Source organism: Martes martes, assembly GCF_963455335.1.
Source record: "Martes martes genome assembly, chromosome: 6".
NCBI classification, from domain to species: domain Eukaryota; kingdom Metazoa; phylum Chordata; class Mammalia; order Carnivora; family Mustelidae; genus Martes; species Martes martes.
This window is the reverse complement of record NC_137893.1, coordinates 47,900,167-48,044,345: the sequence shown is the minus strand read 5'-3', so window position 1 is coordinate 48,044,345 and position 144,179 is coordinate 47,900,167.

Below are 144,179 nucleotides of genomic sequence, written 5' to 3'. Positions count from 1 at the left end.
TTTCCTAAGGAATTTCCTCATATAAGGTACAGATATAGCATACATTCTGAGTCCTTCTATGTGGAGGGAGTGCAGGGCTCCCTGCTTAGTGGCGTGTCTGCTTCTCTCTGTGCCCCCCCACCACTTGTGTGCACTCTCTCTCTCAAAAAATTAAAAAAAAATAAATTCTAACATTGTAGACAATAAATTATAATGCCAGTTTAATTTTTCTAAATAAAATGTTCTTTCTGCCCATAAGCAATATGCATTATTTACAATTAGACTCAGCTTCAAGGAACATAATACAGAAAAAAAGAATAGCTTAAAAAATACAAGTTCATTTTTCTTCCATGTAAGAAATTGAGAAATGAAAAGTCCAGTGACCTCTCTTTCTAGATGTGTCTGTCTTATCTAGATATACATGACTCATGTATAACTATCATGGATACATATCATTTCAGAGACTGGAGGTCTTTCATGCACCACTCATTTTCCCTAGGAAACAGATCTTGTCCTCATGACCAGAATGGCTATTGGAGCTCCAATTATCAGATTTTATCATTCCAAGAAACAAATTGAAAAAAAATGAGAATAAAATGACACCCCTTTTCTTTTATGAAATCAACCTTATTAAGTTATAAATTTCATAAAATAAAATGCACCTATTTTAAGTGTTCAGCTCAATTAATTTTGGCATATGTATATGGTTGTGTAAGCACAACCACAATCAATATTCTAAATATTTCCATCACTCCAAAGAGTTCTCTCATGCCTCATCAGTTACCTACTTCAACTCCATTTCAAAGCAAATACTGATCTGATTTTTATGAGTATAGGATAGTATCACCTATTCTAGAATTTCATACAAAATGAACCACTCAGTATGTATTATTTTGTGTCTGACTTCTTTTTCACTTAACAGTTTTGAGATTTAACAATTCTTCTTGTGTATTGGGAGTCTGTGCCTTTTTATTGTTGAACAGCATTTTATTTCTATGTTGTTCCATTTACAATCCCCAGTAATTGCTTTTTGCCTGGTCTTATGGTATATCACCCTATGAAATTTCAACCAATGACTCAAAGAAAATTCCATGCAGATTTCTAGAGTTATTTCTTCACATATCTCAGTCCTCTCTAGAATTATGCTGTACAAATTTCAAATGCCCAACAATCTATGTTTTCTCAAATAAGTGAGATAGCTGATCTCTGTTTTAATTTTGCTTTCCCCACTAATATCTAGATATCACTCCCAGGTAGAAAGCTGAAACAATTGTTGGATCTACCTCACTTGGTTTCATTCTTTCTGGGATTATAATTCTATGATGCTTCTTATCTAATGTCTGCAGGCAGATGCTTAGTTATTTCATTCAGTTTTCTAGTTGTCAATATTGGGAGAGCTAGTCTGTTACCAGTTATTCCATATAGACTAGAAACTAAGAGAAAATCCCTTGCCATTTAAGTAGACATTCTTAAAGTTGCATTTAACATGTCACATATATTTCATCGGTTAGAATTTAACTCATGGCTACACTGAACTTACAAAAGGAGACTTAGACATAAGTAATATATGTAGGCAATGATATATTCAGCTGAAATAACAGCTTTATTTTACTAAAGAATTAGGGGACAGTAAGAATTGGAAGGAAATTAGAAGGCACAATTATAGGAAGCCTATATGGTTTTCTGTTAATTTTAGGTTAAATATACAGGAATATTGTCAGGAAAAAATATATATATAAATGTTTTGGGCAAATGAAGAAACAAATAAGAGGCAATAAAAACTGTGACACACAAGGAAATCTCAACTATCTAGTAACTAAAGGAATGAAAATTAAAACCACAGCCATATAGGGGCAAACATTGAAAAGTCTGGCAATAAAATGACAGAAAGGATATGAAATAGTGTAAACCCTCATAAACCGCTAGCTGAAGCTAAAATTAGTACCATCATTTTGAAATGTAATTTAGAAATATCTAGTATAGATGAAAATATGCATAATATATATTCTAGCCATTCTATTTCTAGGAATTTGGCTGAGAGAAACTCTTTCCCAGGAACACAAGAAGACCTATATGAGGACATCAAGAGCAGTGTTCTTTGTAATAGCAAAAAAAAAAAAAAAATCAAACTAAATGTACAAAACATAGATAAATATTGTATACAATTGTAATTTTTAAAGATTTTATTTATTTATTTGACAGATAGAGATCACAAGTAGGCTGAGAGGTAGACAGAGAGAGAGAGAGAGAAAGGAGGAAGCAGGCTCCCTGCTGAGCAGAGAGCTGGGTGTGGGGCTCGATCCCAGGACTCTGGGATCATGACCAGAGTCGAAGGCAGAGGCTTTAACCCACTGAGCCACCCAGGCGCCCCCATACAATTGTATTTTAATCAATGAAATACTTCATAGCAGGAAAAATGAACTAAGAGCTTCCATGGAACATAAATTTCCCTGCCAACTTGTGTTAGCATGCGTGGAACCTCTTAACATGTAGGTCAAGATGTTGGTATCTCTTGGCTAGCAACGGATTCACAAACGGTAGAAACCTGGAAGAGAATTTTTTCCCCAGAGTCTCAAGGTTATTAGTTTAGGAAGTTGTGTTGAGGTTACTCTACTCTCAGGTGCAAATGTGTAGGTTGTTCTCAGCCAACTATTATAATTCTCCTTCAATGTTTCCATTTCTATTCAGAGCTAGTCTCCACAAAGCCACAAGTAGCACCCCATCCATGCTCCAAATACACTGTCACACGGATCACTCCCTTCTTCCCACCTAACACTGACGTAATGGTTCCAGTCATAAACTTTGCCTCAGATTCCACCGGCAGTACAAGACATGTTAAGCACTGAGGACTTTTCTTTGTGCTATCTACCAAGGTGTAGTTTAAAGGTCGCAGCTATATGCAATGTATCATATATGCTATTTCCTTTAGGCTCTAATAATCAGCCATGATTGGATGAACAATAGGGAATGGTGAGGGACAGGGCACTGGGCTCTTGTTGAGGTCACAATCTTCCTACAGTTTATAAATTTACAACTCTTCCTCTACTTTCTAATCTACAGGCCATGTAAAAAATAATTTATTACAGTCTCCTAAGGCAGCAGGGATAGAATTTATATTCTTACCAAATATTAAAAGAAGTTGTTATTTTGAAAGTATCAATGGTATTGAAGATCCTAACCTCCTAGGTATCTATTTTACTGATGATGTGCCTGCACTGTTTTGTTATTCTCAGCCATGCCCACTGCCAGGTGTATATTCTTTGCCCAAGCAATTTTATAGGCAGTCTTCAATGATCATCTAATGATTGTAGCATTCTCAATTTTATCCACCCTGCTTAATTACTGGAAAGATTTAGTTTTAATGTCAATATTAGAGATCTAGTTTCACCAAGAGCAGTGTAGTTCACACAAATCATTAATTTTTTTTGGAAGCCCAATACAGATTCTCCTAAACAAAATAAATCAAAACAAAATAAAACCTCCAAAAAGTGCAAATAGCCTTCTAGAGCGATTCCAAAAATATATAGCAAGGCCTTATGTTATCTACCTATTGGAAATCACCAACAAAGAGAACAAGTGCAAAAAATCTGTTTTATCCATTACTGAATAGTAATGGAGTTGTTTAAAAAAAAAAATCCAGCACATTTTTTAAGAAGGAACATCCATTGGCATTAGCTAATCTGAATCTAGCCTTGAAATTTCAAATCAAGCAAGTGAAAATAATAATCCAGATGAATTGGCAATAAAAATTAGGCAGTATGTCTGTTTTTAACATTGACAGCTCCCAATATTTCCAATTTTCTGAATAATTTACAGCACAAATGTGTTAAAGAGGTAAAGCACACACACACCACAACACCATATATATTGAAAAAATAGATTTATGAAGAAATGTTATTTGGTGCACCATACCTGGAACAATACTTGAGTCTAATAAACCTGGAATACTCCATTCTGAGTATTTTCTATTTCTGTTTCTTTTTAGACATCTCTGAATAGTAATGTTTTCTACTTTCACATTTTTAATACTCAGTTATTATAAAATAGCAAAACGCATTAATACAGAAGAAGCTTTCTTTCATTGCAGTTGTTTCCAGACTTTGTTTCATATTAATATCAGCTGGGGAGCTTTTAAAAATCCAATGCCTATGCTGAACCTCAAACTAATTAAATCAGAATGTGGGGGAAGCAATGCAGATATACACAGTTTCTAAAGATTCCCCAAGCGATTCCAATATGCAGGAAGGTTTGGGAATGACTCCTTTAACATCTCGGTCATGTAATAGTTCAAATAAATGTCATTTTTATTTTAGATATATGATGTGGAAATGTTGAGGTTCAGAGCAAATGTTCAAGACAGAATTCTTGAGACATCTTTGGTACAAAAATATGGTTTCATTAAAGCATAGGGACAGAGCCCTTGGGCAGAAAGAGCTGCACTGGAGTTGTACAGGGTGACTGATTATATTCTTTCAAGTTGGGAGGGGTGTAGGGATAGCATAAATCTCTAAGGAATTTTGTAAGCTTGGTTTCTAGGACTTTGTGAGGTCTAGCTATTATTAGGAAAAGGTCATTTGTTGCTGTCTAACATAACCTCAGTCATGAAACCCTTCAGATTATATCAAGGAGTCATATATTTGGAGGATGATTGCTAACATGTATCTTGAGGGGTAAAGATAAAGGAAGTTTCCAAAGGAATTCTTATATGTTCAAGTAGATTTATAGGATCATGAAGGTTAGGATAATGTTAAGCTAAGATTGCCTTTTGCCCTTAGCAAAGTATTAAAATTGAGGCAGCTGAGTTCCTAGAGGAAGGTCACTCTGCCAGTTTCAAGGACGTGTCAATGGGCTGTAGGTAGTAAGGAAATTTAATTTTTTTTTTCTTGCCTTTGTTCCCACATCAGTATACATTGTTACCCTAAGTTAATGTTTCAAGAATTTCTGAATGAAGTGTTACATGGTAGATCGTGTTATCATTATTTTTTCAAAGTTCTCCAAATTAGTCTAGTTTTCAAAAATTGGGTTTGGGAATTCCACCCCAAAGTGCTCAATAACACCTTTCTTTTTTTTTTTTTTTTTAAGATTTTATTTATTTATTTGACAGACAGAGATCACAAATAGGCAGAGGAGCAGGCAGAGAGAGAGAGAGAGAGAGGAGGAAGCAGGCTGCCCGCTGAGCAGAGAGCCCAATGTGGGGCTTGATCCCAGGACCCTGAGATCATGACCTGAGTTGAAGGCAGAGGCTTTAACTCACTGAGCCACCCAGGCGCCCTGTGAATAACACCTTTCAAATTACACAAATGACCAGATGCAGCCAAATGATCAGCTAATAATTAGGAAATTTGTAGCATCATTTTCAAGTAACCATTTTACTAAATTATTTTCAAATGTTTGTTTCCTCAGGAATGCTCTTGGAAAATTATTAATATTATGTAAATACTTTATTTTCAGTGATAGGGCAAAGGCAAACTTCAAATCAGCAAAAGATAAATGATCAAATTAAAAATTGTTCTATGGAGAGAAATTAAGAGAAATGCTCTGTAAGTTCTCAATGTGTCCTGGATTATTACACTGCCTCTGTCTGGTAGAACTGAAAAGTTAATAGTGAAACAGTAAGGAAAACAGAAGACCAATAATCTCCAGTGAGCACAGAATTTTATGAATATGAACTTCAAGTTAGTTGAAGCCCTGAAATTTCAGCCCATGACTAAAATAGCTTTACAAATGAATGCTCCTTTTTTCATAATGAAATGAAGTTTGTATATCACAGCTAGAAATATCCGCCTTTATCTCAACCATATTTTCAATCAAAGAATAAAAAAAAGTCATTTGAATATTTACAGACAGGTAATGTGAAATCCTAGGTTTTGCAAGAAAAGAAACAGAAGTCCAAAAGATATGAGAATGTGTCATTTGTTAGTAGAAAACCTGGGTCTGGGATCCTGATTTTCTGACTCTTCACGTAACAATACCTTCAGAGACCAGACAATGGAAGGCTATAAGTAGGGTACAAACTAATAGAAAGTGATGTCTTCCGAATTATACGTGTTTTCTTTATAATGCAGTTAAACCTGAAAACCATTTGAATAGAGCCAAAATTAATCAGTGAATGAGAAGTAGACAACATATCACTAAATAATTCCTTTATATTTTGATTCTCCTCCCCAAAAAAGAATTTTGTATTTATAGAGGGTTATTAGGAGACTTATTCTATTGTCATTGTGTTTCTCGGCACCCAAATCATGAAGTAGATAGAGCTTTCCCTTCAGAATAAGGATGATAAGCAACCAGAACAGACACTTGGTCAAGTACATTGACTTTTTTATGGCAGTGATTGTTCTGATTATCTGTAGCATCCTGGGGAGTAGTTAAGGAATCCAGGGTGACTGGTTAAAGCTCTTGCCTTATCGATTATTAAATATTTTGTATATTATTCCTGGGGGAACCTGGGTGGCTCAGTTGGTTAAGTGTCTGCTTTTAGCTCAGGTCGTGATCTCCGGGTCCTGGGACTGAAGCTCCATGCTCAGTGGGGAGTCTGGTTTTCCTTCGCCCTCTCCCTCTGTCCCTTCCCCCTCCTCCCCTGCTCATGCTCCTCTCTCTTTAAAATAAATAAAAAATTTTTAAAAAGAAAAACATAAATATTTTGTATATCATTCCTGCTGACAAAGTTATTAAAAAGCACAAACTACAAAAATGCTCTATAAAACTTATTACATTAAATAGGACAACAACAACAACAAAAACCAATAAAGACAAAAGGTTGACACCACTGAAATTTTAATCATTAAATTTCAAGAATATGCTAGGCCTTGTTGAAACAAGTATATGCTAATAGTTAAGAATTAAAGAGGTAGGCTTTGAAAAGAGTGAAATATTTTAAGCAAAAAGGGAAAAGGAAATTATAAGCCACATGCAGTATTTTTACCATGGGATTAAATAGTAATCACATTTAAATATGCATAATGCTTGAATGCATCCAAAGCTTTTGCATGTCAACGCATACCATTAATGGTTTCTGAAGATTTGTAAAGCATAATAAACTGCTTTGATTCTAGCAAATGACACTTGCAAATGTCCTGCATAAATAAAACATTCATGTGCTTAGAATGCATTTTGTTTTGTTACAAAGCTAGCTCACTCCGTACATCATTTAGAAATTTATTTAGACTTTACAACCCTAAATATCTGATTGAATATTCTACAGAATGAATAGTGAGAGACCATTCAATAAGGTCAATAGAATTTAAAACGATAATTTGATAATACTAAACCAAGTCCAAAGCTAACCAAGAATAAATGAGAATCTTCTAACTTGACTTCATTTTGTAATACTGAACTATCCTATGTTACAATATAATTATGTGGCCATTAGTGTGGCACTTGGAACAGTGTAAGACACCAACTGGTACTGATAAACATTTGCAAGTGTTGAAGATCAAAGAAGCATTATTGTGACACAAATGTGAGAAATTTTTTTTTTAAGATTTTTATTTATTTATTTGACAGACAGAGATCACAAGTAGGCAGAGAGGCAGGCAGAGAGAGAGGAAGGGAAGCAGGCTCCCCACTGAGCAGAGAGCCCGATGTGGGGCTTGATCCCAGGACCCTGGGATCATGACCTGAGCTGAAGGCAGAGGCTTTAACCCACTGAGCCACCCAGGTGCCCCCAGATAAGAAATTTTGAGCTGCTGTAGTGTTACATGTTTCACACTTAAACTTTCACCATGTATCCTTTTATTTTTAGATCAATCAATCAGTGTCTTATAAGCACTAAGTAAAACCAGACAAAATTTGTTGCTTTCAATACTCAGTGGACTTTACTGTAACATGTGGTAAATATGTGCCCCATGAAATGCTTCTTGATTCCAATACTCTGGTGACTTAAGGGCCTCCAGGCATCTGGTCTTCTATTCAGTTTATTAGATGGCTCATTTTAAATGCAGACTTTATTTGTAAAGTTCAATTTGTTGAATTAAACTAAAATGAAAATGAAATGATATCCGTGGTAAAAATGCTGTTCATAAATATGAAGCTGATGATGATGAGTGGCAAGATTAAAGAAGGATTGTCTCCAGTCCAATGGGAATTGTAAATGCTTGCTGAAACTACTCACAGTATTGGATTTTCCAGAAGCAAAAGTGGAACGTTTCAACAAATTTGTGATTTCACCTGCTAATCAATCTGGCAAAATGTTGAAGATGGGATGATGTGATAGTGACAAATTATGCTTAAAATAAAACAATGTTTTTATGTTAGATTTTTTTCTATTGAACCATTCTTTAAATGAAAATGTGTCATTTTTAAAATAAGAAAATTGAGTCTAAACTATCTTGTTGGCAAGTTAGAAAATGCACCCTTGTTGCCAACCAGCAACACAAGAAGTCAAAAACTCAAAACTTATCCAAGTGACATATTTCCCAAATTCTCAAACTTCAACACACACTTCAAGATCCATGCTAGCATTCCAAGGAAGGTCAAGGTAGGATATTGCCTGGAAGAGAAGAGGGAGGGAATTCCATCCCTCATAGAAGGAATGACACAAACAAAGGCTCAAAGATAGCAGAGTGGAAAGTACGTTCGGAAAATGCAGTGTAATTCAGTGTGCCCAAAGGGTAGGGCCCTGTGGTTGGAAATAAAAATGGGAAAGCAATTTTTCTACTGATATCAAAACCTCACATGTGAGGCTAAGGAATTTTGATTTTGTTTTGTGAGAGATGTGAATCACTGAAGAGTTTTGAATAGAGTGAGGAAACAACTCTGAACAAAGTCAGGCTCTCTAGAGAGAACACATTTTCTTGAACACACATGAAAGATCAAGGGGGAAATCTTGTATTTTAATCTTGTTAATTTTTTGGTAAAGGTTTGAAGTACCAAATCAAGATGTAACAAAAGCATTCTCCCTAATGGGAGGGTATTGCCCATCTTTTTTTTTTTTTTTAAGGATTTTTATTTATTTATTTGACAGACACAGATCACAAGTAGGCAGAGAGGCAGGCAGAGAGAGGGGAGGGGAAGCAGGCTCCCCGATGAGCAGAGAGCCCAATGCGGGGCTCGATCCCAGGACCCTGAGATCATGACCTGAGCCGAAGGTAGGGGCTTTAACCCACTGAGCCACCCAGGTGCCCAGATATTGCCCATCTTGACTCAATCTTTCACATTTAAAATCACAAGGTATAAAGGGGTTTTGGAAAAGAGGGATGAAATAGAAAAGCTTTACGATTATTAGAGAACATTTTTGGTTTCCAGCTTGGTATCCATGCAAGATTAATCCTAACACTGAACACAATTGTGTCTTTTCAGAGTTGTGATTCTAATAGCAGAATCTAATAGATGAGTTCCCAAGGCAACTTGAATACAAAACCAAGGGTATACAGAGATATGTTCTCTTCTTTTGATCTTATAGGAAAGTGGCATTTCTGGCATGGATAGAAGAAAGAAAAAAAAATACCAAATATTTTTGACTTTTGAAAGTTGGGAATGAAAGGTTCACATTTAAAAACAAAACGAAGAAATAAACTTCAATACAGTTTTGCATCCAAATACATTTCTTATTCAAAGAACATAATTTTTTTTCCAAAGAAGAATGAAAATATTAATGATGTCTAATAGGTACGCTCTAAAGCTTTAGGAAGGTAATATTCCTGTGACTTCTGGTTAACTGATGAACTGAGAAGAAACTCAAAAAGGAAAATATGAGAACTCTGTAGCATGCAAATATGGTGATTTTGGTTTTATTTCAAATAAACTGATCACTCAAGAGAAGTCAAGCATCTGCAGATAATGGCCCCTGTGAAGAGTTAATATGATTTGGAGGCCTAAGATTTGAAATCAGTGTCACCACATTCATTAACAAAAGCTTCTCTCTTGGTCAAAAGACCATGTTCTATCTTCCCAACAGTATGTTAAAAGGGTCAAATATTTTATTTGTATGAAAGTGATATTTCAACTGTTATATTCTTGAGTGAAAGTTAATATTCAATAAGAATATTTTTAAAAGAAACAAAATTATTACTAATATTAATAATAGACTAAAATATGTATATACATAAAAGCTGTTATGTATTGAGTTCCTGTCTTATGTATTTTAATATATATATAAATATATAAATATACACATATATTTTTTTCTGATTCTCTAAGTAATATTATCAGTTTTGTCTTATTATTCCCAGCTGTTCTACAGATAAAGACCAAAAGCTTCACAGAGTACAAGTAGAAATAGGTTCCTTAGTGGGAAGGCCTGACTTCAGTCCCACATCACTGCTTCCTTCTGCTGGGTGTATCAGAGGTCTCTTCTGATATGTGGCCTGCAAGAAGACATAATGCCATTGTTTTACTTAAAAGAAAGATGAGGAAAACAATTATGTATATTTTTAAGACAGTAGCTCACCAAATACATGACTGCCTCCAATATGGGAAAGAGAGTCCTAGCATCGGTGTTAGGTTCCAGCTAGGTTGTGATGATGGATTTCCCTAAGAAGGTGGAACTTATCAGGATTATGTTGCTCTCCTGATCTAGGTCCTGTAGCAACCACACAAATAAGGGATTGGGGAAACAACATTACAAATGTGTTAACAGTAAATTCAATATAGGTGAATTATATATCACACCAACCAAAACCTGGATTACTTCTCTCCTCAAAAATCTGGCCCTCCCATCTGGCTCTCATTGATGTATACTTTTCATCATGACACTCAGGCATGTTTCACAATTTGATTTACTCATCTTTGGAGTCTCATTTTCTCTCTCTCACCAACCATTCTAAATTAACATCATCATTCCCCCAATTCTGGAACAAATTATATCTTTTCACTCTATTTTCTTTTCCTTTTGCTAATCCCAGAAGATATATTTTTCTCTTACTTTACCTTAAAACTTTTCTCATTTTTCAGATATAGCCTAACTCAAAAGTTAGCTTCTATCTGTTCTATAAAAGACAATGTCCAAAGAAGACAAGCCACAGACTGCAAGAAAATATTTGCAAAAGACACATCTAATAAAAAAGACTGTTACTTGGGTGCCTGCCTGGGTGGCTCAGTCAGGTAAGCATCTGACTCTTGATTTCAGTTCAGGTCATGATCTATGAGATCAAGCCGCACGTCCAGGTTCTGTGTTGGGCGGAACCTACTTAAGATTCTCTCTTTCCCTCTTTCCTTTCCTCCCAACCCCCTCTCTTCCTCTTTAAAAGAAAAAAGGGGGGGGGGAGAAAGGACTGCTGTTATGTGTGTGTGTGTGTGTGTGTGTGTGTGTATACACACACATACATACCACAGGGAAACAACCAGACTGACTACTGACTAATGGGCCAGAGGCCTGAACAGACACCTTACCAATGAAAACTTACAGATGGCAAAAGAGAGTATGAAAAGATGTTCCACATTGTATGTCACCAGGGAAATGCAATGAAAATAAAAATGAGCTAGCACTACACAACCAATAAGAATGGCCAAAATCAAAAACACTGATAACACCAAATGCTGGTGAGGGTGTGGAGCAACAGGATTTCTCATTCAATCCTGGCGGGAATGCACTGTTTAGCAGTTAGTTACAAAATTAAACCTACTCTTACTGTACAATCGTCCTCTTTAGTATTTCCCCAAAGGAGTTGAAAACTTAAGTCCACAAAAAAACCTGCACATAGATGTTTATAAGAGCTTTATTCATAATTCCAAGACTTAGATGTTACCAAGATAGCCTTCAGAAGGTGAAGGGATAAACGGAAACATCCAAACAATGGGATATTATTCAGTACCAAAGAGAATGAGCTATCAAGCCATGACAAGACATGGAGGGAATTTAAATGCATATTCACAAGGGAAAGAAGCCAATCTGAAAAGGTTACATACTGTATGTGACATTCTGAAAGAGACAAAACAATCTGGACAGTAAAAATATCAGTGGTTGTCAGGAATAGGGAGGGGTAGAGAGGAATAGGCAGAGCGCAGAGGATTTTTAGGATCCTGAAAATATTGTTCAGGGTGGATATGTCACAATACATTTGTCTAAACCCATAGGATATACAACATCAAGAATAAACCTTAATGTAAACTACAGACGTTGGGTGATTATGATGTGTCAGTGTAGGTTCATCTGCTGTAACAAAGGTGCTACTTTGATAGGGGATGTTGTTAGCGAAGGAAGCTATGCACGTGGGGGGGGGCAGCAGGTATATGGGAAATCTGTACATTCCATTCAATTTTACTATGAACATAAAACTGCTCTAAAAAATAAAGTCTTTTAAAAATATTTTATTTATTTATTTGACAGAGCAAGAGAGGGAACACAAGCAGGGGGAGTGGGATAGGGAGAAGCAGTCTTCCTGCTGAGCAGGGAGCCCGATGTGGGGCTCGATCCCAGAACCCTAGGATCATGACCTGAGCTGAATGGAGACACTTAATGACTGAGCCACGCAAGTGCCCCTAAAAAATAAAGTATTAAAGAAGAAAAAGGAAATGAGCTCTATCCTATCTAATTAGTTCATATTATTTGTGCCTCTATATCTGTTGTGTCACTCTAGTTTTTAGAAATAATTAGTAATCTTCAGACTGTATTTCTAGTCCTTTAATGCCTAACATAGTAAACATGCCACGACAGCTACAATATTTGTTGAAGTAGCCAAATTTTTTTCAGAACAAAATGATGATCTTGTTCTTGTCAGATCAGATCATACCTGTGATTTGGGGTAGTGGATTTTAATACAAAAGTTGATAGGAGACTCTTTTCTAGAAGCCGATACCTGGAAGATTGAGGGACTCAAAAAAGTACCACATGAAATATGTTGAAAGAAACTGAAAATTGTTAGGCTGGAAGAAAACATAGAAACAGAATGATTTAGCTTGTTCCATTTAATTTGCTGTGTGCTGACAAGGAGACAATGAATCACAATTACAGGGATGCAAAGATAAAGAATGAAGTTCTAAATTAGATAATGTCCACGTGCAGAAGGCTGATGCAGCAGAGAGTTCTACAGCCACAGGGGATTTCAGCCCACATGGAAATGTTGTAGAGGAAATGTCGCTATTTATTTTTATTATTTTTTTTAAGATTTATTTATTTATTTATTTGACAGAGAGAAAGAGATCACAAGTAGGCAGAGAGGCAGGCCAAGAGAGGCCCTGCTGAGCAGACAGCTGGATGCGGGGCTCCATCCCAGGACCCTGAGATCATGACCTGTGCTGAAGGCAGAGGCTTAACCCACTGAACCACCCAAGCACCCCAGAAACATCAGTATTTAGCAGACATTTTGGGGAAAGGGAACAAGAAATGAATAATGTAGAATTTTCAGAGTTCTTAGGAATAGGTTGCATTACAGCCTACCACTGCAAACTTTCAAAGTCATTCTGTCCTTGAATGCTCAAGTTTGTCCTTTATGGTTTTAACCATTGTCAAGGTCAATATCTGAGTGATTAAAATCTTGGTGTCAGAACTTCCACCTTCACAGTCTTGAAGTTCACTTTTAATACTTTTAGTGATTCATTGAATATATCATAAATTTCCATTGTTATCAATCTGTTTCCAATATTGTACTTGTGAATACTAGTACATTTTAATTCCTGCATACATTTACATTAATTATTATACTGAAGTTCTTACAACTCTTACCTAGCTTTTTTTTAAAAAGATCTATTTATCCAGCAAAATGCTACTATATGTGATCTCTATTTGATTTCTAGATGTGTTTAAAGAGATTTAGTAAGAGATTAATTAAAAGTTTATAAAATCGAGTTTGACAAATATCTTCTTTTATTTGGGTGGGGAGGGTTGTACTTACCAGAGGTAATTTTAATTTAAGTTTTGAAAAGTGTCAGTCGCTGATATTTTCTTGGGCCTAAATACCATCTCAGGACAGAGAAGAGTACACATAGTAAGTTCTTAAAAATGATAGCTGTACTTTTGATTAGCAATCATTAAATGAAAGTAAGAATATGTATAAATATACTTAACATAGTATATGATGCATCTTAAAAACTTTTATTAAAATGCCTTTTGGCAGCATATTTAAAATATTTCACACAGTTAGGTATTATAAAGTATTTAATACCATTAGATGGATTGCTTTGATGTAGAATGTAAAGATACTAATTTATTTTATATACAAACTATTATAGATTGGATGACAAAATCATTTAATAACATGAAGCTTAGTTTATTTTAGAACGGGTTGATGGTGCACCTGGTCTGCTCAGTGGGTTGTGACTGACTCATGGTTTCAGCTCAGATTTCAGATCTTGAGATCCAGCGTCACCCCCTGCTGTATGTGTGTGTATGTGCATGCACGCACACTCTCTCAAATAAATAAAATTCTTAAAATGGGTTGAAATACATCATATGCAGAATTTTTGGTAAAATAACTTAAGACCTCATCCACATTTGCTCTGTAAAAAGTGATAAACTAAATGATTAAAATGTCTTTTGAGAATTTTGAAATTAATGTCTATTGAGTTTTTAATGTTATATCAAACCCACACGTGGGTCAGTTTATAAATGATATTCAAACAAAATTCAGTTATTCTAAAAAGTAATCTGGCTGTAACTGCAGACAGAAGGGACCACAACACTCATCATTCTTTTGACCCATTCATGGAAATTCTTGCCATTCTATCTTCCTTCCTTAGTTTCTGAATCTTTGGAGAAATAAATCTGAGGTATAAGTGGTATGAAGGAAATATTGAGCTTAGTTGTTGCAGTGATAGGAGTGAAGGTCTTCAAACATTAAGGATAATAGATTACTTAATCTTGAACTCTTCTCTCTACAAATTTCCTCTAATAATTCAGAATAGAAAAATTGTAAAACTTTATCAATTTTCTTTCCTCCTCCTTATCACAGCTTTGTGATCAAATACTCTTTTTGTTATTTTGTTTTATTTACAATTCAGGGATGGAGAAATACTTTGGATAAGAATCTCAGTTAAGATGTCATGCTTACTAAGATTTAGATGAAAACCACATCTCAAATACCTTATTAATCATCTGAAGTTAGAAAATTTTGGACAAGTGATAATCACAGTTCTCACAACCCCAAATCCATGTATGTGCACACACATAATCTGTTAAATCAGAAGCAGAAGTATCTGACTGTGTTTTGTAATTATTCACAAGATAGACAAAAGAAATACTTTACTGAGGAGATTTATAATATAAAGAAAAGAAAAGTCTATTTAAGCTGTCACTGTGTCCATTCAGATCAGTACTGGTTAGTGGTCATTTTAAGCCTAATGCAACAAGTATTTAAAACTAATCTCCTCTGCTCACTCATACCCTGAGAAGCCACAGTGGAATTAGGAATTTATGTAATTTCTGTACTGCCACATTAAGTTATGTGCATGCAAAATCAGGTTTTATTAGAGCTCATGTACCAAGAGCCTTTGGGGACTGAAAGTAATTGCTCTATTTAGAAGTTGGAATGCAGTTTTAGGTCTTCTATTCCTACTGCATTAGGACCAGGGTTGTACCAACCTGCTATAATTTAAAGCCATTATTGAAATCCTCATAGTGTGAGATAATTCCTTTCGCATCTTTGAAAGCATTGATATAAAGCAGCTTATGTCCCAGGATTTTTCTCACAATGACATAGTAGTTCACATAATGTGTAGTCCAGAAAATATGTTCTTTTGTTATCAAATGCTGATTGAATAGATAAAATGGCTATTTTTTTGTATATATTCAATATGAAGACAGCTGAGTAGGACTATCAAACTTGATGAAAAGACATAAAATTAACTTAATCCTCTGGGAGTTTGCATCATAACAGCTTCTCTCTTTAATGAAAGAGAACTTGATTATATCACACAAAGGATTTTCCCAAATTTCATAATAACAGTTTAAAAAATTTCTTGAAAAGCCTCTTTTCATAATAACTAATTGAAACCTTATCTGAAGCTACCAAATTCATATTCTCCATTTTATTGCATGTGCTATGAATAATCAATTTTATCATGGAGAAAGACCACTCGAAATAATGTTATGGACTTATGTAGAACAGACAGGCCACAGAATAGTTCAGTTAATACAATTTCATCTGATTTGAATCATGTATCAGTCAGGGCTCCAATCAGAAATAGACGATTTACTCAAAGAGATCATTTGAGGAGCACTCACATAGGATTCATTTATGAATATGAGAAGTTTGTAGAACAAAAGAAGTACAGCAACCCAGTGCAGGAGCATCCAAGTTTTTACCACTCCTAGGTCACAGGAACAAGGGAAGGGTAAAGTTCCTGGGACTCTGAAGCAGATAGTTATATAAACTCATCAGTGGCCTTCAGTGTAAGGACACATTCAGTTCAATGCAAATACTTAGTGGGGAAAGCCCAGAGTAAAATACACCCCGACTTCCTTCTTCTCTCTTCCTTCAATTCAATCTCATGACGGCCCTTCTAAACATCACCTGGAGATGTGATGCAGTTTTAACATCATCCACAAGGGTAAGTCTTCTAGGGCAGAGAACAAGATGGGGGAAAGTAGAGAGAGGACATGGAAGAGCACACACAACAAGGAGAGTATTAAAACAAAACAAAACAAAACAAAACTTTTTTCTTTTTTTTCAGAAAAAAATGAAACACATTGCCTGTATAAAATCTGGGAAATAAATAACGTACATATTGGGATAAACTATTCCTTCTTGGCAATTATGACTCTTCCTATTGAAAGCAGAAAACAATAGCAAAAAAAAAAAAACAATAACAAGAGCAAAAACAAAAAGTAAACAAAACTCCTCAAACACACTTCAAAAGTAGGTATTAGGACAACCTTTGGGGTTGGTTTGATCTTGTCACTCAAATGATGACACTAAAGACACAATTTCTCTTTGTTTCTCTGTCTGCTGTAGTGTTAGTGTTAAGCTAAAGTTGACACTTCATGGAGGCAAAATGGCTGCAACACTTCCAAGCTTCACACCTGTGTCCCACAACATGTGGAACAAAAATGCAAAGAGAAATCTGCTCCCTGCCATTTTTTTTTTCCACACACAGTTTCCAGAAAAATTCCACTTGTATCATCTATGTGTCCTGAATTGAATCACTTGAACCAGTCTCTGTGGTCGAAGGCAAACCATGTACAGATTAGTTTGGAATGAGGTCATTAAAGCAATAACTGACAGAGAAACAGGTTTACCATTCCTCAGACTGATGGCTGAGTCAGCATCACTTTCAAGTACATATGATAGCTACACCTAGGAACAGGCAGAATTAATATTGTGGAGAAAATCTCAATATCTAGTATTGTCCCCTTATTCCATACAATCCCTTTAACAGATGAGAAAATAAGCTTAAATAGGTAAGAAACATTTCCTGATGGTATTTAGTTACTAAATAATGGGGCTTAAATTACATTTTCAGTTTTGTAGTTTAAAAGCCTATATTTTCCAGCCATAAACATTGCTGTTAAGAGTACTTATCTGGGGGCGCCTGGGTGGCTCAGTTGGTTAAGCAGCTGCCTTCAGCTCAGGTCATGATCCCAGCATCCTGGGATCGAGTCCCACATCGGGCTCCTTGCTCAGCGGGGAGACTGCTTCTCCCTCTGCCCCTCTGTCTGCCTGTGCACTCGCTCTCTCTCTCTCTTAAATAAATAAATAAACAAAATCTAAAAAAAAAAAAAATTAAAAAAAAAGAGTACTTATCTGGTGTATAAAATGTCTCATAGTCTTCTGACTAAGGACTTTTAAAATATAAAGTACAGGAATCAAAAGTATAGATAGAATGGATAATTCAAGTAAACCCACTTTAAAGAAGCACTTTTTAAAATATGAGCCATAATTAATCAATTTTGTAATAGATTAAGGACTAAGGTTCGCTAACATATTTTTGGAAACAAAATTTGGAACAGTCAGAGTAACTCAGAACAAGAAATGCTATTATTCAGTGAGCAAAACATATATAAATATTTGGCTTTTCTAAACATAAAATCAGAAATATGTATGAATTAAAAAATAATCAGATTGTATAAATTATAGAAAGGAAGAAAAGAAGTAGTCTATCTATTGAGTAACTTGTTTCTATGGGTGAAATACTAAGTTTTTAATATATATTTAAATATGCAGGTATATTTTTATCTCCTTAACTATATATATATTGACTAATTTGCCATTGTCTTTTTTTTTATGCTTTTGCTTGTGCCTTTGAATTTTTTACATGGTAGATAGTAGTTTCATATTTAATAAAATCTACAAAATACTTAATCCTGATGATGTTTAAATGTCTTTTTTCTACTTATATCCTGATACTCTTAGACCAGATCATGAAACTAAGTGCTCCTCCTTGCCATCTCCTCTACCTTCAGAACTAGGTAATTATCAAGTACTAAGCAAAAACAGCAACAACAAAACAAACACATACACACACACACACACACAAACAAACAGAACCCAACTCTAATTTCTTTAGGAGAGTGTCACTTCTGAGAAAAACAAAGAGATCAAAGACAAAGTTAGAAGGGAAATGTCAGATCTTACAGGCTCAGAGAGTTTCTCTCATACCAAGAAAAATTTAATTCTTTGTCATGTGCTGTGTGCTACTAAGCACAGTACCAAAAAAACCACAAAAAACATGGAGCTAAAATGTTTGATTTGATATCATGTTCCCTGGGAGTTAATAAGGGTTTACAACCTACTTCTAAGCCCCAGATATTGGACATAATATTGGGCTTACTGATGAAATATAAATGAATATTTGGGAAAGAGGAGGTGCAATTTATCCATATAATGTTAGATCTCATTGTAGTTATCAATTAGACTTTTTCATTGTTTTTAAATGTATTTTTATATAAAATGGTCAAAAATTTTATAATATAGCAGAACGATTCCTGCCCTTTCTAGGAGCTGACAAAAAGAAATCGGTATTTAGATTTGAAAGTTGTGATATTGTGGAATAAAATAAAGGGAAGGAGCAAGTTGTGATGTCCCCCCCAAAGGCTGGGGGGAAATTTATGGCCAAATTGTGGTGACAAAGTACTTCTTTTATTAGTATTTCACTTCTAGAAGATTCCTTATAACTATCAGGGAAGTATTTTAGCTGTCTGTTGGTATACTGACATTAAATTTGGTATCTATAGCTGGATGCTACCAAGGAATCCACAAAATCATGCCGTATATGGAAAATACAATTTAAACTTCAGATTAATCATGTATTCATATTTACTAAACATGAAATATATATTACCTCTTTGATAATTCTTTTATGAGTTGGCAAAATATAACATACATGGTAAATTATGTGAGACTACACGGGCTAGATTTATCCCCTGTTAGGAGGAAAGTCTTATTGGGCTGTTGAGATGGTTCACAGCTCCTGCCTCCTCATCTGCTCTTTAGTGAAGGATCTGTGGAGAATCAATACACTCAGCGAGACAGGGAAGTATTGGCAGATTCAATATCAGGGTTAAGTTTCTCTTAAAGCCTTTGATTTGGTAGATATGAATCCACTGTGTAGTTGACCTTTATGTTGTCTTCAGAGCATGCTAAAGTCGACTTTCTTCATAAAGGTCATATTCCTGCCAACAAACAGAGAGGTTCTCAAAGCTTTGCTGTACAGACAGCTATGGGGAAAACACAAAGACATTAATTAAGAATGTAAATATTGTCTGGCTCAGAGTTTTAGTAATAGGTGGAAATAGCTCCCTGGGATCCGAAAGTGCCAGAAACATTTTGTCCTCAGGTTCACCTTAACGCTCCCAGTGCCTTCTCAGAAACCTAGTGTCCTTTATTTCAGTCAGCTTATCTTTTAGCAACATGTTCTTTTTATTAAAACAAGGAATCGGGATTCTCTGACTTAAACTTTGAAGCATAATTAGTTTGTTGAAATTTCTGTACTTATTTGCATAACTAAACTGAAGTTAGAGAGGAGTAAATAAATTAACATTTGTTGAGCAACTGTTGCCCCATATTGACAAAATGTTAAGTATTTAACTTGTGGAGGAAGTTCTTGAGGAAAAGATCAGTAAATAAATGATAACTCACTCCATATTTATCCTAAGGAGATAGAAGAGAAAAATAATTGACAGAGGAAAATATATGATATAATGAAAATTATGTAAAACAATATATTATTTCTTTATATTACAATATTTATGATTTAAACAATAATTGTCTTGAGAGGAACATAGTAAGTTGAGGTTGTGGACTTATTTGCCACTGCACATGTCTATTTTACCAAAGCCCCTCAATATATATTATACATCTTCATTTCCATTTGCTTTCAGAACAGATTAAAATACACAAGTTTACAGGTGTTTCACTGATTGTAATTTAGGTTGACTCCATCTTTAGTCTGTAAAGAGAGGTATGATATTCTCACCAAGTAAGCTATCTCTCAACGATTTTCAGGATGGATTATTGCTAGTATTGATTATTAGAGATAATTAAATCCATTTCAGGCTTACATATAGGTGTTAAAGTGTATCTCAAAGGGTCAACTTTTTTTTAAAAGATTTTATTTATTTATTTGACAGAGAGAAAGAGAGAGAGAGAGAGAGAGTGAGCACAAGCAGGGGGAGTGGCGGGCAAAGGGAGAGGGGGAAGCAGGCTTCTCACTGAACAAGGAGTCCGATGTGCTACTCGATCCCAGGACCTGGATCATGACCTAAGCCAAAGGCAGAAGTTTAATGGACTGAGCCACCAAGGCACCCCTCAGAGGGTCAATTTTTTAAGCTTTTCCGAAACTAAACATTTTAAATTCCTTCTTGTTTTAAATCTTAGGTTCTGTTTTATTTTTGCCCTTATAAACTAGGTTTCTATCAATCGATTATAATTATTATTTAATAATTTAGTTTAATTAAGAAACAACTGTAAAAAGATAAATATTCTAAACATAAGATAAACCTCCCATTTTTTTAAAAGATTTTATTTATTTATTTTACAGAGATCACAAGTAGACAGTGAGGCAGGCAGAGAAAGAGAGGGAAGCAGACTCCCTGCTGAGCAGAGAGCCCGATGTGGGACTCGATCCCAGGACTCTGAGATCATGACCTGAGCCGAAGGCAGCGACTTAACCCACTGAGCCACCCAGGTGCCCCAAACCTCACATTTTTAACATCATTTTATATATTTAACAACTCTGTTTAGCAAACTTAATATTAGTAAAACCATAGCAAATATATTTAACATAAATCTGAGAGAAACTGCTCTGCATGGCAAATTGTTTTGCTTGAAAATAACATCATTTGGAATACATTTTTTTAATTATTTTTTAGGAGCTTGAAACAAAAGTCAGGTCATGAATTGTTTATATAACAGTTTGGGCAGTTTTTTTTAGTATATACAGAAAGATTTTCAGAGTTGCAATATACTTGACTACCATGCTTATTCACTATTTTTATCCTTTTGATAGCTCATTTTAATAATGTTCACTATTTCTCAGGAAGTGTTACCATTTGATATGAATTGGAGTTCTTAATAGCTTACTACATTTTTAAACACTGCAAAATTATCAGGGCTGCCTTGGTCTCATTCCTCATTCTAGTCCCCAGGATATCTCAAATTCTCTCATATCTTCAATTTTCAAATATACATGGACGACTCATATAGTCCTATTTTCTGCTCAGCTTTCTCTCAAGTTCTAGACTGAAGCTTCCTAGTGGAAATATTCACATGAATGTCTTCCAGATACATTACACTCAACTGTCCAAAACTAAACCCCTGTCATCCCCCCTCCTCTGTATTCTTCACTTTAGTGAATGATATTATGTTTCACATAGTTCTAAGACCAGGAACCTGGTATTGGGAAAAATTAAAAAAGCATGTGGGTAAAGAATAAATGTTATTAAGATTGTAAAAAAAAAAAATCTTAAAAAAAAAACCTTTCAGGGTGCCTGGGTGGATCAAATGGTTAAGTGTTTGCCTTTGGCTTGGGTCATGATCCCAGGGGTCCTGGAATCAAGTCCTACATTGGGCTCCCTGCTGAGCAGGAAACCTGCTTCTCCCTCTCCCTCTGCCTGCTACTTCCCCCACTTGTGCTCTCTCTCTTCTTCTCTGTCAAATAAATAAAAAAAAAAAAAAAAAAAGAAGGAAAGAAAGAAAGAAAAGAAAAGAAAAAGAAAAAAAAGAAAGGACATTTCAATTCCTAGTTCACTAACAGATTTAAAAAAATTTTTTTGTCTTACCAAATCCCCTGGTTACCATTTTTGCTTTCTCTGATTCACTCACTGAATGGTGCCAGCATGATCTTCCTGAAATTAAAATACAGCCATGACACTTTTCTGTCTCAAATCTCCCAGGCTCCCTAAGATTGCATGTATACTCACAGAATTTGTGAGAGTTTTATGCACTTGACTAGTGGTTTTCTCTTCACACTGTTCTCGGGGCATCACTCTTCCTTCTGCCAAACTGTAGCCGTAGAGAACTCATTCAGCTCGTCAGCTGTGTCAGCTCTGTCTCACTGCTGTGTCTTCCAACAGGCAATCCCTTAGTATGCCCAGGATATTTTTTGCCCTCCATCTCCCTTCTTCCCATTCACGGGCCTAACTCTATATTAAACATCTGCCTGTCTGTGTGTCAATTCCTCTAGAGTACTTGTTTTGGCTTCTCCTAAAACCTCCTCTTTGGGTTCATGCAGAGGTCTCCTCTTAAAGAGCTCTCACTGCACACTGCATTATTCTCAATACACATCATATATATTTTTTAAGATTTTATTTATTTATTTGGCAGAGAGAGAGAGAGACAGAGATCACAAGTAGGCAGAGAGGCAGGCAGAGGAAGAGGGGGAAGCAGGCTCCCTGCTGAGCAGAGAACCCGATGTGGGGCTCCATCCCAGGACCCTGAGACCATGACCTGACCGGAAGGCAGAGGCTTAACCCACTGAGCCACCCAGGTATCCCAATACCCATCATATTTTACTGAAACTATTTCTTTAGTTGTTTACAAAATTAATTGTTATAGGTTAATCCCACTAGATTATAATCTCCGTTCAAAACTTTGTCAATCTTTTTTTTTTTTTTTAAAGGTTTTATTTATTATTTGAGAGAACACAAGAAGGAGAGGGCGCAAGCAGGGGGAGGGGCAGATGGGGAAGGAGAAGCAGACTCCCTGCTGAGCAGGGAGCCTGATACAGGGCTCAGTCCCAGAACCCTGGGATCATGACCTGAGATGAAGGCAGATGCTTTGCTGACTGAGCCACCCATGTACCCTTGTCAATCTTTTCTTAGAATTCTGTGTCCTTTGCCTAAGACAAGGATCACATAGAAGTGTTTAGTGCATATTTATTGAGTATATGAATGATTGGGTATTGGAATAGTGAATTTGGCTGATTATAATTGATGAGTAGTTTTGCTAGAAACTGTTTATATATCCTGATGCTTGCTTCTTTCTCAATTCTAAAGAAAGTCTAAAGAATTAAAATCAATTCAGAAATATTACATTTAAATATAGCATGATTTTGATATTATGATTAAAAATATATTTAGGACCTAGCTGAAAACTTCTTACACAAATGCTAAATTGGTCAAATATCATTAGTTAAGTTCATTCATAGTTGAAAATTTGTTCAGTATTGTGACATATTCTTTTCTTTTTTTAAATTTAGGGCAAACAAACATGATATTTCTTTTCATATCCAGTTTTATTTGGGTGGGACGGTGTTACCATTTACAGCATATTAAGCAAAGAACGAAATTAGCCAATTGGCTATTTTTTCACAAATCTTCAATTTTTGAAGATTACCATTTTTCTTTTTTTAAAAAAAATTTCCTCTCTGATGAATTTGCTTGGAGTAACAATTTTATATGGGATGATACAAACATATATCACCTACATTACTTATTTTCCTTTTATAAATAAAAGAAAAACCTTTATTTTGGAGAGACGTCCAACTCTATCTTAGAAAGGGACTAATCTATGTTCATAAAATAAGTTCCAAGAAAGCAAAGCAATGACAGCTTGAGAAATTGCTGCGGGAATTGTCCTAATGGAATTCGGTTTTGGGAGTGTTGGCATGTGTGTGTTAGAAAATGCTAGACAAGTTCTCATAATTTAACATTTCACACATATATGAGGATATTTTCACCAAAGAGCTTTTTCATCTTCCCTGAGGAATGAGTGCATTAATTATCAAGACCCTTCTAGACTGGAACCATAAACAACCAGGGTAAAAATTAACTGCTGGTATGTTGCTATTTATTTTTGTCATGACATGAATAAGAAAGAATATACAAAGGAAAATGCAGGATACTGTAATAATCTTGGCATTATGAAGTGCCAAGCCCCAACTTCAACCTTAATATTTACTCTGTTACTTTTATTTGTTTAAGTCCTCATTTTTCTCAAAATTCTTCCTGAACATAGCCATTGGTAACCCACTCTCACTAATTTTCTAAACAACTAATTGTCTTATTTATATCTATTGCATGTGTCATTTATGTTTTATGTTTATGTAATCGTTTTAACTATTAAAAATATATTTGGCTAAGTTAACAAAACACAATCAACATTTATATAAAAAAGTAAGGAACTTTCCTTTACACTAAAAATAAACTATTTAGTATTCAGAGTTTAGGAATTATCAAGTAGTGCCACTAATCTACTGGGAAGTACTTAAAAATTATGTTAAAGAATATAATAAAAGGTTTAAATATATGAGGAACTTGATTAAATTCATGATAATGGTCATGAATGTAAAGACTTTAACTGCCATTTGAGGAAAATATGAAATAAAAAAAGGATACACATATTTTACATATATTATGATTATTACAAAGCCATAGTTACTAAAAGTGTAACACTGATACCCAAACACTCTAACAGACAAATAGAATTGTGGGCCTATATTTAGTATACAGAAGTAACCCCACAAATTTATATTAAAAAGTACCTTATTCAGGTGATTGCATTGAGAATGTTGATTCACCATATGGGAAAAATTTCAGAATTTGTACATCACATATGCATATATTAAAATAAAAATTCCTGGAGTTCCTGGGTGGCTCAGTGGGTTAAGCCTCTGCCTTTGGCTCAGGTCATGATCTCAGGATCCCGGGATCAAGCCCCACATCGGGCTGTCTGCTCAGTGAGGAGCCTGCTTCCCCCTCCCTCTCTCTGCCTGCCTCTCTGCTTACTTGTGAGCTCTCTCCGTCAAATAAATAAATAAATAAAATCTTAAAAAAAAATAAAAATTCCAGGTTGTTTAATACCTAACTATAAAATGCTACAAACAATAAATCTAATAGAAGAAAATATAAGGGGAAGTCACCCTAATTTTTAAACACCCCAAAAGGCCCATCTGTAAGCACAAAAAGAAAGTGAATTGTCAAGTTGGCAAAGGATATTTGCAACATCAACAACTGCAAAAGCTCAACAGCTAACACAGAAGAAAAACCTTCTGCTAATCTGTTAAAAATTTAAAAATCAAATTGAGATAAATATTAGCAAAGAATATGAACATCAGTTCACAAGAAGGGAAACCTAAATGGCAAATACGCACATGGGAAATATATATGTCTTTTATTTTTTTGAAAGATATACATCTTAACTAGTAATCACAAGAGCACAAATTAATTCAGTGAAATATCACTTTACATCTTTAATGTTGAGCAAGTTAGAAAGTTAGATATCATTAAGAGTTATGAGGATATGGGAATATATACACATATGAAATATGTATGTATATATAGCATGTATGGCATATATGAAATGTATATAATACATGTACAGTATATATAAAATATGAGATATATGAATATGAAATATATAATATGTATTATATACACATATATTTTAGTGTATGTTAGCACATATTATGATATATTTTTAGTACATATTACAGTATAATATAATATGTGTATGATCCAGCAATTATATTCTGGTTATATAGCCCAGAGAAATTTTCACATTGGTCTCCAAAGAGACATGAATGAGATTATTCTAAACTGAGCAGTTTTTGAAAGCGAAGAATTGTAGACAGCCTAAGTCTCAGAAAGGACAACTGTATTTAATGTAATATAAATTTATGATATGAACTAATACAAAAGAGTCAAAAGAGTTGTATAAACAAGAGCAACATAACTAAATAAAAAAATAATGCTGAGGTAAAACATGAAAGAGAATGTTATTTGTGATGCTACACCAGTTATGAAAATTCCATAGACACAAAACATGTATTATTTTTTCTGGAATAACAAATATGAAAATAAGTGACAGGCAGATAAATTGCAAGATGTGCATTAAATTCACTAAAGTTGGTGCCTCAGGATACCTGGGTGGCTCAGTCAGTTGAGCATCTGCCTTCTGCTCAGGGTCCTGGGATCACTCAATCCTGGGATCCAGTCCCACATCAGCTCCATGCTTGGATGAGAGCCTGCTTCTCCCTCTACCTGCCACACCACCCACCCCCGCTTGTACTTGGGCACTTTCTCTCTCTGACAAATAAATAAATAAAATATTTAAAAAAACCAAAAAATGAAGTTGGTGACTCTTGGGAGAAAGAGAAGAAAATGGAATTAAGAGATAAAAGTGAACACATAGATTTATGTAGGAATCAATGATAAGAACATAGCAGGGGCTGAGGAACATGATCAGTATGGTCCTCTGTACTTAGGAACTTAATTAAATGAATAATAAATAGAAAACTCATTTTTAAAAAATTTTAGGCTATATACTGGAAAGTTATTTTCATTCTTCTTATTTACTAAATGTTTCTAGTAGGAAATAAAGCAAACGACTACATTTAGGGAAAATTAAATATAAAGATTTAATGCAATCAAAGAATTATACCTAGTCAAACATTAGTGCTTCCATGTAACAATGCTTAGTTATCATTGGCTGAGTAGTATATCTGATGAAAACACTGTCTTTTATTAAACAACTTCTAATGCTAATTATAATCATTATTAGAACAGGAAGTTTCAATTTACAGAAATATAACTAGAATGCACTAAATAATAAAGCTTCAAAATGTAAAAAAGCTGAAGTTTACATAAATTCTAGGGAGAAACTTGGAAATATCCATGGAAGTGGGAGACGTTAACATACATCTTACAATTTTTGATAGTTCAGTTAAAATTAGCAATGTTTTTAAAAGACTTGAAATATGTACAAAGCTAGATTTATTGGAGATTATATATTTTTTTAAAGATTTTATTTATTTGACACAGAGATAGAGATCACAAGTAGGCAGAGAGACAGGCAGAGAGAGAGGGAGAAACAGGTACCCTATTGAGCAGAGAGCCCAATGCGGGGCTCTATCCCAGGGCCCTGAGAATATGACAGGAGCTGAAGGCAGAGGCTTAACCCACTGAGCCACCCAGGCGCCCCTGGAGATATATTCTTATAGAAATATCACTTGCCAAAACTAATCAAAAAAGAAGTAACATGACACCTAGGCATAAACACAACTAAACATGTATATACAAAAAAGTATAAGATTTTATTAAAAGACATTCTAATATCTTCATAAGTGAGAAAATTCTGTATCATAAAGATGGTATTCTCTTCAATGATCAGTAGATTTAGTGTAATTCAAATGGGATTTTTGAAGATTAATAATATAGATACTTCTGAAAAAAGAAAAATAAGAATATGTTATAAAGCTCATTGAGGCCCTGTGACACTGGAACAGGAATAGACAAGTACTGATAGAATGAAAAAGCTGTATCAGAAATGGACTCCAGTTGTACATACAAGACGAGTGACTTTGAAGAGCACTTGGGAATAAATATGCTTGTAAATAAATGGAGATTATTTATTGTATACACCATCCCTCAAAATAATTTCTTCATGGATGAAAATCTTTAATGCTTATATTAAAGTGGAAAATATTTAAAAAGGGAGCAAATTATATGAAACAATATTCCATGGAAGAAGCAACAGAAATGATCCAGGGGCACTTGGGTGGCTCAGTGGGCTAAAGCCTCTGCCTTCAGCTCAGGTCATGATCCCAGGGTCCTGGGATCGAGCCCCACATCGGGCTCTCTGCTCAGCAGGGAGCCTGCTTCCCTTCCTCTCTCTCTGCCTGCCTCTCTGTGTACTTGTGATCTCTGTCTGTCAAATAAATTAAAAAAAAAAAATCTTAAAAAAAAAAAGAAATGATCCAGACACTTATGAAAGATATTAAACTTCATTAGGAATCAGTGAAATAGAAATATCACATTATACATTAGTTAGCACAAACTAGTTGGGCAAAATTTAAGAAGCCTGATAATTTCCAATATAGGATCAATGGAGATTCTTATGCAATTCTGATGGGAGTTTAATTTGGCATATAAATTGATAACATCTTGAAAATATGGATCTTCCTATTATCATTACAGTGATTTCACTATGAAATGTGTAAAAGAGATTCTAGAGCATGCATTAAAGAACATATACACAAATGCCCATTGCATTATTGTACACAATAGCAAAATCTGAAAATAGCCCCAATTTCCTTAGTAGGAGATGAATAAATAAAATTGTGTCTTTTTGGGGGTGCCTGGGTGGTTCAATGGGTTAAGCCTCTGCCTTCGGCTCAGGTCATGATCTCAGGGTCCTGGGATCAAGCCCCACATCGGGCTCTCTGCTCAGTGGGGAACCTGCTTCCCTTCCTCTCTCTCTTCCTGTCTCTCTGCCTACTTGTAATCTCTGTCTGTCAAATAAATAAATAAATCTGAAAAATTTTGTCTTTTTGAAGAATAAAGTAATATAGAACAGCAAAAGTAGGTATATGTACCCATGTTAAAACTCTTAAAGAAAAAGGAGGAGAAAAACAAGAAGGATCGGGAGAAAAGAAAGGGAATTAAAAAGACAAGGAAGATGTGGTCCATATATACTATGGAGTATTATGCCTCCATCAGAAAGGATGAATACCCAACTTTTGTAGCAACATGGACGGGACTGGAAGAGATTATGCTGAGTGAAATAAGTCAAGCAGAGAGAGTCAATTATCATATGGTTTCACTTATTTGTGGAGCATAACAAATAACATGGAGGACATAGGGAGATGGAAAGGAGAAGGGAGTTGAGGGAAATTGGAAGGGGATGTGAACCATGAGAGACTATGGACTCTGAAAAACAATCTGAGGGTTTTGAAGGGACGGGGGGGTGGGAGGTTGGGGGAGCCAGGTGGTGGGTATTAAGGAGGGCACATATTGCATGGAGCACTGGGTGTGGTGCAAAAACAATGAATTCTGTTACGCTGAAAAAAAAAACATATATATATATAAGACAAGTTCAAATAGTAGTTACTTCTTGAGAGAAAAAAGAGGGAATGGAATTGGGAACGGATCTGTAGATTTTGGTAATTTTGATGGTCTTTGGTTCTTGGGTTGGACAGTAGATTCAGAGGCTTCCCTTTTATTGTGAACTTTATAGTTAGACATGTATGCTGCACACTTTGTATAAACTGTATAAACTGTATAAATTGAGTATTATTGTGCAATGTGAACAATCTAAAAATAATGCAAAATGTAATTCACCTTCATATTTCCAACTCATAAACAGTATCGGCACATAACAGGTTCTTCATACATATTTGATAAACCAAAGCATGAACCATTAAAAACACATTTTAAATATTTACAGTGGAAGGAGAAAGACTTCAAAATATATATGAAAAAAAGAGGGCAAAAGAGTAGAGAACAATAAAGCATTTTGATAGAGAATAAAGCCCAAGTTGAGACATAATAGGACTGAGAGGTATTTCTTAATACATTGAATATGCTTAACCAGATGTCATTTAACTTATAATAAAAAGAACTGTGGAGCTCTTTGTATTTATAATCTTAAAATCTTCTTCCTAGGGCCAGAAGACTAAGGCCAAACAGAAATAAGTATCATTAAAATCTAAGATGCAGAATTTATTTGTGAAACATGTTACAGGAAATTTAATTCATAAAACAACCTTTTCAGGCAGAGGTCATCAGAATTTTAACATTCTTGACGCTTATTAAAGTACTAAACTTGCCTTTAGGTAGAATGAAATTCTCAGTACCAAGATATCAATTACTCCACTTTTATTTTAGATGGACAGAGGGAAGTTAAAACTAATTACTGTGTTTGTGTGAGTGGTACCATTTGTTGAAAGTTTGTAAACGAGTAATGTTCAACTGATAATTCAGAGAAGTCTTTATCAAATAGATATATTTCTTTGGGGTGGTTTAGCAAATACATGATTGCTTTACACAAAACTTTGGCTAAGCCACAGAAAGAGCTGTATTACAGTCTAAAAATATACTTCTAACACCAATCACATACTATGGCAAGTCTTTCTCATCATCACCCAGCAAGCCTTTGCTACATAATTCGGTAGTTAAAAGCCCTTCAGAACCAGGCTACTGTGGCCCAAACCTTGGCTCCAGAAGAGCTAACAATCTGAATTGCTTTGGGCAAATTTCTTAATTTTTTTGTGCATTGCTATCCTCATCTGAAAATGGAAAATTATAATAACACTCAATTCATAGGTATTAATGAGTATAGCTGTCCAACATATGGTAAAAAAAACAATAAATAATTTGTTCCTTAAATAATTTCATGATGTTATAATAAGTGCTAATTTGTCAAATAGCAACATAGATTATCTTTGAATCTTTATTCATATTGCCAGACACAATGCTTGGTATATTGTGGACACTTAGTAAAGAATTGCAGAATAAATATATTGGGGGATGCTTTTCATCCATTTTTCAATGAAAGTCTTCCTCGACAAGGGACTAGCATTGATTATAAAAAAATAAATAAATAACAGCACTGAGAAATGGCTGATCCTGGGATTAGGGCAAAATCTAAGTTGAGGTGTACAGAAGAAGTGTTGTAAATATTCTCCCCTTTCTATCTTTCTTTATCTTTCTATATTCTCATCTTTACATTTCACACTGATGAAAGCTAACAGGCTTTTGAAAAATTCATTCAAAACTTGATTCATTCAAATAACACTTATCAAGAAGGTTCTAGACAACGGTCATTATACTGTGGTCAGTAAACAAAATATTCCACTTCTGGTGGAGCTGTTACAGACACAGGTGGGAAAATATGCAATCACAAGAGTAGCATTTTTTAATAATTTTTCTGAAAAATCAAAAAATTTTCATCCACTGAAAGCAGGGAAGGAGCTGTTTATTTTTCTTCTAATATATGATATTTGGGCATTGAAGGAAATTACCTTATCTCAAAATTTATTTGTGATATAGTGGCATGTGGTGGTGAGTCCAATGGAAAATCCTTTCCTGGTAGAACTGTCACTGCCAACATTTGGATCTTCTTGGTAAAATATATAATTCCTTTTTATCCATTTTCTTTTTTCTAATTAGAAGTTATTCTCGGTTATTAGGACCAGGAACACGAGTTTATAGAGCCTTAGAGTGTTTCTAGAAAAATGGCATCTTTTATGCCGTCAAAGATTAATTTATTGAGGCATCTGGGTGGCTCACTTGGTTAAGTGTTGAACTCTCCATTTCTCTCAGGTCATGATCCTGGGTTGTGAGATCAAGCTCTGCATTGGGCTTTTCGTGGAGCCTGCTTGGGATTCTCTCTCCCTCTACCCCTCCCCCTACTTTCTCTGTCTCAAATAAATAAATAAATCTTTGGGGGAAAAAAAGTTAATTTGTTGAAGGAAACTTTGTGAGAATTAGAAGTCACATAAACTTCCTTTCTCTTCCACTTAGCAAGCACATACTACATAGAATGTGTATAAAATTAGACCTATGTGGTATTCAAAATTAGTATGTGTACACATGTCCACACTATATGGCTATTGGTGGTATCGACTTCAATGGTGCACTTGGCTGGATTAAATTTTAGTACAAAGTGAATTTAATAGCTACGATTGCTTATGCTATTTCCTGAGGTTAAGCTAGTTTCTTTTGAAGGGATCTGGCCGTTGCAGATATTGAATTCAATGTTTGTTCACTTAATCAAGGTTTTATTACTCAGTCTTTAAAAAGCTATTCCACATGAAAATATCATTCCGTTCTCCCTTCCTTCTCAGCAGCCTTCAACCCAGGAAAAGGGGGATTTAAAGCTGTTTCCAGAAAACACACAAAATATTATGATACAGCATGGTCTGGCTTTCACATCTTAAAGGCTGAAACGTGCCTTTGCTAACTTGCAGTAGGCCATGAAATAATTACGTTGTGTGCTAAATGGCACTTTTCACTTTTCATTTGTGCTTCAACACTCAGTTTTCAGTAGATCATTTAGAGAGGATCAGCACTCTTTGGAAACTAAAAACACACCACAGGTCAGAGCTGCATGGCCTGATGGGAAAAGAATGCAGTCCACAAAGGTGGTCTTTGTGAGACATGACGACACGCTGGTATCTATTACAAAATTGGCAGGCTCACCACTTCCCCTAGTGTCTGCTTCGGAAACACTAAACTCATCTGGGTTGCAAGGCACGACTCAAGGAAACAAGTAGGCTTTTAAGGCGCCCAACCCGTTGCTCCAGAACAAGGATTAATTTCACACATTTAGGTGAAATCCTTCAGCAAAGGAGCTTGATGTTGTGCAGTGGGTTTTGGTAAAGGACCATTCAGTTTGTTGATTTTTTGTTTGTTTGTTTGGTTTTGTTAAAGGTACTCAGCTCCTAAGGTTCAAAGTGACCGTTGGAATAATAGGAACATTGACAATTTCTAGAAATGTATTGAGTGCCCTGATCGACTTATCCTTTTCAGAGTCTTGGGCTGTTTCATCAACAGAGATAGCAGCAGTTGCTAACATTTGATGCTGGATGTTTATTTCTTCAAGACTGTTTTGAAAAAAAGGCACTTGGAAGTTCTATAAGCTACATTAAAAATGAATGTATTAGTCTGCGAAAATATTTTCTGTTTGAGAAAAAATCTTCAATATCTATGTACCAAATTGAATTCCCATTTCCACTTCTAGCTCATGGACTCGTCATTCGCTAACGTTAACATTGAAGCTGAGTAATCTAAACTGTCATATCTGATTTTAAAAGCCCAATTCCAATGGCTAGATAACCTGGCTTTCTAGTTATTTTCCTTTTTAATTCAATGAGTGTGTCATTTGATTCTTTTTGTTATTTTTAAAATATTTTTTCTCTCAATTTATATTTACCACATTTTCAACCATGGTGGAATCTCTAGGAATTTTCTATGCTAGATTTATGAGGAAGCCAATATCTTTAGCACCTTATTTCTGAGACAAGTCAAAATGTTTAAAAGCACTGACTTATTATGCCAGTACTATGAGAAAGTATCATTTTTATTGACAGAAAGAATGAATTAAAGTTTTCTATAATTACATTATTAGTTGGAGAAAATGCACATCACTTTGCTCTATAATTCCAAAGAAACTTTGGCATTTTCTGAAATAATAACCCTGGTTATTTTCCCTTTTCCTCTAGCTTTCATCATTACATGTAGTTTTTGTTTTGTTTTGTTTTAGTTTTTATTTAAATGCATGCCAATACTATTGTATCTATCTCACTCTATATGCAATTTTTAAAATCTTTCTGAAATAATGACATACTCAACAGTCAACGTGTGTATAAGACTTCTTACTTTACAGTGCTTTCAAGTGTATTATCACATTTGTTCCTCATTATCTGTCTGGGTAGTGAAGGACTTACCCAAGGTCACACCACTTCATGGCAGAATGGAGACCAGAATCAGGACTGTTGATTTTATTTTATTTTATTTTAAAATATTTTATTTATTTATTTGTCAGAGAGAGAGAGCGAGCGGGAGAGCGAGCACAGGCAAGCAGAGTGGCGGGCAGAGGCAGAGGGAGAAGCAGGATCCATGCTGAGCAAGGAGCCCAATGTGGGACTTGATCCCAGGACAGTGGGATCATGACCTGAGCCAAAGGCAGCCACTTAACTGACTGAGCCACCTAGGTGTCCCAGGACTGTTGATTTTAAAGTAGTCTCCCTTTCCTCTTTCCATGACTTCCTTTTGTATGGAAAAACAAAGTCTTACCTTTCATATATATATTTTTCCATCTTTGAAAATGTTGTACATATTACTACGTTATGTCAGTTGGAAGGATATCCAAAATGTCCTTCCCGGAGGCACGTTTGCCCAAGGGACAAATTTTTCTGCTCTTCTTTGTCATGAAGCCATTGATTATCAAAATTGATTGTAAATAGATGTATATCAACCCTTGTAAAGGGATTATATATATTTTCAAGTAAAATGAGTTCAGCGGGAATCTCCAAAGTGAGAAAAAGCAATAAGAATCCCCACTAATATAACTGATAGTATAAAAACTTTAAAGTTGTTAAAATAAAAAAATATCACCTTATAACTGACTGGAAGTTATTCTCCAAACTAACATCATATGACTTTATATGGGTAGATTATATTCTACTTTTTTCTGTGGTTTTCTTCTCTTGTTTTCCTAATACCTAATGTAATAAAATTATAGAAAATTATAATGGAATATTATGTCAACCTTTAATTATACTATGTTAATACTACTTCTCTTTTTCTAAACTATATTCCATAGTTTTATTTGTATTTACATTTTTGAAAACATTATGTGTATTCTATTTGTCATCCTACCATTATTGCTTATTATATAGAAAAGACTATTCTGGTTAACTCCAAGTGGTTATATTTAATTTAATTTAATTTAATTTAACTTATTGATTTCATGTTGTTATTGTTTTCATACATTTTTTATATATTCGTTGCTCACTATATGAGTAGATTGAGAGCAAAAGCCCATTTTCTTTTTTAGTTAGCAGCCCACTGTTGTTTTTGCAAAGAACTACTGTCTGTGGCTACATTCCTTTTTTATTCTATTTGGTTTGAAGATGAAATGGATGCTATCATCTCTGGAAGGCCATAGGTTTCAGATGGTAGGACCATATAATTTATCTCCCATGTAGGAATATTTTTGGTATGAAAGAAAACACCAGAAGTAAATCACTCTGGACAATACTTTTTTAAAAGATTTATTTATTTGAGAGAGAGAGAAAAAATGGGAGGGGCAGAGAAAGAAGGAGAGAGTCCCAAGCAGACTGCACTCTGATCCTGATATGGGACTTGAGGCAGGGCTTGATGCAGGGCTCAATGTGGGACTCGATCCCACAACTGTGAGATCACAACCAGAGCTGAATCCAAGAGTCGGATGTTTACATGACTGTGCCACCCACGTGCCCCCTCCATTCTGGACAATAAATTAAACTGTTATTTCCTTGGGAAAACTGAGATATGTGGTCCCTCTAGTTGTAAGTCCACAATATTCTGTTCCTTTATAAACCATTTTCTTAGTCAAATAAAAGCGCTAGAAATCTCCTTGTTTATAACTTTATGCGGCATTGTGTCACCCTGTCAGCACCATTAGAGAAGGGACACTAACTACTTGGTATGAAGTATGTCAAGCTTGGCCTTATTAAGCAGACATCAACTTAAAGAAATGCAAACTACAAACTCCTATGTAAGACTTTCCAATTCTTTATTTTTATTTTTTAAAGATTTTATTTATTTTTTTGACAGAAAGAAAGAGAGAGAAGGGGAGTAAATGAGTCGGGGAGGGGCAGAAGGAGAGGGAGAAGCAGATTCCCAGCTGAATAGGGAGCCAGACCTGAGGCTCAATCCCAGGACCCTGGGGTCATGACCTGAGCTAAAGGCAGATACTTTACTGACTGAGCCACCTAGGCACCCCTCATTCTCTTTTTAAGGTAAAAGTTAAAGCAGTTATATAATAGGCATAACATTTCATCCATTCTTTGGTCTTCATAAACCCGAAATGTTATATCACTTTATATGTAAATATTTCAGCATGTAACTCCAAAAATACAAGAACTAGCATTATCACATCTGAAAACATTAACTATTAATATCCTCAGGTATCTTGTAAATGTTCACATTGGCCAAAATAGCTTTTTTTTTTAGTTGTGTATGTTGATTTATTTTTGATCAGTAGACTTCCTCTTCATTCGTTTAAAATTTTCTGATTGTATCCCCGTGAGATGAAGATATTGCTTTGCATCTTTCTATGGACTGTCCTGTGCACTCCCCAAAATCATAGTTTGACGCTCTAACCCCCAATGTGACCATATTTGGGAATAGGACCTATAAAGAAATAATAAAGATTAAATAAGACCACTAGGGTAGGGACCTTAATCTGGTAGTACTGTTTGTTTTTATAAGAGGAAGAGACCCCATAGATATCTCCCTCTCTTTCTTTCCAGCTGCACCCGGAAGAAAAGCCACATGAGGACACAGGGAGAAGGAAGCTGTCTGCAAGTGAAGATGAGCTTTGCCAGACACTAATACTGATGGTACTTTGAACTTCCAGGCCCCAGAACTGTGGGAAAATAAATGTCTGCTGTTTAAGTTACCTTGTTATGACAATTTAAGTTAACTAAAACATCCCCCTTGTACTTCTCTGTATAGGGAGTTAGAGTTAGAAGTTTACCAGTTATCAATCTATTGCTCTTCATTTCCAAGTCCACCTGTCATTATCTTGCTTATGATACTGGAACACATTTTTTCTTACATGTGGGCACGATGTTTTGTTTTATCAGTCGAGCTTGCCAAAGGGATTCTAGAGGAGGAAAGGAATTCTGCCTCCTGGCTCTGGCATGTTCCTTTGGCTGTCTTCTGCAGTGCAAGGTGGCCAACAGCGCAAAAGACCTCCTGAGGATGACTTTCCTGGCATCCTTGGGGCATTTTTGCAGTAAGTTCCAGGTACTGCACTGTGGGAAGAACTTCTCAACCACCTCACAAAGTGGTTTTCCAATGAGTTCTTCTAGTGTGGAGTTTCCTCTTGGACAACTTCTCCTGGGACTTCAGAGGGAAGATTATCAGTAAATCCCTCCATGCAGCACCTCCGTGAATCTGCTATTCAGTGTATCTTGACCAAACCCTCTCCTGTGAGATCTAGATTTCATCCCTGGTTTGTGGTCTCTGTCTGATTTCAAGGTTCCTCTCTTGAGTGTTTTGTTTCAGTTCTTGGGCCTGTGGCTACTCTCTTTATCTGCCTCTCTTATACTATTAGAATTTTCTTTACTCCATACTATTCAATGTCTTATTACACCAATCCTGAAGTACAGTTAATTGTTTTTATTGTTCTTTATACAGTTAATTGTTCTTAAACTATCCCTGTCCAAATTACTATATGGTTTCTGTCTCTTGGTTAGACCCAGACTGATATAAAAGACTTGATCAGGTCCAAATTCAGTTTTTGTTTTTGTTAAACTTTTGCAAGGCTACTCGATAGGCATTTATCTATTCATCAATAGATGCACAATGTCTGGATTTCTGTTTCTGATATTAGCAGTCATTGATGATTATCCATTTCATTAATTCATTATAGTTTACAAAGGTTTGAAAAATTGATATTTTCCCCATCTTTATTGAGATATAGTTGACAAATAAAATGTAAGATATCTGAAGTGTACAACGTAATGATTTGATATATATATTCTGAAAGGATTTCCACCATTGGGTTAACTAACACATCCATCACCTCACATTTTTACCTTTTTTGTGTCATTGTGTAAGAACATTTAAGTTCTTACTCTCTAAGCTCAGCAAATTTCTGTTACATGATACAGTGTTATCAAGATATTCTAATTTTATTTTTCCTTTTTCAAATGAGTAACTGGAAAACTTCTATAAAATAAAAGCATCCCTTCATCATCTATTTGGTTAGTCTGAGCTACCAGTGGTACGGGAAAAATATAATAAGTGCAATTATGTCTGACGTTTTCTTTCCCCCTGATTGACTTTACAAATCATGGTTCATTTCATTTTCAAAATAATAATTTTCACTTACTAGTATCTATCACAGTGTCTTTTTTGGAGGTCATTGCTGTGAACTCATGGAAGTAAATATGTTTGATATGTTCACTGTGTTTCAGTTAGTATTCCAATTGTGCCAATTTTGGCTAGTTGGGTCTTTTCTAGTTGGTTTCTGAGTCCTTATTTTTTACTATGATGAGATAGTCCATGTTTATTTTTAAGTCTAGAATACATCATTTCTCTAATGACCATTTTCGTCTTTGTTAGGGAATGATACTAAGATCCCCAAATATAGGTTCTTAGGATGCTTATTGCTTTAAGATTAGTTGAAATATGTTCAGTATTCAGAAATAAGAAATTGGTATTTCTTAAGAGAAAACATACCAAATTTATACTGATATTTCCAACTCAAAATTATGATTAGAATTTTTACATTTTTAGTGTTATATGTATGTCTCTCTTACACTAAAGTCTTAAATCCTAAAGGCACGCAAGCTTATTCTACTTTCTATACATTCTCCCTATTCATCTCTCATTTTTTGATGGTTGTACTTTATCTACCTTTCGAGGACATCTAACAATTTCTATTTTCCAGAGCTTTGTTTTGTTTTGTTTTTTTAGGAATGGGTGTTGAATTTGGGCCAAGTTTTTTTCAGCATCCATGGCATATACATATAATTTGTCTTTGTAGATTTACTATTATTATATATTATTTTAATGTATTTCCTAATACTGAACCAATTGTGCATCCTTGGAATATCTGATTTATTGCTTTGTTAATGTGCTATTGGATTCCGTTCATTATTTCACTTAGTACTTTTTCATTGATATTCATAAGTGGTATTTGTAATTTAAAAGTATAATTTTAAATTAAAACAATTTTAACTTTATATCAGAATTATATATCAATGTTACACTTGCTCTGTAAAAAGAATTTGAAGGTTTTCCTTCCTTTATTATGCCTTGGGAAATTTTATGTAACATTGGGACCTTTGATATTTTTTTAGAATTCTACTGTGAAACCATCTGGACCTAGCTCTTTTTGGAGAGTCAGTTACACTGGTGTGCTCAAGCTTGCTTAAACCAGCTTTCAAGAGCAGATTATTACATTTTCAGGAATTTTATAAGCTCACCATTGAATACAGCCACTATTAAATAATGTAGAATCAAACAATGTTTCAATCTCTACAACTATCCAAAATACAAAGGAATGGTTAGCAAGAATGTAGTGAGTAGTGAATATACCCATTAAAGGTTTGTTTCTCTTTGTTATCCCTCCCTCCTACCCCTTCCTATCCCCTATCCCTATATCTAGACAACCATGGCAATATAATTCTTTTAGTATAATTATTTTGAGATTCATCTATGTTGTTGCACGTACCAATTGTTCATTGTTATTTATTGTTATATATTATCCATTCTATGGATATGTCCCAGTGTATTTATCCACTTATCTTTCAGTAGGCATTAGAATCATTTCTGGTTTTTGGCTGTTGCTGAATATCTTTCCATGAGCTTATTTGGAGTATCTATTCAAATCCTTGGCCATTTTTGATTGGGTTGTTTTTCACTGCAGAGTTTGACAGTTCTTTATGTATTCTGGATGCGTATTCTTTATCAGACATTTGCTTCACAAAATTGTTCTTATATTGTTCTTTTCATTTTTCTAATTGTGTCATTTAAATAACATTTTTAAATATGTTAATGAAGTTTAATTTATCAAATTATTTTATGGACTGCATTTTACTGCAAAATTTCAGAAATTTTGCCTAACCTGGGATCATAAAGATATTATCTCCTGTTTTTTCTAAAAGTTTTACATTTTTAGTTTTTTTAGTTTTATATTTAGATCTATAATTATTTTGATTAAGTGCATAGTTCATTTTTCTGCATCTGGATTTCCAATTTTCCCAGCATCATTTGTTGAAAATGCTATCCTTTCTGCACTGAATTGTCTTTGCACCATTGTCAAAAGTCAGTTGTCCCTTATATTGTGATATATTTCTGTACTCTTTAATCTGTTGATTTATGCCATATTGTCTTGATTACTCTTAGCCTTCCGGTTTTGTTCCTTTTCAAAGTTACTTTACCTATTCTAGGCCTGTGCATTTCCAAATGAATTTTAGATGTAGTGTTTAATATCTACAAGAAAACCTTCTTAAATATTTATCTCAGTTGTGTTGAATCTATAGACCAATTTGTGGAAAATTTGATGTTTTAACAATATTGAACTTTCCATCTCATAAACATGAATATCTATCTCCATTTACTTAACTCTTTACATTTTCTCAGTGCCTTATAGTTTTCAATGCAAATGTCCTATACTTTTGCCAGACTTTACTTAAGTACCTCATATATTATTACAGTTGAAAATGACATTGTTTCATTTATTTCAATTTCTGGTTGTTATTTGTTATATAGAAATGCACTTGACATTTGTGTGTGTGTGTGTGTGTGTGTGTGTGCGCGCGTGCGCGCGTGCACACACACGCAAAGGTACATATCCTACAATCTGGATAAACTTTCTCGGTAGTTCTAGTAGCTTTTTTTTTTTGTAGATTACATCAGATTTCCTACATAGGTGAGCATGTCTTCTGTAAATATAAGCAATTTACCCCTTTTTCTAATAGGGACACTTTTGTTTCTCTCTCTTTTTAAATTCTTGGAACATGTCGTATATAAATGGCCAGAATAGGCATCCTTGCCTTTCTTGATCTTAGGAGGAAACAGTGTTATTTTATCATTAAGTATGATGGTAGCACTGGGTATTTCACAGATACCCTCTATCAGGTTTATCAGGTTGAAGACATTCCCTTTTATTCATAGTTTGCTGAGAATTTTCTCAGGAATGTATGTTAGGTTTATCAAAGTCTTCTTCTACAACTACTGAAATTTCTGTATGGTTCTCTTTCTTAATTTGTTTATATGGTGGGTTACATTGATTCATTTTCAAGTGTTAAAATATGTTGCATGCCTGGAAAAAAAAAAACCTTCATTTTCTGTATTGTTGAATTCAATTTGGCTAAAGTTTTGTTTAGAATTTTTGTGTCTTTGTTCATGAGGAATGTTGAGTTGTAGTTTTCAAAATTTTCTTAGCATGTTTTTGTATGGCTTTGGCTTCAGAGTAATCTTGACCCCAGTGAATATGTTGAAAGTATGGTCTCCTCTTAAAATTTCTGGAAGATTTCCTATTGAATTGGTAATATTTGTTCCTTAAATGTTTGGTACAATTCAACAAGTTTTTGTTGTGAGAAAGTTTTTAATAAAAGTTCAATGTTTTTAATAGAAAGCCATCTGCATTATCTATTTCTCCTTGAGTTTGTTTTTATAATTGACCTATCAAGGAATTTGTCCATTTCAGGTCTTTTTTTAAAAGGCTTTATTTATTTATTTGACAGAGAGAGAAATCACAAGTAGGCAGAGAGGCAGACAGAGGGAGAGGGGAAAGAAGGCTCCCTGCTGAGCAGAGAGCCTGATGTGGGGCTTGATCCCAGGACCCTGAGATCATGACCTGAGCCAAGGGAGAAGCCTAACCCACTGAACCACCCAGGCTCCCTCAGGTCATTTTTTTAAATATAAATTTTCATATTCATTCTGACATATTTTCTCTTTGGGGATTACTATTTTGTGAAAATATTTTTAGGATATTATTCATGGTATGTATTTACTTGTATATGTCCTCTAGTTTGGTTTTCATTTCTGACAGAATATTTTTCTTTTTAAAAATATTTTGTCCCAGGGGCACCTGGGTGCCTCAGTTGGTTAAGCATCTACCTTTGGCTCAGATCATGATCCTGGGGTCCTGGTATCGAATCCTGCATTGGACTCCCTGCTCATCAGGAAGTCTGCTTCTCCCTCTCCCTCTGCCCCTCCACCCTGCTAATGCCTTCTCTATCTCTCTTTCAAATAAATAAAATCTCAAAAATCAAAACAAAACAAATAAGAAAAATTTATCCTGATATCTGTGAGCTCCTTTTTCAAATCTACTTTTATTTTAATTGTTTCATTCCTAAATTTTTCTGCTTCTGATCTGTACTTTTCTTTCATATCTTATATAACTGTTTTAATTTCCACTAGCCCCTCTTAATTATCTTTTAGCTCTTTTTAAAATACACGATTATAGGGTTTTGTCTCTTTTGTGGGCATATCTTTCTGACTAATCTTCCTTTTCTATAGAGACAATTTTTAAAATTATAATAGCACTTGTTATAATAGCTTCATATATGATATAAATTACAATCTTGTATTGCTTATATTTAAGATGTGTTTTCCAGTGCTCTTTAAAACGATACTAGACCAGAATATCTTTTCTAGTTATAGGGTGCTAAGGTTGTTTTTCAGTTGTTAGACTTGCCTCTTTGACCTTATCTTTAGAACTTCCCCTCTTACAACAATTCCATGTGGAACTTCTCTTTCTCTAGACTCTAGACAAGAGTCTTCTGGCTCAATTTAGATTTTATTCCCAGGAGTTTCTCTTCAGTGAGACTTTGTTCTGAAGAGGATTGCACTTCTCAGGATTCTCCAGAAAAATAGGACTAATAGGAGATTTAAGTGTCTATCATCTACCATCTAGCTAAAGAGAGATATTGTAAAGAATTGGCTTATATTGTTGTGGAGGCTGAAAAATCCCAAGATCTACAGGGTGAATTGGCAAGCTGAAAATCCAAAAGAACTGATGGTGTGGTTCTAGTCTGCAGCTGGTAAACTGGAAATCCAGGAAGAGCCATTGTTTCAGTTCAAGTCCAAAGGCAGAAAAAAGTTGATATCCCAGTTTGAAGGCAGTTAGGCAGGAGGAACATTCTCTTCTAATGGAAGGTCAGTCTTTTTGTTCTATTGAGGTCTTCAAGTATTTGGATGAGGTGCAGTCACATTAGGGAGAGCAGTCTGTTTTATTCAGTCTCCTGATTTAAATGTTGATCTCATCCAAAAACACCTTCATATATTTGACCAAATGATCTGGGCACTTCATGGCCCTGTCACATTGACACGTAGAATTAATTATCATAGGTTCTTTGATTATTTTCTAGTGTTCTTTTAGGTCAAATAATCTAGCTTTCCTGATGTCTCCTTGTACCCTTATATTGGAGCTTGTGGCGTCCCCTCCCAGTTTTAGCTTCTCTTCTCATATTGGCTCACCAGACTTCGCATACAGTGTAAATAAGTGAGGAAAAGGTATCTTTTGGCAGTTTCTGGGTTCTCTGGTTTTCAGGACTGCAGACATCCCTTTGCCTTCCCTTGGTTTCTTTCAACAGTTGGTGATACTAGACAGGTCTGGGCCAGCATTTGGCCACTCATTTTGAAGATGGTAGGGGAATAGTACAGAATTTGTTTTTGATGCAGTATTCAATGATACATTAGTTAAGTATAAGACCCAGTGCTCATCAGAGCACATGCCCTTCTCAATACCCATCACCCTGTTACCCTTTCCTCCACCCTCCCACCCTTTGAAACCCCCAGATTTTTTCTCTGGGCTATAGTTTCTCATGGTTCATCTCCCTTTCTGATCTGGGTATGCCCCTCCCTTCTGCTATGGTCCTCCATGCTGTTTCTTATGTTCCACAATGAGTGAAACCACATGGTAATTGTCTTTCTCTGCTTAACTTACTTCACTTAACATAATCCCCTCCACTTCCATCCATGTCAGTGCAAATGATGAAAACTCATTTCTGATGGCTGAATAATATTCTATTGTGTATATGTACCACACCTTCTTTATCCATTCATCTGTTGAAGGGCATCTTGGATCCTTCCACAGTTTGTCTATTGTAGACATTGCTTCTATAAACATGAGGGTGCATGTGCCCCTTCTTTTCACTATGTCTGTATCTTTAGGGTAAACACCTAGTAGTGCAATTGCTGGGTCAGAAGGTAGCTCTATTCTTAACATCTTGAGGAATTTCCATAATGTTTTCCAGAGTGGCTATACCAACTGGCATTCCTACCAATAGTGTAGGAGGGCTCTCCATTCTTTACATCCTTGCCAACATCTGTCATTTCCTGACTTGTTAATTTTAGCCATTCTGACTGGTGTGATGTGGTATCTCACTGTGGTTTTGATTTGTATTTCCCTGATGGCTAGTGGGATCACTTTTTTACCTACAAGTGCTGTATATGCTGTGTGTGGACTTATGTTTTGCTATCTCATCTTGCTGTCCTGTTTTTGTGGATCAAAACAGGGAAAAATCAAAGGCTATACCTTTGGTTCTGGCATATTTCCTCCTCCTGCCTATAAATATATTGAGTACCAGCTTTCTGCTGTTTTTAGTGTTGGGACAGCAGTGAAAAAGACAAAGTGTCCTTATAAGCATATATCCTAGTGGGAAGAGAGGATAATTTGGTAGAAAATTAAATAAATAATAGCATTTCTGTTACCACTCAGTACTTTGTTTAAAAGTAAAGAGAGTAAGAAGAACAGAGAATCTGGAGAGAGGTTATGCTGGCTAGGGTAGTCAGATAGGGCTTCTCTGAGACAGTGCTATTTCAGCTGAGACCAAACCAAACAGAGATTTGATGATTGAGCATTTCAGACATAGGGAGGATCTAGTTTAAAAGCTGTGAGATAGGATTATATTTGGCAGGACAAAGTCTAGAGTGCCTAGAGCATAGAGAAGTAGACTAAATATAACTTCTAAGTCTCTTATGAATTGGATTCACATGAACCAGTCCAAGGGAGACTGATTATCTCAGAAAGGACTTACTGAATTGAGTTTCTAAATGTCTTAAGTGGAGGACTAGACCTTAGTTGGTGTTATCCAATTAAAGTATTACCCCTAGAAGACCCTGACTAAGCAGCCAGCCAAACAACTGTAAACACATTCTTTCCTTGAGTCCAGTTCAGGGATCCTGACTAAAATCAACAGTAATGTTTTCATGGATTTTAAACTGCACATATAGGCATGTTATAAAACGTTAAGGCTGTTGTATCTTAGAAGTCCCTTGGAAGGAAATATTGGCTTTCTTTAGTGAAGAAAACCTGGAGCCAAAACTAAGAAAGAATATTTTCTATATAGATTTTGACTTAGCTCTAATTTCTTGCGATAAGATGCTTGATTTTCAGAGTGAAAGATGATTAGAAATCTTGAACTTATTATACCACCCTCCCAGAATCAGTGCTAATTCAAAACAAGTTTAAATATATTTTTCAAATTCAGAATGGGCTAAAAAATTCCTTTTATGTACTTGGATAAAATACCATTTGAAAGATAATTTGTCTATATTGTCTACTTTTTTTCTTGATAACACACACTAACTTCCTTTCACACATATCTTTGTGTTGTTCCATATGGTCTTTCTCAGAGAAAGATAATATCAGTTTTCAAAAAAATAATCTTACAAGCATACAATTCCTTTCCTAGTTCATCTATGAAAGAAGAAAAATACATTGTCAAAATTGGCAAATCTCTTTGGCTTATCATTCATGAACTTTTTCCCTTGAAATATGCTGACAGAGAATTAAAAACATTGATTCAATGGAAATCTCACTTTGTGTGCCAATTTAAAATTGCCCACAAGAATAACCAAGTCAGTTTTATATATAGAGTTGAATTTACTATACTGTTTCAATTTAATTCATTATGTTATATATGTTTTTGGAAATGTAATTCCTGGATTAAGGATTTAAAAAATACCCAAAAAATAACTTATATTAATTCTGCCAAGACAACTATGTTTTATCAGTCTATAAAGGCCAAAGAGATTAAAATGGGAATAGAAAGTAATTTAAGAACCTGAGAAATGAAAGAATTTTGATTGTCTGACATAAAAATTGAGATAATCTTTTCCCTGCCAAAAGAAGGATAATAAATAAACCCGATGTACGGTGTTTTGAGTCTACTATGGTGATTGGGAACTTTGAATATATATATATTTTTTCTTTCTTTTTTCATGACCTTCTCCCCTCTCTGACTGTAGATTGTAACATGCAACCCACAGAGGGCTTAGAGAATGGAAGGAGTTCAGAGCTACTTGTTTCAAGAACCCTGCTAAAGGAATTTACATTTTAATTAACTTATTTATAAATTCAACCACTACTTTGGTAAAAGTGAATCAGAATGAACACAGAACACCTTTATTTCCATCCTTTTATAATTTAACACTTGATCCTGGAACAGAAGTCAGTTTTGAAAATTGAATAAGAGAAATCTGTCAATGACAGAAAGTTCAATTGATCTGTGGGGTAATTCAAGGCAATAAATATCTTCACACATAGGTGGGCTTGTTGATATTCTGCTCAGAATATTTTAGTTGTACATCAGAATCATGTCTGTGGCCCTTAGATGTAGGAAGATTGCACAAGGCCAGTCCCATGCCTCTCTCTATTTTCCATTACTCTCCCCCTGTCTATTTGTACTTTTAAAGGAACTCCTTGTTCCCATCAAATGAGTCAGACCAGATGGGAACACTAATTTATTTTTAATGAATGTGTGTCAATCCAAAACTGAAAGGGTTCTGCCATTCTGGAGAGCATATATCCTAACAGGCTTAGCATTTTGGCAGGAAGACCTCTGTCTTCAGACACTTCTACTACCTAGTTTCTGATTTATTAAATTATTTTATTAAGGAACAATGTCTTTTCAATCCACCATTGGAAATAACTAAAATCCAAATCTCCCTGGAATTATCAAAATGCTAAGTTTAAATAATGAACAGAAATAACCAAAATAACCAAAGCTGATGCTTTCCTTCAACTCAGATTTCAAAAGAGTAAGATAAGGTCACTCAAAATTTAACAGACACCTTCAGGATGCTAAACAAACTCAACGCTTCCCTCTTAGAGGTGACTTGAGATTTGTTCAAATCTAGCTGTTTGGGCAAGAAAGAAGTAAATTTTCATGTCCTGTATGCCATAAATAAAGGTAATCCATAGGGTCCTATCCAAGGTTCATATTGATGAAGTTCGAAGGAAAAAAATTAGACAAAGAGCCAGAAATTCTGTATTCTAGACTCAGTGTCTCCCTCTCCTTACCTTAATACCTTTGCTAGTTGCTAAAGATTTTGATGTTCCTCACCTATAGAATGAGTCTCAATTATAAACTTTAGACATGCAAGCAGTGAAACAAAACAGGGTCAACTTGCAGTTAATATTTGAAATTGCGTATAGCTTGCTGTCTTTTAAATCTATGGGACAATCCTCGTGAACTAATTTACAGATATAGCATGCCATATAGATCAGATGCCCCATCTCCGAGTATGAGGCAGAAGCAGGATGGGATCTACTAACTCTTTGGTTAGACTCAAATAGGAAATTACCAAGATTTTGTACCATAACTGAGTAAAATAAATCATAATTGTGAAAATAATTCTTTCTTCTGTTTTTCCCCAATTGCCTTTGAATGATTCTTATGTAAAATATATTCTTCTAATTGACTTTTCTTTTAATTTTACATAAACATGAGTTGAATCCATGCAGAATTCTGTCCCTGTATGTGCTATATGAATGTCCACTAGATATAGATATGAAGCTAGAAGGAAGTTTGGATGAAGCAATTATTTTTTTAAATACAATTATTTAGACATTATAAATGCACAAGAGTGGTTGGAAAAAATTTCCCTTGGAAAGATTCTGTAACATTGAGAGGTTAAACTTGGATTCATCTTGAAAAACTGAATCCAAACTGTGCTGAGTACAGGATATAAAAAAGTCCATCTGGCCACATTGAGGAAAAAAAACAAAAAAAAACTGAACAGTCTGGAAGGGAGTGAAGGAGAAGCCGGACTTCAGGCTCCATCATATTTTGGAAAGACGGCTGTGACCTGGCCTTGCGGCCTTTAGCCTGCCAAGCAGTAACAAGGAGGGAAGAGAGCCAGACTTACTTAGACATGGTTCAGTTGGAGACAGCTTGACCTATTGTTTGTGTTAAAGCAAAGAAAACCTGAGGGCCGTTCTAAACTGTTTCAGTCTGGATAAAGTTTTCAAAGATTATTTAAATATATATTATTGATCTTAAATATATGAGGACTGATTGGGATAGAATTTAAATATAGAGAAGCCCCATTTTGGGAAGAAGAAAATGAAAATGAAATATATAAGTCATCTATAAAATATATTACAGTAGTGAAAGGATGAACCATAATTAAGTCTGTGGCCCAGCAGTTTGTCAGGGGTTCTTTATTTCATGTGTTTTTAGTGGGGTCATTTGAATATGTGCCCCACTGAGTCATAGAGAAGGGGAAAAAAAAAGAATCAAAGTAATATAACTGCCTCTGGAGAAATGTGGTTTGAGTCTTTGAGAAATGAGTATATATTTTTATCTAACTAGGAAAAGAACTTAAAAAAAAAAGATTAACTGTATTGACCATTTCCAATGCCTACTACCTTCAATGTTCCCCCTCATACCTAATTATGGCTCATAGGAAATCAGATTTTATATCCATTAATAGATATGGCACCAGCCCCAGAGGCAGTTCACCTATAGTCAGGCTAGAATATGGAATGGCCTGGTATGAGAACTCTGCCTAAAGAGTGTGCTCTGCTCAAGTAGTGATCAGTTAAGCCAATCAAATCACCTATTGTGAGATATGCCATTAATTAACAAATAGAGACAAACGGTTTAGTGTCCCATGAATTACAAGACACAGAGAAATCAATAAGCAGAAGCTAAAATGAAGAGAAGTTGAAAGACAATAGGAATAACGAGTAAGGAGAAATCATGAAGCAGCGAGGAGAAAGCAGAAAGCTCCTAGCAGTAGCAGTAGTATTCTGCTGAAATACGTGACATACCTGCTTTTATGGGTGTAATACAGTAAAGTATCAACAATTTTATATGATTTAATCTTAAACTACTTTTAATTAGAAAATAGTTGGATCAATGTAGTGGTTGAAAGTACTGGCAAGATTGCTTCTTGGATTGCCAAGGTACCGCCAGAACTCCCCAAACTGGGTTGTACCTGGTATTTTATATCCAAGGTGGAGTAAAAGATGACATTCTCTCCATTTGAGTGTCTTTGTCTAACATAGTCATCTGAAGTAAATACAAAATCTGTCAATATTATCATGCCCCCATCACAATCAACAGAAAATAGTCACCTAAAGCAAAGAACATACCACTTTTGGAAGGTATACAATAGCCCCCTAATACCTTGAATGTGGCATAGGTAGTATCCTAGACATACAAGATTTCAAAACTCCAAGAAGAGCTGGAAGAGAGTCCTGATAATTTACTATATATCTTTCAGCAACGAAAGAAGTAAATTGTATGAGGTGGTTTGCAGTTTTCACAGGCAAAATTCATTTGCCTGGAAGAAACCCGAATTCTGCAGCTAGGGATCACATGAGGACAACATAGTTTAACCAAAGGAATCAACACAGTAATAACCTATAAAGCCACTGGGAGTAGTGTTCCTGGAAGGAAAAGGCTCTGGGAGTGGAAATGTGAGTCAAGGCATACAGCGAAACACCAGGAACTGAGAGAAAAAGGTGTAGAGAATTTTTTTTTTCAAATCTTTATTTAAAATCTGGTTAGTTAACATATAGTGTGATAATGGTTTCAGGAGTAGAATTTAGTGATTCATCACTTACATATAACACCCCATGGTCAACACAAGTGCCCTCCTTAATGCCCATCACCTGATTTAGCCCATCCCCCATCTACCTCCCCTCCACAAATGCTCAGTCTGTTCTCTATAGTTAAAAGTCTCTTATGGTTAAAGGTATAAAGAATACCTTGTTAATGGTATCTTGAGAAAGAAGGATGCTCGCCTGCAAGGGTCCTTTAATTTTAAATATCAATTAGGGACAAAAGTACATTTTTTGACTTAAGTTATGGACGATTGCACCTAAGGAAGTACCACACTTTCTGGTGGCTATAAGAAATATATTTCCTATCATTTGTTGATGTTCAAACTGTAATTCAATGACATATTCTTATTCTTCTCTATAGCACTTGATACTTGTTCAATCATATTTGAAATGTTCATATCCCTTTAGTTATATGAAACAGTGCTCTCCTGGATCTGCATCTATTGCTTGGCCTTTTATTCCCCCTTGCTTTCAATACAAGGTATGTACAATGCCCTTTCCTTAAACCAAGACATTATTAATTAGTGGGTGGAAAATCATAGACTTGATATTGTAAGCTTTTCTTCAAGTTTCCTAGGATAATTAAATTTTATGGGTCCTTTCTGTGTAATAACTAACTCATAGGATTACCACCCAAGCTTTTATAGAGTACACAACAGCTTCAATCTCACCTGTTGACCTGTTGTCAAGGCCACTTTGCTCTGTCAAAGGCACGTGGGGCATAGCTTACTAGCTTAGGTTTGGTTTGTAACCTGCTGTTCTGAATGCATTGCTGCTGTTCTGGTGTTTCTGTTCCACTAGATATGTTATACCTAGATGCTCTGCCTAGTTCACAATGGCATGTTTTTTCCTGAATTCACTCATAGACTTTCTTTTGGTTTATAACCTCCCTGGGAGCTTCCCAAGTGTAGTCTGAAACTGGCCCTCATATGCAGAGGGCAGGGAGAGACAAAAGAAAGAGACAGACCATTCTAGATTGGTAGGTAGCAGTTTTAATTAAAAAAAATGAAACTTCTATATGAAGTTTGTCTTGGGCAGCAGTAAGATGAATGGATACCTGCACCCGCCCACTGTATCTTTAAAATTAAAAGGAGGCATTAACTGGGTTCAGTCACATATACTGTACAGGTGTTCTCAATACCACATCAGTATCTCAAGGCTATGTCTTTGGAAGAGTCTTTGAGTGAGAAAGGCAAGTGGAATCCATGTTCCAAGGACAGGTGAGGTCGTAAGGAGTCTCTGAGTGCCTGGGTCCAGCTCACAGATCAATAGATGTTCCTGTATTTTCGATGACATTCCCCAGCACTCTTCCTGCCATACAGAACAGTAATAGGAAGCTTGAGTGAGGCTGAAAAGAAATCATGCTGGAGAGGTAAGTCATACCAGATAATGGAGACTTTTATTTATTTCATTTGAAGAATTTCAAAGAAGGTTCATACATGATGGTCTTAATTTTCTGACTGATGCAAAAAACAAATCACCTAGTGAGTAGGGAGCAAGTTCCTTGAAGACAATGCTGAATTCTTGAATGGCTACTATAGGAATGACATAAAGATTCATACTGAGAAAAGGTGGAGGATACTGGGGATTGCAGCACATAAATGGGCTCAGTTTCCATCTCCCTTGTTATGTAACTCTTTCCAGGGGGGACCTGCAGCCTTTCTCTGAATAAAGAGGATCCTGGGAACTGAGACCATTCCTATGGTTTCAATTAATATCTTCTTACAGATTTGTCTTCAGTTTTTTGGATTATATTTTCTTCCACTGTTAATACTTTTATGACTTTTTTCCTCTCATCAACTTTATTGAAGGCTAATAAACTGCATCTATTTAAAGCTTCTAATTCAAAATCTTGAGTCATATACACCCATAAGACCAACACAAAAATCATAATACAAGTCATAATATTCCCATCCTCCTCAAAATATGCTATTTGCCCCATTTACAATCCTCTCCTCCTTTCATTCTGACTCAATAGAGCTGATCTACTTTTTATTGATATAAATTCATTATCATTTTTAAAAATGAAATTGTACAGAATGTGCTCTTTAGTGTCTGCCTTCTCTTAGCACATTTTTAAAAGATTTATCTATGTTATTGGATGTATTAATACTTCATTTATTTTTTATTGCTGAATAGGATTCCTTTTTATGGATATGGCAAATTGTGTTTAAACATTCATCTAATGATAGATGTTTGGGTTGTTTCCAAGCTTAGCTTATAATAAATAAGGATATTATTATGTTTTTGCAAGCTTTGTATATAGATATAAGATTTCATTTTTCTTGGATAAATACCTAGAAGTGGAATGGATGGGTCAAATTGTTATATATTTAACTTTTCTAAGGACTTGATAACCAGCCAGTAACATAAAAAAAAATTGTAGTTACTCCACAACCTCATGAACACTTGTTTTGTCAGTCTTTCTGAGTTTAGTTATATTTTCTTATGGGGATTGTCCAATGATGTTGAATAATTTAAAAGTGTGCTTACTGTCTATTCATATGACTTTTCTTTGTGAGGTGTCTTTGAGATCTTTTGCCTGTTTTTGATATGGTGATTTGTCTTAATATTGATTTATAAGTTTTCTTATGTATTTTGCATACAAATCCTTTGTCAGATAAAATTTCCAAATGTTTTCTCTCATTCTATGAAATACTTCATTGTTTCCTTACAGGTGCCTGTAAGAAAAAAAAAACAACCTTGAAATTTTGATAAGTTTCAACTTTGTCTTTTTTTAAATTTTGTGGTTCTTTTTCTATGAGGTCTCACATGTATCAACATCATTTCTCCCATTTTCTTCCCTAAGATTTTAATTTTTTTAAGGTTTACATATGGATTTCTGACCTATGTCAAGTATCATGTCTGGTGTGTAGTATGATAAAAGGTTCATTTTTTTTCCTCTGTGGATATCCAGGTATTCCAGCAATTTTTTGAAGACTTTCCTCTTGCTACTGAAGCACCTGGGCCCCTTTGTGAAAAGTCAGTTAGGCCATATGGGTCCGCACCTATTTCTACACTCTGTTCTATTCCACTGATCTATCGTTCCACCTATATCACTGTATTGATTACTGAAGCTTCATAGGAAGACTAGTTCAAGTAATGTAAGAATTTTATTGTGTTAAAATTGTTTCATCTATTCTAGACCATTTGCCTTTCCATATAAATTTTAGAATCAGTTTGTCAATTTACATCAAATGCTAGAATTTTTATTGGAATTGATTTGATTTTAAAATATATTTGGAAAAAAATAAAACTCTAAAAAGATTGTTTCCTTCTCCAAGAAGAGAGAAAGAGAGGGAGAGAAAAAGAGAGAGAGAGAGAGAAAGGCAAACCAAGAAACACACTCTTAACTATAGAGAACAAAGTGAGGGTTATCAGAAGGGAGGTGGGCAAGGGGATGGGTTAAATAGGTGAAGGGGATTGTAATGAGCACTGGGTGATATATGGGAGTGTTGAATCACTATATTCTATACCTCAAACTATTATTACACTCTATGTTAACTAACTGGAATTTAAATAAAAACAAAAATATTGTTTTCTGGTCTATAACATATTTCTCCATTTATTTGCACCTTTAGATTTTTCTAGTAATGTTTTCAGTGTGTAGGTTTTGCATGTATTTTTAAGCATTTGTTAAATTTATTCTTAAGTATTTTGTTTGTGGCTTTATTATAAACGGGACTTCTAAACATTTAATTTTATAAATATTTACTGCTAATAAATACAAACTTAATTGCTTTTTTGAAATTTTAAACTTATTTCTTATGACCTAAGTTCAGTTTTACCACTTCTTTCCTGATCAATATGTCGGTTACATTTTTTCTTGTGATATTATAAATGTCTAGAACTGCCAGGACAATGTTTAAAAGAAGAGAAGTGACTGTGTAGACACCCTTGCCTTCTTCCCAAGCTTAGGAGGAAAGTGTATAGTATTTCACATTTATGTATGCTCTTATCCATAGTTGTTTTCCATAAAGGTCTATTTTTAGGTTGAAAAAATTTGCTTCTATAATTTTAATCTCATGATACTGAGGCCATTACTTGAGCTGAAATCAAGAGTAGGATGTTTAACCAGCTGAGCCCTCCAGGTGCCCCTAATACTTTATTTTTAAGTAATCTCTACATCAAATGTGGGACTTGAACTCACAATCTGGAAATCAAGAATCACATGGCTCCACTGAATGGATCAGCCAGGTGCTACTACTTCTTTTGTTTTCTAAAAGAGTTTGTATATAATAAATATTACCATATCTTCCTTAAATATTTGGTAGAGTTCACTAGTAGTCATTTTAGCACAGAGTTTTATTTGCAGGAGGATTCTTAATTTATAAAATATGATGTCTTATTTCTTATTTTTTATGAGAAAAATATTTACTGAGTACATGATACATAGATAATAAACTCCAAAAGAGAATGGTCGCTCGGATCATAAGACTTCATCAGAAAGTCCAGGTTGGTAACTGTATCTGGTCTCGACCAGTTGCCAGAAATGTTCATCTTTGTGAAGAATGTTTGCTTCCTCCAAAGTATGGATAAAGCTCACGTACTGCGGAATGGAACAATGTATAAGCTTGGATTAGACAGCCTTCCCTACTGCCCCCAATACCAGCTATATTTGACTTTCCAAGTTTGTAGTTCTTTGAGCCTCAATATCCTCTCTACAAAATGGAAATAATGAAATACCTACCTTACTGTTTTGGTTTTTTTTTTAAGATTTATTTGAGAAAAAGAGAAAGCATTGGGGAGGGGGGCAAAGGGAGAGGGAGAGAGAATCTCAAGCGAACTCCACATGGAGCATAGAGCCCAACTTGGGACTTGATCTTACAAGCCTGAGATCACAACCTGAGGTGCAATCAAGATCCAGACTCTTAACAACTGTGCCACCCAGGCACCCCCTCACTGGATTCTTATAAGGAATAAATAATAAAGGATGTTCCTGGCACAATTCCTGGGGATAAAAATTTTAAAAAGTCATTTCTTTTACAATTTAAGTCATTTTGTTATATGAGCAGGGGATAGTACTGAACTCTTAATGCATCTTAGGTACTAAAATGTAAAACTAAGACAGATGACTGTTTTGTGTGAGACTTATTGAGCTATCAGTTTTCTTAGGACTGCTATAATACACAACAATCTGCGATCCTACTTTTTGCTCCTTTCTCTTTGGAAAATAGAAAATTCCCTAACAGGTGAAACATTGTCTTCTACATTTTCATGCCCTCACTGACAGTGCTGGGCACCCAACCTTAGGGAATCAACTGAGGACCTGTCAAGTTACTCTCAAGAGGAGGAGAGCTCAGATGAGAGCTCTCGGAGGAGAGCTCAGCTTAGAACCTGCCTTTGCAGAAGAGACTTTCCCACACTGTACCAAATTGCCTAATCTGGTTGCTGCCAACTCCCCAAACAGGCCTTTGGGGCTCCTGGCTCTCTGAACCCTTGAGAGATTCATATAGACCCTTGATAGGGTCAGAGCTTTTTACTCTCACTACAGGACCTTATGTCACTGAGCAATTGAAACTGGTTGATTCAGCATATATTTCTTCTTCTCAAGGCTACTTTAGCATCACATGTAACTTCAGGAATTTTTTTCACTTATTTTGTGCTGTTGAATTTGTTGGCATATGTTGTTAATAACATTCTCTTATTTGTCTTTTAATTTCTGTAGAATCTGTAGTGATAGACTCTTTTATTTGTGATATTGGTGTTTTATGTCCTCCCTTCTTTATCTCGGTCCACCTAGGGAGAGATTTATTGAATCTGTTGATCTTTCCAAAGAACTAGATTTTGGTATATTTTCTCTATTATCTGTCTGTGTTCTATTTTGTTGAATTGGGCTCTTGACTTAATTTTTCTTCTACTTGTCTTTGGTTTGTTCTTCTCCTTTTCTAGCTACTTGTAGGGGACTCATGATCATTGTTGCAGATTTCTATTCTTTCTTAGTAAAAACATTTAAAGCTATCAGTTTTCCTTAGGGGAAGCAGTTGTTACGTCGTGCTGTCATTTACATTCACTAACAATATTTTCTAATTTCCTTGCCCTACATATGCATTATTTAGGTGTCTGTGTGTTTATTTTTAATTTGCAAATCTGTAGTTCTAAATATCTCACTGTTATTCTAAATCAATTCTAATTTCTAATTTTGTGGTTATTGAGCAGCTTTGTATGATTTTAATCCTTTTAAGTTAACCAAGACTTTTAATTGCCCAGTCTATGGTTGATCATGTTAAATGTACTATGTGCATTTTAAAGGATGTGTATTTTTCACTTGCTGGGAGTGTGTTTTATAAATATCTCACTTAAGTTTAGTGGAAAATGATATTCAAATCTTCTGTGTCTTATTGCTTTGGTTCTAGTTTTATAAATTAATGAATGAAAAATATTAACATGTACTACCATGAATATTGAAGTATCTGTTTTCTGTTATAATTATTTCAAATATTGTTTCAGACATTTCAACACTCTATAATCAGATGTGTACTTACTTGTGATTGTTATATCCTCCTGATAAAGTTTTCCCTTTATGATTATGAAATGCTTCATTATCTTTGATAATACTCTTTGTATTGAAATCTTTCTTATGTGATTCATATAGTATCTCTTGACTTTCATGTTTTTTGTTTGAATGGAATGTACTTTCTCCCGTTCTTTTACTTTTATCTAGCTGCATCTTTATATTTAAAATATTTCTCTTGTAGGTGAAATATAGTTGTGTTTTGTGTATTTTATCTATTCTGATTATCTCTGACTTTTAATTAGAGTACACTGTCTTAATATTGAATCCAAGTTGTTATCTTCCAGTTCTGTAGTTAGAAGTCCTTCATGGATCTCACTGGCTAAAATTAAGTTGTTGGCAGGGTTGTGTTTCTTTTGGGAGTCTATAAGGGAGAATTTATTTAACTTGCCTTTTCTTGTTGCTAGAGGCAATCTAGATTTCTTAACTCTTAACACTCTTCCATTTTCAAAACCAGCACCTTAGCAACTCTCTGACCCAGCTTCCATAGTCACATATCATTCTCTGATTCTCTTCTTCTTCCCTTTTTCACTTTGAAGGAACCTGGTAAATTACATTGTGTCTACTCTAATAATCCAGGATCATCTCCTCATCGTAAAATCAGCTAGTTAGCAACTTTAATCTCAATCGCAATTTCATTTCCTCTTTCCCATGCAGCCTATTACATCCACAAATTCTAGAGATTTGGACTTGGACATCTTAGGAAGGCGGACACTGAATAATTACATATGGCAGATCCTAAGGGGCAGAGCAGGCTAAGCCCTTAGGTCAATTGGGATTAATGATCCCGTAATCTACCCTTCTTTTTTACTATTAGTAAAAGTCTAGTAATAGAGCTAATTGCAACACAATATAATTATATCTTATCACAGTGGAGAGAAACTTGACTTCAGATTATTCCACTAATTCAAAGAGGATGTCTTCACCACTAAGAAAAACAAAGAGCTATGTCATTCACATTCCCAAGTTTATTGGATTTTTCTCTGGCATCCATCTCTACATCACTCATACTTAACAGAGGGAACAATTAGGTAACACTAGCACCCTGTACCTATATTTATGGGTTCATAGAGAATTTACTGGTTTTTCTCCCCAGAAAATTTTGTTTTTTGTATTTTGTTCTACTATGTCTCTGAAGAAAAAAAAAAGACAATGGAAAAAAAGACTATAGTATGGAAAATTTTTTTCTAGATAATAATACAAAATATAATTATCTTTGGGTTGGCATGTATGTATTAGGAAATTTTTTTAAGGATTTAAACTTTCACTTTTCACCTGAATACTCATTGGTTGGTTTAGAATTTTGAGAAATTTGAGTTAGAAACTGTATAAAACTAAGCTGAGAAAAACTGTATAAAACCAAAAACAGCTAGACCTTTTCTTCTGTTTAATTATTATTATCAACCATTGTTTCATTTAGCTTATTTTGTTATTATTGACTTCAGATTTCATGTATAGAGCTTTTCATCTTTAACTTTATTCTACCTTCTGAGATTGAAAAAATTATATGCGTGTGTGTGTATGTATGTATGCATACACAGATGTATATACAAATACAAAATTTTCCACTTAGAGTCAATAATTCTAATATATTTACTAGATAGGATTTTTCATTTGTGTTCTTGAAAATTTGGTATATTGATTTTATATGGATATATTTTAATTTAATTTTAATTTAGGTCACGTTTTATATCTCAGTCTACATTTTCTTTTATCAATCAACATTACATTTTGTATAGATTTTATTTATTTGACAGAAAGAGAGAGAACACAAGAAGGGGGAGTGGCAGGTGAAGGGAAAAGCAGGCTCCCAGGAACCTGATGTGGGCCTTGATCCCTGTGCATCATGGCTCCTGTAGTCTACAGTTCTGTCAGCAAGTCATTATTCTAGGAAATTCCTAAACAAAAGGGACACAATGAGAGTGTATATATATCAGAAATATAGATTGCATTTACTATAGTTCACAAATCTTTTTTTTTTAATTTAAAGCAATAAATACTTGAAAACACCTTATAAAAGATAAGCTCAGTAACTGCAAGTTAACCTATGAATTTGTATCAGTTCAAAATATATATTCTATATCTTGAGGGGCAGATGTAATCATTTATGTTTGAATGTTTGGTGTAGAGGAATGGGGAAATGTAAACAAGGTGACACAGAGAAGATCCTAGAGTTCTAGCACAGCAGTAAGAAATATTTTGACTGTAATGATTATTCAAAGTTATATATACTTTTTATTGTGTTATGTTAGTCACCATAAAATAAATCATTAGTTCTTGATGCAGTGTTCCAAGGTTCATTGTTTATGTACAACACCCAGTGCTCCATGCAATATGTGCCCTCCTTAATACCCATCACCAGGCTCAAAGTTATATTGTTAAAATGCGTCACATTCTGTGAACAAAGTTGTCTTATCTTTGTCTTTAAAAAATGTTTTTTTATAGCATAAAATGTTATATTTATTATGACATTTGATAATAATTTCTTTGCTTGTCCTCTTGGGCAAGTTTAGGTTTATATCAGTCTATTATTTTTTCTTGGAAACTACCTAATAAGAGTTGAAAGATTTTCAACATCACTCAGGTTTAGGGAAGTACAAATCATGAACCATAATGAGATAGAACCTCACAGTGGTCGGATTGGCTAAACTTAACAAGACAGGAAACAACAAATTTTGGTCAGGGTGAAGAGAAAGGGGAACTCTCCTAAAAAGTTGATGGGAATGGTTCATGATTTGTACTTCCCTAAACCTGAGTGATGTTGAACATTTTCTCATGTGTCTATTGGCCATTTGTTTATACACAATGGAATATTAGTCTGCCACTAAAAAGAATGACATCTTGGCATTTGCAACCATGTGGATGCAACTAGAGGGTGTTATGGTAGGTGAAATAAGTCAGTCATGGAAAGTCAAATACCATATGATCTCACTCATATGTGGAGTTTAATAAACAAAACAGATAAAAATAGTGAGAGGGAAGGAAAAATAAAACGAGAAAATCAGAGAGGAAGGCAAACCATAAGACACTCTTAACTGTAGGGAACAAACTGAGGGTTGCTGGAGGGGAGCTTAGTGGGGAATGGAGTAACTGCGTGATGGGCATTAAGGAGGGAATTTGATGTAATTAACACTGGGTGTTACATGCAAATGTTGAATCACTGAATTCTACCTCTGAAACTAATAATACAATATACGTTAATTAAATTGGATTTAAATAAATAAAATATTGTAAAAACTCAAAAAAAAAAGAGCTGAAAGATTTTTTAAAAATTGGGATGATAATTCAATATATGTTTTGAAAAAAATTAGAAAAATATTTAGTATGTTAAGTGGTTTTGAGACAAACTGCACATTAGTGGATTGACTGAAAACATTGAATTATAAAACAAGTAGACTTTGGCTTGATAACACTGGTTTCACTTTATCAACTGTGGTTCTAAGAAAAATCAGCTCAGAAAAACTGACTGTTAAGTAAAAAGATTTTGACTTTTCTTTTCTTTTTGTTTAATTAAAAGTTTCTTGGGTTAGTGTTAAATGGGGGAAATCAGACATTATGACCACAATCGGCTAAGTCAGAAGTGAAGATATGCTGTTCTTTTAAATTATTAAATGTCCTGAGAAGCACATCAATATAAAATATATGTGAATGATGAAGAAAACAATATGCCATCAATATCTCATTGAATGTTTTGGCTTTTAAGGAAATGGCTTACTGTGGAATGTAGAGCTACACCTGGAGACACTGCTCTAGCTCCTTGTTATCAGGTACTTGAGGATTAAAGGCACAGGAAGGTGGTGTCTGTTCTGTACAAGATCTCAAAGAATGGAAATACCTCAATATTATTATGTTTTATTTTCTCTAACCATTCCCCCATAGGATATTACTCCACAGACTTGCCAGCACTAATAAGCCTTCTCTTCTGACCAGCACAATTATCCCCACTGAGTCTGTTCTTCGAAAGGGCCTAAGAAATGGTTGCTGGATAGTAACCAAAGAAGGCTGTCTTTGATTGGGAGGGAAGCGACTCTACCAACTAGTGTTTAATGATAGCCAAGGGGTTTAGCATCTATGCAGTTTACATAGCTTCATATTTTTAGCAAGACCAAACCAGTATTTGTTTCATGAACAAACTTCTGAAGTTGTATATAATATTTTTGAACCATCTTTTACTCCATTGAAGGACTCTATAATGTTCATTTTTAATAGTTCTCACCAGTAGGAAAAAAAAAAAGCAAAACTACAGGGAAACACTTAAAGTACTCACTATAAATTCTCAGAATCCTGCCTCTCCCACACACACACTCACATGTATGTAATTATCCTCCAAGATGCTTCAACAATTGAGATCATTTTATCACATTCTCACATTTTTTGAAACCTTCACAAAAGTGTTTCTTGATTATTCTTAGACTTTAATAACATAGTATTCAATAAAGTATTATGCATCCCAGTGTTGTATGTAATAGCAATACAACATTAAAAAGAATTTAATATTTAATTAAGGAACTGTTTAATAAAATTGTGACATTTCCTTATAAAGAATGATATGTAGTCATTAACTATTTTTAAATGCTTAAATCGCCATTCCTTATCTATCATTTTTAACCTGGAATTTCGCAGTATGCTAAAAGTTATAAACAGTATAAACATATATGGTTATTTACTATGATTGTACATAAATATATTTCTATGTATAGATAAGCCCTGCAAAATATGTAGCAAAAGTATTAACAGTGGTTATTTCTGGACTGACTACAAGATAATTATTTTCTTTTCCCTTTAGACTTTCCAGTACATCTGATTTTCATGCAATAATATTACTTTTATAATATGAAGAAAATTATTTTTAAAATGTTAAAATAAAAATTTTAATTGAAATCGAATTTAACATATAACTCCACAATGAGACCTGAGTAAACAAAATATTGGACAAAATATATTCCAGCTCTTAGGACACTGAAAACCTTATTGTTTTCTCACTAACACACATGTTTTATTTATTCATATATTTATTTATTAGACATTTTGAAGCATATCATATGTGAAAAGCATTTAATAAGTGGTGACTATACACTGTAAATAAGACTGATTAGTCCCTCTTTTTTATTGTATGTTTTCTAAAGAAATTGGTAATAACGTGGTGGACAGGGGAAGTTATGTGAATGTTCATATTGTTGAATTTGATAACTATCACCTTTAAAGTATCTCTAAAAAATAATTGTGTGCATAACCATTATGTTTTCTTTTGTTTCTTGCACTATATAATTTGAAGGGTCCGTGATTGTCTATCATTGTTTTTGTTGAATCTAACACTATTCTATTCAAATAGTGTTTTCTTAATACAAAGGTTTGCTGAATGAATAATTTTTAGCAAATTGTCTCCTATGTGTCTCCTATGTGTTTCATAACTTCAGAATGTCTGGAACCATTTCACTTCTAATGTATACATACTCCTTGTCAAAGTTTCCAAAATTGGGGTAAAATGCACTGAAATGCACATTCTTAAAAGTATAATTGAAGTTTTGATAAGTACATAAAATCATGTAACCACTACCCCAAATGAAATATAGAACATTTCCATCATACCAGAAAGTTTCCTTGTGTTCCCCTCCAGTCATTCACATAGGGAATCTCTCTTCTGATTTCTATTATCTCAATAGAAATATATATATATATATATAAAATAATTGGAATCAATTTGTATTCTTTTGTGTTTTGATCCTTGCATATGACATAATACTTTTGAAAGTATATTTATGAATGTATATTAAGACTTGCTGAACTACTGTTCATTCTTTTTTTTTATTAACATATAATGTATTATTTGTTTTGGGGTACAGGTCTGTGATTCATCAGTCTTACACAATTCACAGCACTCACCATAGCACATACCCTCCCCAGTGTCCATCATCCAGCCACCCCAACCCTCCCACCTCCCCTCCACTCCAGCAACCCTCAATTTGTTTCCTGAGATTAAGAGTCCCTTATGGTTTGTTTCCCTCTTTGGTTTCATCTTGTTTCATTTTCCCCTCCCTTCCCCTATGATCCTCTGTCTTGTTTATCAAATTCCTCATATCAGTGAGATCATATGATAGTTGTCTTTTTCTGATTGCCTTATTTCGCTTAGCATAATACCCTCTAGTTCCATCCACGTCATTGCAAATGACAAGATTTTGATTTTTTTGATGGCTGCATAATATTCCATTGGGTATATATACCACATCTTCTTTATCCATTTATCTGTTGTTGGACATCTAGGTTCTTCCATAGTTTGGCTATTGTGGAGATTGCTACCATAAACATTGGGGTGCACGTGACCCTTCAGATCACTAGGTTTGTATCTTTGGGGTAAATATCCATTAATGCAATTGCTGGCTTATAAGGTAGTTTTATTTTCAACTTTTTGAGGAATCTCCATACTGTTTTCCAGAGTGGCTGCACCAGCTTGCATTCCCACCAACAGTGTAGGAGGGTTCCCCTTTCTCCACATTCTCACCAACACCTGTCATTTCTTGACTTGCTAATTTTAGCCATTCTGACTGGTGTGATGAGGTATCTCATTGTGGTTTGGATTTGTATTACCCTGATGCTGAGTGAGTTGTTGAGTGTTGAGCACTTTTTCATATGTGTGTTGGCCATTTGGATGTCTTCTTTGCAGAAATGTCTGTTCATGTCTTCTGCCCATTTCTTGATTGGATTATTTGTTCTTTGGGTGTTGAGTTTGATAAGTTCTTTATAGATTTATCTGATATGTCATTTGCAAATATCTTCTCCCATTCTGTCAGTTGTCTTTTGGTTTTGTTGACTGTTTCCTTTGCTGTGCAAAAGATTTTGATCTTGGGGACGCCTGGGTGGCTCAGTTGGTTAAGCGGCTGGCTTTGGCTCAGGTCATCATCCTGGCATCCTGGGATCGAGTCCCACATTGGGCTCCTTGCTTAGCGGGGAGCCTGCTTCTCCCTCTGCCTCTGCCTGCCACTCTGTCTGCCTGTGCTCGCTCTCTCTCTCTCTCTCTAACATAAATAAATTTAAAAAAAAAATTTAAAAAAAAGATTTTGATCTTGATGAAATACCAATAGTTCATTTTTGCCCTTGCTTCCCTTGTTTTTGGCAATATTTCTAGAAGGAAGTTGCTCTGGTTGAGGTCGAAGAAGGTGCTGCCTGTGTTCTCCTCAAAGATTTTGATGGATTCCTCTCTCACATTGAGGTCTTTCATCCATTTTGAGTCTATTTTTGTGTGTGGTGTAAGGAAATGGTCCTGTTCGTTCTTTTTTATTGCTGAATAGGATTTTATTTTATGACCATACTTGACTCTGATTATTGATTTTTTCATTAATGAACATTTTAGTCTTAAGTAGTAGGAACTTAAAATAAAGCTTTTGGGTTTTCTGGGGAGATGCATGTTTAACTTCTTAAGAAAATTCTAAACTGTTTTCAAACTTGGTCGTACATTTTTACTCTTGCATCTGCAATCTGTGAGAGTTCTAGTTTCTCTGCATTCTTGACAACGCTTGGCAATGTCAGTCTTTAATTTTAGTTATTTTGAAGGTATGAAATGATATCACATGTGTGTTAATTTCCCTGATGAATAAAGGTGAACTAAGGCTTATTGATTATTAGCATCTTTATTTTATTAAATGTCTTTTCAAACTCTTTTCCCAATTAAAAAACTGTGGTTGTACTAATTCAAAAAGGTATAGGCATCCCTAAAATTGCCTCACTATTTGTAATAGCCAAGATATGGAAGCTACCCAAATATCCATCAAAAGATGAATGGATAAAGAAGACGTGGCATATATATATAAAGAGAATAAATCCTCAGTCATAAAAAAGAATGATATTTTGCCATTTACAATGATGTGGATGTTTCTAGAGGGTTTGATGTTAAGTGAAGTCAATCAGAGAAAGACAAATATGACATGATTTCACTTGCGTGGAGTTTAAAAAACAAAACAAAACAAATGAGCAATCAAAGAAGAGATATAAAAAAAGACTTTTCAGTATAGGGAACAAACTGGTGGTTGCTGGAGGGGAGGTGAGTGAAGGGGATGGGTGAAATATATGGAGGGGATTAAGAGTATAGTTATCATGATGAGCACTGAGTCGTGTATAGAATTGTTGCACCATTGTATTGTACATCCAAAGTTAAAGGTAAAAAATAAAATAAAACAATGAAAATAAATTTTTAAAAAGTAGGGTTTTTTTTTAGTATTGATTTGTTGGAGTTTTTTCTATATTCCAGATCAAAGTTTTTTGTTAGATATATGTATTGTAAATATTGACTTGCTTTTACATCTTCTTAATGGTGACTTCTGATTAACAAAAGTTAAACATCTTTTTATTTATCTACATTTACTTTTAACTGTTGCTCTAATAAATTGCCTAAAGCTTAGCAGTTTCAGCAGCACAAATTTATAATCTTAAAGTTCTGTAAATTTCACATGGGTCTCAAAGAGCTAAAACCAGGAGGTCAGCACACTACATTCCTTGCTGGGGGCTCCAAGGGAAAGATCTGATCCTTGTCCATTAACATAGTTGGCAGAATTCAGTTCCTTGCAATTGTAAGGACCGAGATCCTATTCTCTTGCTGGCTGCCCACCAAAGGTTGTTCCCAGATTCCAGAGGTTTCCTGCATTCTTTGGCTCATGACTCCTTCCTCCATCTTCAGAGCCAGAAATGATGGACAGAGTCCCTCTAACACTTTGAATCTGTCTTTCCTTCATCTTCTGTTTTCACTCCTTTCTAACCCAGTTGCTTTTTAGGACTCATGTGGTTAGATTGGAACTACCAGATAATCTCCCTACTCAAGTTCCACACTCTTTATCACATCTGCAAAGTACCTTTTCACATATAAGGTAACATATTCACAGATTCTGGAGATTAAGGCGTGGACCATTATTATGTCTACAAATCTACAAATAAATGTCTACAAATTGTTCTTTCATGATTAGTGCCTTTGCTTTCTTTATTAGCACAAAGGTTTTTTTATGATAGCTTCAATAAGTTTTATAGTTTTAACTTTATGTTTAAGTCTACAGCCCATCTCAAATTAACTTTGATGTGTGGTGAGAGATTTGAAGTTGAGATTCATTTTTCATTCATTTATCCATTTGTAACAGTGCCATTTGTTAAATGTGGAGTCATTGATTCTCAATTTACAGTTAATTCTGATTCCCAGGAGCTTTTTTTCTCTACTTATGCCTCAAATGTCTACTCTGTCCTGCATTGTTAACATCTGTCTTAAAAAAAACAAGTTTAACCTTCTTTATATTAATTTGCCTTTTTCTTTGAATATTTGAGGTTTTCTCCCCTGAATATAAAATATGTATATGCAGATGATCATAGTGCTTATCATTGGCTTAATGTTAAATGTTTCAAATTGTTTTTTAAAAAGCTGTGTTTGTGTGTGTGCAAATATCTATATCTATATCTATATATCTATATCTATATCTATCTACATATAGATAGATAGATAGATATAACAAACTTCCAGATTGGAGAAAAAAAAAAGATATTTTCCCCAACTTCCTAAAAGGAAAGCAGATTAGACTTCATATTCTTGAGTTGTGGGGCTACATCTCCTTAGATGTAGTAACAGCATTTCTTTTTTAGGTGTGTTTCTGGACAAGTAGGGAAAGATTGTCCTAGTGACAGCCTCTTGCATACACACAGACCCAGAGCATGGCTTTGTTCTCAAAACTTCTTGTCCACTAAAGTATTTGATCAGATTTCCTGAAAGAGGAGGTGATTTGTTGATATTGTTTCAAGAGGACAGAGGAATTGACCTCTTGGCTGGAGAATAACTTCCCCAAGATTGGGAGAGACAGACTAGACTTTCTGACTTCTTAGAAAGGTAGAGACTCTGCCTTATTCACACAGAGTAGCATGGGTAGGGCTGCTGTATAGTATCATTCCAGGGGTTTCTATTGACATAGCAAAGAAAAGTGAAAATGCCCCCTGTAGTTTTGTATCTCAGTGTTTGGCACATGAAGCTGTCAAGACCTTGTAAGATGGTTACAGAAATGCCTGTATGAATTTGCTGCTAAGACTATGGCCTTAACAGAAATGCAGAGGGTTGAAAGGCTAATCTGTATTCAGATGAATGAAGATCATCTATACAGCCTGTCTAGACAACATTATCAGATACAGTAATTGACAGTATAATTATTTGGCAAAAATACTGATAATGGTCAGTACGTTTTGATTGTAAGAGACTCTCCTTACAATCAAGGTAGTTTGGCCTTGGATTATGAACCAAGAAAGGGAGAAGAAGCCATGCAAAGCAGGTGATCTAAAACTTGCTGCTTTCATAGGAAATGAGAACTAAAATTAGATTGATTTAATTAATAAAAAGCTATTGATGTCAAACTTATATGTATTTACATCATATGTTTCATATTTAGGTGGTTTTTAATTTTGCTTTTGTCCTTAATTCTATATTGTTAGTTTTTTTTTCTATTCATTAAATTTACTTAAAACCATGATCTGAAATTCTAAAGCATATTCCATAATATGGATGTACCATATTTATTTTAGAATTTCTGATTAATTTTTAATAGCTGTCAAATTCTCTCTAAGAAGTAGTTTATCAAATTATTCTCCCATTCATCATCAGTGTTTGGTTGTAGTACCTATATTACATGTCTCAGAGCTGAGTTCATCTTGTTTCTGCTTAATAGGTAAAAATGTCAGTGATTTTAAGAAAACTTTTAAAAAACTTTTTTCCTAGAACACTGTTTCTGTTTGTTCAAATCATTGGGATCATCATGCATAATTTTTCTAAATATTTATTAAAAATCTCAATTCAAATGAGAGCTTATTAAGATACTTATAGAATATCAACTGTTATGCTTTCTTTATTAGCAGCAACCCACTTACAAATATTCTATAGATATTGTTTTGGCTTAAAGACCCAAGAATCCAGCAGATTTTTTTCTCATTTTAGATTATTTTGTTAATTTATATTCTATGGGTAATTTAGAATTCAATTATTTCAACCCATTAAGCACAAATAGATTTGCCCAAAGTGCATTTTCCTATCACCCTGTTTATCTTTCTGGAGTAATCTGTACTAGGTTTTGAAGTCAGCAGATGATGACAATATGCCTAGTTCCTATGTCTTCCAAGTATAATGGCTGCATCCTTATCCTGGACTGAAGTTTCCTGAATATTCTTCTTGTTCTATAAAGTTGTATGAAAGATAACCCATAAAAGTTTGGGTCTGCTTCATGTAATGTTGAGGCCAGGCTCAGTATAAGTTACATTGAATGCAATTCATGATAATCAATTACAATAATCAAATTATAGATCAATTATGAATTCAATTACGATAATCAAAATTAACTGGAAAGAAATGTAAAATTTACTTAAAGTCTTTTAAATAATGTTAAAAAGAATGTTCCATTCAAAACACACATCAAATCTTTTTGCAGTCACTTTATTTTGCCTGTTCTCTCTCTCTAGCTAGCTCCAAAATCTTTCTCCGTCTCTGGTCTACTTCCTTTTAAATTATCTTAAACTTAGATGCTGAAGCTATGTATCAGTTATCTATTGTTATGACAATGTTGCCAAGCAATATACAGCAAACCCCAGGCATAAACAAATATTTTTTAGGTGACAAAACTGAAGGGTTCATTTGATTTGTGCTGGGCTCACACATGCATCTATCATCAGCTACAGGCCAGCTAGGCAGCTCTGCTGATCTTGGCCAGGCTTATTCACATACTAAAATTAGCTGCTTATTGATTGATCTAGAATAATTTGGACTGCAGTGGTTGAGAGCATTTGGGTTTGTCCCCTGTGTCTCATCCTTTAGTGGTTTCACACAGACATGTTATGTTTTTGTTTGTTTGTTTTAAAGATTTTATTTATTTATTTGACAGAGAGAGAGATCACAAGTAGGCAGAGAGGCAGGCAGAGAGAGTGGGAGGAAGCAGGCTCCCCGCTGAGCAGATAGCCAGATGCAGGACTCCATCCCAGGACCTTGAGATCATGACCTGAACTGAAGGCAGAGGCTTAACCCACTGAGCCACCCAGGTGCCCCTCAGACATGTCCTTTGAATGGTGATGTCAGAAGGCAACAGGCGTCAAACCAATTGAACAAATACTTTTCAAGTCTCTGCTTTCATTACATACGCTAACATCTTATTGGCCAGGACATGTCACATGGCAGAACAAAATCCAGAGTGGAAATTAAGAGTTAAGTGTAATGAGCTTCGGTGCGGTGTAGGTAGTAAAGAATCAGGACCATTAATACGAGGCAAGTTTTGTTTTTCTCATTTTGTGTATGTGTGTGTGTGTGTGTGTGTGTGTGTGTGTGTGTTTCTCTACCCTTTTCCAGTACAACTGTAGATAGCCCCTTAGGCTACCTCAATTTGGCCCGCCAAATTTGCTTTGGTTTGTATAATTAAAATGAAGGAATAGTTAAGGTAGAACTAACATCAGCGTGGGTATGTGAATTAAACATAAGTGGAGGGGAAATAAACAAAACGTGTAATGTTTGGGAAAAGGGAAAGAGGCTGTGAATTTTTCATATGTTAGTGTTTTTATCTTGTTACCAAAAAGAGTAATGTTTGAAAAGTGTATGTCCTAAGAGCATGTTCTTCCACTGCAGAAGCTGCCCCCAGAGAAAAGCTTGGGCTTTGCTCTGGCTATTAGGGAATCATTGCTCTTTGGCCTGCTCATCTGAATGCAATATTATTCAAAATCAGAGATCCCACCGGAGCAATACTATGGCCCAGATGGTCAAATTATAACATCTACTATTCCATTTTTTCCGGCTCAAATAATTTCTCTCAAGATTAATGGTGAATAACTGTGGAGTGAAAACTAGTATTTTATCAAGTGCTTGAATAGGTCCAAATTTTCCTCAGAGGTACTTCAGCAGTCCACGACATTTGTAAAACTGGCAGATGAGGAGTAAGACAAGTCAGACCCTCAATTTTTATAATAAAATATAATTTTCCCTCAGGACTGTCTGATATTCAAAGTATGAATCATGAACTATGGGTTATAGAAACAGAGAGAAATGGTTTTGTTTTCTGTCTCCACTTCTTATTAATTTTATATTCTTCAGAGTTTTAATTAATAGCATTATGTTTCAATTTCCTCCTCAGTATAACGGGGGCAGTAAGATATTTTTAAAATAAATGTACTAAAATGAAAACATTTAAAGCAATGCCTTGTGGCATTGTATAAGAGCTCAATACTCGACTCCTTGGTTCCTATTAAAAGTCCAACTAATGTATACTCTGGAGAAAATGACTAAAAGGAATGATATCCATTTTTTCCGCTATGACAATGATTCTCAGCCTTGGCTGCATATTAAAATTACCTGGGGAGTTCATGAAAAGCTATACCTGGGATCAACTATAGACCAATTAAGTCAGTATCTGTAGAGGGGTGGAGTTTAGGTATTCATGTTTTTTGGCAAAATTCCCTAGGTGATTGTGATGAAGAGTCAGTGTTCAGAACTATTGCTCTCAACTAGTGGTTCTCAGTGTGGCTTGCAGAGGAGCGCCAGCAGCAGGGGCAGCACCTGGAGCTTGTCCAAAATGCAAATTCTCAGGCCCTTCCCCAGATCTGCTTAATCAGAAATGATGGGGGTGGAGAACAACAGGGTTGTGTCTTAATAAGCCCTTCAGGTGACTCTGACACACTATACAGTTTGAGAACCACTGATGTAATCAATAGTGATCAAATTTAATGGATAAAAACTCATCTAAAGTACTTGCTCAACATGTGGATTTTGTTTGTCAAAACTCTAAGAAATTTCCATGAAAAAACAGTTAAAATTTTACTGTTGTATGCTACAATTTAATCTGAAAAATGACCCCAAAATGTCAATTTAAGTTCTATACTTAGAGATTCTGAATAATGGGTTGGGGTTGGAGTTTAGCAAACTACATTTTTATTTTTTTATTTTAGTTTTTTTTTTAAGATTTTTTATTTATTTTATTTGACAGGCAGAGATTACAAGTAGGCAGAGAGGCAGGCAGAGAGAGAAAGGAGCAAGCAGGCTCCCTGCTAAGCAGAGAGCCTGATGTGGGGCTCCATCCCAGGACCCTGGGATCATGACCCGAGCCGAAGGCAGAGGCTTTAACCCACTGAGCCACCCAGGCACCCTGCAAACTACATTTTTAAAGCATCCAGAAGATCCTGTTCCAGAGGACCAACCTCTTATTTGGGTAGTATGATCTAGAGTCCTCTCTCACTGTAGAACACAGAATATGTGTATATGTATAAGTATATGTTTATGTAAATGTCAGTACTTTTAAGCAATAACCCTTACAGAAATGCCTTCATGAAAATATATTTTCAGGCTACTTTTGGCATAATATTCATAAAGGTTAAAACAAGAAATGGTGGGGCACCTGGGTGGCTCAGTCATTAAGCTTCTGCCTTCCGCTCCGGTCATGATATCAGGGTCCTGGGATTGAGAGGCTCCCATCGGTCTCCCTGCTGAGCAGGGAGCCTGCTTCTCTCTCTTTCACTTCCCCTGCTTGTGTTCCTTCTCTCACTTCTCTCACTGTGTCTCTCTCTGTCAAATAAATAAATAAAATCTTAAAAAACAACACAAAAAAAACCAAACAAGAAATAGCTTCATGCCAAAATGTTCTATATTTTCTCCATAAATGTTTTCATTTATGTTCAGTAGTTCTCTTTATAAAACCAGGAAAATGTATTATAATAATATACTATACTTTATATATATAAATGTGTGTTTATACATTTATTGTATATAGTTATATGTAAAACTATATAAGGATAAAATGAATTTCCAAGTAAATTATCATCTATACTGATTACTGAAACAAATTTTCTTATTCAAACAATTAAAGTAATATTTATATTTCATTTTTGCTATAGCTGCCAGATAATTTATAGCCACATTTAGTATCAGTTATAATAATTATACTGACTTACGTGTTTGATATTTTCTCCCTTGTAGTATTTTTTGTATTGACAATTTTCCTGAATGTATCCTTTATTATGTCCCCTTAAACTCTTAATGAATGTAGTTACAAGATGAGAAATACTGTAATAAATATTAAGCTTCAAGGTGATTTAAACCCCATTTAAGACATTCAATCATCCTGAATTAGGACATTCAATGATCATAATCCACTGGTTTAAGAAATTCTAAGAAGATGAATATCAAGTACTGGGCAGTTTTTAAAAAAGACAGCTGGAAATAATTTTTAATACTTATTTAATACAAATTTTCAGTTAAAACTCATAACACATCTGTCAATTGTCTAAATATGTTAGACAATATGGACAACAAGACTGTTCTGAGAACTCAATTTCTGGGTTTCAGTGAGAAAAAAAATGTATTCTGTAGATTATGTAAATCTATATTGAGAACTACAGGACCTGTTCACCTGAATGTTCCTGATTAGGAACCTTGGTTCTGATAAACTCTCACTGTGTGGCTCACACTCACAGATTTTGCAAGTCTGGTTGTTTCTCTGTCTTTTGAGTGGAGTTGTTCTCAATACATCCTTGTAGCCTAACAGTCAAATTTTAAATATCCATTTGGAATTTGCAGTATAAATATCAGAATACCCACATTTTGTTTTCAATAGCCCTCTTAATAGGTGAATTAGGCTCGTAGCCATGGTGTGCCTAAAAAGAGAAAAAAAAGGAGAAGAAAAGAAAAGCAAAAAGAAAAGAAAAAGAAGAGAAGGGAACGGAAGGGAAGGCGAAGGGAGGGGACAGGAGGGAAAGGAAGAAAAAAAGAAAAGAGAAGAAAAGAAAAGAAGAAAGCAGTTAACTTGGGAATATATCAAGCTATAGACTTATAGAATTTCATTTTGTTTTTAAAGGCAGTCAAGTTTATGAATACTTCCTTAGAACTTCTCTGAGATAGTAAATCAACATATTTTACATATTTTCCACACTTCACTAAGCTTTTATTAAACCAAGGATTCCAACAGTTCATGTAAAAATTCATATTTCTTTATCCATAGAAGTCCATGGACTAGTCTCTTCATGTATTATGATGAAAAAAAAAATACCACTGAAAAGACAGATGTTTATGATTATCTTTTTCTAGAGAACATGTGCCTCTGAGTATGCCACGTGCAAGGGAGAGTCTCAGCATACAAAGTGGCCTGATTTCTATGTCTATGCAAGGAATTTTATTTTCAAAATATTAGAAATAGTTTTAAATTTAAACACACTACAATTTTTTTTTTTTTAAAGAATTAACCATGCCTTATCAGGCAAAGAGTTTTTGCAATGCTAACCACTAAAAAGTTGCTGAATTTTCAACAGAACTCACCCATTTTTAAGCACATAAAACACATTTTACTTTTAAATTTTCAGGTGTAACACATAAATTCAAGCATGGGACACTTTAAACATATAGCTTAATGAATCAGCTATTTTGCCATTTTTTTATTTTTTATTTTTTTTAAAGATTTTATTTACTTATTTGACAGAGAGAGATCACAAGTAGGCAGAGAGGCAGGCAGAGAGAGAGAGAGAGGGAGAAGCAGGCTCCCCGCTGAGCGGAGAGCCCAATGCGGGACTCAATCCGAGGACACTGGGATCATTACCTGAGCCACCCAGGCGCCCCTTGCCATTTTTTTAAAATAAAAAGCATGATGTGAATAAATCATTAGGTTGCTAAAGGGCCTGAGGGTTCAGCAACACTCTACGAATAAATTTCAACCACCTCAGGAACAACAGTCTAGAAGGTGGCTGGTACGGCACTGATGAAGCAAAGTCCCTGGTCTATAGGGTTGTAATAAAGAATCTGAATCCATGTTTGATGTTTGGCTGCTGACAGCTTTCGGGCCACTCCCCACCCCCATTGCCTCCTGTCTGAGCAAGCCAAGAAAGTCCAAGTCCTCCCTCCTTCGGCAAACGTGGGAACTTCAAACTCCACAATCCTGGTCCACATGGGAATTCTCATTCTGACCTCTCCCATTAACTACCATAAAACCCCAAACAAGTTTTTCCTTTCTGCCCTCTTAGTCATTTTCAAGAGTGATTGGGAGACAAGCACACTCTCCCCAGAGATTGCCATTTTGTGAGTAATAAACCTTTTAGTACCCTCTTGGCTCATGTGTGGCTTCATCAGTCTGAAAAGCTGAACCAGGTTTGTGAATGAAGGTCCATTCTTCCTCTGTGGGGTGATTACAACAATGTTGAATTACACATTATGTCTATGATTTGGAAACTAGATTTTACAGCTTAAATGAATTTCCTCTTTGTTTTGAGAGTCAATCGATGTTCAGGCAGCTTGGCTAACAGCACACACTTGATTTACAGAAGGACTTGGATGAAATCTACGTTCCACCGTGGTGACATTTTTCTAAGTCACATCCTTTACTTGAACAGAAAAGTTAAAAGTGAATGTACAAATGTTAATGATATAGAAGGAGTATTAACTTTTTATAAAAGGAATTTAGTTTACATGCACATTTTAATATCACTGTCCTCACCTTTAAGTAGCTTCTATTCTTTTTGTGAACCTCAAACTTCCGTCATGCTATAGATCAGTTTATTAAAATTTGTTGGCTACTTTCTCAGGTAGTTCATCCTCCTCCCTTTAAATTGTTATATTTATAGTTACTATTATAGCTTTTCCTGCAATCTTCTCTTTCCTATTTAAGATACTAAATCTATATTAACTCAGGAGTCGTTAGACTAATAGTTCTCTGAAGACACAGAAATTCTGTCTTCTTTGATCATTGTTATCTCCAATGCCAAGAAAAATAAAAGGGATTATCATGTATAGTATTCAATAAAGATTTTTGAATGTATGGATGAATGCATCAATAAAAACATCTCTGAAAATGTGTAATACAGCCTTCACAAATTGGAAGACTTCTCACATTTTGCAGTAGCAACTTAAAAAAAGTCATTCAAGTCAAATTATTTGCTGCTTTTATCAATGATACCAATTGCTTGTTAAGCACATATCTTTCCCAGCTTTGGACTAATTTCTTTGACTGTGTTATTTAACTTTCTTTCCTTAAGAATCAGTAAAGTAGGTTTTATTTCCATTTTACAGCTACAAAATATCTCTTTTAGAGGATAATTAACATGCCAAATATTTCTCTCATTTCTTCCTTTTAGCATAGCTTGGTAAACAAGAGTAGTAGAGATTTGGACTCTGCCCCTTCCTGAATGTTGGAACAATAATGACAGTAAAGTCGGAGCATTTCTGGTAATCCCAGATTTTAGCTGAGCCTAGGGAAGAACTAGAACATACCAGCTGACCCAGAATCTAGGTCCTGTTCAAAATTGTCTTGAAGAGGTAATGCGTTTTCATCCATCGTCCTTCCCTGCATGATTTAGTTGTATATATTGTTTCATTCGTGTGTTATTCACACACAGTTACTGGGTGCCTACTCTATGCCAGATACCATTTTATTCAATGGTAACCAGTCATAATCCCTCTGTGTGTGGAACTTCAACCTAGTGGGGAAGAGGGAAGAAACAGATAAGAATCAGATTAAAAAGAGTAAAATATTTTATTCTTAATGAAATAGAGTTTATATTATATGAACAAAATTTATTATATGAACAAAATTTATTCTATGAACCCCTCCCCCCACCCACATGCACACACAAGGAATTGTCATAAAGAAAGAGTGAATGCTGTGGAGGCTACCTGATAAGAAAAGTTGACCAGACTAAACCCTTTCCCAGAACATCCTGCCTCAGAGGACTGTACTGAGCTGAGATTCTTCAAAGGAAAGATATGTTATGAAGAACAGTAATATTTTCAAACCCCAGCCCTAAGGTCATGGGAGCATCCATGAACCATGCGGCTGAAAGTACAGGTCAACTTGGTCGACTGCTAATTGTAGTACTCAATGCCCTATATGCTAGGACCTCCTTCAGTTCCAGGCAAAAATCACTAGTTAGATTATTAGTGTTCTTCATTGTTACAAAGTTTACTAAATTGTAGATATAAGTAGAGTTCTCCAAAACCAGCTTTTATCTTTAATGAAGCTAGTATCATGGCTCCTCATCTGTTTGAGCTGGCTTTCAATTGACTTTGAAGTCAGGAATAGAAGAACAATGATATTGATTGGATTTCCCTAGATTTCTAATCATCACATTTACCATCAAAGTTTTAAACCCAGCTGGTCTGTTTTTCATCCTAGGCATTTCTTTTTTTATTCTCCTTCTCACTCTTTTAAACCTGTAATATTCTTCTCTCATAGCACATAACCCATAGACAAAACTTTTTTTTTTGTGACCTTAAGTTTTTGGATCATATAATCTGCATCAAATTGTGGCAAGGAACCTAGCTACTTCATTTACTATGGTATTCCTAGGAATTAGAACTTTACCTAGACAGTTACTAAGCAATAAAGATATTTCTTGACTATTAAATTCTCTTCTCTTGAGTCACACACTTTTTAAAGAGGCCTCATAGTTATCCTCTATCAATTAATTTTATAATTATTTGTCTGATTTCTTAGATTTGCCCATAAATAGGATTATGTAATAGATAGGTATGAATTCAACTCAAATCCTAGGAAGTGGTATGACAGAGGTCTGTTTGTATACATTCCTGTTTACTTTCTACTCAAACTGTGCCCATCACAAGGATGTTCATGTATTTTTCTTCTTGACATTTTAAAATCTCATATAAACAATGGATCTAACTATTATTTATGTCTAAATATGTGAATCATTCTTACTCTCACAGTGATATCTTATTTGGTCCATTTGCAAGACAATGAGATGTCTAACAGTGCTGCTTATGCTATTATCATTTGCTTTTTTATATGTCTATTGAGTAAGATTAAAAATTCACTTTATTGTATTGTATTGTATTTTATATTTTTAAGAGAGAGAGCATAAGTTGGGGAGAGGGAAAGAGAGAATCTCAAGCAGGCCCTAAGCCTAGTATGGAGCCTGACATGGGGCTTGATCTCACGACCCTGAGATCATGACCTGAGCTGAAATCAAGAGGTGGACACGTAACTAACTGAGCCACCCAGTCACTCCATGTAAGAGTAACAATATAAAAACTACTGGGAGTCCTGCAGACTGTTATTCTTGTGTGCCCACCACTGAAAATCTCTCTCTTGGACTCTGGAAATAGAGTTCAAGTATAGCTTTATAGTACCTAACTTAAAAAAGGCTTTATTTCATATAATTGGCATATATTCCATTGAATACAGATTTTGCCTTATTACTTTTAACAATATGAAATATGGGTCTTTTGTATATTAGATATATATTATCATAAAGAAATTTCAACTTTTGTGTTATATGAATCACTAACTTAACCAACTAGTATTTATTAAGTTCTTCTTATGTACCAAAAATTATACAGGCCCTTTAGATATTTACACAATGCAGAGTTTCTGGTCTCCAAGTACATGTGCATATGTTGTCTAGCAGTGAAGACCAACATATAAATAAATATTTATACAATGAACGTATACATGGAGGGAAGAGAAATATCTGGTATTTATTTATAGATATGTCCCATAGGAAGTTTTATTAAATAATCAGTTCATTAGATCAGAACCATTTTTTCTTTTAATGGATAGGGAGACTAAGTATCAGAGAGGTTATCCAACTTGTCCAAGGTCATGGTGATTTGAGAACACATATTCAGGCTGCTTCAATTCTTGCTAGTATATTTTCATTTTTAATTTAGCTTCTTAGAAGGAATATCTATAAAAACAATATGATAACAATTGAGGCTTTTCCTCTCATTTTTTTTATGCTCAGTGGTGATTTTTTTAGAGTTATGTCTTTTTATGGAGATGAAGTTACTTTGCAGGTGAAAACATATGTCTTTCAAAATAAATCTAAAACTGTAACTGTGGGCTTGTGATCTCAGAGAATCTCCCCTTCTAATGTAGCTCATAGTTGTTACAGCATTCAGTTAAGCTTACTTATTTGTAAAAGTGTTGAGTTACACTCTGTTTCTTGATTTTTACATATACCCTTTCTCTTGCCTCACTTATTGGTAACCTACTTTAGAACACTGATTGGGTATTTCTTTGGTTTAGTCTGTTCATTTGGTATACGAGTCAAATGTTAATATGTTAATATATTAGGTACATTATATGAAAGAAATGGTATTTTGATGATTTCAAACATATTTCCCTATATATTCTATCATACTCCCAAACTATTGGGAAGAGAGTAGCTAGTTTATTCTTCCTTTCCACACTCCAGCCTGCCATTAATCTTTCTAGTGTTTATATAAAGTAAGAAAACTAAATTAGAAAATTATCAATATTGCTCCTATGGAAGAATGCTAAACTTGCCATCAAGAAAGACAATACAAGTTTCATAAAAGTATAACTCTAATTTTTTAAAGATTTTTAAAATTTATTTGAGAAAGAGAGAGAACACAAGTGGGGTGAAGGGGTCAGAAGGAGAAGCAGACGCCCCACTGAGTGTGGGCCCCCATATGGGGCTTGATCCTAGGACCCTGGGATCATGACCTGAGCAGAAGGCAGACACCCAACAGACTGAGCCACCCAGGTGCCCCTAACTCTAATTTTTAATATAATTCTTTCAACTGCAAATTCAACATTTTGTCATGTGTTAGAGCAGACCAATATGACTGTATCATTTTGAGGTAATGCACTCAGAGATAATTATCTCATATTATAACATAACAAACCATCCGAAGGATTATTTATCTATAATTTTGACAGGTTAATTTGTTCCCCTTTGAATTTTTAAGACATGAAACATTTTTAAATGTTTGTGTGTGTTTCCAACACAGTGTCAGAAACATCAACTGGTATCTCTTGACAAAATTTGCATTAGAAAATAATACACAAATATGCTAAACAGTTGAAGATTGGGTTTTCCTTGAACTACAGTAATGACTATCCTTGAGGAAATCCTAAGCAGTCATTTTCCAGCATGTTATGGTGTGGGAGGTAGGAGCTGGAGGTAGGATTAAGTTGATCTGGCCAGGGCACAGCCAAACGGTTGATATCCTTATTTAAATTTCATTCCATAAGAAGTACAATGGAAGTTCCTAGTTAAGACATCCTGGGGCAGCAAGGAGCATGGCATGAGGCAAGTCAAATCAGAGTCTTGGAAAATCCAGAAGTTAAGAAATTTGATGTTATGGCTGAGAAGTGGGGATGAGAAAAGATCAGATCAGGAACACATGAGAAAGATTTTGAGTAATCCTTGTAAATAACAGTTTTGCAGTTTGGGCTGGTGTCTGCAAGGCTGTGCATTGGTTTGGACTGGCTTGAAGTGGAAATGGATACAAGTTGTATTGTAATAGTGTAGCTTTTGGATAAGGCTACCTAAATCCAGATGTGTCCTCTGCTACCAAGACACTTGGCCCCTTGATCTGTTGCTAGGAGACCACCTGAATCCCCTCTCCCTCTCCCATCACCTGTCCGTCTATTGAAATGCAAGGCTCTCCCCACCAAAAAGAAAGGAGAGGGGGAAACACAAGACTCCAAACAAAGACTAAGAGAGCTTCTTGTGTATGGCATTCCACTATTGCTAATCCTCAGGATGATAAACACTGCTTTCAACCTTTGGGCATGTATAATCTCTAATGAATTCACGATCTTTGTTTGTATTAGCTGATTACTGACCTCTTTTCTCTCACATAATCATCATTACAGAATTCATACAGAAGCTGACAATAATTAGAAATGGTTTTCATATGGCTAAGTTTTGCCCCTTCTTGTGCATTTCAATATTTAAATCTACTCCTGTTTTTTATTTTCTCTTTCTTACTAGAAACTTCACATTCACCTCCAGAATACTATAAAGTTTAGTGACATCAGCTTCACATTTTAATCATAATATGGTTAAGAAAGTGGTCCATAATACCTCAGTGTACAAATGAACTGAGATGAGAATAATTTCTGTTTTGTTCAAATTTGTATATGGTGTCTGATAAAGGCAACACCAAAAATTTTAACTAGTTTGTCTTAAGTAAAATAAATGGGAAGAGTTGAATATATCTTATAAAAATATTCTGTCAAAGTCAATTTTTTATGATTCAAAAGTGACTGAATAACTACTTCTGATGTTTTTGCTACTCCGAAGTTTCTCCCTAACATACATGAAATATCACAAAATAATTTATAACATTTTACATGGAAGAAAAAACATAAATCACTACTACATCGATGTAAAGTTGGAGAAACTACCTTTAATAGAAGCCCTCGAAATATAGAAAGACTCCTCTGGATATATTTGTTAGAAAGTGCCAGAGCTTTCATATGGCACGTCTGGTGAGAACATCAGTGGAATGCTACTTAGAAGAAATCCAGGAAACACCCCAAACAGTGACTGCCATAATGGTATAGGCACCTAGATCCCATCTCTTCATAAACTTTTGGGATGATTCATTATTAAGCTCCTAAAATATGATGAGAATGGCAAAACCAGCCCGTGGTAAGTTTATTAAGCAAGGGAAAGTTGTCTGTATTCTTCTAGTTCATTTTGGATATCGAAGTGAATTTGCATGCTCTCAATTTCTTACTACATGGCTTTTGAAGACCAATGCCTCTGTAGATCATTCTGTCAAGGTCTTTTTCATGACAGTCATCTGATATCAGAAATGTGGAAAGTGGTCTAAGTCTGGCATCAAAAGGTTTTGATTTTGGTTCTATTTTTCTTATAATAGAATATTCATAGTCAATCCACATCACCTCAGAGTTTAAACTAAGACCTTGGAGATAAGAACAACAGGCAACAAGTATCCACACCTTCTGAACAGAGATGAATGATTGCTCGTGCGTCACTTCCTAAGAGAAAAGAACAGTTCTGCTGCCCTTAGTCCATTACCCAGATTCTGACCGAATAAGTAAGTCCAGAAATTGATGGATATGAGAGTGAGAATTTTTCTTTGTTGGATTTTCAGTCAAAAAGAGAGAGCTAAATGTATCCAGTTGCCTCCTCATTGGAGCAGAAATAGCAGGACACTTTCTACAACTTCAAGGCATCTTCTGGGTATGAATGGGTTCGAGTTCATCAGGGACCTATACATAGTGTCTCCCGGAATTTGAGCCACACAAAGATTGATGTTTGACTCTACTGGAAGGTTCTGTGGGATAGTATGGATGCAACTGCCACTGATAGAAAGTGTTGAGAGTGTTTCTTTGGAAGTGTTTGCATTTTAGTGTTTGGTAGGACAAAGGTGTCAAATTTTTCTTGGAATTAGATGGGTACCACAGAAGGCAGAAAACTCTACAAATAGAACTTCTGCTAGATTTTCTCTTAGGATTAATTTCACCTTTCACTACGAGAAAACTCAGAACTACATTAGCTTAAACAATGTAGTTTATGTCTCTATTTGGCAAATAAGTAGCCCGGGGGGAGAGGGGCAGGGAGTGGTAATAGCACTCTATAGTATCAACTAGCCAGGCTCCACCTTTGTGATCCATCATGCATTGTCTCAAAGAAACTTGTCCAAGATGGCTGCTTTTAAACTTTATAGGTCTATACAGAGGCAACAAGGGTCAGACTGCAGAAGGAGCAAAACAGAAAAAAAAGATTTTTTAAAAGACACTTGCTAGAAATTAATTATACCCAAGATGTACACCATTGGCCAGAGGCAAATCACACAGTCAGGCAAAATTTCAAGGTAGCTGGATGATTATTTTGGGAGGAATATTCTGTCAATTATAAATGAAGGAATCAGCTTGAATCTGATATCTCATACTTGAAGCCACAGCTTAATTATGAAATGACTAAAACTATATTATGCCTCATATACAAGTTAGATTTAATTTCACTTAATATTGACTATTTGCTATTGTCTTTGTATTACTATAGGGGAAGTATTTTCTACTCCCTCTGTAGGCCACCATGCCTCATTTCCATGTTTCTGTATTCTGAACAGCTGGATGAAGCACAACTTTTATTTTGTATTAGGGGAAAAACATACTGTGGGGAAAATACCATGGTCAGGAACAGACTAACTTACTGGACCACATGCTGCTTCTGAGTTGAACCTTAGATTAAGGCATCTGGCCTTGTTTTCTTTTCTTTTTTTTTTTTTTTTTTTCCTCTAAGTATTTAAGATTCTCTCCTAAATTAAAATTTTCAGGTTGCCGAACACAAAACCTTTGGAAACTAATCTCAAAGTAACTGCTTGGTTCTAAGTCCCCACTGTGTTTTTGTTCAATAAATGGAATCTGTCCAGTCCACGGTTAGACTCTGCCCGAAGTTCCTTTCCCCTCCCCACTTAAGGTTTATTACCAGAAGTTCCACCCTGGACCTGGCTGACATCGAATCTGGATCTGGTAATGCAATACATCTTAAATTCTTTTTGAGACAGACCTTTTTCTGAGATTTGGGAATGACTATAAGATCAATGAAATCACAAGCTATTCACTGTTTAGTCAATTAATTTTTTTTTAAGATTTTATTTATTTATTTGACAGAGATCACAAGTAGGCAGAGAGGCAGGCAGAGAGAGAGAGGAGGAAGCAGGCTCTTTGCAGAGCAGAGAGCCCGATGCGGGGCTCAATCCCAGGACTCTGGGATCATGACCTGAGCCAAAGGCAGAGGCTTTAACCCTCTGAGCCACCCAGGCGCCCCTCAATTAATTTATTTATAGGATTTATACGCAGACTACTTCCAAAGGACTTGGAGGTAGTCCAGTATTCAGAACTCTATTCTACCTCTGCCAAGGGTGGGTTTCTGCCGGGTCACAAGGACAGTTTCACATTTCAAAAAGACTTCGTTGTGGCTACATTTGGAGGTATTACTCTAGTGATGTGACCTCCCTCTATATCAAAGTAAAAACATCACCCCATTCTCATGACAACATATGGGCTCTCCCCAACACGAACATGACAAGTCAAGTAATTACTATCCATCAGCAGAGAGCTCTCTGATAGTGAAGAACATTCAGATTCTTTATGTAGAAATGTTCCATGCAAGGGATAGTAAATAAATCCCACAGTGTAATTTTTATAGTGACTAGCTGTTTTTATTTCCCTTTAATTCCTTAAGGATGGTATATCTGTGTTATTCATTTTGATATCTTGCCAGATGTGCTAATACATCCAGTCATCTGTCATATTTTTTCATAACCATAGAAACTATATATACTTCCTCTTCCCTGATCCAAATTTCTGTCTCTCACAAATCATCATACACATCCAATGAGATACTTGTTCTATGATAAACACACATCTTATCCTCATCATCTACACCAAACACTCCATCTTTGCTTTACCCCAAAGTTGGCTCCCTTAGGGATTCCACTGCTCTTTGACATCCTGTTTTTGTTGGTTTTTTTGTTTGTTTGTTTTTTCTATCACACCCAACTCACCTAAGAATTCAGTCTGAAGCCCAGCAATGCCATTTATAGGCTACCATGCCTTTGTCTTCTTTCAACGACACTTGTGCTTTCACCTACAGTATACTGTACCCTTCCTTTTGGCTATAGACTTCTGACTTCCCAGTCACTAACTCTTAGATTTTGGCAGGTGTGCCACACCACTCCCAGCCTCAAGCCATGCCACCATGTTGAGTGACCCAAATACCCAAATAGCCTTCCCCTGGCCCCTCAGTCCTTGACCTTATTCTCAGCAACTTCCATTTCTATGCCATCTTATCCACCCACTCCTGATGGTCCAGAAATGCTCCATCTATTACTTAATTAATTCCAAAACACCATCGATAAAACTCCAATCATTACAAATTAATTATTTCTCTTCCATATTTTGAGTAGATTTCCAAAGCATGTATGGTTACTTCTCCACATTCCCCCTGACTCCATTCCACTTTCAATTCCTTTTAGCCCTCCTTGTATCTCCCATCTAGTATCTCACTAACCCTCATTTTGCAATTCTGAGTAATCCTTTAATTCTTACTTTTCATCACATCCCACACCCATGCACACAGTGGGTCTACTGGCTTAGCAACAAATTGTATCTTGAATCTATTCATTACTCTTCATTTCTACCATTACTACCCATAATCCATGTTGCCATCCTCTCCTTCCTGAATTACTGTAGTTACCTTCTGATAGAACTTCTTTCTTTTATTTTCATCTCACCTTCCCATCCAGCAGTCTGAATTCTTTTTAACTTAATTTTTAAATTAAATTTTTTATTTTGAGATAATCATGCATTCACATACAGTTGGAAAAACTACTACAGAAAGGTGTTGTGTACACTTTACCCAGTTTTCTCCACTGATGACATGTCAAAAAATTATAGTACAATATCACAATCAGGATATTGACATTGATATGGTGAAGGCACAAAACATTCCAATCACCACTAGGATTCCTCTTGTTCTCCTTCACCACACATACATTCCCCTGCAACCAAAGATCTGGTATCCATTTCTATAATTTTGTCATTGAAAGAATGATATGTACATGGAAAAATAAATTTGGGTTTGGCTTTTTCACCCAGCATAATTATCTGGAGATTCATCCAGGCCATACATATATCAGTAATTCATTCTGTTTCTAAGAAAAATTTTATTGCTGACTAGTATTCAATCGTATGGATGAACTACATTTTGTTTAATCACTCACTGTTTGAAAAACATGTGATTACAAGTTTTGGCTATTACAAATAAAGTTGCTATAAACATTTGTGCACAGATTTTTATGTGAACATAACTATTCATTCCTCTGGTATAAATACCCCACAGCACAATTTCTGGGTTTAAGGTCATGCATGTTTAGTTTTATAAGAAACTGCCAAGTGGTTTTCCAGAGTGTCTGTAACATTTTACATTCCCATTAGCAAAGTATGGATGATCCATTTTCTGTGCATCTTTGCCAGCATGTAATGTTTTTATTATTTTTATTTTAGCTATTCTGATAGGTATCTAGTGATATCTCATTGTGGTTTACCTTGTATTTTCCCAATGGCTAATGATATTAAACATAATTTAACGTGTTTAATTGCCATCTGTGTATCTTCTTTGGTAAAATGTCTGGTCATGTATTTGCCCATTTTCTATTTTTATTGTTTGTTTTATTTACTACTGAGTCTTGAGAGTTCTTTCACTTACATTTGTCTTATTATATTTTTTACTATAGTGAGTCTTCTGATTCATGTACATGGTAGATCTCTTCATTTATTTAAATATTTTATTTTTTTCATCAGCATTATGTTGTTTTCAGCATATAAGTCTTATTCATGTTTTATTACATCCACACTTACATATTTCTTTTTATTTTGGGGCAATTATAAATGATGTTGCAGTTTTGATTTTAGTATTTGTGTGCCCTATTGATAGTCTATAGAAAGACAACTGTTTATGTTTATCATGTATCCTGTGACTTTGATGTATTCATTTATTAATTCTAAGACTTTTTCTTAATAGATTTTGCATTTATTTTCATAGATGATCATAGAATCTGCATATAGGGACAGTTTTATTTCTTTCTTTCAGATATATGTCTTCAATTTCCCTTTATTATGTTATTGCACTAACTAGAACTTCTATAACTATGTTGTATGAGGGTAGTGACAGCAGATATTCCTTGTCTTGTTCCTACCTCAGAGAATATGTAGCCTTTCACTATTTTTTAAAATATTTTATTTATTTGAGAGAGACAGAATGTGAGAGAGAGAGAGCATGAGAGGGGAGAGGTCAGAGGGAGCAGCAGACTCCCCGCCGAACAGGGAGCCCAATGTGGGACTCAGTTCCAGGACTCCAGGATCATGACCTGAGCCAAAGGCAGTTGATTAACCAAGTAAGCCACCCAGGCACCCCTCTTTCACTATTAAGTATAATATAAGTTGTGTGTGTGTGTGTGTGTGTGTGTGTGTGTAGTGCTCTTTATTAAGTTGAGGAAATCTTTCTGTTTCTATTTTTCTAAAAGTTTTGTCATACATAAGTAAGTTTTGAGGACTCCTAGTTTCAGTTCTGACATGTAAAGAGCTTAGAAGTCATTACTCCCATATTACAACAAGAAAAAATGCTGAACAAACAGAAAGTCAATTAATTTTTTTAAACCATTAGAGAATTGATTTCTTAGAGCAAACCACCATTTTAGATCTTAAATATAGAAAATCATAGTTGAAATCAGCTTATCAGGAAAAGAGGCTGCTGGAGCCAGAAACTGTTAGATAAATTTATGTGAGTATTTTAAATTGCTGGAAGCAGAACATATACTAGTGTGAGACTAGGAAACTCTTGGGGGCTTCAGTCTTAAAGGGTCCCAAGACTTTCATGAGTTGTGCCTCTGGAAACCTCACCAAGTTTTCATGTGAAGAAACAAGAAAAATTCTTGTATTTTTGTAAGGGGAGAGGAGAAAACTGATCTTTTTGAAATATGCCCAAAGAATTCACCATAAGAAAAGCCAATATTCTAAGAGAAATACATTTACAATAGCCTTATTTATTATGGGGTGAAGGAATTTAGCCATCTCTAGCTCCCTCCAGACCTCCTGTCTCACCTAAGGGAGTAATAGAAGATAAGAAACAACTGTGATTATCACAGCCCAGGGCCATAGGCCCAATAAAGACTGAGACTTAATTGTAGAAATATAGAATGCTCCCTTCTCTCCCACACAGCTTCCCACCACATCAGTAGGGCTTAAGTGTGATAATACTGGATTAGAGCTGAAGAATTGCAAGGACCAGTCTTTACTTAAGGAGAAATTAATAGGAAGACCCAAAGACAGCAAAGAAGATGAAGTCAAGAATAGTGGAGGCATTTGAACCTCTGGCAACTACAACTACAGGAAACATTAAACACAGATGAATTCCTAGTCATATTCACATAAAACCACACACCAAATGCCTGTTTAACTCATGCCCTTTACTCAATATATTGTATATGGCTGTGTGTGTGTGTGTGTGTGTGTGTGTGTGTGTGTGTGGCTTTTAATAAAAGATTACAGTCCATAATAAAGGACAAGAAAAACACAGGCCAAAAAGACAAAACAAGTATTACAATCAGATTCAAATACAGCAGAAATGTGGGAATTATCAGACTAGAAATTTAAAATAGCTATGATTAATATGTTAAGGGCTCCATGGAAAAAGAATCTCTAAGAAAGAATTAAAAAAAAGTGCTAGGAATCAAAACACTCTAACAGAAATTTAAAAATGCTTTTGTTGGATTCATCCATAGACTGGACACTGCTGAAGAAAGAATCAGTGAGCTTGAAGACATGTCAGTATAAGCTTCCAAAACTGAAATGCAAAGAGAAAAAAAGAATGAAAACATACATAAGAACCAGAATATCCAAGAACTGTGGGATAATTTCAAAACATGTGACATATGTATTATTAGAATAACAGAGGAAGAAGAAAGATATAAGGGAGAAAAATGCATTTTTGAAGTAATAATGGCCAAAAATTTTCCAAAATTTAGTCTATCAATTATTGGAGAGAAGATGTTGAAGTTTTTAACTATAATTGTGGATTTGTCAATTTATTATTTCAATTATATCATTTTCTGTGTTACATAATTTGCAGCTCCTGATTGTTCCATCTTGCTGACATTGTTCTCCTCTCAAAGTATTTAGGATTGCCATGTCTCCTTTGTGAATTGTGCCTTTTATCAAAATATAATCTTTTTTTCTGTCTCTGATAACTTTCTTTCTCTTTCTTTCTTTCTTCTATAATATACATTATGTGATGTTAACGTGGGTATCCCTACTTTTCTTCAATTGATATTTGCATTATATATCTTTTTCCATCATTTTACTTGTAGTTTACCTATATCATTATATTTGAAATGAGTTTCTTTTTAATTTTTATTAACATATGATGTATTATTTGTTTCAGAGGTACAGATCTGTGATTCATCAGTCTTACACAATTCACAGCACTCACCATAGCACATACCCTCCCCAATGTCTATTACTCAGCCATCCTATTCCTCCCACCCCCCTTTCCTCCATGAACTTTCAGTTTGTTTCCTGATATTAAGAGTTTCTTATGGTTTGTCTCCCTCTCCGGTTTTATCTTGTTTCACTTTTCCCTCCCTTCCCCTATATCCTCTGTCTTGTTTCTCAAATTTCTCATATCAATGAAATCATATGATAATTGTCTTTCTCTGATTGACTTATAATACCCTCTAGTTCCATCCACGTCATTGCAAATAGCAAGATTTCATTTTTTGATGGCTGCATAATATTTCATTTGGTGTGTGTGTCTTTCACTATTAAGTATAATGCAAGTTGTAGTTCTTCTTTGTCCATTCATCTGTTGATGGACATCTAGGCTCTTTCCATAGTTTGGCTATTGAAATGAGTTTCTTATAGACAACACATAGTTGGGCCATTTTTTTTAAGTCACTGTGTTAATCTGCCTTTTAATTGGTGTATTTAGACTTATTCCATAGAACAAAGTGATGGGTGATCAATAACTGCATTTTAGATTAAATTTGCATCTTTATTTGAAGTTTTCTACATACAGACTTTTGCTATATGATGTTTAACCAATAAGGACTGACTAAAAATATCTCAAAATATTATTTCACCTTTGTGGTAGCGATTTCCTGCTTTCTTCCAATTTCACCCCCTCTATCTTCTGTATTATATGGTTTTATAGTGTTACTAATTAATCACTTAGAATTTATTGTGTCTAATCAGGGTATCCATAGGAAGGAATAGTAAAGGCTGAAAAATCTGGAGTTTAATTCTACCCTTAAGATTCAAAGATTTAATTTGATCAAATTTGATAAAGTTCAGTTTGGGTGGAGACTACTTTTACTAATGTGCTTTTGTTTCTGTTTTGATATTTTTAGTTTTATGTCTTTAAAATGACAATGGTATTTCTGCACATTAAAGTTTGTGAAGCAATTTAGTATGGCTGATACAATATTTCCACTCCAAGACTTCTTAATGTTTGATAATTTAATTATATGAAGAGAAAGATACTAAACTGAACATATAACAATAAATAGAGAAATGCCATTGAAATTCCTTTCCACAAAATAATTAAGTACAAAGCTTACAAAATTTATATAAAACATCCAAATAAAATATAAAAATATATATATATAACCTCCAAACAAAATATAAATACATATTAGCAGGAAAAATTAAAATGAATTACTAAGCTTTTGCCAAAGCTCATTTTTGTTTTTTTTAAAGAAAATAGTATAAAGGAATCATTTGACAACTCAATAGAGAAGATAAGAAAGTATAGCAATCAATCATTTTGACATATGGAAAAGGTTAAAAAGCATGTATTTTTAACCTTGGATTGACCTTTTTTGTCTTAAAAAAAGATCACTGGACATACTAAGTCTTATTTATTCTTATTTTCTCTCAAATTAACAAGGATGATTGGCAAACTATTAAACTGTTTGCAAAGCCTTCTGAATGCTGAATGAATGAATGAGTTATGAAAGAGAACAGGGTAGGTGAGAGCTGCTAAGGAGGTCCCCTTTGTATGTGACTATTTTATTCATCATACTATTGTAAATTTGGTGGTAACCATCCAGAAACTTGAACTAATACAAAATTTAACTCATCTGAAGCTTAAAACAATGGAAGATATAAAATAGGTATTGTTTCTTCTAGGTTTTCCATTCAGGATTCCCTGGTTCCAGTTCCAAAATTCTAGCAAATGTATATGTGAGTATTGAATGTCTAGAATAGAATAAAAACATTTTTATTTTTAAAAAAAATACCTTTTTTAAAACTGCTTTTCTTTCCTTGAATTTTTTGGGGAAAAAAAGCTTAAATTGACTTTAAAGTGATAAACTATAAACTTCATAAACTATAAAACCCTGGCCAAACATATGGCATACCATAAACCGCATGCATTTCCTCATGCTTAATCTTTATTTGCCAAACTCTTCTATGATGAAAAAATTACATACCTTTGTGAAAAAAGGAAAACATCTGAGGGACATTCACCTACCCTTTTCCCCAGAATTTAAACAATAATAATACTGAAAGCAAAATAGACATAATTATAGACTAATCTTTAAATAAAATTAACTTGAAGTATACATAAATATTTGTGCATGCTAAGACATAATAATAAGAATGACAGTACTTCAGTACTCAGTTTAAGAAGTAGAACATTAAAAAAAGAAGAAGCAGAACATTACCAGTATTTGAGAAGCTCCCAGGGTACCTTTCCCAATCACATTCCCTCATCCTTACAGAGGTAAATACTATTACGCATTTTGTACTAATCATTTTCTTTCTTCCTTTAGTAGTTTGTACACCCTAAATAATATTCTGTATATTATTTGCATTTGGAAGTATATTCAATATACAACAGAATGTGCAGATCTTGCATGTATAATTTGATGAGTTCTAAAAATGGGATACACATACGTAAACCAGATCTAAAAAAAGTATAAAGAATTCCCATCCACCCAGAAAGTCCCTACATACCAGCCTCACACAATATTCCCACCACCAACCCAGAGGTAAACATTCTTCTGCTTTATTCCACCATCTATTAATTTTGCAAGTTCATATGAATTGAATCATATGGTATGTATTATTTCATGATTGACTTATTTCACTTAGCACCAAGTTTATCAGAAATATATTCAAAACTTAGTGTGAGAAGTGGTCATAATGAGTGCACAGATGGAAAAATCCTAACAGAGAACTGGAAACTCCAAAGTTTCTAACTTAATGGGAATCTAAAATTTAAAAGCACAATATCTGATATGAAAGGTTCACTGCATGGGTATGAATACATATTGGAAACAGAAGAAAAAAGCTGTTAAGTTTAAAGAGAGATCAATAGAAATTGTCCAATCTGAAGAAAAGACAAAAATTATCAGAAACAATGAGAATAAAATACCATGAACAAGGTTATCGTACATTGTGTGGCAGTAGTCAGTGCTACATCATCCATGTAATCAAAGAAAGAGAGGTTAAGGTATTAAAAATATTTGAATAGTGGATAAAAGTTTACCAAAGTATCAGCTTTCAAATCAAGATCAGTGTCCTAAGTTAGGTAGATGTAAGGGGAACCACAGCAAGGGACATCAAAGTCCAATGGCTAATATACAAAAATCAACTCAAAATGGATCAAACAACCTAAATATTATGGTAAAAATTGCAAAGTTATTAGAAGAAGACATAGAGGTAAATCTTTATGATCTTGAAGTTATGAGAGCAAGAGCATGAAAAACAAAATAAGAAAATAGGTAAATTCAGCCTGGTTAAAATTGAAAACTTTTGTTCATCAGAGAATGTTATCAAGAAAGTGAAAAGGCAACCTACGTAATGGGAGCAAATATTTGGAAATCACATATCTAGTAAGGGCATAGTAAACAGAATATCTGAACTCTGACAGTTCACCAACAAAAAGACAACCCAAATTATAGATGGGCAAAAAGTTGAGCAGACATTTCTCCAATGAAAACAAAGCTATATTTAGAAAAATAAAAGATAAGAGAATTACTTGCCAGCACACCTGCACCATAAGTAATGCTAAAGCAAGTTCTTTGGATTGAAAGGAACTGTCACTAGATGACAATTTAAATCAATGGCAATAAATGAATAACCCAGCTAGTGGCAAATATATTAGTAAATATAAAAGATTATCTTTTTTTTAATCTTAATTTCTATTAAGTAAGAGAATTGTTGGGGCTCCTGGGTGGCTCAGTTGGTTATGTGTCTGACTCTTGACTTTGGCTCAGGTCATGGTCTCAAGGTCGTAAGAGATCCAGCCCAATGTTTGGCTTCACACTCAGGGAGAGTCTGCTTGAGATTCTCTCGCTCTCTCCCTCTGCTCACCACCACCCCCATACCCCCACATGCTCTTTCTCAAATAAATAAATAAATCTAAAAAACAATAAGTAGAATTGTCTCACTAAGCAAAAGACTAGAAAATAAAATTGTATTGGAATGCCTGGGTGGCTCATTTAGCTGGTTGAGTGTCGGACTCTTGGTTTTGGCTCAGGTCATGATCTCAGGGTCCATGAAATCAAGCCCCATGTGGGGCTTCTCACTCAGTGGGGAGTCTGGTGGAGGTTCTCTCTCCCTCTTCCTCTGCACTGTCCCCACCACTCTCTCTCTAATAAATAAATAAATAAATAAATAAATCTTATTTATTATAAAAAAATTAAGTAAAATTGTATCTTGCAGATTGTAATATGTGTTGATGTACAAAATATGTAAATATAACTCGACTGATTGAGAGACAGGCCAATTGAATTATACTGTTATATGTTTACTTATATAACCTGAAATAATATAATAATAAATATAAGTAGGCATATCAAAAAAGTCAATAGAAAAATTAAAATGGGAAATTCAGAAGTCATCTACTAAACAAATAAAAAGCATGAAAGTAAAAATAACAAACTTTTTTAGTATCAAGACTGTAGACTTGAATTCAATAATACTATTAGTTGCATAAGATATAGATGGTTTAAAGTTAGTGAGTAGAAATTTTAAGACTAGATTAAAATGGTACATGACCATTTGTCATTTATAAGAAATAGTCTATACATATCAAAATATAATGGGCTAGAAAATAAGAGAGTAGAAAAATATATACCATCCAAACAGTAAATATAAGAAAATTCTTTATATTGATATCAGGAAAAGCAAACTTTAAAACAAGAATTATATTACATAAAGAAGACATTTAAAAATGAAAAAAAGACTCAATTAATTATGAAGATACAGTAATCTTAAATGTATATACACTTAATAACGGAGCATTAAAGTAAAATTTGGCCAAACTAAAGGAATAAATAGATAAACACACAGTAAAAGAGAATATAATATCCTTCTCTCAGTATGTGAAATAACAACTAGACAGAAAAAACTAAAAACTCAAAGACCTAAATAACACCATCATCCAAACTTCACCTAAATTATATTTATAGACCTCATTCATACTTTTGGAACAATACACCCAACCCCTGGTTGCACACTCTTCTCAAGGGCACAAGGAATGTTTAACAACATGGATCATATAATGGTTCATTAAAAATGTGTCAATAAATTCCAAGACATTGAAGCTTATAAAATATATTCTTTAGGAAAACAGAGTTAAATTAAAATGTAACACTAATAATATATTTAAAAATTGCCAATAATTTGGAGATTAAACAATACATTCATAAATGACCCATTGGTGGAATAAAAAATTACTAAAACAATTAAAAAGTATTTTAAACCAAGTGATTAGTGAAATATGAATGTGCTTATAATAATGGCTAGAGAAGAATTTATAGCTTTTAACGTGTATATTGGGAAAGAAAGTTAAAATTAATCACTGAATTTCCAATTTAAGAAACTAGGATAATTCTAGCAAATTAAACCTAAATAGAGTAGGAAAAGAATGTAATAAATATGAGAGAAAAAGTCTCTGAAATGGAAAACAAAAATAGAGAGAATTTAAAAAGGCAAAAGTTGTTTCTTTCAAGAAACTAATAGTGTTTTTTTTTTTTAAACTGGCAAGGCTAATTAGGAAAACACACAGAAAACCAAATTTTCAATATAGGAATTTAGAAGGATACATCACTTACAACTTTAGTAACTAATAAAAGGACAAGAAAGAATATTATGTACAACTTTATGCAAATATATGGAATCTATAGGCAAAATAGAAAACATTCTGAAAAAACTCAAACTAACAAAATGAACACAAGAAATAATAGTAAACTTGAATAGCACTTTATTTACTTAAATAATTGAGTTTGAGTTCATGAACTATTAAAAGTGATATTAAATATTGTGCAATGTATAAGGCTTAAACAAGTAGAGAGTGTTTAGGGTATTCTCTTTGAAAGTGAGAATGAAAAAATTAAGATATATTCAGGGAGCAGTAGAAGAAAACAGACTCCATGTGCCTCTCCAAGATAAGCCATTACATCTAAACACGAGAGTGACTACAGTTTCTTTCCCTCCCCCCATATTTATAGATTGATCTTTCCAGATCACTGCCTCAGAGGATCACAAAGGTTAAAAATAAACCTGAAAGCTTAAAGAACTGACATCTAGTGTTGAAATTCTAAATTTTTAGTTAATCTTGGAGGAAGAGGGAGGGAAGTTAATTTGTGAATAAAGTACTTTTCCTTCAAATAGTTTTCTTTAAATGAACTGTAAGGAGGTTAGGAGAAAACCTGCATAAATGACTGATGGATGAATGCATGAAAAGTGGGTAAACATTGTTACTTGAGGGCTCCTGGGTGGCTCAGTTGGCTGAGAGGCTGTCTCTGGCCCACGTCCTGATCCCTGAAATCGAGACCGGCATTAGTCTCCCAGCTCAGCAGAAGCCTGCTTTTCCCTCTCTCTCGGCCTTCCCCTCCCCCTGCTTGTTCTCTCTTTCTCTGTCAAATAAATAAATAAAATCTTTAAAAAAAAAATATTGTCACTTGACAGATTTAAGAAGATATATGACATTGGCTATCATTGAGAATTAAAACATAATAGTTGGACTTGGAAAAAGATGAATAAGAAGTTATAGTGTGCAGAAAAATATGATTCTAGCAAAGGATGGATGGGAGAGTTGGAGAAAGAGCAAATGACATGGATTCAGAGGACATAAATTTACTTACAAATGTGATCTCAACAAGCCATTTTCTTCTCTCTTCTTTGCCTTTTTCACCTCTTAGACCTCTATGGCTTTTTCACAGTCTGTGTGGTGAATCAACTTAATAATGAATACAGAATTCTGAAATGGTTTTTAGTTGGATTTAGGTAGGACTCAGATCACAGAGATTAAGAAGAAATAATTCATGAATGATATGAAGATGATTGTGGGGACGCCTGGGTGGCTCAGTCGCTTGGGTGTCTGCCTTTGGCTCAGGTCATGGTCCTAGAGTCCTGGGATCAGTCTGGCATTGAACTCCCTGCTCAGTGAGGAGTCTGCTCCTCCCTCTCCCTCTGTACCCGCTGTGCTTGCGATGTTTCTCTCTCTCTCTCTCTCTCAAATAAATAAATAAAACATTTTTTAAAAAGATGATTGTGGAATTTTGCTGAAGAATTTTAATTGGGGAGAAAAGCAAAGCACAGGATTTGGTGGAGAAAATAGGATCAAGTGAAGTATTTTAGGGTTTTTAAATTTTTGGTTGGTTTTTGAAGTTTGTCTCCTATAAACTAGAGCGCAGTATCTCATCGGAAGATTTGTGACTGGTAGTTTTGTGAGAGAAACAAGGCTTAGAAGAGTGATTCAGAGAGAACAGTTTCTGAATTGATGATTGTAATCATTGCCAATTTACAGTAAAATTTGTTTCATTATGGATTTTAACAAAAGTATGTAAACATAAGTAATATACAGTTTCATGTGTATATATGTACTTTGAGAATCTGATAAAGATATCAAAGGTCTTTACTAGATATTATATGTGTATAATGGATATACACATACATATATAAAATTATATAATTTCAGATATTTACAAACCCTTCAAAGTGCATTTAATGAGGGGGTACAGTACCCCTGGTTAAGAGTCCCTGCTCTGTAGTGACTGGTGATTGTTGTATGTTTCTGTGAACACAAAAGTAATTATTACATTATTCCAGTGCAACCAAAATATAAATACTTACATCAGTATTTTTGAATTGAAGATGAATCACACACAAATTTCTCTGCAGGATAATAAAAAAAAGTCATGTCAAATATGCTTAAAAAGCTGTTTTATTTTAGACTACAGAAGATTAGAAAGACACTTCAGTAGTTTTGAAACTAAATGATTAGGGAGCAGAGCGAGACAGATATGGAGAGCTCACCATAGAACTTTAGAGCTATGCTATGGCTTGTATAAGTGGCACAAGTGAGGACTGAAGGCACGTGTGAGTGAATGAGTGAAAGAAATACAAAGGTTTTCAGAGCCAGCCAAGAAAAATGGCAACAACACAATGACATGGAGGTGGCGAGGGGGTTACTGATTTTTTATTTTATTTTTTTTTATGTCCAGGCAGCTCTAAGTCCAGAGACAAGCAGTGACTTTAGAGTAATCCATCTTTTAGCCTCTGATATAAACTGAAAAATACCTGTGCCCTTATGCATTTTTGCAGCTGAAGACTTTCTTTCTTCTTCTTCTTCTTCTTTTTTTTTTTAATAAAACATACCTTTTCCTTAACAAACAAACTCCTACACCCCATGCCACCTTCTCCCAGTGTTAGCTTCCTAATCAGACTCAACCACTGAAGGATTTAAAACTTGGCCAGTTGTAAGGGGAAAAAGTCTCTCTTCTATGAAACTGTCTGCAAAGACTGGCTTTTGCCCAAGCCACAAGAACTTTAAACAGTCTGCTAGCTCAGTCGACACAGACAGGTTCAAGCACAGAGTGGGATAAAAAGCTGCTACCAGGTTTTTAATCTTGCAGGTTTTAGAGACCCTTGATGTTTTATGTCTTCTTCTCTTGAAGATGCTTTATAAGTATATGACAGCACAGTAAAAAATTGTTAAATTTATTGGTATGTATATCAGAATAGAAGAAAGCAGAACAAAAACCAGATAAGTTATTCCGAATGTCTTTATTCAGATTCAGATGACTATTCTGATAATCGGACTGCTTAATAGTCAAAATTCTGATTTTGCATTTAATTCATCCCCCAATGGAGCGCCTGGATAGTTCAGTGGGTTAAAGCCTCTGCCTTCGGCTCAGGTCATGATCCCAGGGTCCTGGGATCCAGCCCCGCATCAGGCTCTCCGCTCAGCAAGGAGCCTACTTCCTCCTCTCTCTCTCTCTGCCTGCCTCTCTGTCTACTTGTGATCTCTATCTGTCAAATAAATAAATAAAATCTTTAAAAAATAATAATTCATCCCCCAAATTTTTCAAAAACCCCTTCTTATTCCTTTTATAACGTAGAAGAATGAGAATAGTTCTGGCCCTGGCTTTGACAGTGCCTATGTGATTTCTGAGCCCCTTAATATCTCTGACCATCCATATCTTCATCTATAAAATAGGATACTTGTTGATATATCTGTTGAATGTGTGAATGAAGCACCAGGGACACACAGAGAAGCTGTTCGGTAATTAGTCCTCTTTCTTACTCTTAATATCTATGCCATTTGAGTTGGCTTTTTACACCTACTGACAACTGGACACCTTACCTTTTAAAATACTTAATTGGATATGTAAAATATAATATGGCTGCACGAGAACTCATACTTGATATGCAATTTTGGAAAGTATTGATCTACATTTGTCACATTGGTGAGATTTCTAGCTCAAACTTAAATTCACTAACTACATCTAAAACATTCTGAACATTTTTAAGGTTAGTCTTTACAGAGAACAGGTGTCAAGTGTCTGAATGTTGCATTTTCGGAGGAAGTAAAGATTTTCCTTTCTCTAGAAGCTTAAAATAAGATGCAGAAAAGAAATACAATGTGGCATTTGGGATCCCGATTCATTTTGATAACAAAGTGTATCATCCTACAAGAAGGCCTTCTTCATACATTGTTTCAAAACATTCACTTTTTAAGATTAGACTATTTCATTTCTCTTACATATATCCTACCTACCAATTGTCTTTCTCTGGACTCATCTCATCCCATTACTGAGACAAAAATAGAAATCAAACCCACCTCCAAAATTTACTGGTGTTCATTATCATCTCGTTACTCATTTAGCCCTCGCCACTAGCAGACTGACCTTGACAGGTCATGTGAAGGACTCGCCCATTTATTTATTTTTTTTTAAGTCTAAAAAATAGAATGAAAAAAATCTCAGAAGTTATATTTATGTATAGATGAAATTTTACAGAAGTAAAGTCTTATACAAATAGTCAACAGGCACATGAAAAAATGTTCCACATCATTGGGCATCAGGGAAATATAAACCAAAACTACAATGAGATACCACCTCACACCAGTCAGAATGGATAAAATTAACAAGACAGGAAACAACAAATGTTAGAGAGGATGCAGAGAAAGGGGTACCCTCTTACACTTTTGGTGGGAATACAAGCTGGTATAGCCACTCTGGAAAGAGCCGAGATGTCCATTGACAGATGAGTGGATAAAGAAGATATCACACACACACACACTGGAATATTACTTAGCCATCAGAAAGGATGAATACTTATCATTTACATCGACATGGATAGTACTGGAGAGTAATATGCTGAGCAAAATAAGTTAATCAGAGAAAGACAATTATCATACAGTTTCATTCATATGTGGAATTTAAGAAACAGCACAGAGGATCATAGGGGAAGGGAAAGAAAACTGAGTAGGAAGTCATAGACAGGGAGAAAAAACAAGAGAGACTCTTAACTATAGGAAACAAATTGAGGGTTTCTGGAGGGGAAGGAGTGAGGGATGGGGTAATTGGGTGATGGGCATTAAGGAGGGCACATGATGTGATGAGCACTGGGTAGTATATACAACTGATGAATCAATGAACACTACATCTGAAACTAATGATGTACTGTATGTTGACTAACTGAATCTAAACTTAAAAAAGTTAATAATACTTTTGGGAAAAAAAAGTAAAGTCTTCTATGGGATGATACTATAACAAATCATCTCCTACAGAGTTTTTGAAATAAATTATCAGGTGACGTTGTTTGTATGTAACATTTGAACATAAATAGACTGAATTGCTTCAAATATATGTCTGAGAAAAACTTATCAGGAAGAAGTATATAAAAATAGAAGTAGGTAAAAAAGAGTTTGGAAGATGACTTGGTAAATTGTTCTCTGAGAGGATAAAAAGGTCTTTAATCTGGAGATATTCATAACAATATAATTATGTTATAATCTGTGTGTCCATTTTCCTTTATGTGCTCAGTTTCTGTACTTTTCCACTTTCTAGCTCACTATCTTTAAAGACTGCATTCACATTCTGTTTTTGTGGGTTAGGTCTGAATATATTGATCACAAAGTAAAATGACATTTATTTCCATAGGTTGCTCCAAGCAGTGGTGGGTGTAGTTAAAAACTGTACTGAAATATTGGTAAGTCTGAACAAGGTCTGTGAATATCTTGTGCAAATATTCTTTACAGATACGGAGATCTGTGAATTTGTGTTATAAACTTTGAACTCCTCAAACCGAGTCACATTAAGTTCATTTGTCAGAGGTCGGAAAAGATTATCTTTTTAAAAACAAGAATCCAACCAGCAGGTATTTACATTAATGGCAAAGAGCTTTGCTTTCTTCTCATTGAGTTACATTTAATTCACCTAGTTCATGGGACAGCTGACAAGATGTGACGGGAACTGGACACAGTCTGTCCCTCCAAAAGTCCAACTTTGTTTCATTTTATAATGGCTCGTCTCATTTTCCCCTGCGACATCCTAGTAATAGTAACAAATCATATAAACTTCTTGGGAACAACCATTGCCGTCTTAACAGTTTCTCACATCCATCCCTCTCACACAGCTGTCCCTTTTCCTCTTTGTGGGCTGCGCTTTTTCTGATTGTGTTTTCCCCTGGCAGACTGCAGTGATTTGTAGCAAGAGTGACTGAAGCCTTCAGAAGTGGTGATGAAGACTTGGGAACCACAATGTTTACCAAAAGGAAAAGAGAAAGTTGGCCACCATACACACTTATCCAATTGTTTTTATGATGTCGTTAGAACAGGGAAAATGATGCTCACGGCCACATTCCAGTGTGTGTGTGTGTGTGTGTGTGTGTGTGTGTGTGGTGGGTGGGAAAGCTGAGAAGGGAAGAAGGCAGGCAGGGTGCTCCAGTGACCTGGATAAAGTTACTCGATTACAGCACTTCATTTTTCTCTAACTCAATTACAAGTGAAAAAAATAGTCCAAAATCAGGACAGGAGAATGGAAAAGCTTCATAGTTTCAGACTCTATGAGATAGTGTGAAGCAAATTCATAATAAAATGGAGTTATCATTCGCTCTAAAAGGGTCATTAAAAATGTTATTTATTTTGTTTGAAGTGTAAGAGAAAAGAACAAGTGGGATTCAAAACACGTCTTATGTGAATACTCTAATGGTTCTCGTAGCACACACCTTCTGGAGTTGCACACAATGACTGTTCTGAAATTTGAAGCTATAAAGAAATATTCAATACTCAGAGATGAGATGAATCACTTTCTGCGCACACAGCAAATGCCGACATTCAGCATAAAGGTAGCAAGTAGTTCACAGTAATAATCCAAGATTACCCGCAGGGGAGGAAAAAAAATCCTAAAATAATATTTTTGTTTTTCAAAATGTGGATTTTCTTTCCTTCTCTGAGTCTGCCTTCTCATCACTGAACAGGAGGGGAAAACATCAGTGTCTACAAGAATACCACAAGATTAATTAATGAATTTTATAAAGGGTTTGTGTAAACACTTACAGGTTTTTTTTAATAAGGGAAATAATATTGACTTGTGTTGTATCCTATGCCCAATAATGTGAAATGACTTCTCCTTGGTTATGGTGTTGAAGGAATTGGAAAATCCAAAACTTTTCATTGAAAATAAGGCTATTTTCTGAGGCAAAGTTTGGTTTTGTTTTACAACATGCTTCCTTTGGTAGATGAGCTAATGCAATGATAGTAAGACAAGGAAGTTAAAAAAGCAGTAAAAAGTTCAAATTCAGAAACTGACACGGGCTTTAGGCATTCATTAATTGACTATATGCTGTATAGCCTGCCTTTTTTGTAGGAAGGGGTAGCTACATACTGCATAAAACCTGGATTAGAGGTCGAATGTCAGTTATTTAATAAGCTAAATAAAAATTCTTTTAAATAACTCAATATTTAAAATTTATCCATAGCAATGAAAAAAGATTACCTTAACTCCTTGTTTCTTAAGATCTCAAAGTAGTTAACATATAAATTACCTCATATATTGTGAACATATTCCTGTGAAGTAGAATAGTACTTCTGATATTAGCTTGACTTTTAAAAACTGAAGGATCACAAATTAATGCAAAAGTTCCCTGAAATTAAAACAGATATTTGAAAGAAGTTAACTGGGTAGGATCTTCTTTTGGCACTGAGGCATACAAAGAAGACAGTTTAATTTTTTCTTTTTCCAAAATGAAGTTTTTCCTGACTTAACCTTTGCTTTCCTTCCTAGTTATTAGGCTTTTATCTACGGGGTTAGAGTTAAAAGAACAGTAATAATTTGTCCCTTTCATTCACTAGTGTCATAAAATAACCTAAAAGTACTCTGCGCTCATACTGCTGTTTGACTCAGTTAAAACAGCACCAGTTCTTAGATGTTTTTATAGCCAGTTCCTAAGTCCTTCCAAACCAAGTGAATAAATCCTCAATAAATTGTCTGACATTTTCAAGTGCTAAAATAGTTCAAATAGTTTCCTATATCCTGTGCCCCTCCTCATTTTATTTCACATCTGTGTTTGCCACTAATTAATACCATCTCTTTTTTTATTATTCTTCAAATATAGAGGCTTTAGAAAATATTTCCCTCTAAGAAATATCTGTTGTACAGTTATTTTCTTTTATTGCTATGCAGGTTAATTTGGCTGCCCTGTACTGGTTTTGTTTTGTTTTCTTTTGTTTTTCCTCCTGAGCAAGAAAATTTTGAGTTCCTCCTTTCAGAAACTAGCATGGAATGAAGTTGTGTTTATATTTAGGGGAAAGTAACAGACAATTGTCTAATTTACTTAGGTATAAATATGATTTTTTTTAAAAATTTGATTATGCCTCCTTTTGAATTTTGTATACATTCTACCCAAAATGCTAAATCAAAAAATCAAGCAATAAAGTTTAATTTAAAAATTGTTTCTTTTGTTTTTGAATTTTTATGAGCTTATAATACCACCACCAAACCTTTTCCCCCCACTTTCTTTTCCAATAAAGTACTACAGTAGGTACTGCAAAGAAACAGTTGTTCGGGTTACCGACCTCTCTTTTATTGAGGGTGTGTGTGTGTGTGTGTGTGTGTGTTAAAGGATTTCATGCTTATTTTCAGAAATGCTAAAAAAGGATTATATTGTGAATATGTGTGATGCCATTTATTCTGCTTTTCCTCCTGTTCAACTTATTTTCACATGCCTAAGAAAGTTTGTTTATAACAGGAGCTCCTATAAAGAATCCCTCATCACCCTAATGAAATACATCCCACATATATATCACACACATAGACAATATACATCTTTAAAAAAAACCAAGTGTCACTAATAACTGTAGAATCCTAAACACTGGCAGTGGGTGCTACACAGAGGTACTGAAGATAGAGACCCACACTAAGAGATTCAAGATTATGAATCAAAGCTCCAGAAATATAAAAGAAAACAAAGATGGAGGCAAAAAAAAAAAGTGAAAGGACAAGCAAATTTGAATAGTTTCCCTTTATATTTACATAGTGTCTGCTTTTCAAATGTCTAGGGGACAAAATAGGGCCCACAAGCAGTATCTCTTCCTGCAGTTTCCTTTCTACCCTCAAACATTTTGCAAGCCCAACTGAGCCAACAATCAGACATGAAAGTCATGCAAGAATTGTAATAGTAATAGGAAAAAAGAGTATGTATTTTTGCAAAACATTGCTTTTCATTCCAGCGGGAGAAAATATGCATGGCTGTTTATCTTGGTTTTGCTGCTTCTTTGCACTGTCCAATATGGGCTGGCTGGCTGGCTGCAGGGCTTTCCACAGCCGCTTACAAGAGCTTCACTATTCATTAGGGCAGTGAGGAGATGCTTTTGAGTGTGTTGAGTTAAAAGCTCCATTTAGTCTTTCTTTCACTCAATCTGCTTATGTAACTTAAATATTTTTAGTGCCCAGGAGTTCAAAGCGACTAATGTGTTGTGTTTCAGAATGACAAATAGAACACACTAAAAACAGCATTAGAATGTTTTCCTAAGCAAGTTTCAGGGAAATGTGTGGTGCTCTGAATGGAACTCCACATAGCATTTTGGCCATAGAGCATTTCCTTCCTTGTACTTGGGCCTGAATGAGTCATTGTGCCCGGCCTTCCCTGCTCTCCAATAGACCTGGGCCTGACCACGAACAAGCAGTGAGCACAAGCTGAATTCATCTGTGGCTCCCAAGTGACAGAAAGGAAATATTCCTCCTGGTAATTTATTGATGAGCTCAGTCCAGATGTAGATGCCTGTTTCACTGAGCACGGCGTCTTCGCAGCTTGGCTCTCATTTTGAATGGCAGCCAAGGAATTCCTACCAGGAGTCACCAAGAAAACACCCTCTTTCTTACGGAGGGTTGAGATATGAATAGTCTTGTAGAATTAATCCAATCTGGGGAATATATTAGGAGGAAACTTCTGCTATAGACTGGCTGTTACCAGAAAGCTCTTTGAGATATTGTAATATCTCAATACCATTCTAGCCTTATTCCATTTCCAGAGGCATTTGAGTTAAGAGAATCTTATTGGTGGGAAATATCACAGCCTTTACTCACTTGCTGATGTGATCAGTTGTGACACAAGAAGTCCTCTGTGAAGAAAAAAAGACATTTCTATTAGTTCACTGCTTTCGGCGGATGCTGTGAGGAAGGATTGTTTTTTAAATATTGTATCTCATTCAGGATATTGTAGTGTCTTCGTGAGAAAAAAAGGGTTCCAAAACACAAATTTGCAAAGTTGCTTTTTATCACCAAAAATGCAAAGAATACCTGTAGTTAGGTCGATCGTCATATAAATTTCAGACCACATGGAAGGTCTGCTGAGGAAGACTGTCCATGAGAGAACACTGAAAGACCCCGGTGTTCACGCTTTAGGCCATTTTCCTTATGAAAGTACCCTAAGATAGAGTCGTACGCGGAGATTATTTTCCAAAACTTGACTAATTCTCTATGGATTTTAATGCTTAAAGTTCCAGACCCTAACCATGAGTCTAGTTTGATTTAGTCAAACAACTGATACATATTGAGAACATGTAGATTTATCTCACAAGAATATATGTAACCATAAAATTGCTAACCAAATGTTTCAAGCAAACCAAATGTTTAGGACATGTTTTGATAGCGTATTCCTCTTCTCAAAAAATGTATGTTCTGTATGTTTTAATTATTTAATACATTTACCTTTAGTTTTCTTACTCTTTTATTCTGTCTTCCCCCGTCTTCTGCTCCTGTGACTTCCTGTCACAGAGTCCTCTGGACTCCAAAAACTCATTTTTCACTTTCCATATTTTCCTCCAAATTCATATACAAATTAGCCAAGATAGGGGAGATTTGATTATTAATTTCAAAATGGGATTATTTAATAATCACCCTTTTTTGATCACGTATTTTTCTTCATTTTCTCTTCTCCTAGGAATGCACTGTGAAAATCCTTTCAAGTTAGTTTGTATGCTCTGATTTAGTTTTTTAATAAATGCAAAATGTTTTATGGAGTAGCGGTGCCTTCAATTGTTATTCCTTTCTGTACCAAATTGGATTCACCTCTTTTTTTCTAATTTATCTTGGTCCACTACAAGGTAAGCATACTTGTATGAAGGGTTTTTGCTGTTGTTTTTTTTAAGTCATTAATTAAATATTTACTTACTTTACTTATTGATGTTTTTGTTTCCATGTGATTGAATTCCTAGTAATGCATTTTTTGTGTCAAGACCTTAAGGTTTTTGGGGTTTTTTTTTAAGAATTTATTTATTTATTTGACAGACAGAGATCACAAGTAGGCAGAGAGGCAGGCAGAGAGAGAGGAAGGGAAGCAGGCTCCTTGATCCCAGGACCCTGAGATCATGACCTGAGCTGAAGGCAGAGGCTTTAACCACTGAGCCACCCAGGTGCCCCTTAAGTTATTTTTAATATTAAGAGGTATTGTCATACTGCTTTCCAAAGAAGATCACAACACTTCACATTTCCACCAGCCATATGTGAAACTACCCTTTGCCCATAAGCCTCCCCACCCCCAATCATCACAGATATTATAGCTCTTCCTAAATTCTACCAATTTGGTGACTATGAAAAAATAGAGTACAATTTAATTTTATGTTTATCAATTAGCAAAATGAAAATTAAAGTAGTTGTTATGTTTTTTTTTCCTACTTGGATTTAGTTTTTTAACTTTTGGACTTACTCTTCCATAAATTAACTATACCTGTATATTTGCTGCCAGTTTTTATTTGCGTTGGCTGTGTAAACATTTCAATACCTAAGGACTTTTTGCATATTCTAGATATAAAATTTTTATTTCATTTGGGTTTGCAAGTTTTTTTCCAGATGTACTTCATTCTGTTGAAATTATATATAATATTTTATCATAAAACACCTTAATTTGTAATTAATCATTACATTCTTTCCATTGTTTTTTAAGCCTTTGGGTTTCCAACCTTGGTTAAGAATTTGTCCATGTCCTTGATTTATTTGTAACACTTTCTTGTTTAATGTTGCTATGTAAACTCTTCATCCATCTGAAATAGATTTTTGATTAAGGTGTCCAAGTGACAGGCCTACTCCATAAGATGGTGCAGGGTTTATACTGTACAACATTAGGGGATACTATTCACAAAATAGATGTACTAACTTTATATATTTATCTGGACAATTTCCAGTAGATGGCAACAAATTTGGGTGAGACAATTAGCCGTTAATAATAGTTTGTTATTGTAATAAATTACTTTAAAGATTTTGATTCCATGATCATAAATGAAATTCCTGCATAGTTTTCTTTATTTATATTACTTTGAGTTTTAAGATGAAAGTTATTGTGGCATTATACAATAAACTGGAGACTTTTCATTATTTCACATGGCGGGAAATTCTTTAAATAGTACTGAATTTTTTAAAATGTTAAAGAAAAAAATCTAATCTGTGCCCTTTTAGATTACAGAATTTTAATCAGTTTTATAATCTCTTCTGTAATTATTGAACTATTCAAGTCTCCATTTAACGTTGGAAATTTTTAGTAATTATATATCATAGGACATTCCTCTCTATTTCCCAAAGGTTTTCAAATGTGTAACTATGGACTAATAGTTAATAATCATCTCAAAAATTCTGTAAGGTTTCTTATGGCTATAGCTGTATATCTTTCCTTTATACTAATTTTATATAGTTTTTTTTTACTTAGTTTTTTATTCTCCATTTTCCATAGTCAAGCTTATGAGGTGTTAATTTTATTGGTCTTCTCAAACTAGCTTTTGGACTTATTTATCTTACTAAATTTGTGTGTTTGTGTGTGTGTGTGTGTGTGTGTGTGTATATAGTTACCAGTTCATTAATTTTAGATTATAACCCTAATTAATCTCTGGTCTATTGTTTTTCTTATTTTTAATTTTTTAGTTACGACTTTGTACCTTTAAAAATTTTTCCTTCTATAATAATTAAGGATTTAAAGTTGTACTTTTTTTTTTTTTTCCTGAATCCTGAGCTGTCTACAGCCACTAGGTTTTAATATGAATTATTCCTATGTTGTGCATGATTTTCTCTCTTGATTTCCTAATTGACTTAAGGGTCATTTAGTGGTGTGTTTCTTAATTTGTATATATGATATACTTTGATCAACACTATTTATTTCTAGTTGTATTGGCTCATAACCAGGAAACGCATGTTATAAGACTATTGTTAATGTTTTCATTGTAACCAAGTAGCTAATTAAATATTTGTAAATGTTCCAGGGTGTAAGAATATATATACTTTCTTTTTTGAAGAGGCAAAGTCTTACACACACACACACACATAAACATATATATATAGAGAGAGAGAATGATTATTCACTTTCTTATATCCTCACTCGTATCTTGACTGCTAGGTTATCTAATTAGTTGAAGTCTTTCTATATAACTGTATGTTTTAGAAAAAAAAAAGCTGTATGTTTTGCTTGTTCTTTGTGCATTTATATACCAGTGTTTACTTTGTGTATTTAGCTGTATATTATGTTACAGAGTTTTACTGTGATACCTTCTACATAGAATCATATCAGTACATAATGATACCCTGTTTCAATTCTCCATTGTATGGTGTTAATGAGATTGCTGCTGCTACTTCCACATTCCTTGTTTCTCTTTGCTCATACTTTTGTTTTCATCTAGTTAGTGCATTACCTTTAGTGTTTCTGTAAATAGCACAAATAATTGGTTTTCAATCCAATCTTGCCATCTCTATTAATGATAAAGTCTACTTGCTTTTAGTATGAGGAATATTTGTTAGATTTTAGTTGTTTTATTTTTCTTTTATCATGTTTATATTTCTTTACATTATTACTTGTTTGATCATTCTACTTTTTCCATTGTAAATTTAGAACTTTATTTGTTCTCCCTTCCTCAGAATTTATAATAAAACATATATTACCCTATTTTATATCAAAATAAGATGCCAACTTTTTGTTTTATCTAATACTAATTCTTCTTGCTGCTTTCCCTCACATCCAAATAAGAAGAAACCATTCAGGTAATCTCCATTTCACACCTTCCTACCCTCTTCTTACTTGTTGGATAGAATTTAAGAACATATTTATTAATATTTTATCAAACTCTAAGACATAAGTTCTTCTGTAGTAGCAGTTTTTCACATTACCCATCATGGTCGCAGAAAATCTAATATTCTCCATTTATATGCAATTATATGCTATATAGACTAAATGAGATACACTGTACATAATCATCTATTCAACTATCAAATGATTATGGAATGCTCATTGTACGTAACTGCCCTAGACACTGGGCTACAGCCATGAACAAGATAAATACCCGTGCCTTCATGGAGTTCTAATGACCTTTCTATCATTTGTTTCTACTCCGTGCTCTTCTCCATCTTGAATTTTCTGCTCTGACTGATTAATATTACATTATAGGATTTTCTCAAATATTTTCTTTTGATGAAATAAATAGAAAACAATTTTCTTGAATTCTTTTAATCAGTTTGCTAAATGATATTTCTGGGCACAGTTTGGTTTTTTTTCCCCCTTTTGTTTTGTTTTGTTTTGTTTTGGTGAGAAATCTGTTGGTGTTATTTGAGTATATTCTACCTTCTGGTGTTACATGTGAAAAATCAGAGGCCAATCTTGCCTTTTTCACTTGTAGATAACTTTAAGACCTACAGAGTCAGCAGAAACAAAATGACTTGGCAATTAATAGGCTAAGAATGTGAAAGACATGAATAAATGACACCCCTATATATGGACATACATGGCTGAGGCAAATGAGGTTAGCTTCTGGCATAACTGAATGAGGCAGAAACCACAGCTGGGGCAGCAAGATTTGGTAGCAATTATGAATTCAAATCAGAATTGGAATAATTAAACTACTCACAATATACTATTAAATATAACATCTGAAAGGAAAGCGGATATTGCACGGGCAGAGCACAAAGTAGTGATTCATTATTAAATTTCCATGTATGCATCGCAACTCCATTAGTTTCCTTGGTGGGTAGGTGAGATTCCGGACGGTACTGTACCTCTAGCAGCCACTGCTCCTCCACTTCTGCAGAGCTTTCCAGACCCATCCTTCTCAATTACTTTAAACATATTCTAAATACAGTATCGTTGTATTTTTCTTCATGAATGTACCTCTGAGCACACCATACAAAACCCCTCAATAGTTATTTGTTCTTTATAACTTAAGATTTAAATTCCTTAGTGAGGATTTCAGTACCCTAAATACTGCCCTCTCATTATTTTCTCTACTGGCAATTTAATGTCTATTAAGCTTTTTACAAATTGAAATATAAGTACACCTTTCACTTCCAAGACATTACACTTGTTCCTTTGTTCATGCCACTTCCTCTGCTGGGAGTTTCTTTTCCTACTGATTCACAAATCCAACTCGTCCTAAGGTAATGCTGCAAGCTTCAGAGTCAGTGACACCTTCTCCATCAAACATGGCTTGATTCTTGAGATGGAAGTTCTCTTTCTCTTCTCTGGAATATTTTTTATTTATGGAAAGCAGATGGAATCCCTAATATGTGTTAGAACTGTAGTAGGGACTTCTCATTAACAAAGCAAATAAAGGATATAATCACTTTCAGATTTTATAGCTGAAGAAATGGAGTCTGATAAAGATGAAGTACCCCATCCAAGTTTATCTATCTCATAAACTGGGAAATGGCCAACCTGGTCAAAGGGCAGGATCTTACAATTTTGTATGTTAAGCTCCAGAGCCATATATCTGTACATGATTTGTTAAGCATAGATGAAGTTTAGGAATGGATGTGGTAGGTTTAGAGAAAACATCAATGTGGTTAAATTTATTTTTAAAAAAGATGTACAAAAGATAAAGAAAAATTCTGTGCTGGGTAATAAGGAGGATCAACAAAAAATGAGAATAGGAAGAGGATGGGCAGCCCTATTCTAGTCTCTTTTCTCTTCAGAAGAGTAAGTTTTCCTTATGTCCCATGGAGGACGTTAGGAGAAGGAAAGGAAAAGTGAAGGGGGGGCGGAAATCGGAGGGGGAGATGAACCATGATAGATGTGGACTCTGAGAAACAAACTGAGGGTTTTAGAGGGAAGGGCAGTGGGGGGATGGATTAGCCCAGTGATGGGTATTTAAGGAGAGCATGTATTGCATGGAGCATTGGGTGTTATATGTAAACAATGAATCTTAGAACACCACATCAAAAACTAATGATGTATTGTATGGTGACTAACATAACACAATAAAAATAAATAAATAAAATGCAGGACTGAAAAAAAAGTGAGTTTTCCCCTGGGTAGTGATGATTTTAACTATGACATTTCAATCAATTTGATTGATTTGCATTCCATTGAAATCCTGAATCTGGCATTCAAACTACTGTCTGCTCAAATGATTTTCATTACATTACTTCTAACTTTCCGGAAATGCCCAATTACCAATCTATAAGATACCTTTAATGCGGGATCTATACCTGACTTCAATCCTTCATGTCATATAGGAATTTCAAAAATGTTTGCGTCATGGTATGTGTGGGTGGCTCAGTTGTTTGAACATCTGCCTTTGGCTCAGGTTCTGATCCCAGGGTCCTGGGATGGAGACCTGAGTTGGGCTCCCTGCTCAGCCGGGTGCCTGCTCCTCCCTCTCTTCCTGCTCCTGCTATCTTTTATTCTCCCTTTCTCACAAATAAGCAAATAAAAATCTTTAAAAAAATGTTTGAGCTACTGATGCTGTCAGGGATCTGACAGGAAACAGTGATAATAACCTCCAAGTAACTGTGACCCAAACCTGATGGTAACATAACGTTCTGTAGAAGAACAGGCAGATGCTGTTTTATCACTCCATCAATGTTAGTCAAGAAGAAAAATAAGCAGAAAGCCAGTCTTTCATTTGTGTTCAGAATAACACTTAGCTTAGTAGTCTGTTAGGGGTGGACAATCTAACTAACTCCCATTAAGCAATTTTGAATAGATTTCAGGTAAAGTCTTCAAAAGCCACATCATCTTATTTCTCTATAATACCTTTCCAATTACAAAAGTTAAAAATGTGTTCTTTCATTTTGTATGTCTCTTTGTTTTATAGTACTTAAGCATTTATTTATATATTAAAATATTTTACAATTAATTTATAATTAGCAGATAAAAACATATTACCCAGACCCTTCTATGAAACATGTCAGCAGTATCTGGAACTATGGTGGAACACACTATCTTTTCAAGTTTATCAAGTGAAATTACAGTCATGATGGTGCTGGATATATATGGCCTTTCCTGATGTCATTCCTCCTCCATTCTCTCCCCTACAGTTGATAAGATGAAGAACAGATAGAAACCCATGCAAGGAAAATGAGAAGATGCCAAATGTATCCTTTTGCCAACTCAGTTACCTATAAAATTGAGAGAAAAAAGAGTTATTTAAGGGAATTTTCAAGATTTGATTGTTAATAAAAATGAGTATCAGAATTTTTTGAACCAATACTACCTTATACTTAAGGACACTCTGTGGCTTAAAGGACAGCAAAGACCCCATGGACTCTGTCCAGGTTTTCATTCAGGGGACAAACTAGTGTCGTAGATTAAATTAAAATTAAATTTTAAATTTAAATTATATCTGATTTCTATTACACCAATGAATTCCTCTGGTACATTATTATAATTTCAAAGGCACATTAGGAGAAAATAATTTGTAAATGCTTTCTACAAACAAAGAGATTGTCTGCACTTAACAACAGATTCTTAACCAGTGTGTGAGGACTCTTTTACAATGGTAATGCCCCTTTTACATTGTAATTATTGAAAGACTCACTACTTGCATTCATTTTGGAATATTTTTGGAAATATAATAACATACTTTTTTTTTTTTTTTTTTTTTTTTTTTAACCATCAGGTTGATATAAGCTTCCTTTCTAATGAATGCTGACAAGGTAAACCGTAATGTGCCAGAAACAATAGACCATAGTTTCAATTCTGAAACCCATTTGCAATTCATTTTGCTCCATATTAACACTAAACATCACTTTGGTCATATTGAAATTATGCTCCCTAACAAATAGGACTATTTTTGGTTGACAAATAGGATTATTTTTGGTTAATTTTAGGGTAATCATCATTTTCCCAGCATAAATGAACTTAAAAAGAGAGCACTTGATTTCAAATTGTCAATTTCTTTTGTTAACAAAATCCAACTTCTACTTTCAAGATTTTTTTTTTAAGATTTTATTTATTTATTTGACAGACAGTGATCACGAGTAGGCAGAGAGGTAGGCAGAGAGTGAAGGGGAGGCAGGCTCCCTGCTGAGCAGAGAGCCGGATGCAGATGCAGAGCTCAGAGCTCAAGCTGAACCCCAGGACCCTGGGATCATGACCTGAGCCGAAGGCAGAGGCTTTAACCCACTGAGCCACCCAGGCACCCCTACTTTCAAGATTTTTTAAAATTATTTTTGCAGTATAGTAAAGACAAGGGTGCAAGTAAATCTTGCTGAGATACGTAATATGCAAATCGCATAGCTCTGTCGTATTTAATATGCTTTGGTAATACACTGGTTTTTTTTAATTTTTTTTGTTTTTTGTTTTTTTTTTGTAATACACAATATACCTTATTGTAACACCATGGATCAGGAGCTGTCATAAAAAGGATATTTCCTTGGTTATCACCTAAAGAAATTTAGTTACTAGAGGACCAAAGGACCTTGCTAATAAGACCTCTAAGGCAAACAACCTGGACTCTGAGGATAGGGATATTAGCAGTCTTTACTATTAGTATATAATGGTTTCTCAGTTTCTCCTTTACTTCCGAAACATTGGCCTTTGGGACCCAATGTAAAGTTAATAACTGACACTCCTCTACTCAATATTTCTTTTTTCCAAAAATACCTGTTCTTAATGTATTTTTTCTATTGTATTTGGAAAATTCTATTGAAGATAGTAATATTCTATATTTACTTAATGGACATTAATGGACATAATGTCATATTTCAAGAAATCTTCTTAATTTCTGTACTTGGTTGCTTTTCAGCTTTTATTATATAGCTAAGTGAATTATGACAAATTATGACAGCTGACAAACAGCTGTAAAACTTTTAGGGTTGAGAGAACCCTTCTTGCCATTGTCTGAGTGTTTCTTCATGCTTTCATTGTTGTTACAAGCACTGATTTACAGATATTTTTACAGTAATATTTTTCAAGCACTTGCCATTTTTGTTATGCTTAGTTAATAACAATGTGTTAAAATGCACTGATATGATCAAATGAGAAACAGCAATTGAGTGGACACTTCCAGGTTGTCAAACTCCCATCAAGGTATCTTTTTGTATACATATACACAAATTTTAAGTGGATCAAATAACCTATTATCCAAACCGTGCCATTTTTTTAAGGGAAAGGGAAGAGGAGCAAACTATGATCACTCTGAGCAAACTGAGAGGAACTGTATGTGAATGTGATGTTTGAAATACATTGGGAAGTGTGACTCTTTGTTGTCTATGATAAAAGTAAATGGAAGTGGAAATTCTACTATGTTTTCTTGCAGTGCAATGACTAGTCTTGCATATGCTCCAGGTTTTTGGGTTTTTTGTTTTTTGTTTTTTAACCCTAGTTGGGAAACAACAGATACAGATGACTTCTTGAATAAGTTTTGCTGTAGTTGAAGGAAATAGCTTGAAGAAGGAAAGAGATGTTAAACATTTGTTAAAACACATGGATGAGTGGGAAGATTTTATTTCAGCATAGCAATGGAGTGATGTGAAGACAGAGGGACTTGAACACATGGATTTCATCCCCAGATCAGCCAGTAACTCACAGGAAGATGTCCATGACTTCAATTAACCCTGATGATCTGTTTGCTCATCTGTAAAATAAGAGTTCAACTGGTGATCTTCAAATTTACTTCATTGATTTTTGCATATAGTAATTACTTTTAATACTGCAACTTTTAAAAGTTCCAACAACTTAGAAATATAATAATCCTTACTTGCTATTTGGTAAACTCAGTACTTGAGAAAACTTGACAAAACTTAAGCTGTGTCAAAAATATTAAAGACAGTATAAAGGGAAACTTGTAAAAGTTTTTCATACTCTTCCATCATCGTTCTGAGAATTTATATATTATTTTATGTTTTCTCCATTGCTATTCTTTTACATTCCTCTTTGTGCATATGTTTGCTCACAAATTCCTGTCTATTATGGGTGAAAATGTCTCTGACTTCTACATCACTGAGCATTATTTTTATTTTTGTGTTCCTTTTTGTTATATGAACTATTATAAATTAGTTCTCTAGATGGGAAACGATCCCAATTCAGAATTTTTTTTTACTCAAGTTTTTATCACATTTTAAAAGTCTCATTTGATTAAGTTCTAGTTTATTTGGTAGAACCCTCACAACTAAATCATATGTTATAGACACAGAAAATTATGATAACTTGCATTTTCAAAGACATGTTCTTCTGTTGTAAAGTTCTATTAAAATGTCCAATAAATAAATGCTTTGATTGTTCCTATTATGTTTCTATGTAATGCCACAAAAATACACTATAAAAATGAAAAATTCAGTTAAAAGTTATCTGGTCCTCAAAATGTGATATAATTAATCTGATTAAGTTTCTTTTTTTAAATTTTTTTGACATTTATTTGACTGAGAGATCAAGAGAGCACAAACAGGGGGAACAGCAGAGGGATAGGGAGAAGCAAACTCCCTGCTGAGCAGGGAGCCTGATGTAAGGCTTGATCCCAGGACCCTGGGATCATGATCTAAGCCAAAAGCAGATGCTTAACCATCGGAGCCAAACCAGGCCCCCCTGCTTAGTTTCTTTAACAAACTGAATTCATTTATTTTTTGTGTTGATATCATGTAGAAAACTAAGCATAAATGCTGGACATGTTTACTTGCAGAGAAAGATATGCAAGTAATAATTTCACATCATTCATTTTGTAAAAGTGACACTCACTTTCACTCAGAAATTAAATAGTAAAAACAGGTTGTCGTGATTCATAGCAATAAAGAAAGGTTTACACCAACTTCATTGTATGTTCCTGGAGACTAATTTGGACATCCATATTCAGGAGAGATGGGGTGAAAAGGAGTAAAGTGGAGAATCTACATTCCATGTTATTTGAAACTTTCCCCCAAAAATACAGCTTTTAGGAGATGTGATTTTAAAAGTAGGTATAATTATGACAAACATTTAAATTTGCTATGTTGTTCACAAAGCATGTGTGCAAATCAGATTTCTATATATATAATTCTTTAATGGCAAATCATGATTAATTTATACACCATTAATTAAAATTTTGCTTTTAGCTATGGAAGTAAATACTAACACTATTATACTTACATCTATTATGCACTCATTTGTGAAATATACACTATTGTTCCTTTTATGCCATTTTCTCATAAAATAATCATTACAACCTTATGAGGAAAGTGTTATTAAAATTATGCTAAGTGAAATAAGTCCAACAGAGAAAGAGAAATACCATATGACTGACTTCATGTATATGTAAAATCTAAAAAACAAAACAAATGAACAAACAAAAGCAGAAACAGACTCATAAATACAGATGATAAACTGATAGTTGCCAAAAGGGTAGGGGTAGGGGAATGGGCAAAATAGGTGAACAGTAGTGGGAAGTATAGGCTCCCAGTTACGGAATGAATAAATCACGGAATGAAAGGTACAGCGTAGGAAATACAGTCAACATTGTACAGTACAGACGGTAGCCACACTCACGGTGAACATAGTGTAATGGATAGAGTTGTAAAATCCCTAAGTTATACACCTGAAGCTAATGTAACATTGTGTGTCAAATATACTTCATTAAAAAAACTTAAAAAAAAAAAGCAACCATTTTACATTTAAGGAAACTGAGGCTTTGAGAAGTTAAATAACTTGCCAAAATTGATAGCCAGACAATAGCAGAACCAAAACTCTATTCCAGATCAGTCTGCATGCAAACCACATGCATTTATCACCATCCTCTATTCTGAGATCAATCACATTTTATAGTATTAGAGATTCTAATTAAATATCACTCTCTACTTTGAAATGGAGAATGAAGAAATAATACTATTAAGGCATTTATTGTAACTGTTTCATTTACCACCAGCACCTAGTTATATTCTTGGCACAAAACTTTAATATAGTAACAGCTAATGATTATGGAGATCTTTCCACATGTGAGAGAGGGTGCTATACACTATGTGATTCGATCTTTGCCAAACCCTGTATGGAATAAATTATTATTATCTTTATTTTAAAAAAGAGGAAACCAAATTTTAGGGTTATTAAAGGTCTTGCACCAGCCAGTAAGAAGTGGAGCCAAGACAGGAGCACAGATGTGCTTTTAAATAATATTTCGTAGTGGCAGTTGGGAAATTATTTAATTTGAAGTGTTTGCTTTGATCACTAAAAGAAATACTGCTTATACTATTTCAATAAATAAGTAAATACTATAGATGTGTTTTATTTCACAAATACAATGTAATAATTTAATTCAGTGATGATATATTGACAACTACAATATCCAGACAAGAAACAGAGCTGAAGGTAAATCCTACTGAAAAATAATCAGAACTCATCAAGGGACTCAGAAGAAATAAGGACAAAAAAATCTCTGAGAAAAACAATTGTTCTATAACCCAGTGTTTTATTTAATTACATTATAGACACAAACCCTCAGTGCTAGAGTAAAAAACTTCAATTGTTAGTAAAATAAATGCCTTAACTTACAAATTTATTACTTGATTTTGCTTAGTTGGTAAATTCTAGTAGACAGGGATTTAAAAAGGAGCCTAAGTGGGTGAAAATAAGAATTATAGTTATAACAGTAGACAGCCAAGCATGAGAAAAAAGTATCAATGTAATGGTTATCTGTGAATAAATTTCTTTTTTCTTTTTCTTTTTTTTTTTTAAGATCTTATTTATTTATTTGAAAGAGAGAGACAGACAGAGATAGTGAGAGAGATCATGAGTGGGGAGGAGAGGGAGAAGCAGACTCCTCCAAGCAGGGAGCCTGATGTGGTGCTTGATCCCAGGATCCCGAGATCATGACCTGAGCCGAAGACAGACACTTAACCGACTGAGCCACCCAGGCGCCCCTGTGAATAAATTTCTAACAAACTTTCTTACACATCTGAACGGCACCTGAAATGTTACACTTGCTATTGAGTAAATCAACTAGCTTTTGATAAAGACTATCAGCAACAGCTGAAAGAATATTTAGTATACATGATCTGTTTAAGATAGAAAGTAAATGAGCACCTCATTTAGGAAGAGTTCCACCAAAAATTAATGATCCAATTTTCAGTAAGTTGAAAATAACCTTTGGTTTTCTAAAATTATTCATTTTTTTTCAAAATAGCTTATTGGTTGGTCTTACCAGATTAATTATTGCCAGCATACATGTTAGTAAGTATATTGTTTAGGGGCACTTGGGTGGCTCAGTCAGTAAAGCATCAGACTCTTGATTTCAACTCAGGTCATGATCTCAGGGTTATAATCTTGGGGTGGAGAAATAGAGCCCCACATGGGGCTCTACCTTCAACCAGGAGTCTGCTTGAGATTCTCTCTTTCTCTCTGTCCCTCCTCTCACTCCTGCTCTCTCTCTCTCTCTTTCAAATAAATAAATAAATAAATCTTTAAAAACCATAAGTTTATTGTTTATATGTCAAAGTCCAGCCTGGAGCTTATTTATTTGTTTAAATAAGGGTAAAAGGAAAAGCAGAAAAATACCTACCAAATTAACGGAAGATATGAAAAAATAAACATCTTGTAACAGTTATGTTAATAAAGTAAATTTAAAAGTAGTTGAATAAACTTACAGTTAAATGTGGCAGGCTAAAGGCATACATTCATGTCTTCTCCATTATTAAGGCCATTTAAATGAGAAAAAGTTATAATTGGACAAGGACAAAGAGGAAAAGGGGACAGATAATAAAGGAAAAATTACGTCACTAATTTGGGAGCAGTGAAAAGCTGGTGAGGTTTTGAACCCGACTGAGAAAACAGAATTCCAAATGACTGTGGAAAGGGATACTAACAAGCAACAAGCCTATTTATGCTGCAGAACCACAAAGATTTAGAAATTGGAAAGGCTTATTTCCTCAGAAAATTGTAATATATGAGATGAAAAGAGATAATGGAAATCCCATGGAAGAATTATCAAATCACACCACTACGAAATATCCAAAGAGTCAGAAAAATGGGTGAACAGATCTTACACAGAAATCAAGCACTAAAATGGCATTATGCTTCTCAACACCAAATGCCCTCAGAATTTAGAGTAAACCTGGTTTCCAACCTAGATTCTCTTACTAACCAAACAATTAATCAAGCATAAAAGGACTATTTTCATAAGAGGACAGTCTGCAAAAGCTTTCTTCTTCTGCGCCTTTTCCTGATAACATGTTCCACCAAAATAATAGAACAAAACAAGAAAGAGAAAAATATAGGATATCTAACATACAGGAACTGTAAACAAAAAAGATGAATAATTCTTAGGATAATAGTGAAAGAAAATTCCAGGATCTCATAGCTATGAAGCAAATCAAATCTGAGCAAAAGGGTAGAGAACTATCTGAAATGAAACTGATCGATTATCTGAGAAATTCCACAATCCCAATTGTTGGGAGGTTACCAAAGTAAATAGTATGGTTCTAATTAAAAATACAGCTAAGCAAATTAAAATAAGTAGGTGTCAAATCCACAAGGAACACACAAAAATATAAAAAAGATGAAAACCTCACAAGACTGTGCATGGTCAATAGAACACAGTATTTACATAATGCAAAAATCAATAGATAATGTTTAAATTTATAGGTCAAAAATATCATTGTACACATTTTATGAATAAAAATCCTAGAATAAACAGCTACAAGATTTAAAACTGTTTACTTCTAAGGAGCTGGTTTTAGAAATAAAGAAAGTGACATTGAACAGCTGTTTTTCATTATGAATCTGAAGTATTCTTTTACTTTTAAATTACTTACATGTTCTACTTTCATAATTTTTCAAGTATTGAAAAGATAATTAAATCAGAGAAAAACTTTCATAGATGCAAAAAGTTGAGTTTTTAGCTTATATAAAAACTCATTTTTATATAATATTACTGTTTAAAATTTTCACTATTTGACCAAATCCACAATTACAGATTTATATATATATATATATGAATATATATATATGACATCATGACATATCATATATATCACCACCTATTTTAAGCTAAAACATGATTTCATACTGATGTTTCTAACTTTTAATCCATAACCATATGGATCATTCTAGCCTTCTCTCTTTGCTTGTCTAAAATCTCCCAACATCACCGAGAAAACCTAGCTCCAATCATCCCTTATTCATTTACTTAAATGTTCAGTTCCAATATACATATACAGTGGTTTCAGAAATGGTTACCTTGTTTCTCCACGGGAAGGTACTTTATCAACTAGAGTATGAAATGTTTATGTAGAGATCTTTCTGTCTTTAGTCATAGTCTCCATTGATTGTCAATGTTACTTAGGTCAATACTTTTTCCCCAACATCTCCTTCAATAAGGTTATTTTGTTTATTGACCTCCTACTTGCTTATTTTTTTAAATTTTGCATATGTTTTGGTCCACTTCATTCCATAAAGTTCTATAGGTTTTGACACATGCTTAGTGTTGTGAACCAGTACAGTATCATTCAGAATAATTTCACAGTTAAAAAAAAAAAAGAACCATTCTGCTTTACTTATTCAACACTACTGCCACTGAACCCCTTAGCAACCACTGATCTATTTGTCATCTCCAGTTTTACCTAAAATGTCATGCAAATTAAATCATATTCATATGTAGCCTTTCTGGACTGGCTTCTTTCATTTAGCAACATGCATTAAGATTCATCCATATTGTTGCCTGGCTTGATAACTCATTCTTTTTATTATTGAATAGTATTTCATTGCATTAAAGTATCAGGGACTATTTCTGTATTCACTTACTGAAGGACAACTTCATTGTTTCCAGTTTGGGGCGATTTTGAATAGAGATGCCATAAACTTTTGTGCAAGATTTGGGGTAAAGAAAAATTTTCATGTAATTTAAGTAAATACCTAGAAGCATGATTACTAGATCATAAGATAAGATTATGCTTAGTTTTTTATAAGAAACTTCCAACTGTCTTCCTAGGTGGCTATACCATTTCGCACTCCCATTAGCATTAATTGAGAGGTGCTGCCCCTTAACAGGGTCAACAGTCAGTATTATCAGGTTTTTGATTTTAGACATTGGAATGGGTGTGGAGTCATATCTTGTTGCTTTAATTTCCATTCTCTACTGACAAATGATGAGAAATGTGTCATATGATTATTTGTCACCTGTATATTTTTTCTAGATGAAGTGTCTGTTCATATACCTTACCTATGTTCCTTGCCTATTTTTTTGTCTTATTTTACAAATTTCTTGTATGTTTTGAATGTAAGTCCTTTCAGATGCATATTTTGCAAATGTTTTTTCCCTGTCTGTGGCTTGACTATTCTCCAATTAATATCTTTCACAGAGTAGAAGTTTTTAATTTTATTAGGTCCAACATGTTTTTTTTTTCTTTATGGATTGTATCTCTTGTGTAGTAACTAAAAATTCATCACCAAAAACCTAGGTAATATAGATTTTAATCCATGTTTTCTTCTAGAGGTTTTATAGTTTTGTATTTTGCACTTAGATCTACAATTTCGGGTTAATTTTTGTGTAGTGTGTATAGTCTACATTTAGATTCAATTTTCACATACAAATTTCCAACATACTAGAACCATTTGTTGCAAACATGATCCTTTCTCCGTTGAGTTGTCTCTGTGTTTTTGTTAAAAAAAAAAAGTCAACAATATTTGCGTGGATCTATTACTGAACTCCCAATTCTGTTCACAGATCTGTATTTCTATTTTTTCCCCCTCAATATTACACCATCTTGCTTACTGTAGATATTCCAGTTGCCTATTTATCCTGGTGAGAGTTTTAATAGTTTTGTCTGTCAAAGAATTGTGTTTTTTTTCATCTCATTTATCAAATTTTTAAGCATTATGTTATTGATAATATTCCTTTATTATCTATTTAATGTTCATAGACTCAACAAAAATGGTCCCTCTATTATTTCTGATACAGGTAATTTGTGCCCTCTCTCTCCCTTTTTTTTTAATATTTTATTTTATTTTTTTTATTAAATTTTTTATTTCTTTTCAACGTAACAGTATTCATTGTTTTTTCACCACACCCAGTGCTCCATGCAATATGTGCCCTCCCTAATACCCACCACTTGGTTCCCCCAACCTGCCACCCCTCGCCCCTTCAAAACCCTCAGGTTGTTTTTCAGAGTCCATAGTCTCTCATGGTTCACCTCCCCTTCCAATTTCCCTCAACTCCCTTCTCCTCTCTACCTACCTTGTCCTCTATATTATTTGTTATGCTCCACAAATAAGTGAAACCATATGGTAATTGACTCTCTCTGTTTGACTTATTTCACTCAGCATAATCTCTTCCAGTCCTGTCCATGTTGCTACAAAAGTTGGGTATTCGTCCTTTCTGATGGAGGCATAATATTCCATAGTGTATATGGACCACATCTTCCTTATCCATTCGTCCGTTGAAGGGCATCTTGGTTCTTTCCACAGTTTGGTGACCGTGGCCATTGCTGCTATAAACATTGGGGTACAGATGGCCCTTCTTTTCACTACATCTGTATCTTTGGGGTAAATACCCAGTGGTGCAATTGCAGGGTCATAGGGAAGCTCTATTTTTAATTTCTTGAGGAATCTCCACACTGTTCTCCAAAGTGGCTGCACCAACTTGCATTCCCACCAACAGTGTAAGAGGGTTCCCCTTTCTCCACATCCTCTCCAACACACGTTGTTTCCTGTCTTGCTAATTTTGGCCATTCTAACTGGTGTAAGTTGGTATCTCAATGTGGTTTTGATTTGAATCTCCCTGATGGCTAGTGATGATGAACATTTTTTCATGTGTCTGGTAGCCATTTGTATGTCTTCATTGGAGAAGTGTCTGTTCATTTCTTCTGCCCATTTTTTGATATGATTATCTGTTTTGTGTGTGTTGAGTTTGAGGAGTTCTTTATAGATCCTGGATATCAACCTTTTGTCTGTACTGTCATTTGCAAATATCTTCTCCCATTCCGTGGGTTGCCTCTTTGTTTTGTTGACTGTTTTCTTTGCTGTGCAGAAGCTTTTGATCTTGATGAAGTCCCAAAAGTTCATCTTTGCCTTTGTTTCCTTTGCCTTTGGAGACATATCTTGAAAGAAGTTGCTGTGGCTGTTATCAAAGAGGTTACTCCCTATGTTCTCCTCGAGGATTCTGATGGATTCCTGTCTCACGTTGAGGTCTTTTATCCATTTCGAGTTTATCTTTGTGTACGGTGTAAGAGAATGGTCAAGTTTCATTCTTCTACATATAGCTGTCCAGTTTTCCCAGCACCATTTATTGAAGAGACTGTCTTTTTTCCACTGGATATTTTTTCCTGTTTTGTCAAAGATTATCTGACCATAGAGTTGAGGGTCCATATCTGGGCTCTCTACTCTGTTCCACTGGTCCATGTGTCTGTTTTTATGCCAGTACCATGCTGTCTTGGTGATCACAGCTTTGTAGTAAAGCTTGAAATCAGGTAACGTGATGCCACCAGTTTTATTTTTGTTTTTCAACATTTCCTTAGCAATTCGGGGTCTCTTCTGATTCCATACAAATTTTAGTATTATTTGCTCCAGCTCTTTGAAAAATACTGGTGGAATTTTGATCGGAATGGCATTAAAAGTATAGATTGCTCTGGGCAGTATAGACATTTTAACGATGTTTATTCTTCTGATCCAAGAGCATGGAATGGTCTTCCATCTTTTTGTGTCTTCTTCAATTTCTTTTAGGAGTGTTCTGTAGTTCCTCGAGTACAGATCTTTAACCTCTTTGGTTAGGTTTATTCTGACTCTCCCTTCTTTTTTCCCTGGATTAGTGTGGTTAGAGATTTATCAATGTTATTGATCTTTTCAGAGAACTAACATAGTTTTGTTTATTTTTATCTATTGAATCTTGGTTTTGTTTTTCCTGTCTTCTGCTTTAATTTTTATTATTTCTTTTTCTCTTACTTTAGGCTTAATTTTCTCTTTGTCCTCTGTCTTCCAAGATAGAAACTTCAGTTTTTGAATTTAGAGCTTTATTATTTTCTGAATATACACATCAATACTATAAATTTCCTTCTAGGAACTGATTTCACAGCATCCCAACATTTCATTTTTTTTAATTGATGATATTTCTCAAGTTTCTCTTGTAATTTCTTCTTTCTGATCTATGCATTCTTTGGAAATGTTTTTAATGCCCAAGTATTTGGAGATTTTCCAGCTATCCTCTCATTATAGATTTCTAGTTTGATTCTCTTGAGATCTTTGAACATATTTTGATTTCTAATTTTTTAAAAAAGTTTTTAAGGTGTATTTTATGTCCACGAATGTGGTCTTTCTTAGTGAATATTTCATGACAACTTGAAAATGATTTGTATTCCACTGTTGTTGGATGGAGTATTATAGAAATGTCAACTAGATTAGGTTATTTGATGGTTCAGGTCACTGGTGTCTTTATTTGATTTTCACTGTACTGTACCTGTCAATTACTAACAGACAAGTTTTGGAGGCTCCAACTATAAGTGGATTTGTCTATTTCTCCTTGCAATTCCATCAGATTTTGCCTCACATGGGTTAATCATGTAAAATACTTAAAAATCACCAAAATATTAAAAAAAAAAAAACCCTTGGTCTATTAGCATCTCATAAAGAGTGTGTGAGTGCTCTGCTACTATGGTTGGAAATTGCATTTTTTTTTAAATTAAATTTTTTATTTATTTTCAGCGTAACAATATTCATTGTTTTTTCACCACACCCAGTGCTCCATGCAATCTGTGCCCTCCCTAATACCCACCACCTGGTTCCCCCACCCTCCCACCCCTCGCCCCTTCAAAACCCTCAGGTTGTTTTTCAGAGTCCATAGTCTCTCATGGTTCACCTCCCCTTCCAATTTCCCTCAACTCCCTTCTCCTCTCCATCTACCCTTGTCCTCTATATTATTTGTTATGCTCCACCAATAAGTGAAACCATATGATACTTGACTCTCTCTGTTTGACTTATTTCACTCAGCATAATCTCTTCCAGTCCTGTCCATGTTGCTACAAAAGTTGGGTATTCGTCCTTTCTGATGGAGGCATAATACTCCATAGTGTATATGGACCACATCTTCCTTATCCATTCATCCGTTGAAGGGCATCTTGGTTCTTTCCACAGTTTGGCGACCGTGGCCATTGCTGCTATAAACATTGGGGTACAGATGGCCCTTCTTTTCACTACATCTGTATCTTTGGGGTAAATACCCAGTGGTGCAATTGCAGGGTCATAGGGAAGCTCTATTTTTAATTTCTTGAGGAATCTCCACACTGTTCTCCAAAGTGGCTGCACCAGTTTGCATTCCCACCAACAGTGTAAGAGGGTTCCCCTTTCTCCACATCCTCTCCAACACACGTTGTTTCCTGTCTTGCTAATTTTGGCCATTCTAACTGGTGTAAGGTGGTATCTCAATGTGGTTTCAATTTGAATCTCCCTGATGGCTAGTGATGATGAACATTTTTTCATGTGTCTGGTAGCCATTTGTATGTCTTCATTGGAGAAGTGTCTGTTCATATCTTCTGCCCATTTTTTGATATGATTATCTGTTTTGTGTGTGTTGAGTTTGAGGAGTTCTTTATAGATCCTGGATATCAACCTTTTGTCTGTACTGTCATTTGCAAATATTGGTTCAACATTCGCAAATCAATCAATGTGATAGAACAAATCAATAAGAGAAGAGAGAAGAACCACATGATCCTCTCAATTGATGCAGAAAAAGCTTTTGACAAAATCCAGCATCCGTTCCTGATTAAAACGCTTCAAAGCATAGGGATAGAGGGAACATTCCTGAACTTCATCAAATCTATCTATGAAAAACCCACAGCAAATATCATCCTCAATGGGAAAAAGCTTGCAGCCTTCCCATTGAGATCAGGAACACGACAAGGATGTCCACTCTCACCACTCTTGTTCAACATAGTATTAGAAGTCCTAGCAACAGCAATCAGACAACAAAGAGAAATAAAAGGTATCCAAATTGGCAAGGAAGAAGTCAAACTCTCTCTCTTCGCAGATGACATGATTCTTTATATGGAAAACCCGAAAGACTCCACCCCCAAACTACTAGAACTCATACAGCAATTCAGTAATGTAGCAGGATACAAAGTCAATGTCCAGAAATCAGTGGCTTTCTTATACACTAACAATGAAAATACAGAAAGGCAAATTAGAGAATCGATTCCATTTACTATAGCACCAAAAACCATAAGATACCTCGGAATAAACCTAACCAAAGAGGTTAAAGATCTGTACTCGAGGAACTACAGAACTCTCCTAAAAGAAATTGAAGAAGACACAAAAAGATGGAAGACCATTCCATGCTCTTGGATCGGAAGAATAAACATCGTTAAAATGTCTATACTGCCCAGAGCAATCTATACTTTTAATGCCATTCCGATCAAAATTCCACCAGTATTTTTCAAAGAGCTGGAGCAAATAATACTAAAATTTGTATGGAATCAGAAGAGACCCCGAATTGCTAAGGAAATGTTGAAAAACAAAAATAAAACTGGTGGCATCACGTTACCTGATTTCAAGCTTTACTACAAAGCTGTGATCACCAAGACAGCATGGTACTGGCATAAAAACAGACACATGGACCAGTGGAACAGAGTAGAGAGCCCAGATATGGACCCTCAACTCTATGGTCAGATAATCTTTGACAAAACAGGAAAAAATATCCAGTGGAAAAAAGACAGTCTCTTCAATAAATGGTGCTGGGAAAACTGGACAGCTATATGTAGAAGAATGAAACTTGACCATTCTCTTACACCGTACACAAAGATAAACTCGAAATGGATAAAAGACCTCAACGTGAGACAGGAATCCATCAGAATCCTCGAGGAGAACATAGGGAGTAACCTCTTTGATAACAGCCACAGCAACTTCTTTCAAGATATGTCTCCAAAGGCAAAGGAAACAAAGGCAAAGATGAACTTTTGGGACTTCATCAAGATCAAAAGCTTCTGCATAGCAAAAGAAACAGTCATCAAAACAAAGAGGCAACCCACGGAATGGGAAATTGCATTTTTAATTCACATTTTTGTTACTTTAAAAACCATAATGGGAAGATATAATTTCTTAAAGTTATCTTATTGATAAGAAAATCTGAACTATAGTTTATATGTTTTATTATAAAATCTCTACATCCTTAAATATATTCAAAATTCAGAATTTTCTGCTAGAAATGGTTATTCCAAATCAAATTAAAAAACAAACAAACAAATGAACAAACATGATAGTAGACCTTTCGAGTGGGAGTTCTGAGATGCCACAAAGATATTTACAGACAAATTGCTTTCAGAAGGAAAATGAGTCCATATAGACATTGTGGAAGAACAGATTCATACCTTTTATATCAGATATAATGATGGGAAATGTAAAATGACATACTTAGGAGAAGAAAAGGATAATTAAAGTATTAAAAATTAAGAGGTAAATGCCAATCTGACATTTTCTTTTCCATCCTTTTCCCTTTCTTAGGTTTGTAAAGATGTTTTTATCAAACTTCTGTCTTTTTATCATCTGCATAGGCAAGATTTCACCAGTCCAAATACAAATTTATCCCATGATCTCCTCATGGCCTGAAGTTCTAACCTTCAAATATCACTAATCTTCTAAAGAACAAGATAATAGAAAAATAGAATATCACCAGAAAGGATATTTTGAGAAAAATATCATTTACAAGTTAGTATTTTCAAATGAAATGTCATTAGTACCAAAATGAACCCCAACTTTTGAGGATGAGTGATTTATAGCCAGAAAGAAGCAGAAGCAGAAGCTGAAGCCGAAGCAGAAACAGAAGAAGGAGGAGGAGGAGGAGGAGAAATCTTTATTAAAGCTCCTAGTAAATTGGTTATTTGGACATTTGCAAAATAAAATGTAAGTCTGAGCTGTCTGATAAAATTATCAAAATCATGCTTTTTCTCTTTTAACTGAAATGAATAGATTACAACCAGAATGGAATTTGTTATGTTAGTCTTCTCCAATGTTGGTTCTGTTTTGCATCTTAATCCCTTATACCTAAGGAAGTAGGATTGCATTTTTTTATGAAACAGAATTAATAACAAAACAGTCTTAAAGATATCTCACATGAAAAATCCTTTTAATATTATTCACATTATAAATGTATAATTATAATAGCACTAAGTCAACTCTATGCTGAGAGTTACATTTCTGAAAAGCCCCCACTGAACAAAAATATAATTACTTATCTAAGAGTAGTTTCCTAAACAAACTAAGAGTTGATTCTAATTTTTTTCTTATATTTTCAAGATTGTATGTAAGTTCCAGTTAGTTAACATACAGTGTAGTACTAGTTCCAGGAGTAGAATTTCATGGTTCTTCACTTACATATAACACCCAGTGCTCATCACAACAAGTGCCTTCATAATACCTATCACCCATTTTTCTCCCACCCACCTCCTCTCCAGCAATGCTCAGTTTGTTCTCTGTAATTAAGAGTCTTGCAAATTTTTGTTTGTTTGTTTGTTTTGAAGGCCTAGACATTCTATATTAGGTTTGTTTGAAGGCTGAATTATTCCAGAAGATAATTTACTATCATGTTCATGCTATAAGGTTAGGAGAAAGAAGAAAGATCTTTGATGAATAGACTTTCTCATTGTCTCTTTTTAATGTGGTGTTCCTGAAAAAATCATTGATGGAAAACATGCATAGAGTTGTCCAGACTGCTTCTAGATATTGCAAAATGAAAAGAAGATCCTCATTTCATGAACTTTCCTATTAGATAAACTGTAAAAACAAGCAAACAAACAAACAAACAAAACCCCACCTTAAATTGGAGGAGGAGGTAGAGGAACAAACCCTGGAAGTCAATTTGAGAATCTGGAAGACCAGATGAAAGTTGACCTGAGTGAAAGGTCATATAGTCAGTGATCTCTGGCAGATGTTCTATTTTCAAAACCAACTTGTGATTTTGAGTTATGTTCTAACAACTATCTTTCCTGTAATGTCATCCATCTATCCATCTTGAATGTTTTTAATTCTGTCATTCATGGATTTTTCTATAAACTCTCTTAAAAACTTGAGTATAGAAGAAACATTCCTCCACATGTTATGGCCATGTATGACGAGCATGCAGCTAACATCATAGTCAATGGTAAAAAGGTTTAAGTTTTTCCTCTAAGATCAGGAACAAGACAAGAATATGCATGCTCACTATTCCTATTCAATACAGTACTAGAAGTCCTAGCCAGAGCCATCAAGCAAGAAAAGAAATAAAAAGTATTGAAATGGGAAAGGAAGATGTAAAGTTGTCTCTGCCTGCAAAAGACATGATCTTATATATAGGAAACCCCAAAGATTCCCAAAATCTATTAGATTAATAAATACAAAATTCAGTAAAGTTGCAGAATATAAAATCAACATACAAAAATCAGTTGCATTTCTTTATACTAACAACAAACTATTCAAAAAGAAATTAGAAGACAATAACACTTAAAATAACACCAAAAACAGTAAAATACATAGGAATAAATTTAACCAGTGGGTAAAAGATCCATGCACTGAAAACTGCAAGATATTGATGAAAGAAATGGAAGAAAACACATAGAAAGATCCCTGTTTGTGAATTGAAAGATTTAATATTTTTATAATGTCCATACTACCCAAAATCATCTATCGATTCAGTGCAATCCTTATCAAAATTACAATGGCATTTTTCATGGAAGTAGAATAAACAATCCTAAAATTCATATGGAATGACAAAAGACACTGAATAGCCAAAGCAATCTGGAGAAAGAAGAGCAAAGCTGGAGACATTATACTTTCTGATGTCAAATTATATTATAAAGCTCTAGTCATCAAAACAGTATGGTACTGCCATTGAAACAGGCAGGTGGACCAATGGAAGAGAATAGAAACCCCAGAAATAAACTCATGCTTATACAGTCAACTAATATTTGACAAAAGAGCCAACAATACTGAAAGGAGAAATTATAATCTTTTAAATCATATTGAGAAAACTGGATATTTACATTCAAAAGAAAAAAAAAACTGGACCCCTATCTTATTATCTTTAGCAAAAATTAACTCAAAATGGATTAAAGACTTAAATGTAAATTCTGAAATCCTGAAACTCCTAGAAGAAAATAAATATAAGAAAATTGGTCCTTGCAAAAATTTTTTGAATATGACAACAAAGGCACAAGAAACAAAAATAAAATAAGCAAATGGAATAGCATCGAATTAGAGGCGTCCACACAGCAAAAGAAACAATCAACAGAGTAAATAAGCAACCTATAGAATGGGAGAACATATTTGCAAATCATATATAAGATAAGGAGTTAATGTCCAAAATATATAAGGAACTCATACAACTCAATAACCAAACCAAACCAAACCAAACCAAACAAACAAAAAAAACCCAAACTCCAAATAATCCAATTGAAAATGAGCAGAGGACCTGAATAGACATTTTTCCAATAAGGACATACAAATGGTCAATAGGTACATGAAATGATGTTCATCAGTAATCACAGGGAAATGCAAATCAAAACCACAATGAGGTACCATCTCACATCTGTTGGAATGGCTATTATGAGGAAGACAAGAGAAAACACTCTCTACATCCTCACCAGAACTTGTCTCTTTTATCTAAATGAAGTAAAATCACAATCTCAAAGAGGAAACTATAACACCACATACATTGCACACAGTATTTACAATAGCCAAGAAGTGGAAATAAACTAAATGTCTAAGTATCCATTTGTAGGTGAAAAAAGAAAACGTGATATATATGTATAATAGATATATATCTAATATCATATATAGATATGAGAATTTATTCAGTTATAAAAAATAATTCCTGCCCTCTGTAACTATATAGATGGATTTTGAGTATCTTATGCCAAGTGACATAAATCAGACAGACAAATACTGTAGGATCTCACTTGTATTTGAAATCTAAAAAGAAGCCAGAATCATAGAAACAGTATAATGGTGGTTGCTAGGGGCTGTGGTGATGGAAGAGGGAGGAAATGGGGAGATTCTGATCAAAGGGTACAAACTTTCTGTTATAAGGTAAGTTCCTTCTGGGTATTTAATATTCAATATGGTGACTATAGTTAACAATACTGTATTATATACTTGAAAGTTGCTAAGATAATATATCTTTTTTTAAATTTTTATTTATTTTTTAAATTTCTTTTTAAAAAATACATTATTTATTTATTTATTTTATATATATATTTTTATTTCTTTTCAGCATAACAGTATTCATTGTTTTTTCACCACACCCAGTGCTCCATGCAATATGTGCCCTCCCTAATACCCACACCTGGTTCCCCCAACCTCCCACCCCTCGCCCCTTCAAAACCCTCAGGTTGTTTTTCAGAGTCCATAGTCTCTCATGGTTCACCTCCCCTTCCAATTTCCCTCAACTCCCTTCTCCTCTCCATCTCCCCATGTCCTCCATGTTATTTGTTATGCTCCACAAATAAGTGAAATTGTATGATAATTGACTCTCTCTCTGCTTGACTTATTTCACTCAGCATAATCTCTTCCAGTCCCGTCCATGTTGCTACAAAAGTTGGGTATTCGTCCTTTCTGATGGAGGCATAATACTCCATAGTGTATATGGACCACATCTTCCTTATCCATTCATCCGTTGAAGGGCATCTTGGTTCTTTCCACAGTTTGGCGACCGTGGCCATTGCTGCTATAAACATTGGGGTACAGATGGCCCTTCTTTTCACTACATCTGTATCTTTGGGGTAAATACCCAGTAGTGCAATTGCAAGGTCATAGGGAAGCTCTATTTTTAATTTCTTGAGGAATCTCCACACTGTTCTCCAAAGTGGTTCCACCAACTTGCATTCCCATCAACAGTGTAAGAGGGTTCCCCTTTCTCCACATCCTCTCCAACACACGTTGTTTCCTGTCTTGCTAATTTTGGCCATTCTAACTGGTGTAAGGTGGTATCTCAATGTGGTTTTAATTTGAATCTCCCTGATGGCTAGTGATGATGAACATTTTTTCATGTGTCTGATAGCCATTTGTATGTAAGACAATATATCTTAAATGTTCTCACCATTCTCACACAAAAAAGTGATTATGTGAAGTGATGGCTCTGTTAACTAACTTCATTGTGGTAGTCATTTTATTATATATGTGTGTATATATATGTATATATATATATATAGAATCCTTATGTTGTACTCTTTAACTTTTTACAATGTTATATTAATTGTATCTCAATAAAGCAAGAAAAAAAATCTATTTAACTTTGAGGTACAGAGTTGGGTCTGTTTAATTTTTAACTGCTTTCCCCTGGACTTGCTTACCCTGATTGACTATAAGGCTGACACCTTCCAAGAACAACTCTCTAGGCCATTACATTTTCTTTTAACATTATTGGTCATTTTAACTTTGCTACATTTTATTTCAATTAGTGTAGTAAATTCTGTAGGAAATTTTTTAAAAATTTCTGTATAGTTTGTTGGTAGTTGAGTAAAATATCTGCTCAAAACAAAAAAATCACTAAAACACCAAATGATTGGTGTTCATAATGTCATCTCTCTTTGAAAACTGCAGTGATCATAAATGAGAATCATGATTTTTTAGAATGCACTGCTGGAACCTTGTACAGCCTCTCCAGTAGAAATCAAAGCAAAGCTTCAGGGTAGTCCACAGCCCCTTCATTACTTAGAAGTAAAAACCTGACTTGCATTTAAATAGATGCCTTGGCCAGGTCAAAACACAAAACATCATGGTAAACTCCTTCAGCATTCCACTTAGAGTTCAGATTGCACTTGCTAACCAAGACAGCTCACCAGAGAAGCAGGTCGAAGGTGGAGAAGAGGTATGTTAAATTTGGGTAGGATCATGTTATTGCCCAATGACCTGTCAACTCTTATAGTTTTCATTTCTTTTAAAAAAAGATTTATTTATTTGAGAGAGAGAGAGAGCATGAGGGAGCCTTAGGGGGAGGGGCAAAGGGAGAGGGACAGCATCTTAAGCAGACTCTATGCTGAACATGGAACCCACATGGAGCTTAATACCACAACCCTGAAATCACAACCTAAGCCAAAATCAGGAGTCAGGTGCTTAACTGACTGTGCCACCCAGGTGCCCCTCTAGTTTTCATTTTTTAATAAGCATAATTTAGATATAAAATATACCCATTAAGTGTTTATGAAATTTCAAGTTTTAGAAAAAGTATAGTCTTGTAATCAACACAAAAAGAAATAAAGTATTATTAGCCCTAAAATTCTCCCATTGTCCATAGTAATCAACCCCTCCCTTAAACCCTAACCTTAAGACAAACACTAATCTGTTTTCTGTACCTACACAGTTTGCCTTTCTAAAATGTCATATAAAAGGAATCAAATAGTATATAGGATACAATACTTTATCAGATACGTAGTTTGAAAACATTCTCCCACTTAGTAGCTTGTCTTCATCCTCTTAATGTCTTTTGAAAAGAATTCTTCATTTCAATGAATATTGTGGCATCATTTTTTTTTCTTTATGAGTCATTCTTTGGGGCTGTATCTAAGAAATATTTGTTTAACTCATATCATAATGCTTTCTCCTCAGTTTTATAGTTTAAGATTTTATATTTAGCTCTATAATCAATTTTGAGTTAATTTTCACGTATGATGCAAATTATAGTCAAGGCTTATTTCTCCCAGATGGATAACCAGTTGTTCCAACACCATTTTTGGAAAAGACCATCTTTCACCAATGACTTGCTTTTAGAAACTTTGTCAAAAATCAAATGACCATACATATGTTGGTCTATTTCTGGACTTTAACCTTTGTTCCTTTGATTTTTATGTCTCTCCTTTCACCAATACCATGCAATCTTGATTACTGTAGCTTTACAGTAAGTCTTAAAAATCAGGGTTGTAAGCCTCCAAGTTCATTCTATTTTTCCAGAATGTGTTGGTAGTTCTAGCTCCTTTTTCTTCCCCTATAAATATCAGAATCACCTTTTTCAGGTTTTACTTAAAATTTTTCAGATTTTCATTGAGTTTGCATTGTATCTATAGTTCAGTTAAGGGATAACTGGCATCTTAACATTAGTGATTCTTCCAATCCTTGAACATGAGATATATCTCCTTTCAATTAGCTCTTCTTCATCTTTTATCAGTGTTTTGCTGTTTTCAGCATATAGATCTCAAACATATATTATTATATTTATATCTAAGTAATTTATGTTCTCTGGTGTTTTATAAATTGCACTGTTTTTATTTTAACTTCCAATTGTTTATTGACATGTGAAGAAATACAGTTGACTTTTGTTTATTAGTCTTGTATCCTGTGACCCCCAATAAGGAAATACGGAATTCTGAGATTTGAGACAAAAAGGCTTCACTAGAGAATCCTGCCCATCTTCTACAAACAGACTCCCAGGATTTCTTAACCAAGAAAAGCAGCTTTTATTCCTTTCTAGAGAAGTTCTGGATTGCCTGAATACCCTGCAAATCACTTAAAAAATAATGCTTGGCCTCTTCAAGATCATCTTTGCAATCCCCATTACCTCCAGGTCAGGTCATATCTCAGCGCAGCCCAAGTGTTAGAAATACAGTTCTGTTTCCATGAAGAAATAGATTACATATTTAAGGGCTTTCATAACTAACATGCTCAGTTCCTAGTGAGTACAGTGGGTCAGCAAATCTATCCTATATTCATTTTCCTCATCCCAAGTGCATATATTTGTAACTGTTAGAAAACTAATGTTTGTTCTTTTACCTGTATTCTGAGATCCTCTTCCCAACCTTCAGTTTAGACAACATAAAATTGCAGGAGGAATTATTAAAATCTTAAAGAATGTAGAGAGGATGATCCTCACCATTTCTCACTTAAATTCACCAACATGTCTTCTGTAAAAGCTAGCGGATCAAGATGATTGATGGTAGATGATCACGAGCCTATATTATGCTAGCCCTAATTGCAGTCGCCATACTAATAAGGTGTCTTTACTGGGATGATCCACACAGCTTTGACACTTTGTTTGCAATTATTGATTTGGGAAATGGGTCCCAGAATGTATCAATAAAGAAAATCAAAAGTAGTTCAGTTTCACATGGGAATGACAGAAACATACCTTCATCACCTTAACACAAGACCATGTAAAATCTTCTGTTTGTCAAAATAAAGTCTATAGGAATCTTAAAATGTTTTGACATTCTGCAGAATGTTGTAATGGTCCACTACATGGATGACACTGTGTGTATATGATGGTAGAGTGATAAATGGTGAAATAGGTATACGATGAAGTACAATAACTTTCCCCCCATGACAATGTGTTTCAAAATAAATTCAGACATTTAAATGCAACCTAAAGAATGATACACATTCAGCCTAGCTGGAGTCTAAACATTTCTTAAATCTTTAGAAATCCTTTATATTTCTTTTAACTTGGAAATCAAATACATTAAAAGTTTTAAAGGGAAATCCTTCTTAAAATGTAATGGCTTCATGACTAAAGAGTACATTTAACTTTCACACACTCAAACCAAATTTCTTTTTTTTTTTTCTACTGGAAAGTGACTAAATACACTAAGAGTAACATAAAATATTCCTTTTGTCAAAATCCCTAGTATTTGTATTTTCAGGTTCATTATTTTAAAAAAATTGAAAAAGATGTATTAATCTATATTTTTGCATGAATAAATGTTTATCACTGATTGTAATGATCCTCCCATTTGTGAACTTTGAATATCATGTAAACTGTAAGGCTTGCGTCACAAATATGACCTTTCTGTCATCTGGCAGGAGAAGCCTGATTATTTTTAGCAGTTTCAAATATCAAGAGCTTCATGGTTTTCTTTTTCAAATCCAAGTAACAATAACATATCTTTAAAAGAAAAAAAAAAAAACTAACTCATATGTATATGACTAATAGCATTAAGATGCTCCACTATATCTTTCAGTGTATTAAAGCTTTTTAAAAAGTCTATCTTAAACAAAGACAAACAAGTTACTGGAATTTTTGTTTGACTTTCTGCCAGGTAGAACAGGTGGTCTATTTTAAGTTCCTTCCTTCAGTTTCATGCCAACTCAGTGAAAATTCCTTCTCTTACATCACTGAAAGGTCTGAAATCAAAGGGCTTTTAAGGGCATATTTAAGGTAATGAGCTTTATTGGTGGCTTCTTCCCCTTTGTCTACTTTCTCCAGTAGTACTTGCCCCTTTCTGGAATCCCTGGAAATCACTATTTGCCATTGGATAGCAAGGGAGAGAAGCATAAGATCAAGGTTTCGCAAATTTCAAGCTACTAGCCAGATTTCTCACAATTAATATCTGAATGAGAATGACAATTTGCTATGTGTTTTATAGATTGTTTTTAACTTTAAAAAAAAATGAATTCCAAAGTGCTGGGAATAACCAGCAATCTCTGTACTGATGGATGAAAGATTACTCCAAATTTAGCTGCCAAAGACAGGAGAAGGCAAGGGGGATCAGCTCTCAGAGATTAAGACCCTTTACTCTACTTTGCTCCTGCCTTTATTGGTCCTTCAAGATAATCACAGATCCTTATCACTGTTTCTCAAGCACATGATGTGTGACAAGGGATCTTGCAGGAACTAGGAGGATCTGTTTACAGGAAAGATGCAATACGCTAACCTGCGAGTTCTACAAGTTCTTTGAGTTCTGCTAAACATAGCCTGGGGGACAATGCATACATCCCTTAGATCACAGGATGGCAGTTTGGGCTAAGAAAGCTCCAGGGAAGGCAACTCCTGTGGCATTCCTACAGCAGAGAGGTCATGCAGGCCTTGGAATTCCATAGACACGCGCCCTTTTCTGAAAACTTCCCTGACTCCTGCCCACGGAGTGGCCTTCATTTTAGCAAGCCAGGTATTATGGATGATTTCATGCTCTACATTAACCCCAATGCCATAGAAAACGTTATCTGCTGTATTTCAACTAATCTAAGATGCCATCTTTTTTTAGATGATCATTATTTTGTGTAACACCAAGACCACCAAATAAATGACACAATATTAAGACATCATGTATTGTTTGGCTCATTTTAAACTAAAATATGTTAAAATGAGGAAAAAATAGATCTCTTTGTGATGATTTGTCATTGTTAATAAAGATCAGAAAGATTAGCTGGAGTAACACATGTATTAAAGAATAATTGTATTCAAAATTTTCTTTTTAGATTTTTGAGAAGTTCAAGCATATGAATGAAGCCTTGATTTTAAAAGCCTCTAAAAGCAATAAGCTCCAGTAATTTGTTGACTCAATTAATCAACTGATAAATAAACAATATACATTGGACAGACACCAGTTTGACACCATTAATCTCTGAACGAATCATATTTCTCAGGCAACTTTATATCAATGCTGCTTTAAGAATCAAGCCATTTCACATCAAAAGCCCCCTTTAAAAAAAATTTTTTTTTGCCAATAACTTTTCATCATGCCCATGAGAAGTCTTTTCACAACTTCACCCAGTTGAGTAAAGCTTTAGCTGACCTTTTGAGCACTGCTTGGCTTTGTTTAACTTTGCTCAAAGGCTGCCAATACTCAAAAGCTAAGGTAAAGTTCCTGGGGCAATTTATTTTTACCTAATCTTTTCTATGTTTCTTTTGCTTACAAAATTACAGAGCCTTGTGTTCTAATATCCCCCTTTTGTAACACAGAACATAACAACAAAAGCTCAAATACTGAAAGATGTTAAAATTTGCCTTGTGAATGATTTACCAGTTAATAACAGAACTAGAACTGGAACACAAATCCCCGAAGTCTGACCGTAATAATGTTTCTTCTGGGATATATATATATATATCATACAAAATATATATTCTTTCAGGGAGATCTCAGTTCTCTATCTTCTCATGAAATATTGATCTTGTGTCTATAGATTATGATCTTTTATCAACATGGACAGCATCAAAAGGAGGCTTACACATGGCTTAGCTACCGTCTTCACCTTTATGCACTTGTTTATATGAACAGCTGAAGTTTCATCAATCATATAAAATATGAAGAATAATATCTTAAGTTAATGGTTACTTTTTATCCACCAACTCTACCTCCCACTTGGGCCTCTGCACTCATGCACCAATATCCATTTTGTTATATTTTGGGGACCCTTCATTCCAGTGTTGTAGTGTTCTGATAACAGTTGCCAATCCCCTCATAAAGAGGAAATTAAATTATAGGGCTAAGCTCCCAGATCTGACTATGGAAGTCTCATAATAAATCTTTCACCCGGGAACTAATCTCACTTCAACAGATGATAAAATTTGTATTAACCATTGTCATTCCTTCTTACATTTGGAAAATTTCCTAATTTGCTGCTTGTATACTCCTTCAGTACTATATCTACAAGAGGTCAAGAAGCAGTTGAAATTTAAACTTATTAATACAAGTCTGTTATTGTCACTGATGTAAGTTTATTTAAAAAATAATACAGATAGTAGCTCTAATAAAGGCAATGATACAGATGATACTAATAATGGTCATAAACATGAAAAACTATATAATCATCAATGGCTCACAGCTAGATAGCACCAAAACCAGGCAGAAACTGAGTGAATAAGACCCAAAAAAGAAGCAAACACAGTGAGTGAGATCTACATGAAAAAACCTTTGACCTGAAGACAATAGTCTTCTCTACTGCATAGAGAATAAAGCGTGAGCAGAAATCAGTAGTCTTGTTTGGCTGAGGAGTTAAAGGTCAGAGTTACAAGTTGCCTACCAAAGCAGCTGAAAATGGAGCAGAAGAATTGAGGAAAAGAGAGAGTAAGAAAGAGAGCCCCAAATTTTGCCTAAAAGATCCTATCAAATCCTATACTGATTTCTCAATTCATATGGGTGGAGAAATTCTCCAAGGGATCCAACTGAAGGTAACAGGTAGATGCTAAAAGAACTAATCATATTTTGGCACCTGACTAGAGCTGGATATAGAGTTTGGAATTCAGTTCTGAGTTATAGGGTCTTGGCAAATACCTCAAACTTTCTATTGAAATTCAAGGGTCGTATTTGGAACCCCTGTAGGAAATGAGAGAAAGAATGAGGCAGAAACAATATCTGAAGAAATACTAGACAAGAAATTTTTTGACATTCTTATATTAATACTATAGTCTCAATTACTGTAATTTTAAAATTAATATTAAAATCAAGGAGTACAAAGTATTCTGACATTGTTCTTTGTTTTCAGGTTTTAATTTTTTTGGCAGCTTTATCTTTCCATGTGAATTTCAGAATCAGTTTGTAAGTTTCTAAAAAAAAAAAAAGCCTACCAGTTGTTTTTTTTTTTTTTTTTTTAAAGTTTTTATTTAAATACCAGTTAGTTACATATGGTGTAATACCAGTTTCAGGTGTACAATATAGCGAATCAACACTTCCATATGACACCCAGTGCTCATTACAGGTGTACTCCTTAATCCCCACCACCTATTTAACCCATCCCCATCCCAGTTCCCCTCTGGAAGCCATCAGTTTGTTCTCTAATAGTTAAGAGTCTGTCTCTTGGTTTCCTTCTCTCTTTCTCTCTCTCTTTTTTCCTTTGCTCATTTGTTTTAAGTTCCACATATGACTAAAATCATACGGCATTTGTCTTTCTCTGACTTACTTATTTCATAGAGCTTAATATTTTCTAGCTCTATCCAGGTCATTGAAAATGGCAAGATTTCATTCTTTTTTATGGATATATTCCATTAAATTTATATATTTAATATATATATTTTCCATGAAAAAAATATGTATGCCACATCTTATTGGTGGATGGATATTTGGGCTCTTTCCACAATTTGACTACTGTTGATAATGCTGCTATAAACATCAGGGTGCATGTATCCCTTTGAATTAGTATTTTTTTGTATTCTTTGGGTAAATATGTAGTAGTGCAATTGCTGGATTGTAGGGTGGTTCTATTTTTAACTTTCTGAGAAAACTCCATACTGTTTTTCAGAGTGGTGCACCATTCTGCATTCCCACCAACAAATGCCAGAAGGTTCCCCTTTCTCCACATCCTCACCAACACCCACTGTTTCTTGTATTGTTGATTTTAGCCATTCTAATAGGAGTGAGGTGCTATCTCATTGTAGTTTTGATTTGTATTTTCCCTGGTGATCAGTGATTTTGCACATCTTTTCATGTGTGTGCTGGCCATCTGTATGTATTCTTTGCAAAAATGTCTATTCACGTCTTCTACCCATTTTTTAATTGGATTATTTGGTTTTGGGGTGTTGAGTTGTTTAAATTCTTTATATATTTGGACATTAACCCTTTATCTGATATGTCATTTGTAAGGATCTTCTCCCATTCTGTGGACAGCCTTTTTGTTTTGTTGATGGTTTCTTTCACTGTGCAGAAGCTTATTATCTTGATGAAGTCCCAATAGTTCAATTTTGCTTTTGTTTCCCTTGACTTAGGAGGTGTATCTAGAAATAAGTTGCTATGGCTGATATCAAAGAGGTAACTGCCTGCGTTCTCCTCTAGGATTCTTACAGTTTTACCCTAAAATTTTCATTTCTAAATGTTTTTTTCTACTATATAGACTATGATTGATTTTCATATACTGACTCTATACTTTGTAACTTTGTTAAATTCAGTAAAGCCAGTAATTTTTTTGCAAATACCTTAAAATTTTTTTTGTATATGGTTACACAGTCCGTGAATAAACAAGTACTATTGAATAACTTATTGGTGAAGAAAAGTGATTAGAGTGGATAGTCTTGCCTTGTTTCCATTGTTAGAGGGAAAGCAGTTTGTCTATCATTATTACATATGATGCTACCTATAGGTTTTTCATAGCTACTGCTTATTAGTTTGAGAAAATAAATTTGTCTTTCTACCTGGGTAAGAGTTGTTTTTTTTTTTTTTCCCTTGTTTTGCTCAGATAATTCTTACTTGGTCAGGTATGATGTGAGATACATACTTGTGTGTGTACATTTATATTTATATATTATACTTACATAAACACATATTTATATACACATAACCTATTAGGTTTTTTTCGTGATGTAGTTTTATTTTCTTATAATATCTTTTTCCAGTTTTGGTGTTTGGGTAATCCTGATCTTATAAATATCTACAGCAAGAATTTATTCCAAGAATGTTATATGTTCTTTGTCCTTTTCTTTTAATCATACTTCTAATGTATTGGTTCTAAGCTGTTTTGATAACTAAAGCTTTATGCTATGTTTTCATATATCATAAAATAAGCTCTTAAGAACATATACAATATAGATCTGAGAACTGGAAATTATTTTCTCTGGCTATGTATTTTATACCTTACAATTATTAAATGCTATTTCATCCCTAATATAGACAACTGACTTTTGTAAAGTATGTGAAGGTCTCCAAATGTTTCAATCTTAAAGTTCAGCCTGTCTAAATTCTACAAAATGCACATAGAATTATGATGCACTTTGGTGATTAATGACACAGCTTCTCTTTGTAAATGTCATTGTTATAATCACCTTGTAAAATTGAGGAAAATAGACAATAATGAGTTACCATCAATCAGTTAATCAACCTGCTGAATACCTACCACGAAGCTTAAATGTTATAAATGCCAAGATCTTCTTCCCCATAATTTTGGGGAAAATAAAGATAGATAAAATATCTGGCACTATTAAAATATGATCAGATTAAAAATACTCTGCATACTTTCTTTGCAGTTGATGGGAAGAACGAACAAATTCCTACAAAGCAACAACCGGCCTAAACAGCATTTCTGAGAATGACATTTTATTTTATTTTATTTTAAAGACTTATTTTAAGTATTTATTGGAGAGATGGAGAGCGAGAGGAGGGGAAGGGGCAGAGGGAAATGATCCCAAGCAGACTCCACAATGAGCACAGAGCTTGTATCGGGGCTGGATCCCAGGACCCTGAGATCATGAGCTATTCAAAATCAAGAGTCAGATGCTTAACTGACTGAGCCACCCAGGCACTCCTGAGAATGACATTTTAAGAATCAAGTGTTTTCATTTTCTGAGTAAACTCTGTTATGAAAATCTATGATGTCAAGTGCTAAAGTCAAGTAAATAAAATTTTAGGCAAATTCAAATATTCTATATCAAGCAATGTCTTCCAACAATTTGTTGCTGATTTCTTTACACTTCAGCAATGCAAAAGCTGGATTAAAAGTAAATGAAATAATGGTGATTCAAACATGTAAAAAACACACCCCATTTTATTGGCAGCAAATATCCCAAATTCAGTTCTAACCTTTTGAAAATCTACTTTACATTTTTTTCTTGCAAAAACAAGAAAATAAGGCAAGATTTGGTCCAATCTTGCATTGAGTGACAAAAAGCATGGACAATATAGGGCAGCAAATCTCAAAAAGTGTGGTCTGGACACCCCTGATGGTTCACAAAATCCTCTAAGGACTCAAGAGCTCTTCATCATAATAATAATGTAGTATTTATCATTTTCATTCTCATTCCTCACACAAGGATAGTTTTTTCAAGGTTTCATGGTATGCAATATCTTAGTGAGTCAAATGCAGAACAGGTTTGAGAACCCAGCTTTTTTAGACAAAACCAGACATGAAATAAATATGCAAAAATGTAAAACAAGGAGGCTAGAATGATCCATGTAATAATGGATTAGTTGGAGTCATCAGTATGAAGACATTTTTTGCTTAATGTATCAGTATGGATGGTTACATATAGAAACATTTATGGATATGTGTATATATACACGGGTTAGTATACACACATGTAATTCTTTGCTATGTAAACTGAGAAGGCCAGGAAGCAATCAAGGCAACAAGCATATTAGTTTCTAATACCATTCTCCAACAGAAAGAAACAAGGCTTATTGTGGAACTGGAAGGTTCTACAACTGGGGCAAAAAATACAAAGAATGATCACAGAGCACCCTCCTTCCAAAAAATGATAAAGTGCTAAAAAAAAAAAAAAAAGGAATATGTCAAAGTGATATAGGATCCAACTGAAAGAATCCCCAATAGCTAAACCTGAAACATATGTGCAATATTAAAAAAATAAGTAGTAATGGATTATAACCAATGCATAAATAAATATTCATGAGTCTATATTGATATAAATTATTAAATAATAAATAAGTGGGAGAGAAGACACAAATCTCGCATGTAAAAAATGTTCAAATAATTTTTGTAGATACTCTACCCTTATGTAGGTTGAGCATAATTTCTCACTCCTTAAGTTCTTACTCCTGCAGTGTGGAAGGCAGGAAAGAGAGTTATATTACAGTGGAGAAACCTGACAAACACTACCTCAGCCAGGTGTTGAAGATTAATGTGAATTGTGATGGCATGTTGATAGAATGCACCCTGATGTGCTATGATGAAATGACACGTTGCCTCTGTGGTCTTCCTTCCCAAAATGCATAACTCTAATCATGAGAAAAGCATCCAAAATATTCAAATTAAAGAATAAAATACCTAACCAGTATTCCTCAAACCTGTCAAGGTCATCAAAACAAAGGAGGTCTGAGAAACTGTCACAGGAGTCTAAAGGAACCTAAAAAGACATGACAACTAGATGTAATGTGATATCTTGGATGATCCTGGGACAGGAAAAGGATATTAAGTAAAAACTAAGGAAATCTGAACAAAATGTGGACTTGGGTTAGTAACCATGTATTGATGTCGGTGCCTGAATTATAAAAAAGTACCATAGAAATATAGGCGAATTGAATGCAAAGCATATTGACACTCTCTGTGTTATGTTTTCAATTTTTCTGTATATCTAAAACTGTGTTAAAGGATTTATTTTTTTTAATTTATATATAAAAAAACAACCCACTCCTATAGCCTGAATATTTGGGTCCACCTCAAATCCCCAATGTGATGGTATTTGGAGGCGGGGTCCTTAGGATGTGATTATGAAGGTGGAACCCTCATGAATGGGACTAAAGTCCTTACAAAAGAGACTCCAGAGAGACCCACCCACCCTTTTGCCAGGTGAAGTTAGAATGAGAAGACAACGATCTATGACTAGGAAGCAGGTCCTCATCAGACACTGGCTCTGCCAGTGTCTTGATTTTGTACTTCTCAACCTCTGGAACTGCCAGAAATAAGTGTTTGTCATTTGAGCTACCCAATTCAAGGTTGGTTTCTTTGTTTCTTTGTTTGTTTGTTTGTTTTAAGAGCAGCCAGAATGAACTGAAGGGAAAATTGGTACTGAGAAGTGGGTTGCTGTGGTAGCAAACGCTTGAGAATGTGGTAGGAGCTATGGACACAGGTAATGGAATTGGAGGCTGAAGGAGCTTTGAGGTGCGTGCAGGAAAAGTTCGGATTGCCATGAAGGGAATCTTAAAGGTGATTCTATTTAGGGCTCAGAATAAAAAGAGGAGAAGGGTAGAGAAGAAAGAGAAGAGGAGAAAACTGGAGGAGAGGCAATCCTTCTTAGAAAGTAGCAAGAGCTTGGTTGAATTGGATTATGTTTCAGTATTTGGCAGAAGGTAGAACTTATAAGTGATGACATTGAATCTTTAGCTACAGCTATTTCTAAACAAAATATTGAAGTATGGCTTGGCTCCTCCTGACTGCCTATAAGAAAATGCAAAAAGAGGAAAATGATTTAAAGATAGAGTTGTTAAGCAAACAGGAATTGGAACTTAAAGATTAAGAAAATTCTTAGTCTTTCTCTATGACCCCAAAAATGAGAATATTAACCATATGGCCAAGTGACTATTTGATAAGGAGACTATTACAGCTCAGCCATCTCAGTAGACGCCAGGAGCTCTTCTCTCTGCAGTCCCTTCTCCGCAGCCTTGCAGAATGCAAGGACTCAGGGCACAGAGCAATCTCAAAGGGTGATGTTACCTCTTCAGGTCAGGAAGGCCAGGATGTTCCTTTCCAGTTCCTCAGGGATGGGGCTACCTCAAAGAGCTTCAGTGTGGGCTGTGCCCGTGGAACCACCTATGGGACAGGACTCGGGCCCAGAGTCACTACACAGACATCCCTCTGAACCTGTGAGGTGACATTGCTACCCCAGTGAGCTGGAAGACAGAACATGGAGCCAAAGAGGATTATTCTCAAGGCTTAAGGTCTAAGAGAATTTACCCTGTTAAGTTTTAGTCTTAGCTGGGATCTGTCCCTCCTTTCTTCTCTCCAATTTTTCCCTTGTAGAATGGAAATGTCTAAGCCGCACTTGTCCTACTAGTGTACTTTGAAAGTGTGCAACTTTTTTGGTTTTATAGGCTCGCAGCTGGAGAGGAATTTGCCTCAGGATGAATCATCCCAAGTCTCACCTGTATCTAATTGAGATATAGGAGACTTTGGACTTAGGCTTTTGAGTTGATGCTGGAATATGTTAAGATATTGGTGACTGTTGTGATGGAATGAATGTCTTTGCATGTGAGAGAACCAGGGCTAGAATACTATAGACCAAAGGTTTGTGTGTCTCCAAAATTCTTATGTTGTAACCGGATCCCCTGTGTGATAGTATTTGGAGGTGAGTCTTTGTGATCTAATTAGGTCATGAAGACAGAGCCCTCATAAATGGGATTAGAACCCTTACTAAAGGGACCCTAGAGAGCTTTCTTCTCCTCACTGCCTGGTGTGGGCACAGTAAGAAGATGGCAGTCCATGAACCAGACTCATCAGACACTGAGTCTGCCAGCACCTTGATCTTGGACTTCCACCATCCAGAACTGTGAGAAATAAATGTTTGTTTCTCATGAGATACCCAATCTGTGGCATTCTGTTACAGCAGCCAGAATAGACTAAGATAGTCATTGTTTCCCCTATTTTTTTTAAGAAAAACAGTTATTTTTCATAAACTGCATTATTTATATTAACATGTAATTAGCTTATTACTGTTACTTTTAGTGAGTTGATAAGTAAATTTTAACAAACTTTTAAAAAATGTATTGCATGCTTTGCCCTCCTAGGTCAGCAGATTATGATTCATGTCTAATACATTTGTTTTATTTACCTATTTATCTCCAGCAATTAAAACAAAATGCTTAGCATTCAGTAAAACCTCAAGATACACATTTTGATAGAGTTATTGAAAGCACAGTACCCCTGATAAGTCTGATTTAGCTTGGTATTATATAGAAAAACTTATTTCTGAAAAGCAATAATGTTTTAGGCTGTGATTATAAGGTAGGGGAAAAAATCAGTCCAATCTGAAACACGGGTGTTTCGCCAAGAAAGAGTTGATACTTGGTCTAGAGAAGAATAGCCTGATTTGAAAATCTTGAACTTGAATATCATTTTAGTTTACATGAAGATTGATAAGTTATGGAAATAAACCTTAAAAAAATTTGATACGAACAAATGAAAGCATCAGGATACAAAAGAAAAAAGGAAACCTCATAGTCTTCGCTTTAAGATCCAGAGATTTGTGGAAGCTGGGAGGACTTTGAAGAGATGTTTTAAAAAGCCTACAAGTCGTTTAGGTGGGTGTGAGTGGAGGCCTAGGGAAACTGGAGGAGGCTGGGAGTGAGATAAGAAAGGAAAGCAAGAGAAATATTGTCAGTACAGCAGGGAAGGAGGCCTGCAGTGAAGTGTAAAGAAGGAAACTAACTCAATAATCTAGCTGAAGAGAATTCCCAGCAGAAGACTGAAAGTGGCATCAGGCTTCATTTTGCTACTTATGTTTAAAGTGCAAGAGAGATGAACTAAATAATCAACTGTCAATTAAAAGAGACTAGAAGCTTTTGAGTTCAAAAGCAAAACTGTTTCTCATTCTCAGCCACTCTATATGACAATCATCCTCAAATTAAGACATATTTTCAGAGAAAGATAAAATCCAGAGACTATGAAATTCTCTGTTAAGATATCAGAAGTTGCTAAGGCAATACCTAACAGGCTTCCAGACATTCAAAAGCCCCTCTAAGAAGCCTCAATATGTCTTATTGAGATTTTTAAGAATCCTAAGCATGTTGTTAGACAGCAATTTTACAGGGAGAATAAGATACCAAAGAGATATGTGGGTGTGAAGTTTTTCTAATGGAGAGACTTACAAGTTGATAAAAAAAAAACCAACAACAAATTTTAAAATAAGTATTCCAATTTGGACTGGGTGGTATAGAGAAAATACAAAATTCCCATTGAAATGAAACATTGTGAAAAACTCAGCTTAACTTTGCATGGAGGAGGAAGGATGACTCAGGGTGGCAACAAGAACCAAGTGCAGAGCTGAAGACCAAGGAGAACAATCCTTAGGAAGTAGGACTGAGCCATTTTCAAGAAGGTGGCAACATATTATGAGCTGGATTTCAGAATTGCTATGCTCAATGTCTGCTGTGAACTTATCATTGTTTTTCTGGTTTTGGAATGGACATGACTAAAGCAGTCATTTGTGATTTTTGCATCATTGTAAAAAGGGTGTTTGAAGGGTAAATAAATTGTCTCATTGGATTATAGAATTTTTTAGATTAAGAAGAACACAATCCAAGGAGCTATAACTGAGAA